The 142884-nt window shown below is 41.4% G+C and overlaps 10 protein-coding genes across 12 annotated transcripts in view; 8 read left to right on the top strand and 2 right to left on the bottom strand.

Annotated features, from left to right (window-relative positions):
- The window catches only part of msrab (methionine sulfoxide reductase Ab), a 45481-nt gene extending 3813 nt beyond the window's left edge, over positions 1-41668 (bottom strand). The window contains exons 1-5 of the mRNA XM_085440698.1: positions 41426-41668; positions 33866-33934; positions 33590-33709; positions 29136-29240; positions 16714-16820 (exon numbers count right to left, since the gene is read on the bottom strand). Coding sequence (XP_085296824.1) covers positions 16714-16820; positions 29136-29240; positions 33590-33709; positions 33866-33934; positions 41426-41618 — 594 coding nt within the window. The 5' untranslated portion in view covers positions 41619-41668. The remainder of the gene's footprint in view (positions 1-16713; positions 16821-29135; positions 29241-33589; positions 33710-33865; positions 33935-41425) is intronic.
- Positions 41669-60348: 18680 nt separating this feature from the next.
- ythdf2 (YTH N6-methyladenosine RNA binding protein F2) lies at positions 60349-69162 on the bottom strand. Its single transcript, XM_085440546.1, has 6 exons — positions 68947-69162; positions 68701-68725; positions 67410-67489; positions 64763-66460; positions 62136-62201; positions 60349-61815 (listed from the first exon to the last, which is right to left on the bottom strand). Exons 1-6 carry the CDS (start codon positions 68971-68973, stop codon positions 61792-61794), a joined length of 1920 nt encoding a protein of 639 aa, XP_085296672.1. The 5' UTR covers positions 68974-69162; the 3' UTR covers positions 60349-61791.
- Positions 69163-76717: 7555 nt separating this feature from the next.
- vgll2b (vestigial-like family member 2b) lies at positions 76718-81944 on the top strand. The gene is made up of 4 exons (XM_085441950.1): positions 76718-77276; positions 77691-78033; positions 79948-80394; positions 80860-81944. The coding sequence occupies exons 1-4, from the start codon at positions 77190-77192 to the stop codon at positions 80901-80903; spliced, it is 921 nt and encodes a 306-aa protein (XP_085298076.1). The 5' UTR covers positions 76718-77189; the 3' UTR covers positions 80904-81944.
- Positions 81945-86092: 4148 nt separating this feature from the next.
- On the top strand, positions 86093-88845 carry LOC146686412 (procathepsin L-like). Of its 2 annotated transcripts, none has more exons than XM_085441197.1 (9): positions 86093-86186; positions 86432-86565; positions 86804-86946; positions 87082-87285; positions 87376-87567; positions 87888-88053; positions 88164-88269; positions 88395-88498; positions 88669-88845. In XM_085441197.1, the coding sequence occupies exons 2-8, from the start codon at positions 86466-86468 to the stop codon at positions 88492-88494; spliced, it is 1011 nt and encodes a 336-aa protein (XP_085297323.1). In that variant the 5' UTR covers positions 86093-86186; positions 86432-86465; the 3' UTR covers positions 88495-88498; positions 88669-88845. The 2 variants fall into 2 exon arrangements, with proteins under 2 accessions (XP_085297323.1, XP_085297324.1); XM_085441198.1 differs by having other exon boundaries at positions 86103-86186; positions 86461-86565.
- Positions 88846-91415: 2570 nt separating this feature from the next.
- On the top strand, positions 91416-94207 carry LOC146686411 (procathepsin L-like). The gene is made up of 9 exons (XM_085442109.1): positions 91416-91550; positions 91825-91929; positions 92168-92310; positions 92446-92643; positions 92734-92925; positions 93306-93471; positions 93582-93687; positions 93863-93966; positions 94138-94207. The coding sequence occupies exons 2-8, from the start codon at positions 91830-91832 to the stop codon at positions 93960-93962; spliced, it is 1005 nt and encodes a 334-aa protein (XP_085298235.1). The 5' UTR covers positions 91416-91550; positions 91825-91829; the 3' UTR covers positions 93963-93966; positions 94138-94207.
- A 3708-nt stretch (positions 94208-97915) lies between these two features.
- On the top strand, positions 97916-103303 carry LOC146686410 (cathepsin L-like peptidase). Its single transcript, XM_085442107.1, has 8 exons — positions 97916-98053; positions 98291-98395; positions 98586-98728; positions 98876-99073; positions 99170-99361; positions 102146-102311; positions 102426-102531; positions 102700-103303. Exons 2-8 carry the CDS (start codon positions 98296-98298, stop codon positions 102797-102799), a joined length of 1005 nt encoding a protein of 334 aa, XP_085298233.1. The 5' UTR covers positions 97916-98053; positions 98291-98295; the 3' UTR covers positions 102800-103303.
- Positions 103304-105631: 2328 nt separating this feature from the next.
- Positions 105632-108219, top strand: LOC146686409 (cathepsin L-like peptidase). Its single transcript, XM_085442110.1, has 8 exons — positions 105632-105691; positions 105967-106071; positions 106322-106464; positions 106584-106781; positions 106875-107066; positions 107343-107505; positions 107598-107703; positions 107927-108219. Exons 2-8 carry the CDS (start codon positions 105972-105974, stop codon positions 108024-108026), a joined length of 1002 nt encoding a protein of 333 aa, XP_085298236.1. The 5' UTR covers positions 105632-105691; positions 105967-105971; the 3' UTR covers positions 108027-108219.
- On the top strand, positions 105640-117311 carry LOC146686408 (cathepsin L-like peptidase). The gene is made up of 8 exons (XM_085442112.1): positions 105640-105691; positions 114950-115054; positions 115307-115449; positions 115602-115799; positions 115883-116074; positions 116439-116604; positions 116719-116824; positions 117031-117311. Exons 2-8 carry the CDS (start codon positions 114955-114957, stop codon positions 117128-117130), a joined length of 1005 nt encoding a protein of 334 aa, XP_085298238.1. The 5' UTR covers positions 105640-105691; positions 114950-114954; the 3' UTR covers positions 117131-117311.
- A 5404-nt stretch (positions 117312-122715) lies between these two features.
- On the top strand, positions 122716-124869 carry LOC146686407 (procathepsin L-like). 2 transcript variants are annotated; one of them, XM_085442113.1, is made up of 7 exons: positions 122716-122815; positions 123023-123165; positions 123319-123516; positions 123604-123795; positions 124233-124398; positions 124513-124618; positions 124702-124869. In XM_085442113.1, exons 1-7 carry the CDS (start codon positions 122716-122718, stop codon positions 124799-124801), a joined length of 1005 nt encoding a protein of 334 aa, XP_085298239.1. In that variant the 3' UTR covers positions 124802-124869. The 2 variants fall into 2 exon arrangements, with proteins under 2 accessions (XP_085298239.1, XP_085298240.1); XM_085442114.1 differs by having other exon boundaries at positions 122716-122823; positions 123028-123165.
- Positions 124870-127747: 2878 nt separating this feature from the next.
- Positions 127748-131504, top strand: LOC146686406 (cathepsin L-like peptidase). The gene is made up of 7 exons (XM_085442115.1): positions 127748-127847; positions 128098-128240; positions 128452-128649; positions 128769-128960; positions 129260-129425; positions 129546-129651; positions 131405-131504. Exons 1-7 carry the CDS (start codon positions 127748-127750, stop codon positions 131502-131504), a joined length of 1005 nt encoding a protein of 334 aa, XP_085298241.1.
- Positions 131505-142884: the final 11380 nt, after the last annotated feature.

Below are 142884 nucleotides of genomic sequence, written 5' to 3'. Positions count from 1 at the left end.
CGGAGTACAATGGAGGGAGCAGAAAGAGTGAGAAGTAGAGGAGGCCGAGGAAGAGGACGTGGAGGTGAAGAAGTAGGATGAAGAGGACGACAAGGACAAGGAGGAGCAAGAGGAAGACGAGGAGGGGGGAGAGGAAGGGTAGGAAGAGTAAGAAATAGAATTGCTGATGACATCAGAGCTACAATAGTGGACCATGTAATCAACCGTGGAATGACCCTGAGGGTAGCTGGCCAACGGGTCCAGCCTAACTCGAGCCGCTACACTGTAGCAAGCATCATAAGGACATCTTGAAATGAGAATCGGTTAGTACAGTCACTTCGCACAAAGATTTGTAGCACTGCCATATGCCAATGAGAAACACACCAATACCATTGATGTAAAAATACTGAAATTGTTACTTTACAGAATTGCTAGATGACCAGATGCTGGGGCAGAGGAAGCATGTTCACTGCAGACCAAGTAACCCATATAGTCATTATGGCGATTGCAAATAATCCTATACTTGGAAATAAACACTTGTGTTTGTTTTGATGTGTTTGAATAAACACCAGTACTTGAAGTTTGGATCCCTCTATGCTTATGGATCTATGACAGAAGTATGAGCTCAAACTGACATAGCCTACCTTGTGCACAGAGAAAGCAAAAGCCAGATGTGTTTTGTATTCATACCATCAGTGTGCAGTTGGCGCATTGTGTGCTTAGTAGATGATGGCTTGTGTGTACTGTTTGATACGGAAACACCATTTTTACGAAGGTGTGAAGGGTTAATCTAGCTGTGTTCGCTTTTGCAAGAGAACTACAATGTTTTGATTATTGGGTGACAGGTTTTCTTATTTGTGTGAAGAGTTTTGCAAAATTAGCCAATAGTTACAAAAAATGTGCTTAAGCAATCAGAAAAAACTGTAAGTTGACATTTTTATACACTCGCCGGTCACTTTAGGGTTAGGGATAGGGTACATATTGCCAGCACTAGGCTGGATCCCTTTTTCCTTAATTCTTCACGCCAATGGAAACATAATCAGGGATTTTGCTCCATATTGACTGCAGTCATAAACGGATGTACATGGTTAGCAACCATGTACAAATGGTCCTAAGGGACCTAAAGTGTGCCACGAAACACCATTAAACATCCACCAGCGGTAAGGATTTGTGTTTTCAGGAATTTATGGCAAATTTTGATGTCTCAGCAGAAATCGAGACTCATCAGACCAGGCAGCATTTTCCAATTTTCTATGTTGTCAGATTTTGTGAACTGTAGCCTCACGTTACTGTTCTAAGCTGACAGAAGGTCTGCATACCTTGGTTGTGTCAAGTTGTTATAGTGTTACTGTTGCCCTCCTGTCAGCTCGAAGAAATCTGGCCATTCTCCTTTGGCATTGTCATTCAGAGAACTGCTGCTAAACCCAAGGGACGGCTGTGCAGCTTAAACCACTTTTCTTCCCCATTCTGATATTCAGTTTTATCTTCAGCACATCATCTTGACCATGTCTATATGCCTAAATACATACAGTTGCTGTCATGTGATTGGCTGATTAGATATTTGTATTAACAAACACTTGAATAGCTCCAGCCAATGAAGTAGACAGTGACTATACTTAGTAAAAAACCCACATGACCAGATTTTGCTTGTTAAATCAGTCAGTCCATCATCAAAACTGTTACAATTTCTTTGATTAAATTACTAATTATAACTGAGCTGATGAGTCTGTTGGAAAAGAGAAACAATAAAAACTCACAATGAAGCAGCGGTATGCTGTTTTTCACTGCCTAGAGCTATTTAGCTGTGAGAGTTCAACAAGCTAACCTCATACCTTTGGTCATCAGTAATTGTGTGATGAGAGAGTGAGACAATATCAGAAAAAATATAATTTCTAACTGAGACTAATGTCAGTGAAAAGCAGCAGGGTAGTGTGTGATGTTGCCCACATGGAGGCAGTGTGGTACTAACCGTGTGTGCTCGGGTTTGCTGGAGGTGATGCAGTGGAGTCAGTAAATCAAAGCTCTGCACCCCACAGAGAGGCTGAGGCAGCAGCTGACCTCTAACTCCTCAGTGGTTGCCGCTACAATGTGAGGGCTCTAATCTCCCTGCAGGAAGGACCCAGTGTCCACAATCCAAACTACAACACAATGCAGTCCTTAACACAGAGCCCGAGCCTCAGGAGCACAGACGTATTTACCTTTTAAAAAGGCAAACTGTGAGCAGTCTGCTAAAGAAGAACCAATTTTCCTGCTTGTATCCACCAGCACTGTGGTTAGCCAGCCGGCACAAGCAAAGAGCTTTGTACATCATGGCCTAATTAATCCGCCATCACCACCAAACCACAGTAGCAGAGAACCCTCCGGGGCAGAGGATGCTCCGTGTGAAGGGAGCGCCACGTCCAAGCAAAGGTCTGCTATTCTGAGTATACATACACCTCCACCCTGACACCCCCACACCACTCCCTCGCTCTCCATCCAGCCTTGTACAGCAGTCACAACACGGCGGCCATTTTAGATCTATAAATCAAAATGCATGGCGTCATGCCACTGTGTATAACCTTATGTGGCTTTGCTTTCTCTCTCTCTCACTGCAGCAGCGGCGGCAGCAGCAAAGGCATGGAAGGAAGAATATGGAGGGTAGGAAAGGATGTAAAGATGAGGGGGAGAAAATTCTAGATAGGAAAAAGTTGATGACGTTCAAATGATGGTTACCGAGAGACAGGCAGAAGCGTGTTTGCATGTGCAAATATGTATATGAGTGTGAGACGGCTGATGCAAAAGGTGTGTGTGCTGTTAGTCAATTTGTGGAGTCAGATATCTTGTCACAAATCCACATCATGGGGACCTGATCCCCAAAAAGCGAAGCATTTTAGGGTTAATATGTTTTTATTTAGCAAAGATCATAGTTAGCATTGCGGCTAGTCATGGCTCGCAGTTAACGCTGGATTAAATTTGAAGCTAATGAACGCAAGTCAATGCAATGTCCTCTTAAGTGACAAAAACATGTTTGTGTGTGTGTCCAGGGCTGAGCTCACTCAGCCCAGTCAGCCCTTCCTTTCTTCACGCCTGTCGGAAAGACTCCCATGTCAAAGACATGGCTGAATGGGTGCATGTCTGTTTCTCTCTCTCTCTCTCTGCATCTCCCTCCATTGCCGATTCTCTCGCTCTTTCTCCCATGTGAGCACAGAGGACTTTGCTTCGTGCTACCAAGTCCTCCCCGTTCGCCATCCAAGCGAGAGAGCCCCTCGCACCATCGCCATCGCTAGAGAGGCGGCCCCGGGACACAAATAGGACGTGACACCCCGAGAGAGGGTTGAGGTGGAGGAGGAAAAATGTACTCTCTCCCTCTCTCTCTTCCTTACCCCACTGCCTTGTCTCTCTGTGTCGTCTTCCCTCGGAAGGCCTACGGCTGCAGAGTGGTGGGGAAGAGTCAGGCACTGACATAGAGTTTGTGACACTCAGTGACTCATGGTGAAGACATTTGAAAGAGGGATATGACCTCAATTCGGTGATTTATGTAATCATGACTTAGTCTGCTATACTTTCACCGGTGTGTCACTGCTGCTATTTGGGTCTCTCCATTTTTCTTTTGAGCTCTCACCTCCGTCTTGGTCGCTAATTCCAATTAGCTTTATTGCCATTATCATAATTAAGTACAGTGTTGCCATAAATTTCAGTATATTTACAATGTAAATCTGATAGTTTAACTGTGGATGAAAAAGTACTGAGACCTTAAGCAAAATTGCAGCCCTGCAGAAAACACTCTTCGTATGGGTTAATTATTCATCGTGCTTTGCCTGTCTGTGTTGATGACTTACTGTGTAATCAGACTTTAAAGTTGCGTAATTAGGCGAGTTTTGACTCTTTTACGAAGCGTTGGGTAGTATATATTCTATAATACTGAATTAATGTTTTATCGTGTAAATGTACTGAATGTAACAGCTAAAAGGCAAAAGAAGTGGAAATATAAAGAAGCATAAAATGTTAATACTCGAGCAAAGCAGTTGTTCGCATGTTTGCGCAAAGACAAAATAAGATTTGCGCGTTCCTACCCGCTATCCATCTCCTTTCGCTCAGATCTAAAAGCCAGCACGGCACTGACTGCAGCTGCAAACATGAACTCTGGAGCACAAAAAGCTCTTCAACATCTTAAAAATGTAAATACACTCTGAGTACTACGGACGGCAAACCTGCTCTGTGGCGAAATGCCGGGCTGCGGCTCTGCCTGCAAATACACGAAAAAGCCCGACGTGATATTCATGCTCCAGTCCACGGCACCATGCTTGCCCTCAGTGACCTCGGGGAGAGAGGCAGAGTGGGAGTGATGGAATGACTCTAAGGGAAATACAAAAAGAGAAAAAAATGGAGCAAAAGAGCGACTTTTGAAGAAATGGAGTGAAGATCAGTGACCAGAGTGTGGTCATACACAATAACAGAAAAAAAGGATATTGTATTGTTCATGTGAGGTTTTGTGAAATGCAATGAGTGTAAAACTCATCATGCACATCGCTGCATCTGTATGTGTGCAACTGTGATTTTTCTTTTTCTTTTTTTTTGCCTGCTCTGCTCATCTCTCTTTCCCTCTGTCATCATGGGTCAGGCATCCATTTTAGCTGGGCTTCTTAAGCGAGGGCTCCTACATTTTGTGAGCAGAAAAAAACACTCCTACATTTCGAGCGGGAGAGAGAGGATGCACGCTCTTCAGTCTCGGAGCAAGGTGGTGCACGCTCCTGCATTTTTTTCTTTTTCCCAGGGCAGACAACAAGTAGCTCGCTATCAGAAGACCCCAAATGCAGAAGATCAGCTCGACGTTCCCGTGAAAAGCGATCGCCTTCGAACATCGCAGCTGCAAGGCGATCGGCAACATCTCACTCGCAGGCGGCGACTTAAAAAAAAGAAGTTGCCTGCGAACAATATTCCACTAAAATTTTTCTACTTATTAATTCATCTAAGCCGATAATGCTGTTTTAATATTGATCAGTTCGGCGTGCGGCTAAATTTAAACAATTTTTTAAAAAAAATGTGCAGCACAGACTGGGTTGAGAACGCTAGAGCCGGGGAATCACTGGAAGGGTAAATCTCACTTTCTGACGACTTTCCAAAATGTGGAACGTGAGCTTGTGCGACGAGAAGCGTGATTCTGAAACCTGCTGATGTTGTGCCCTGTTTTAACAGCCCCCGGGCTTCTCCTCAAGACTTCTAGCCTCAAATGATCTCCTCCTTTTTTTTTCCCAGCCATCATCCGAACCCCTGCGCACCACCCCTACACCCTCCACCCCCCACCCATTTCAAGCTCATTAAGTTAGGATGCTTTATCAGAGGGCACACTCACCCCTCCAAGGCCCTGCACACATGCATGTGCGCATACACACGCACACAGTATTCAAGCTGGCTTGATAAAACCTATTGTTCATACATGCACACACACACACACACGTGTATATATATATAGAACCCCCCGTTCATCCATTTTTCTCTCCCCTAACCCATCTCTAAGCCACCCCCACCCCCCGACTCTCCTAATCAACTCTTCCCATCCCTTCTCTCTCTCACCCTCCACTCACCCCCACGCCCCTCACCCTAGCTCAAGGGAGACACATTTTAGCAGAGAGGGAGGGATAGAAAGAAAAAGAGATGGGGGGGAAAAGAGGGATGGGGGAAGACAGAGGGAGAGAAAGTGATGCACTCCTCCTCTCTGCTCTGCTGCCACAGCAGCTTGGCTACAGAAGCCTTTGATGTTCTGCAAATTTCAAATTTCATTATAGAGAACCCCCTTCTCCTCCCCTCCCCTCCTCTCCCTCACCCACCCCCTCCCCCCTCCCTCTCTGCTCTCGCGCTTAAACAAGCTTTTCTGCCTCACTCTCCCAAGCCTCCATGCACCCCCCCCCCCTCTCTCAATGCTGAAGTTAAGAAACTGAAAGCCCTGCAGAAGAGACTCTTCGTATGGGTTAATTATTCATTGGGCTGTGCCTGTATGTGCCAAATGTATGTCTGTGTGCGTCTGTATGTACACGCGAGTGTGGGTGAGTCATGTGCTGGCAGTGGGGTGGAATAGGGATTTTGTGATGCCTTATCTCTGGTTGTCTTAGATCGCCTCCACCCACTCTCTCTTGTCACTCTTCTTGAACATGCATTCACTTCTCCTGATGCTCTCCCAGACAGCATTGGGCTTTCAGGATAAAATACACACTCACATACAACCTCACAAGCGCATACACACACACAGCAAGCTCTTCCTCCGTAGAGATGCTGTTTTCAAGCCAGACGTTCTTGAGACTCAGCATCAATGTGGCGAGGCAACCATTTCAGGGCAGGAAGCTGCCATTTTGGTTCAGAGTGTGTCAGCTGCTTTGGGAAGACACGTATCCCAGTGGTCCCAGTGGCCCTCAGATGGAACTGGGGTGCCACTGAAGTGGCTGACAGATTGGTGGAGTCAGCAGCGTTCCAGAGAGTCGGGGAGATTGAGTGAATACTGTTTCTATTCTAGAAGTTTGCAAATGTGAGTGTGTGTGTTTTGAAGGGTCTTCTATGGACTGGTTATTTATTCTCAGCCCTTCTCAGGCAGGTGATGATATAATGCTCACTATAACTGTCAGGGTCCCTGTGCCTACCCGGTCGGCTCAGTACGGCTACATATGTTTTGTATTCCTTTTTTTATTTTTTTCCTGCTCTCTCCTTTCCCCTCTTTCCCTCCTCCCTCTGCCTGGGCGGAGCTCACCTGCGGGCTCCTGCCCTTGGCCCACACACCTGTGGCTCATCACGAGTGATCCAGCTCCTTTATAAGACGGCAGCCCTGCGTTTCTCGTCGCTGGACTGTTGCCGACCCTCGTCAGTGTAACCCCAGCTCAATGACTTCAGAAGTGTTTCATAGCGATTTACCTAACTACCCATTCGTGTCTCTGTGTACAGATTCCCTGGACCTACCCCTGTGTTACCCGAGTGAGTGGAGTGTGAGGAGGAGTGGACGGAGAGTGTGCGTGTCTTTCCCGTTCGTGTGTGGACCCCCGGAGCCCGGCTTTCCCCTCACTTTTGTAAATAATCACCTGGTGCATCATAATAAAGACTCTTGTGCTTTCAAGACCTAGAGCCTGCGCGTGAGTCCGTTCAGTCCCGTTGTGACAGAACGGTCCAGCCACAATGGACTCAGCAGGCTCGGCGTCACCCGCCCCAGCCCCGGTCTCGTTGGATGAGCTGTTGCAGCGACACGAGCATATGTTGATGCGGCTCAGTGGAGACAGTGCCGCTTTGTCTCTGGCTCTCGCCCAGCGGACCCCGTTGACTGACTCTCCGCCCCCGCCAGCCTCTCCGGCAGACGAACCCATCCCGGGCGCGAGCGCGTCTCAGCCCGCAAGCGCGGCCCAAACTACACCTGTGGTCGTCGGGCATCAGCCTCCCTCTCCTGAACTGTTTCATGGTGAGTTGGATAAGTGTGCAGGATTTCTCACACAACTCACTTATTTTTTTCGTCAGCAAATTCACTGGTACCCTGGCGATGGAGATAAGATTTCCTTCTTTGTGCAACTGTTACGTGATCGCGCTCTACAGTGGGCCCAGGCAGCGCTACGATCCCACCCCGACATCTCCTACCCCGAGTTTTTGTCTAAGTTTAAGAGCGTTTTTGACAAAGGATCCGAGGCTGCCGCCGCCGCTCAACGCCTGTTAAATCTTAAACAAGGTAGACGCAGGATGTCGGATTATTCTGTCAATTTCTGGGTTTTGGCTGAGCAAACGGGGTGGGGGCAGGAGGCGCTAAAGAGTGCCTTGCTTAATAACATCTGTGATGAATTAAAAGGCGAACTAATAATGCATGACCTGCCTGCCTCTCTTGACTCTCTAATGACTCTGTGCATTAAGTTAGATGATCGCCTTCAGGCTCGCAGAGACCTCCGGGGGCGGGCCTTTCAGGAGCCACGGGCGCTCTTGGGCCCACCAGCGGGGGAATGGAGGGCTAAACCCAGTGCTGCCCACAGTGGCGAGCTAAGCGAGGAAGGCGAGCAGCCCATGCAGCTGGGTCGCTCACGGCTAACACCCGCGGAACGTCAGCAACGCATGGTCTCTGGTGAGTGCCTGTACTGCGGCCGTAAGGGCCACTTCATTGCCACCTGTCCATCTCGACCAAAAGGGGGCGCCCGCCCGTAGTTAAGGGAGTACTGGTGGGCGACCTGTCTAGTAAAAGCTCCCTTCCGCGCTTAATGTTACCGGCCAAGTTAACAGTTCACACAAAAACCCATTCTGTGATGGCGTTAATTGACTCTGGCGCGGAACAGAGCTTTATCGATTCAGCCCTCGCAGAAAAATTAGGGGTTGGGTCTGACCCTCTACCTCATCGTTTACATGTCACCGCCTTATCTGGGCAGCGGCTGCCTGATATAACCCATGTCTCAGAGCCCGTGTCACTCACACTCTCCGGCAACCACACCGAGGTTCTAAGCCTATTCGTGTTTAAAGCTCCTCAAACACCGCTTGTCTTAGGTCACCCCTGGTTGCGACAGCATAACCCTCATATCGACTGGAAATCTGAATGCGTGGTGGGCTGGGGAGTGGATTGTCACATGAATTGCCTCCGGGCTGCAACTCCGCCCTCCGCGTCTCCTCCAAATAACCTGTCTGAGCCTCCGGATCTCACCTCTGTTCCACCTGTGTATCACGACTTGGCTGAAGTTTTTCGTAAAGATCATGCACAATCGTTACCACCTCATCGGCCGTATGACTGCGCCATTGATCTTCTCCCAGGCGCCACACTCCCCACCTGTCGCCTTTATAGTCTCTCCCAACCTGAGAGAGCGTCTATGGAGAAATACATCACGGACTCACTGGCAGCAGGCATAATCCGGCCGTCCTCTTCCCCTGTGGCAGCCGGCTTCTTCTTTGTAGAAAAGAAGGACAAGTCTCTCCGGCCTTGCATTGATTACCGCGGCCTTAATAACATTACGGTTAAGAACAAATACCCCCTACTGCTCCTTTCCTCGGCTTTTGAACTTCTGCACGAGACAACGATCTTCAGTAAATTAGACCTCCGCAATGCCTACCATCTAGTTCGGATCAGGGAAGGCGACGAATGGAAAACAGCTTTTAACACCCATCTGGGGCATTTTGAGTACCTGGTGATGCCCTTTGGGCTGACTAACGCCCCAGCAGTTTTCCAGGCCCTCGTGAATGACGTCCTCCGGGACTTTATCAATCGGTGCGCATTTGTCTACTTGGATGATATCCTTATCTTCTCTAAAACAGTGGCGGAGCACGAGACACACGTCAGACAGATTCTGCAGCGTTTGCTGGAAAACAGACTGTTTGTGAAAAGCGAAAAGTGTGACTTTCACGTGGACTCCGTGGCCTTTCTCGGATACATAATAGAGCGGGGTGATCTGAAACCCGACCCGGCGAAGGTCCAAACAGTGCTTACCTGGCCCGAACCCCCAAACCGTCGACAGCTCCAGCGCTTTTTAGGCTTTGCCAACTTCTACCGCCGCTTCATCCGAGATTTCAGTAAACTCGCTCTGCCTTTAACCAGACTCACTTCTCCTAAAGTGTCTTTTCAGTGGGACCAATCCGCGCAGGAGGCCTTCCTACGTCTCAAAGAACGGTTCGCTACGGCACCTATCCTCTGCCAACCCGACCTCCAGCAACAGTTCGTCGTTGAAGTGGACGCATCGGATTCCGGGGTCGGGGCGGTGTTGTCCCAACGGAGGGAGGGTAAGCTCCACCCATGTGCCTTTTTCTCTCACCGTCTCTCCCCAGCAGAGCGCAATTATGATGTTGGAGACCAGGAACTTCTGGCTATCAAGTTAGCACTGGAGGAATGGAGACATTGGCTAGAGGGAGCCACTCAACCATTCATTGTGTGGACAGACCACAGAAACCTTGAGTATCTCCGAGCCGCAAAGCGACTCAATCCCCGGCAAGCGAGGTGGGCTCTCTTTTTCACGAGATTCAACTTTTCAATTACGTACAGGCCCGGGAGCCGCAATGTGAAGCCAGACGCCCTCTCCCGACTGTATGACTCCTCTGAAGCGGAACCCGAGCCAGGTCCGATTCTTCCTGCCTCCTGCTCCATCGGCACGGTGACCTGGGAAATCGAATCTCAGATTAAAGAAGCTCAGAAAACAGAACCAGATCCCGGGACCGGGCCCCCAGGTCAGTTGTTTGTGCCCTCCTCTGTTCGTTCTCAGGTACTGCAATGGGCACACGCCGCCCGGTTCACCTGTCACCCGGGAGTACACCGCACCATACGATTCCTCCAGCGTTACTTCTGGTGGCCCACTTTGGCTCGGGATGCACGGGAATACGTCGCCGCCTGCACGACCTGCGCCCGTAACAAGTCGTCCAACCAACCTCCCTCCGGTTTGCTACAACCGCTGCCCACTCCGGGACGGCCTTGGTCCCACATAGCCTTGGATTTCGTCACCGGATTACCGGCTTCAAAAGGTAACACAGTCATTCTAACCGTTGTGGACAGGTTTTCTAAAGCTGTCCATTTCGTTGCCTTGCCCAAGCTGCCTACGGCCCTGGAAACCGCTCACCTCCTCACCACGCATGTATTCCGCCTCCATGGAATTCCGGAGGACATTGTGTCAGACCGTGGCCCCCAGTTCACTTCACGGGTCTGGAGGGAGTTTTGCTCCGCCCTCGGCGCTAAGGTTAGTCTGTCCTCTGGCTTCCACCCTCAGACCAACGGGCAGGCTGAGCGGGCGAACCAAGAACTGGAGGCTGCTCTGCGGTGTGTGGTGTCCACAAATCAAACTACCTGGAGTGACCAGCTGCCATGGATTGAGTACGCCCACAATTGCCTGACTTCCTCAGCCACTGGAGTTTCACCTTTTGAGGCGTCATTAGGATTTCAGCCTCCGCTCTTTCCGGCCGTTGAGGGTGACCTCTCTGTGCCATCCGTCCAACACCACCTGCGTAGATGTCGCCGGGTGTGGAGAGCCACCCGAGCTGCCCTCCTCCGGACGACGGCACGTAACAAACAGCTCGCAGACCGCCATCGGACACCGGCTCCTGAGTATGCGGTCGGACAAAAGGTATGGCTGTCCACCCGCTATGTGCCCCTCCGGGCGGAGTCCAAGAAACTGTCTCCTACTTTTATTGGGCCATTCGAAATCGGTGCGCTTGTGAACCCTGTGTCTGTTCGGTTGAACCTTCCGCGCAACATGCGTGTCCACGACGTTTTCCATGTCTCCCAGATTAAGCCCGTGCTCTCCAGTCCTTTGTGCCCTCCTTCCTGGCCCCCGCCTCCCGCCCGGATCGTTGATGGGCTGCCGGCGTATGGGGTCTCCCGCATTATGGACTCTCGGCGCCGGGGGCGGGGGGTCCAGTATTTGGTCGATTGGGAGGGCTACGGGCCGGAGGAGCGCTCCTGGGTGCCTCGCTCGGCTGTTTTGTGTCGGCGCCTGCTCCGTGACTTCCATCGCCGGCACCCTGGTAAGCCCGGTGGGTTGCCGGGTGGCTCCCGTTGAGGGGGGAGGTACTGTCAGGGTCCCTGTGCCTACCCGGTCGGCTCAGTACGGCTACATATGTTTTGTATTCCTTTTTTTATTTTTTTCCTGCTCTCTCCTTTCCCCTCTTTCCCTCCTCCCTCTGCCTGGGCGGAGCTCACCTGCGGGCTCCTGCCCTTGGCCCACGCACCTGTGGCTCATCACGAGTGATCCAGCTCCTTTATAAGACGGCAGCCCTGCGTTTCTCGTCGCTGGACCGTTGCCGACCCTCGTCAGTGTAACCCCAGCTCAATGACTTCAGAAGTGTTTCATAGCGATTTACCTAACTACCCATTCGTGTCTCTGTGTACAGATTCCCTGGACCTACCCCTGTGTTACCCGAGTGAGTGGAGTGTGAGGAGGAGTGGACGGAGAGTGTGCGAGTGTGAAGAGGAGTGGACGGAGAGTGTGCGTGTCTTTCCCGTTCGTGTGTGGACCCCCGGAGCCCGGCTTTCCCCTCACTTTTGTAAATAATCACCTGGTGCATCATAATAAAGACTCTTGTGCTTTCAAGACCTAGAGCCTGCGCGTGAGTCTGTTCAGTCCCGTTGTGACAATAACAGCCTTTTCTGTGCTGTGATACAAACTCAGTTTGTTTGTTTAACATTCATCTACTTGTAAATAATTACATTTAATTTTTTCTGGCTATTTTAATTATTAAAAAAAAGAAAAACATCTCATCTTGTCTTAAAAAATCTCAAATTCATAATAGAAAATCATTTAATAATATTACAATAACATATCATATCATGCAATGACATATTTAAGGGTGATATTGATATTCTTTGAATGAGTACAATGTACAAAACCTCTCTAGTCTAGAGCTGCCTGGAAAAGATGACCCTAATCTGCTGACCTGCTGGGGATCATACATCGATCAGGCATAACATTTTGACCACTGACAGGTGGTCATGGGGCCTGTTACTGTGTGGGATACATTAGGGAGCAAGTGAACATTTTGTCCTCAACGTTGTTTTAGAAACAGGAAAAATAAGGATTTGAGTTGGACCAGAGCCAAATGGGGCCAAACTGTGATGGCTAGACCAATGGATCAATAGAAGCTATGGAAGAAGGTAGCCTGGTCTGGGGTATCACATAGATGATGGGGTAAGTGCGCGTCACTCATCTGGGGAAACACCAGGATGCACTAGGGGAAGAAGGCAAGCCGGTGAAGGCAGTGTGATGCTTTGGGCAATGTTCTTCTAGGAAACTTTGACACGTACCACCTATCTAAGCATTGTTGTACACCATGTACACCCTTAATGGAGAGGATAATGCACCCTGCCACAAAGAAAAATAGGTTCAGGAATGGTTTGAGGAGAACAACAACAAGTTTGAGGTGTTGACTTGACTTCCAAATTCCCCAGATCTCAACTGATCAAGCATTTGTGGGATGTGCTGGACAAACAAACCCAACATCTCGCATCTTACAGGACTTAAAAGGATCTGCAAGATAAAATAGCACACCTTCTACCTTCATGTAGTCCACGCTTCGACAGGTCAGGGCTGTTTAGGCAACAGCACAATATTAGGCACGTGATCATAATGTTATGCCTTTTCGGTGTACAAAATAATGTTTAAAATGACTGAAAGTTCTACAGGAGATTCAGGATGGCTGAATTATTTCAAAGTGGAGGGGCAATAAATAGATGATATAATTTCCCTGCTCATAGTTGGTAACAAATGAATGAATGAATAATGTAATGACATGTGAAAAGTTTCAAATATACAGACATAACATGTCCTCTTAAGTAGCAAGTTACCATTTAAAACTAATGTTTTGTGTTGAGTAATGATAAGGAAACACAACAGCTGGACAATAACGCAAAGATTTAGCATGGCTGCTATCCTCGCTAATAAAAAAGAGATATTTAACAATGAACTTAAGGAGAAAAAAACGCCAAAGCAACCTTTTATATCTGCCTGATTTCGTTCATCTAAAGTCTTAGTCGTATGTGACCGAAGTTATTATGACTGTGTACCATCAATGTTTGAAATGATCACATCAAAGACGGGGACCAGATCTGAGACTACTCAGTCAGTTGCCATCTTCAAAGCAACTTTGGTGTGTCAAGAAGGCGATAAAACAGGGACAAAACGGCAATAAGAGGCAGTCGGCGTGCTGTTGATTTTTCCTTTGAATTGGGTCAAGTTGGCACTTACATGCAATGTGTTTGCAATAAAACAGAGATTAACTGTGATAAATCACAAATCTGTGGATGTTTGTTGCCGTCCATATCAGATGTTTAGTATAGAAAAGAGTCCCTGTATGAAGGAGCGTGAATGGGTGATTGAGCCATGTTGTGTAAAGCACTGTGAGTACTTACAGTAGACAAGCGCTATATAAGATCCACGTGTTAATGAGGATATTGTTACTGTACCAAATGCGTGCATTGGTCTGGGTTTTCTTCTTTCAGGTTCTCCCTTTAGCGGTTGCCTCCGTCTCACACTATCCCTTTCCTCCTCTCTGGCAGCTTCCGTATTTAACATGCCCAATATATCCACTATCCCTCCTCTGCACATGTCCAAACAATCTCAGCCTTGCTTCTCTAACTTTCTCTCCAAACTGGTCAACCTCAGCTAAGCTCTGATGGACTCATTTTTAATCTTGTCTGGTCAGTCCCAAAAAAATCTCTGCTGTCTTCAGCTCCTCCTCTGGTCTTTTTCTCAGTTCCACCATCTCCAAACAATACATCCTTTCCTTTCACTCATGCTGCTGTCCTTCTGTGACAAGTTACCCTGACACTCATCTCCTCCCACTTCACGCTGCCTACATTCTCTTCTTCACCTCTCTTGTGCCCTTTCCGTTGCTCTGGATGGTTGATCCCAGGTATTCAAACTAATATACCTTCACTACCTGCAGCTTCACTGTCATACCTGTCTCCCTCTCATTCACACGCATGTATTGTGCCTTGTTTCTACAGACTTTCACTCCTCTTGTCTCCAGAGCATGCCTCCACCTCTCTTTCACCTGCTTCTTACTCTCATGTACAGATCATCCTTCTCTCTCACTGAGTCCAAACACAACTTCCATATCTCTGCTTTCTTTGTCTTTAGCCAACAATAGATCAGTTTCCACCAGCACCTTGTTGGCAAACAGCACCGGAGGAGGTCATTTTTAACTCGGGCCCCAACCGATCTGGTATGGAAATCTCATTCTTGATGTTTTTGTTTGATCTTATAAAGATTTTACACCATCATGATGCTACCTTTGACATATATTTGAGTTTGGGCTAGACGGGGAGCATTGATAAATGGGATAAAGGCAACAGAACCCTGGAAAAAAAGCCATGGAGAGATGATTGAATTATGTCCTGACGTCTGTGTAGAAATGTCTGAAACACTGGAACCGGCTCTGCTCACTGTAAAAAGGAAAGCAAGATGTATCCTTGTATGTGCCTTGCATACAAGGATACTCCTCCTCCCCTCCCTCCATCGCTCCATTAAGTTCAGTTCAGTTCTGCTCTGCTTCAATAAAATCCCAGTATTACTGTGGAGCAGGAATATGTGGCTCGTCTCTAAACACTCAGAGCGGGGACTGAATAAAGAGCGACAGGACAGAGCCAAAGTTTTAGCACTGTGCTCACAGCTTTGAGCCATCCAGTCATGCCAATTACACACTCATTCTGATAACATCTCCCCCGTCTTTCCAAATAAATAAACACTCCTAGAGGCAATTATCACACACACATATCAGCCACAAAATAAGACATGCTTTTGGTGTAAAAAGCATAATTTACAGTTAATTGCCTGCCACAAACCTTAGTCACTCAGGTTTGTGTGTTTCATTATTTGAAGGAGCACATGCCAATCTGTCTGCCTTTATAAATTGAATAGCAATTAGTTGCAGGCCTTTCTCCAATCTGTTCGAGACTGACTCTTGCCAGTTAAGGTTGAAATGAGACAGGCTGTCTCCCACCAGGTGAACTGTGCAGTCCTTGCAACTGCAAGCATCCAGAGGTTGAGGGTGCCGCACGCTCAAATTCCAGGTGAAAATGGGTCATTGAAACTACTTGCTATTGGTCCCAGGTAACAAGAAAATTCAATGTAAGCACTTCGCAACTACTGATTATTCTGGGTCTCCTAAAAGTTTTCACTTTCACTTGCATTTGAGGCCCTACAGTGAACCGGGTGAACTCCAAAGAGCTGCCAAACAGATCACAGGTAAGATTGTTTGGTCGAATGCCGTTTCTAAGTTCAAAGATGAACTTTTAAACTCAAAATATACACATGTAATTTCCTCCTGTCTCTTACTATGCAGATGGTAATGCATGTGTGCCATCTGTGCATTTCTCTCCCTGTTTCTTTGTTGACTGTTACAGGCTTCATCCATTTGCCCCATGCTCTTTAGCTTTTTAAAAAATACTTCAAGGGAGTATCTTGGTGGTATGTGTGCTTGTGTGCGTGTGGGTGTGATGAGGTCGTGGTCAGTTGACAGCCAAAGGGCAGGGTCATCTTCAGTTGATAACCTGTCAGCGATGACTCTCTGATCTAACTGGCTCTCTCGTACTTTTCATGTTCTTCCTCCCCCACCTTTATGGTCCCAGCTGCCACTCCTCTCTAACCTCTGACCCAAGCCCAAGGCCAAGGTTGGGAGGTTGTTGCCACGGCAACAAAACAGGCCCGCAGCGCCTGGCTGCTGACCCCGGGAGCCCCAAGTAACCCTAACGATCATAATTTGCTCCCCTCTGCCCCCTGCCAGCTCATCCATGAATACCATTTGGAGGAGCGAAGAGGGTGATGCCAGGAACAACGGACGGATCGGCAGGCTGATGGGCAGAACAATAGAACGAACAAAAGAAGCACGCGTGCGCCACTGAAAGGGAGAGCTTTAGAAATCAGTTAAGATGGCCTTTTGACCCCCTTCCTCTCTTTCGGTTTAAGAAAGACGGTTTAGATGCATATCACCTAAAAAGATGGTTTTGCTTGACTAAACTGCATAAGAGGTTGCTACTCCAGACACTAATTTTTAATTGCCATTCAAATAATAAAGAAAGCTCCAAACTACCACTTAGACTGCTGCAACACTCAAAAAGGTTCCTATATACTGATAAAACCTATATATGATGACTCAGTCATATTTATATACATGCATTACGTTAGTCTTTTAACTGGAAAGGTGTGTGAGACTTTCTTCACATTTTTCAAGAGTCGCTCCGTGGCTACTGCTTTACTTGGCTTATAGTTTGGTTATATGCAATCCCATACTTGAGTAAATATAATAATAAAACCTCCTGATGTGTGTGAGGGGGTATCATACCTGCTGGAAGGCCACTTTACTCTTCAGCGCAATCTCCTGCTGAGTGGGGTTGGATGTGTAAATGGCTGAACGATACTGAGTACCTTGGTCATTGTGCTGCTTCATACCTACATAAAACACACATACACACACACACACACACACACACACACACACACACACACACACACACACACACACACACAAAGGAAAAATAAGACACCCCACAAAAATGCATGAAGCACCACAATCAGAGCAGACACAATGTGATTTGCATGCAAAAGGCTTTCATAATTATATCATCATCCTGCGTCTTGAATTCATGAGGCCGAATGAATTCAAAGTTCACAGCAGATTCAGGCTTTCATTAGGAAGGCCTGAGTCGTGTAGGTGTATGGGCAAATGAAGGTGGACACATTTTCCTCTTCTTTGTCATCTATGTGACAGTGTCAAACATTTTCATCAGCTTTACGTCAGAGTGTTTGGGAGGATATCCAGGTATACTGTAACTTGATTAGGGGGCCAAACAGCTGCCATCCTTTCTATGCTTTTCAAATGCTAAACTCCTGAGCAGCTCAGACATCCGTGGACACATCTCCCACTCTGCATTTGTTTCCTTTCTTTACTGAAGTGTGTCATTCTTGTCTTCTTCTATCTTTCTAAATCCTTGTCTTTTTCAGTCATTGGCGTTTTGTTATGGGCTTGAATCACTGATACATGTGTTCTTGTTTAGAGGCCTGTCAGATATGCCTTTCAGCCTGATTTTGATGGTGGATTAGTTCATGTGGACAACACGTTTACTCCTCCTTCCAGCCACTCTCATTTTACTGCACTTTTGGCTACTGGTCAGCGATTGGCAAGCAAAACAAATGGTTCATTCTTACATTTTAAAGCTTGTCATGTTTCTGTCACCATATTCAGAACATTTTGCTGTGTCTTTGTCATGTAGAGGTAATATGCTTTTGTGTCTCCTTCCCTTTCTCTTTTTCTTGTTTTAACACAGATTTTTCTGGGGCACCATATCCTACATGGCCAGAAAGCAGCAGCATGGGATCAAACTGGCGTGAACATTTTGGCAAACATCTGCCTCTTCAGACATCTGGCAAGAAGCAACTCTTGAAAAAAGTCACACAACATTTTGAAACAACAGTTTTGCTCATTTGTGTTGTATTTTGAAACTGTGCTGGGCCCTGTACCAAAGCAAGGCAATCCGACTCAGTAAGTCAACCCAGGACTTCCAAATCTAGCTACGAGTGTGTTCACATGAAAGGCATTGCAAATGTGGGCAGGTCTACTGACAGAAGAGCAACTGATCTTACAAAGAAAGATAATACAATGATATTAGAAAAATATTTAGAGAATAAACACATATAAAACCGACTGCCACAGACAATGTGTGCTAGTATGAGAGTGTGTGTGTGAGAGGAAAAGTGCTGAACAGTAGTTTAGTATTAAAAGCCCTGTATGAATGTGTGAGCACTTTAAGCACTTTTGTCAGTAAGACTGGAAAACACCTCCCACATTAATAAAGTCTAGCCTATTTGAAGCTGGGAAGAAAAGCCGGAAAAAATACAGACTGTGTGAGGTATGAGAATTATTGATATCACAGTTTTAAAATGGAAGACGTGGGAGAAAACTTGATTTCAATATTCTGTTAAATTCCTTTAACATTTTTAATGTAAGTAAGTAAGTTTTAGGATTTTTTTTTCACATTCAAAAATTTAGTGTAAGATCCACAAGTACAAATAGCTGTCCTGTTTTAAATTTGTATATTAATGCTTACAGAACAAAACAACTGTTGTAAAATAGTTTACAGCCAACAGGGAAAAAGCATAAAGGAATAAAAGTGCATTAAGAATCTATATTTATCACTAAGGCTCAGGAGGGAAAAGCAAAGACTTTGGACGCTCTTAAAAAATTCAGCTCCTCCTTCTATCTCTGGATCCATGAATGCAATGGTAAAGCTATTTTCCATAGATCTGCTTGATCTTTATGTGGTGATTTCATAGCTGCAGATCTCTAATGTTGAACATTACCTGTTCCAGAGGAGGTTAGGTCTGCAGCACAAGTTACCATGGTGATATACTCTCGCAAAAAGTAAACCACCTTCAAAATCTGATTTACCCCTAAAATCACAAGTTGTAAAAGCAACCAACAAAGGTGAGAATGGTCTTGCTTTTGAAGTTACGTTACAGACATCAACAATAACAAAATTCCCATATTGTACATTTGTGTTGTTTGTTCAAACCAAAACAATGAGCTGAAAGATGGTAAAGAGATGATAAGGGCTAGTTCGTCACTAAGAATGAAACTGCTCTCATTACAAGTGTTCCTCAAACCAATTGTTAACGTAAAAATAATGGTTACAGCCTTGTGAGTTTGAATAATGGTGGCTTCAGTTGTCTTTAGGTGTTTTTTTTTGGGGGGGGGGGATTGGTTTGCTGAGCTGGTCAGTGCAGCGCTTCTTTTTAAAAGTGCATCAGACTTTCAATTTCCCCTCTCCTAAAGATTTCCTATCTCCCCGATAGGTTTAACTTTTCAGCCTAATGATGGCCTTCTTCACTTGCATCAATAGCTCTTTGGACCTGGAGCTGACAGCTCCAGTAAACAGATAGAAAATGTAAATTCCACATTTTAAAGCAACTCCAGATCTATTATCCGCTTAATTTATCATGGAAAAACAAAGGTACAGGTCTCACCTGGTCACAGAGTTTCTTGTAAGTCAACTGTCCAATTTCTTTTTCAGCCTATTATGTGGAACTATGTATGAAAATGGCAAAACGACAAAAAAACGTGTCATACTTCAAATATTTACGTCACTAAATGTAAGGTTTGTTGTACGTGTAAGGTAAAACAACACACTGTAAGCGATGTCTGTTGTTACATCTCAGATGTGGGTGTTCAATCTATACTGTGGCAGAATAACAATTTCCACTCACTGTACGGACAAGATATCTCCCTGACACAGTGATCTGCATATCGTGTTCTCTTTAGACTAAATGCTACCTTACATCATAGAGTGTCACAACCTATCTGTGACACAGTCTGTTCAGGCATAATGGCTATAAGTATTCATCTGGTCTTCATTCAAATCAGAGCAGACAAGCAGGCATTGACTGCTCTCCGACACACGTTGAATAAACTCACTGTTACTAATGTTGCTGCCTTGAGGAATTTGCTTCACTGAATATTTCTGGAACAATATCAAATGCTCGTACACTTAAAACATGATCTAAAAACAAAGAAGGCATACATATCATAAATGCAATACAAATAAATTAGTGCTGTCAAAATTATCGCGTTAATTGTTAAGATCAACGCGAAATGTTTAATGCATTAAAAAAATTTAACGCTGATTTTGTTTTTTTATTAATTTCCTGTAATCTAAGACCTTTAAATTCATGAGCACCTCTGGAGGAGGGGGCAACAGTGTGCTATGCTGGCGTTTGGCCTGACAGAAATGATTAGAAGAAGAAGAAGAAGTGACACCATGCTACTATCTAGCTAACACTAGCTAACACACGCAAGCATGGACGAGGGCGGACTTTTGGGTGGAAAGTTTCTCTTTAAGAAGTTGCCTGATGGCTTGTTGGACAAAACGAGAGTAAGATGCACAATTTGCAACGCTGAATTCAAGTACCACAGAAGCAGTTCATCACTGGCGTATCACCTGAGAGCAAAACACCCAACTGAATCCACCTCTACGGGACCTCGCCAGTCTACGCTTCAGGAGTATGGTGCTTGTGGACGAATAACAAAAAATGTGAGAGAAAAGGTAACCAATTCCTTGGTTGTTTGGATAGCTAAAAACTGCCGACCAGTTAGCATAGTAGAAGATGATGGACTGAGAGAAGTCATTCGTGCTGCATCAGGAGATGAGTGTTACAATCTGCCCTCGAGAGGAACCATTGTGTCGAGACTGCACACTTTGTATGGGGACCAGAGGGCTCAGCAGTCCAGCAAGCTTGTGCAAGTAAGGAATGTCGCTCTCACCGGAGACCACTGGACTTCGGTGAACAACGATAATTACTTAAAATATAAAGAATAAAAAAATGTAATTGGAGCCAGGCTATTAATAAAGTAATTGAGATTAATCGCAATTAATAACAGAAAATTGTGAGATTAGTTAGTTAATTTTTTTTAATCTATTGACAGCACTAAAATAAATACATTTGAAATCGGCAATCCTAAGTAAAAGTGATATACAGGTAAATTTTACGACAGTGCATACTTGGAGTAACTGGGATAGTGAGTGAAATAAAATGAACACATAACTGCTCTGACCTTCAGTAAAAACCAACTAATAGTAATTAAGTTTCAAAATGTCACCCTGTTGCTTGGAATCAGTGTGTATGTTCTCTATGATCCACCAGCTTGGAACTCAAATACAAATATTCTGCAATTTTGTAATATTTTCTAATTTTACCTTTTTATATCTTTAATTTAGCATTTACTGCATCTATACCCTCAAACTCCATCTTCCGTAAACCTGCATTGTGCACCCCCCACCCTCCAGCACTGCTGTTCAGTGTAAATGGTTGCCCCTCTATCAAAGGCTACCAACTCAATCTTCCATTGGCTTCTCACTCAGAGTCTTTCCTCTGATTGGTTAACTCGAAGGGGTTTTGCAGCTTGGCGCTTCCCTCTGACCTATCTTGCTGACCTGTGGTCCTGAGCATGCTGACCACACACAGAGCACCGCTTGCATATGCACGTGCATGGTGTCGTATGCAGCAACACATATATTAATTATGCCAGGGAACACCATCAAATATCTCGAAATTTACTCCGCTTTAATTTGATTAAAGCTTTTTTTTTTCTTATACAGCTGAACATAATTAATTTTCCACCTTACAGAAACAGTGGAAGCTTAATATCTCACATAAAAAAGTAAAGATGAAAAAGGCTTCTCATCACAAAGAAGTGGTAGACGATATGGAATATCAGAGAAAAGCCAAGAGACAAACACCCTGGAGTGGTAATTGCAGCTTCCAACACAATTAAGTTCTGAGATCCATCCACCATCAGAAGGAGTCACTCCCTAATCAAAATATTAACACCATCCAAAATATGAGCCTAGCCTTTGATTATACTAACTCCAAATCCATCCCCATAAGCATTCAGCCCTCAACTATGATGGCAAAAAAAAAAAAAAAAAAAAAAAAACAGGAGGGGGGGAAACACCCCAAAAACTCTTGATTCTCCCCTCCCGCCTCCATCGTCTCTCTCAGTCTCTCCATTTTTAACAGCCCCCTTCGTTATTTTCTCCATCCATCAAAGGCAGCAGTAATTATTAATGAGAGCCTCCCTGTTCACTCTGCATTATGCATGAGAGCCTTGCCTCTGAAAGCAGAGGGTAATGGGGGTGGACAGAAGAGGAGGGGCTACAGGTGACACATGTACACACACACAAACACACTCATCCACATATATATGTATATATAGATATATATCTATAGGGCAGCACGTTGGCACGGTGGTTAGCACTGTTGCCGCACCGCAAGAAGGTCCTGAGTTCAATTCCACCATCAGGCACCATCAGGTAGGGGTCTTTCTGTGTGGACTTTGCATGTTCTCCCTGTGTTTGTGTGGGTTCTCCCCAGGTACTCCTCCCACACTCCAAAAACCTGCAGTTAATCTAAATTGCCCATAGGTGTCAATGTGAGTGCGAATGGTTGTCTGTGTCTCTATGTGTTAGGGTGTACCCTGCCTCTTGCCCTATGAGAGCTGGGATAGAATCCAGCACCTCCCTCGACCCTGGAAAGGATAAACGGAAGTGAATGGATAGATATGAACACTGCCTCTCTGGGTTACTGATGTATACCTCCAACCCCCCTCCCTGACCAAATGAGAACCTTTAAAGTGTATCTTTTAACACAAATGGAAGCCACAGTGAGAAAAAGAGGGAGGGCGGAAGTCTCACAGGGAGTAGCTACTCTCTTCAAGAGACGCTTGCACACAAACCAGCGTATGCAGAAGCAAACTCTTCTGGGTCTTGTTGCGTTTAAACCTGCTGAGATTTCTTGCAACTCTATACAATTTCTTCCAATGTTTGTCCTTGCACACACACACACATACAAAAAGGCTCCACTCAGCTTGTCCCTTCTGGCTGTTGGGGATAAAAGCACGCCATTTCTCCCACTCCCAACTTCACTTTCCCTCCTTCCTTCAGCACTCTGGGCTTTTTCACTTTCTTTCTCTAGCTCTTGCCTCATTGCCCACTTACTAATTTGTTTCCAGATTTCTTTCCTTGCTTTCTTTGCCATATGCTTTTGTGCTGAAAGGATGCAGAGAGGGGCGTGTTCTGGCACCAGCGAGTAGCCAGACTTGTGAATTAAAAAAAAAATTATTTGCAGGCCAAGAAAAGAGATGAAATAGTAAGAAAGTAATCAGATTAAAATGAAGGCTGGTGTTGTGACAAACTGGTAGGGAGGGAGGAGACGAACAAGTGATGAAGGTAGAAATTACAAGCCAGGGAAGAGCGAGTGGCACACTTTAAACATGCTCCACTTTCCCGCCATCCTACGGAAGTGGGGGCTTATTTTTTTTATCCGTGATCCTTCATCTGGTAGCACTCCACCGCTTCACGTACCGTTCCCACCTCCCCTTCGGTCTTCATCGGCTGCTCTACCATCCCTGTATTTCAAACGCGCAGTTGACACTTAAATAGATGTAAAACAAGAAAATGAGGCACAAAAAAATCATTAGAAGAAAGAACAACAAACATTTCAGCAGTCAAGCTTCTGTAGGTGTCTGCAATTAAGAAACGCTTCTGCATAATTGGTGACTTTCTGCATACTTCTGAACACGGCGGGAAAAACATGTGAAGTGAATTCAGAACTACTGCACTTGGCAGCACATACCAATTACACTGCAGCACAGTGAAAACTAATGAACTAATGTAGTTTCTTTTTTATTTTTCAACTCTTGATTCCTTACTCTCTACCTCCGTTTAGTGCGATGCATACACAACTCTGGTTACGGAGGAGGTTTAACACAGCCCTGTGCCCATGCTGAAAGATCATCGGGAATTATTCGGTGTTCGCGGAGTCCTCATTTCTACTATTCTGTCAGAAAAGTACACACACACACGCACGGAAACACAAAAAGATGTATAATGACTGATAACTGCAGTCTTCCCTGTGCATTTGTGTGTGTGTGATAGTACTCAGGGTTGTGCCGTGCCCCGCGGTCCTGTTACGACTGTGCGTGCCAGCAGAGCTCTCTCCTCCTCTCCACTCTCAGATGCTATTTTTGCCCTGTTCTTATGTAAGACGCTCCTGATGCGCTGGAGACAGAGGCAGAGTACGGAGATGGGATGAGGAGAGCATCCCCAGCGGACACACACTCTCTCCTGCACGTGCAAACGCATTCGCACACATACGGACAGATGTACTGTATGCATATATAACATAACCATTCAAAGGAAAAAAATAAGCCATTGCAAAGCTTGCTGTGAGGTAGTGACACAACACTGAAAGGAGGTAGTTTTAAATCAGAGCTGTGACTCTCAGGGATGTTACCGCGACTACATCTGTTTATGTGACAATGCATGAGGTAGATCGCTGCAGTTACCTCTTTTGAAAAGCTGCCTCATCTTACTGTTTTTAATTTCTCCATACAGGAGCAGTGCTCTCTAACATGATCACTTCATAGTTCTGGGCATGTTGTCAGACCACTGTGACTCTAACCCTGAGCTGTTTATTTTTAGCTGCTCCAACAGTGAAGCGAGCTCTACCATTGTACTCCAGTCAGTCCATACTGAGAGCATAAGTTGGATTCCTCGAGTTATATCCCTCTCTACTTTAGACAGAGTTCAGGTCAGCAGTTTCAGCAAACCCAAACCTCCTACTGGGATCAAATTTACATATTATATAATTATGTAAAAATGAAGTAAACAGAAATATAAAAAAAAAAAAACCCTGACTGCTCCAAATTAACAGTTACAATAATAACACTCTAACTTCTTTGAGTTTCTGTCCAGAATTAAGTACATGCAGTTTCTCTTCCCTGGAGGGAATATGTTTTTTTAAATATTGATTTTTCAAATGCTGCACATCTTATTTTTCTTTTAATAAATTTGATCTCATTTTGTGTGCTGTCAAATTAAATGTACGACAGGCAGTCAAAAAACTTAAAATGTTTAGGACACTATCACTCTTTATTCTGAAAAACACTTTAGTTTAGACTTTAATTTTGAAAGAAGAAACCACACTTACCTTTGGAACCCCAAATCTCATGTCTAGCTCTGTTTGTTTTAAATATATTTTTTCAGTCCAGTTGTCATCAGTGTTGGGTTATTACCACGAAATATGAATACGTTCACAAAAACCCACAGAAAGAAAGGTTGCAAATTTGTAAATTGAAAAAAAAAAATCGAAATATTGAAGTATGAAAATGTTAGAAAACTTTAACATATTCAAATGGACATGCAGAACTCAACCCCCACGCTGTGAACACACGTGCCTCAATCTCCATAAATTAAGGCCGTCAGCATGTGTGAGGGTGTAATAACCGACACCTAGTAATGAGCCCGCCAACCTCAGCCAACCACAGGAGAGAAACAGGGTTGGATTAGAAGTGTGGGGGGTTGCAGAGGTCATGGGTTATATGTCAAGGTCATCTCCTGTGGGATTTTGGCTTTGGATGTGCACGGGCACCCCTGAAATTGAGGGATGTGGTGACACGGGGGGGACACGGGGGTACCCCAACAGGGAATTGACGTGTGTCGCCGCCAGCTGGGGTGAAGATATTACATAAAGGAATATTCATGCTCATTGCAATTGTCAGAAAGTAACCGCTGCTAGGGTGACTCAAATAGATCATGTTTATGTGTGATAGGCAATAAGCCATTTAAATACAGCTTGTCATATAGAATGTAATGCAGCTACAATGCTGTGCAACTTACATTCATATTGTAAAATATAGATTTTAGAACAAAAAAAAAAACCCCAAGCTCAAATGTAAAAAACCCCTCACAATCATTTTTTTCTTTTCTTCTTTTTAACTAAACTATTTAAAGTATCTAACCTACAAAGGTTAGCATGCATGTATGGTGCAGACGCTATCAAATGAGGACAGATGCGTCGGCCATTTTAGTTGTACACTTGTGTTTTTGTGTCTATCGGCGTACGCCTGTGATGTCTGTTCACTGACGCAGCATCAGCAGCCCACAACATAAATACTGCATGGCCTCAAAAAATAGAGAGGATGGAGGGAATGAGGGAAGAGGAAGCAAAGAAGGGGAAAAAGAGATGGGGAGGAAACAATGAGGAGGGGAAAAGCCTCGCTTGTTAAGATGAAGGGCGGCGGAGAGGGTGGGGGACAAGGGGAACGGAGGAAGAGATGAGGAGAGCGGGGGGGGAGGGGGGGGGATGAGGAGCAGGGAGGAGAGAGTGACTAAGAGATAAAAGAGGAGTGAGTGAATGTGAGTGTGTTTGTGTGATGAGCGGATGGCCTCAGGGAGCGGTCGACTCACTGTGCTGCTCTGCGGATGTACTGACGGGCTCCGGGCCGTTTGCTCTCTCACTTGCCCCTCCGCTCCACTCACTGCAAAAGGGACAGGGGTAGGGGGTGCAGGTGAAATGGGTGGGGTGGGAAGGCGGAGGGGGTGATAGGATGAGACAGGAGGAGAGGGGGAAACTGGGACAGAATTTGCAAACACAGAGGAAAGAATTGGAGGAAAGAAGATAGAAAACAGAATAAGAAATCAGAGAAAAAAAAGGGGGGGGGGGGTGCTTGTTTAAAAGGGTTAAGGATTAAAAAAAAAGGGTGGTAAGGCAAATATTGAAGTAACAGAGAGAAACAGTGGGGTTTGCGCTGAAAGGTTGGCAGGATAAAGAAATGACCAGATTAGGTGCTCCTATCTTCCACAGGGAGTGCGGAGATAGCAAAAACAGAGAGTGAAACCGGGCCTACAGGCCTCTGTAACAAGGACTCGTCCAGTGAATACACTGACAAGCAGCCTATGCTGCTGTGTACACTCTCTGCATGCACAGTATGCATGGGTGTGCTCTTAAGTGTATGTTCAAATGAAGCAAAGCTTAATTAAAGCTTAAAGTAGGCATAGTGGGCACTTGTGCATAAGGTAAAATTTTACTGCGCCGGAGTCCGCATTAAAGCGAAAGAAAAACTGGATGTGCTCGCAAGTCAGCGGTGATCATCCTCAACGAAATCACGTTTTCAGCTTTCAAGATGCAACAAAATGGCTGCTGCCCTCTGACATGCAATGTCACCCGACTGTTGAGAGTTTGTCATTCACTGGCGTGGAGGGGTGCTCCTGAAGAGTTGACTGAACGTAGACATGAGAAACTTATAATATGGAAGCATGTTGGAATGGGGGGGTGTGGGGGTGGCTTTATGCAACATCCCAAAGAAGCCAGCAGATTGAGACAAGTGTTGCTGAATATGGAAAGGGGGCACACAGCAAAGGCTGCTGGGAGTTTCTGATTGGCTGCTAATGTTGCTATCCAGGCTGGGATTGGTGGAGCTGACGCAGCCTGACATCACGTTGTCGGGACTAAACCCTTTTGAACTGAGGCAAAGCAGAGAGGCACAGATATCAAAACACATACACGCGTGCACACACATATGTGCATGCACACACCCACATGAACGCATTAAAAGGGAAGCATTACATGCAACTGAATATGCACCTGTGCATTGCCCCCCCGACACACACACGCGCATATGTTTTTATAGATATATATCTATATCTATCAAACCTCTGCTGTTTTGATACGTGCCAGGAGAAAACAGAATTCGTAATGCTCCCGGGCTCGTCTTCATATACGATCTCTAGTGAATGTGTGCAGTTAAAAGGGAAAAGAGTGAACTTCCTTAATTTCTCCATTCTCTTTTAAGCCCAGCTCTAAGGTGGACAGAATAAATTGGAGCTTAAGCATGCGTGAAGGCACAGCCAGCGGGCCCTTTTCCACCACTCCATGCTACATTTGTCAAATCAGAGGAATTTCTGCTACACGTGAACCCGGAATCTGAGAAGAGAGAAACGGCCGGGATTCACATTTAAGTCACGCGCAAAGGAGCAACACTCAGGGAGACTGAGAAAAAAGTACATTTGAGTTTGTGGTTATTCCAAAATATGTTGTCTGATCTTACCTGTGACAAAAAAATAAAAATAAAAATACATAGTGCATAGACAATAAGCTGCACACTATTAATAAAACATGAGATGAGACAAGGCAGTGAGTCAAGGGAAATGCATGACTAGTCTTTTGGCCTCACTGCTTTTTCACCGTGGTGTGTCAGCTCGACTCTTTGCCCCCAGTAAGACGTGTCTCTGCTCTCAGCTGTGGTCAACAGGAGAAGAATCCCTTCTGATTAGGAGGATGGGGCTCTTGGATGATCTTCAGCGCTCAGTAGCTTCTTCTTCCCCTGCATCCTTCCAAAATCCTGCCTCATGTAGAACAGCCGAAGTGAAAAGCTTATGCTTGTATTTATCTGGGTATTTGCGGTAGACGCACAAACATGGCTGACATTCCAGTGTATGTAGGTCACACCAGGAGCGATCATGAGAGAGCAATCATGACAGATGCAAAAGGGATGACAAAACCGTCACGGGCAACGTTACTGTGAGTGTTGCGTGCGTGCACACAAGCCTGAAGGTCGGGCCTATGAATCTTTGATCCATCTCTTCCCAAGTTGTCATGCCCCTCCCTACATTCAATATAAGTGAGCACAGTACCTCTTTGCCTGTCCTTTCTGTCTCTCACACACACATAGATGCACACACCCTCTACATATCCTCCCGGTGCATTAATGTTCTTACATCACCTCCTCCAGTGAGCACAGAAAACAAGAGAGCAACAGACTTGAAGAAAAGAAGAGATATGGCTTTTGGGGGATGTGGTCCTTGTCGATGCTGTGCAAGTGCGATGGAATAGCGATCACAAGTGAAGCATCTGAATTAGTTAAGCGAGCTGTTACGACGTCGCTCCAAAGTTTCTGAACAGTCACCAGCTTCCTGTCACTGACTACTTCAGATATGTCGTTAAGGGACTAAACCCACGGATGAAGCACAAGTGAGCACAATAACATAAAAATCCAAAGACGTTATTCAACCTAGAAATGAGCGAATTTAGTATCATCATTGCGTCACCCAGAATCCAATATGTGTAGTGAACGACAAAAGGCTGGTATACATATAATAAAGTAAGAAAGACGCACATGCTCAGTGAGGTTTTCGGGAGCTTGAACATGCACCGCACTGGTGGGTCTCTCCATGGATGGCTGGATCTCAGACACATTAACACTGTCTGGCGTTGACTTACACCCATGAGACCTCCCCCCACCACAACACACACACACACAGGCACACGTCTGGGCATCATCCTTCTGCTCTAATACACCCTGTGCCCCTTGGGAGAGGACTTATTTGAGGGCAACTTTGGGGTTTGTCTGTGAGTGTATGTGTGCGCTGCTACCTTGTGTTGGATCGTGCTTCTCCCAAAAGTGTTTAAGCAGTTCTTCAAGGCTGATGTCTTGGGGGGAGAACACCACTCTCACCACCTCGGTGTGACCTGTCAGACCTAGTGGAGAAGCACAAATTTGCATTAATCTAAGTAAAGTGACACGACATCCCCTCTTATGATGTCCACTCGATCCAGGTTCTCCTTATTTCACTCTGTTCTCCTACATTTCACCACAAACACTGGACATACTGTAACAGCTGATTAAATTTAAAACAATTGCCTACTGAAAACTGCAAAGGAGAGCTCATGAGTGGGATGCTTGTGCAGTGAGTTCAGGTGCCACAGGTAGAAGACAGTCAGCCATTGCTCATGGCACAATGGGGAGAGAGAAAGTGGCAGAAAGAGAGATTCAGATAGAAAGAGAGAGCAAGAGAGAAAGCAGTCAATGTTGGGGTTTATGGTGGAGGTTGCCAAAAGCACTCACTCCTGTCTGCAGCTGCCAGGACCCCGAAGCTTCAACAAGCTGCCTGCAGGCATTCACAAAGTAGGAGCTGCTTTAAGTCTCACATGTAGGTGCATCCGCAACGGGAAACACATTTAGAGCAGAAAAGGTAATCTCAAACGCCAAGCACCCCTTTGCAAACACATTTTTCTTCTAAACATAAAGACAGAGGTGTCAGCTTGGAACTGCTTCAGAAGAAACTGTAAGTACAGTATACAGCACACACACAAAAGATGCCCACACAGAAAGATTTATCAGGTGCATTGCAGATAATAGATGAATGTCTGCCAAATTCATGCATCTGGTTTGAAACCAACTTTCTCTTTTCTAAATGATGCTCAGAGGAACATGGTGTGCCAAATGAAAATGGAGGAGTTCGTTTATTTAAACTGTTGTTACCAAAGTCAAGGAGTGTGTATTAACTAATTTCTGAAAAAAAAGGTGATGCTAGAAACTTTAAGCATATTTTTAGATTTAGATTGTAATATATAAGCATATTGTGCAGCAAAACTCCTCAAGTGTTTATATTTTGCAAGGAAAATTGGAAACAGGTGGAGCTATTTAATGAAATGTGCAAATACTCATAGAAGTACAGTATATAGGAGCTTGAAAGACAGTATTTCATATGACCACCTTTATTCTTCAACACAGTCTGAACTCTCTTAGTCAAGCTTTCTGTGTGTTTTTCTATCCAGGTATGCTTTAAATGCATTGGCAGTGTGTTTGGGATCATTATCATGCTGGAAAATGGAGCCACTGCTTTCAGATGCTTTCCAGATGGCACTGCATAGTGGATAAAAATCTGATGGCAGTTTTCTGCATTCATTATTCCATCAATTATGATACGATCCTCAACACCACTATGACAGATCCTCCACTGTGTTTTATAGATGGCTGAAGACACTAACTGTTGGATCTCAGTTACACGACAATTTAAACCAAAAATTGCAAATTTGCAATAATCGTCTCAAAAGACCTTTAAATACTTTAAAAAATGCTTTAAATACTCTCTGTTGCAGCAGGCTTCCCCTCCCTGAGCCTGGTTCTGCTGGAGGTTTCTTCCTGTTAAAAGGGAGTTTTTCCTTCCCACAGTCGCCAAAGTGCTTGCTCATTGGGGATCTTATCATTGTTGGGTTTTTCTCTGTATGTATTATTGTAGGGTCTACGTTACTATATAAAGTGCCTTGAGGTGACTGTTGTTGGGGTTTGGTGCTGTATAAATAAAACTGAATTGAATTGAACTGAATTCTTAACAGCCACCCTCACCCTGAAATCATTTCTTATGACTTCAGTGAACAGCTGGTGGATCAGCTGATGGGCCAGATGCATCTCTTGGGTCCTGTGTTAGGTCAGGTCTGGATTATTTCTTAATGACATCACTTTCAGATGTCATTTATCTGGTGTAACACAGTTAGCTAAATATATTAGCAAAATATAAAGAAATGAGGGGTGGCTCGAGACTATGCATAATACTGGACTTGGCATATTTAATATGTATTACCTGTATAAAACCTCTAACTCTGTGGGATTGCAAACATTCTGCAAACACAGAACAGTGAGTGTGGTTGCAGACTGGCAGTCATGCTGTGAGCAAAAATAGCTGTTAAGATCTGAAATAATATGACTGTGGTATGACTCTTCAGGGTTGTCGCACATGAAAGGGGTGAAAGTGGAAAAGGCCAGCAACACTAAAGCTGCTAGAGATTCAATTTTTGGCTGAAGGACCCTTCAGCAAGGTGAACAGCCCTCTGGGTGAAAAATACCTCAAAGCCCAACATGGCATCCCGTTGGCCTTTTTAGTTTAATTGTTATCTGCTGTTATAAACAGCAATGAGTGAAAAAGCTTTGGAAATCCACAGAAATACTTGGAATTACCTTCAGTGAGCAAACAAGAGTCTTAAGTATAATTATTGTTATTTCACCCACAGTGGCTATATGAATGCACTCAGAAGCTACGCCTGTGCTGAAGAATGCATTCTTGAAAAATATAACTTCACATTGGGGCTACTGCCTTCTGACATTTCTCTTACAAGTTTCTTATGCCAGTAGCAATCATCCAGAGCCAAAACAGCATGAAGCAATAAAACACACACTCTCTATTGCAGTAATGGCCCTATAGCAAAGCCATATTTACTGCAAACTTTCTGCTCACTGCTCCAAGTCACAGTGAATGACACAACATAATCACAGTGGTTCCTTATAGAAAAGTCCTATATTTAATCACAAAACACAACTGACCTTCCAACCCAAATCAAAAGTGTATGAAAGACTATATAAACAGTCACAGTCTTTCTCCTTTCTTCCACTCCTATTTATTATAGTGGTTGTGATATTAATAGTTCAGATCCTGCACTGAAATAGAATTTACGGCCTATACCTTAGAGATCTACACATGGCCTCCATTAACTCTATCTGTAAGATATAAACTGAACTAAAGTGGAAAACATGGAAGTCGTGTAGTGGTGCTGTGTCGCTGTGAGGATATAAGCAAAACACTGGAGTCTGGAATTTATGGGTTTTTTTTGTTCTAATAACAATCACCAACCTTTTTTTGTAACCAATTTTACCACTTGTTAGTTTACTAAGGTTTGGCAGAAAATAACAAACTAATGAGAGATTTTTAAAAATCCATTGATATGATCAGCAGTCTATCTGACTGTTATGGTTGGAGGACTGGATTCATCTTCATGCAGCACGGTAGAACTGAAAGGTATCAGCATTAGCCTTTGATTCTGTATCGCAAACATCTCGTGCAATGGACTGTTTTACAAATTAGTTCAAATATGCTCATTGATAATAACATCATTTTCTCATCACTCCCAGCTGTCTGTCTGTGTCTGTCGAATCTGACTGCACCTCAACCTCTTCTATTTCTGTCTGTCAGAGCATCCAGCCTGTCCTTCTATCCCTCCCTGGCTCTTCTGACAGTTCCATCAACCCCTTCTTTCTGTCTGTCTGTCTGTCCTGCCTTGGCTGTGTTGACAGCTCCTCGGTCTCATGCCGTCGCAGTGTTCTGCTCCGTCATGGCCAATGGAGCGACGCCTGCACTCTCTCAGCCGATGGACAGGTAACCATTCTTTCTCACACTTTTTTTCCTCAAAAGTTTATTTTACCCATTTCCCCACTTGCTTCGTCACTCAGTCTCTCTTTTTCTGTCATCTGTCTCCATCTCCATCTTCCTCCATAGCTGACCATCGTGTTGCTGGGAAACTGACAGAAAGCAGGACTGGGAGGAGAACAGATAGAAACATAGAAATTCTATGAAGGGCTCTGCTCAGAAAATCTGCCAACTAAGCCCAGAGCATCTTTCCCTTCCTTTACACATGCTGTGCCTTCACCTAGACATTATGCCAGTATGGAGTGATGGAGAAGCCTCAAACTAACACTCATATCTCCTAAAACACAAGGGAGGGAAAAGGAGAGTAAAATCTAACATATTCTCTTGAATATATACATCAACTGCCTACATAAATCTTTTCGACTGTCATGATGAGGACCGCTGAGAGACTAATTTAGAGGGATTCAGACAGGTAGCCAAACATTTTCAAAGCCTCCGACTGCAAATACTCAGGATTTATGCCTTCATCTCCGGCACGTTCGCCAAATCAAACTCTCAGGGAAAGAAGCCCAATCTATGGCGCTTCATACACAGTAACCTCTGTTGGCAAAAACGCCGCAGTACAGCACAGTACAGAGCCCAATCCTTACAAGTAGGTCATGGGGGGGTGGGGACGGGTGGGTGCAGCCCATCTGGAGCGGTGCATTCTGAGTAGTTGACTGCAGATGAAGGGAAGGAGCAAGAGGAAGAGATAGCTTTACTTAAAGCAACCTTTCCAGCTGTTTATCTGTTTTATTTTGGCCATAGATGTAACAGTAAAATGTCCTGCTCAGGGGAAGGTAGCATGATCGGTTATTATAAATCAAAGTGCAGGTATAATTACACAAATGCGTAAAAGCGCAGTACCTGAGCAGACCTCTTCGTAAGTGGGGTTTGGTGTGAAGCCACTTGCATAGCCCGCTTGTGTGGAGAAGACTCCCGGAAGTCGCCAGAAAAGTTTCTCGGCTCCCCAGAAACAGCCCATTCCTGGATGCGCACAAACAAATGCATGAATCGCCCCTGCTTCAGCGCTACAGTAAAACCAGCTTCTCGCCAAAATGTGTTACTAACCACAAACTGGTAAAAGAGGATGCCATATTGGTTTATTTCTGATTTTTCAAAAGTGTGATTGTGCAGTCTCACCAAACATGATGGTCTCCATCCCTTCTGGGAAAGGCTCCACAGTTGGATTCCCATTGACTGCATGCTTGTCTGTGAAGAGAAACAGTGTGCAAATATGTCTTCAGACCATAACACAGTGTTGCAACAGTACAAATTACAATACGAGAGCAAAGAGGCCTATTAGGCGCCTCGATTTGGCCTCACAAGTCTTTACAGGCTGCCCCGGGCCAGCAAATCAAAGCCAGAGGCTTCTGTGCAGGAAAGACATTTAAGGGATTACACAGCTTTGACTGCTATTCTATCCCTGCTGTCCTCTCCTCAATACACACAATTAAACACAAAGCAGCAGTTCTGTCTGATCTCTCTCCCTCTTACTTCACTTTATGTGGAATGAAAGCGTGTTTAGTGTGCAGCTCGACACCACTGGGCGTCCACAAAGCAAAAAAGATGACTACACTTCAAGGGCGTGAGCCTGTATAACCTCACATGTGGGGAAGAGCACTGCAAGTAGACTCAATGCCACCCTAATCTTCATCATGTTAAAAATACCCAATAAGTAAAACAAACTGGAGTGCTGAGAGGTAGCACTCTACTGCCAACTGTGCTGAGTGGAATTAGAGTGCTAAAAAGGAAGTGTGTGTGTGAGTGTGTAGCTCGCAGATGTGTGAGGGGGATTAGGGTTTAAGAAGACTGAGGTGACTTAGCGTGCAAATCTCCACTAAGCAAGGCTGGTTTGTACTGCAACCACTAATATTAGTCTACAGATAAACAGGCCACGGGGTACACTAAGAGCTTAGGCACATCCCAATAATGGACGCTTGCGCTGAGTTCAATGTGCGATTACTTTCTGGCTGCTCAGAAATGTTATGTGCAACACTGACCTGAATAAAAACAATCTCTAATCTGATACGGACATAATAGTTCATTTCCTAGATGGGATGATCTCCCTCTGCGACAAAAGGCCAAAGAACAGCAGCTACCTTCAGTTTAGGCTTCCAGAAATCGTTCCGAACCCAGACAGCAGAGCACAGAAAAGAAACAGTTTCTGAATGCTTGGGCCCTTAAGATTAAGTGTTTGGAAGACTACACAATAAAAGAGTACACTTGAGCTGATAATACTTTCTTGGCGTGCTAAGGCACTTCTGTTACTTGACAAAAAACTGTTTGTTTTTTACTGTGGAGTAGCACACTGCACAAGCACAAAGAAGTAAAATGTCACGGGGGCCTGGATGCCCTAAGGCGGTCTCTTCTTGCCCTCCTGTTGTGCGACAGTGCTGTCTTTCAGCAGCAGGTTGTTTGGCAGTGCTAGGTCATGTTCACGAGCACAGTTAACTCCAGTCAAAGTATATGAGTGCCTGTACGGGCAAAATATTCTCATCCGATGGAGGTGACTTGAGGAGGTGTGAGAACATTAGATATCTTCCGTTTTTCCCCTGTGAATTTGCATTGTTTCTATCCTCCACTCACTCTCACCCTCTTGTCCTTTGTTTCTGGCCACGACGATAAAAAGTACTGTAGCTGCCAAACGACTGAGAGAGAAAGAGAGCGCGAAACTGAGAGAGTGAGAGGGAGAAGAGTGTGCGATAGAGAAGGAGGAGAAGTGGGAGGAGGAGAGATCAAGCTTGCCAAAACAATAAAAGGCGTAAATAGCCAGTGAGAAGCAACAGATGAGGGTAGCAGAGAGGCAGTGAAGGATTCTTTTTGGCTTTCGGACCACCATGCCTTTGGGCGCTATATAAAAAGACCAAGCACTTCATCCAAGAGAACACGGAGAAAGCAAACACACAAACAAATAAACAAACAAAAAAGAGAGAGAGAGAGGTAAAAACAAAGTTAGCCAAGAATATGCCGACACAGCACTGTCCAAAGAAGGAAACTCAGAGCCAAATCTCCCCGCCCTCTCATCTCTGTCAGCTGCTCTCCATCTTCACTTCACACTCTCTTCCTCGCACCACCTTCCCATCATCCCTCACTCCCTTCTTGCTAAACATGTGCGCGGCTGCCTGCATGCACGCAACCAGCCACACAATCACCTGCACACCAACCTCTGCAGTGGGTGTTTCTCCCAGGGAGCATCTGGCAGAGGTCCAGACAGTGCCAGGCTGGCTCCTTGCACTGTGCCTGGTCCAGCACCCCCCGCCCTCCCCCTCCAGACCAGCGCCCACACCCCACTCTGCCAGAATTACCCCATCTAACACACGCAGGCACTGAGAAAGAACTGAATACCCTCACTACGCTCCCTCACTACGCCAGCAAAAGAAAGAACAGAGGACGACAAAAAAAAAAAAAAAAAACAAGCAGGGAGGGTGACTGACTGGGCTTACAAAAGGAGAAAACAGGCTGAATATGGGGGAAGGATTCATGAAAAGGCTTTTTTTCCCAACTTGGATGAGATATGGGCGTAATTTTTTTGCGTGTCTTTGTTTTCTCGGATATCTGAAAAGCACTGCACCTTCTATACAGTGCAGCAGGACAGAAGCGGAATACGTTGGTCACCTTTTGTTGCTTTTAGGATGTCGGTTGTAGGCGGCTGGACCAGAACCAGAAAAATCAAACCCGGACACCCTGCCACTCTGCTTGAATCAAGCTTACCACCAGTCAAGGGGACAACAATCTGTCTGTTGTTTAGCGGACAATAAAGCCCAGTTTGACTTGTTTTAGTGGGTATTTAGTCTTTGTTAACCTCCGCTTCTACCCGTGATCCCGTGTTTCTCACCCGTAAAACTGAAGTCCAAGCGCTCCTGCCTCCTCACAGGGACCCGGGAGAGGTTCTATCCCTGGATGCCAAAACTGGCATTGGAAGGTTGATTTCCAGGCTGCTCTGTTTACTTCCTTCCAAAAAAAAAAAATCCATTCTATCGCTTTCCTCTCTTTCGTCCCCTTCCCTCCCTCTTTCCTATTCCCCTTCCTAGCTTCACACAGGTTGGCAGGGACTCAGGCACGAGTCGTCGGAGCAGGCTGATGCTTTATGCCGCTGCCAACTACTCCTCTGCTGAATGGGAGGGTGGGTAGGGGCGAGAAAGAGTGGAACAAATTGGGGAGGGGGGGATAAAAAAAAATACCATTAAAAGGTAAGTAATGAAAACTTTGCTGCTGTGGCCTGTAAACAACTAACCCAACTTGTTATTGTGATGCATACATACACCTCACACAGTCACTATTCTGGGTTGGAAAAAGATTGCGATTATTACATCAGCTCCACTATTCCCCTTCCTCAAAGATGGAGGAGCATCCTGTTTGGGCCTGCTCGTAAATCTAACACAAGCCGGTGTGATGGGAAAAAAATAAAACAGTCTCCAAGTGGCCCAAGAAAAATGCTCATTCTCCCCCTACACATATATGAGAGCAAATCCAATGATTTTCTATACAGCTAGTGTCACAGAGGGGTTTACTCCAGAGTGCACTGACCAAGATGCATGAAGAGTGTAAAGGTCTCCAATTCACTGACTGACTGTGGTATGGAAACCATACAAGAATCAAATGACAGATTTCAGGTTATGTTCTTGCGCTGACATTCTAGTAAAAATCAGTGAGCTGCAGGACCGCCCATAAGCAAATCTCTCATTTATTTATCTTCTGTTTGGATACTTAATTTATATGTTTACTCAACGCATGCATGCTTTCTCCCCCTCCAAGCTCTTTCCAAAACTAGGAACCCAAGGGCATCAAGAGACGGAAGAGAAGCAACAGAGGTATAACACCAGAAATATATCTTCTCTATGAAGCTGCTTTTAAGAGTTATAGTGAAACATGTAGCAGAGATTGATTTTAGTCAGCTGACCTCCCCCATCCTGTTTAGAAGAAATATTGGCAGTCTATCCCGCACTGACTCAAAATAATAGCTACTGTGCCCCTACCATGTAGCAATCTGCCACTGGATCATTCTCGCCAAGGTCACTGAGTACATTATACAGACTGGAGCAAGGAAGGGAGAGAACACAGGACAACAGGACATTTGAACAAGAAACGGGGTGCTTCTTTAAATGGAAGGCTAGAAGTAGCTTTCAAAATTAGCGATCTTCATTGTGGACAGGACGCAAGTGCGTGCACTCGGACACACACGAGGCTGGGACAGCACAGGGCATATGTGGAGACCGTTCTTGCAATCCTTAAATTACTCATGCTTAATGGCTCACACCGTCAAACACAGAAGCATGCTATTCCAACACACACATACACACACTTGAACGACCCCATCTAAACTGCTCCCCCATGGTGAAAGGGGAGGAACAGATTTCTGCCATGCGGTGTCTCCGAGCTGCTTCAACAGACGGAGAAGGAACTTACGACGGGGCGGAGCCTTCATGCGCATAATGCCCAGATGGACCTCTGGACGCTGCGGCACGGCTTCATCCTATGCGCTCACACCCAGGTCCCACAATGCACTTTGTGGATAGAGCTATCTATGTTCATATCACACCACGATTCTCCTTGGTGGTACACTGATACTGGCCTTGCGGTCCCGAATTAATAAGACGAAAAAGTGAATGAAACGACAAGACGAGCTGAGGTGAGGCAGGGATGTTTGACTCACAGAATGAATGATATTCCGAACAGTTCAGCAAAAAGTAGTAAAATGATTTCATTCAGTTGTTTAAATGTGACATTTTCTGTGCCAGGATGGCTATAACAGAGCTGAGGACTTGATCCAAACAGATTTGTGTTATCCTGACTTAATCAACAACTATTTGTACACAATCCCACCACATATCCCAACAGGCTTTTGCTGCCACTACAGATTTTGTTGTTGACTGAAAGATTTTATTACTGTCCACAGACTACATCACACAAATTCACTAAACAGGCTAAACAGAGGGGTGAGGGGAAAAATACAGATACAGTACAGTGACACCAAATATCGACATTTTATTCATTAAATCAAACTACTATGGAAATACAACAAACGCGAGGGCTGATCTCATGCACCACCATCTTGAGATAATGTTACTCGACCAAAGCGCTCAAACAAAGGGAAAGTTGCTGAGCACAAATGTAATAGTTAAATATTAGTTTCTGTCCATGTAGACAGCAACAGTTATGTGATTTTTCTATGACCTATCACAGTTAATTGCTGCAGAAACAGGTTGCATGTAATTGCTAACTTAACCCCATTCAATCGCAGACTGATAGCAGACTGGCTCCGTCTTCAGGACACATTTAAGGCAGGTGTTGGCATGCTTGATTATTATCATTTTTGTAGAAAAAAAAAAAGACATTAAATAACTTTTATTTCCAACTCTACTAAATAGTATCACAGCAAATGTATCCTGAGGTACTTGGTTTGAAAAGTTAATGTCAGGGCAGGTAAAAAAGCTCCAAACCTCCATATTTATATCTCCACAGTTGTGAAAATGTCAGGCTAACACAAGAGTTCTGTGGATACAATTTACTTAGTCATCGTATCCATATCAGCAACCCATAGTGTGATGTCAAAAGTCCAGCAAATACTAACATTTTTATTTCCACCCAATAAAAACTGTAATTTAAAGAGTAAATAATTCTGACCTGCAGCTCAAACACATTTAATTCAACATAAATTAAGCAACAAATACTGCATCCATTCTAGTCATCGTAAAATGGCCTCTTCACTTACTGTGCAATGCTTGGAAAACAAAACTAAAACTATATATGGCGGTACATAGTCTGCCTGGATGGAAGGGTTGTAGTATACTAGAGCTTCCATGGGAAAAACCCAAATGGAGAATGAATCAATGTGTTGGTGTTGTTCTTACGCCACCGTAATTAATGCTGCTCCAAAACCGTCACTGAAAAACTGACTGTTCAGGATGCTGTGCTGAGTTTTACAGCTCAGGTGGAGAAAAGACTGGAGCCAGAACGTCAATGACACTGTAACTCATCCGGCTCACAATCCATCGCAATTCATGTTATTGCCCGTAAAACGACAAGTATGACCTTCACCTTGAGCACAATTTAGGTGAGGACCCATTAGGTGATAAACGTGTGCAAGTTTGATTAAATTCTGACCAATACTGTAGGAGGAGTAGCGATTCTTGAGGAATTGTAGATGGACGGACGAACTGTAAATGCCCCGCCATGGAATAAGTTCACAGGCAGGATGAGCTAAAAATATAGTTTCAGGAGAAGTACGCTTTCAGGGGTTTCTGAAGGCTTTTTAAGACGTGGTTAACATTGTGAAAGTGGTTTAATTCAAACCCCGAGCTTTTCCTGAACCTAAGTAATTTTCTTGACTACCAATCAACCCGAAATCTGATAATCTTCTCTTACTATAATGATCGTAGTGTATGTATGTCTGGTGCCTAACTCTTGCTATATAAACTGCCACCATTATCAACATCTATATAGCGTCTGTAAAATACTTTCTTAACACTCAAAACATTACAAATGATATATATATATATATATGTGTGTGTGTGTGTGTGTGTGTGTGTGTGTGTGTGTGTGTGTGTGTGTGTGTGTGTGTATAGTAGGTTATCTTAAAGCAAATGACCATTGCGTGTATGTTACATTTACCATTGTTGTTTACCAGCACGGTTTGCTAAACTATGTTCAGTGTCACCTTGGGGTTATTGCAATGTGTTGGCATTCATTTCTGTAAGTAAGTGTTCATCAAACAGTAACTAATAGCTTCACAAAATTAATAAGTTGCATGCAAAGAAGAAGAAGAGTAAATATATATATATATATATATACTCTTCCTTTTGCCTGACTTTTGAAAGCCTTTCTATTTTTCACTGTGCTGCAGAGTTTTGACAACACAACAGGTCTGGTCAGTTACAAAAGTGGAGGAAGATTTACTTGTTGAAAATCCACCAAGACAGACTTTCACGTGATTCTGGATCTGATCATATTTTCAATTTCTGTCATAAGACAGCCATAATGTCCGGGATAAACAGTCACAAGCCCTTACCATCAGTTGCACACACTGCAGTGCGCAGGGATATAACTTCAGTTAACACAAACCAGTGTGTCTGTTGTGATATGTCTCAACCTTTAATATGGCTGGATTGATCCCTGAACAAAACGTCCAACACCTACGTTGTGCCAAGATGAAGTCAAGGACTTACAAGTGAAAAAAGAAATAAAAATTAAATAACGAAACCTAACACCCACTTGAAACCTGGGTTTTCCTTGATAACTATAATCTGAAAAATACTGTTTTCATTTGTGCTGCCCCTATTTTTCTGCAGAATGGAACGAGTTCAAACCTGTGGTCATGCAGGGCATCAGCACCTCCTACCAAGAGTGGAAAATAACAGCAGAACAAGTTTCTCAGCTGGTAGGTATTCTGCAGATGGAGCAGAGGCTTCGACTGTTTGGAAGCTGTCACCTTAATCCTTGTATACTTCAGCTACTTACTTGTGTACTTCAACTATCTATACACTTAATAATTAGTTTATAAAGCAGTACCAACTGCACATCTTACTTTGCTTGCTCTGAACTTAAAATTTCTTAACAACGACGCTGTTTTCTGTCACTATTTTTCACACGAGCTGTTCTGATGTCACTCGTGTGCGTGTGCCACAGGTAACCTGGAGCACCAGGTGTCACCCCCGTGCCAACTGTTATCTTGGTACAAACTCACCACCGTGCGATATTTACCTGCCACGACCATTTTCTCCTCCCTTCCTTTCAGCGCGGCCTCTCTGCTCGGCATCTGAGTTTTATCAAATGTTTTATCGCTCATTGTTTCAGCGACAGCGAAGCACACGTAAACTACGAGGAGCCACACGATCTGTGTTTGTGTTTGAGGGCGTAAATGTGAGGTTGCCCGAGTCTTCCGGCATGCCTCCATAGCGCCACGTCGTTCCGTTACATAGCGGGATAAAGGGGAGGGAGGAAGGGATGGAGAGACGTCGTCGAAAACGCCATCAATATGAATATTCATCGCGCGTGGGCAACGCCGTGCACTGCATATTAACTAGTCAAGGGGTTAATATGACTTTGGCACAAAAGCCTGCACAGCACCGTGTGCGGGAAAGAAATTAAATTTAAATAAATATCCACGGCGTCCAGCATGTAAATGAGCACTCGCCAGTAATCAGCGCTCATTCTGTAGGAGGTGCTACTGGTGGAGCGGGTTGGAATATAGATGTATGGAAGGTTATTTCCCCTTTGTGGTATTTTATATAAAGTAATGCTCGTTTGTGGTTAACGTTGATGAGAAACAGCATTAAGAGCTCGCAGTTAATATCTAACAAAATGGCTCTAAGCCCTGCAGGATAAATGAAATGCAAACAAAGATGGGCCACGTTTTCGTGGACACAACTCTGACCACATAAACGATCCTAAAATATCGAAAAAGTCATGCCCTTTAAACCCTTGTGTTGTCCTCGGGTCAAAAATGACCCCTAGGTGAATGGCAAACAAGTATATGGGAATCCCGAGGACAACACAGGTCTTCTTGGTTATTTCCGCCTTATAAACCTGACACCTATATTTTTCTTTAGAAAAATCATATGGAAGAATATGTAGAATGAAGAATGTGTACTTACAAATGCTTGGATGAGGGAATGTAAAATCCCAACTAGTGCACGTATATTATGTCTGGAGACATCATTCATGATGATTCGATGACTAAAAAGGCGCAAATTCCAGTCTGAAGTCTTCAAGAAAGGCATACTTATCAATCATCTGACATCTCATTAGCAATGAAAGCTGATGCCTTGGATTGAAAGCTGAACATAATTTCAGTTTTGTGAAACAGACAAAAGAGACAGAGACTAAGAGGTAAAGAAAAGTTGAAAGTATTGGTCAGCTGATGGATAACTAAGGACAACTAATTAATTGTGCCAGAATTTCTACTCTAGAATCTGTTGGTTTTGTCTGTTAAACAAAAAGTCCTAAATCTTTAGTTTAGGACTGTTGGGCAGATAAAACTCCTACTTTGGGAGAAAGTTCACCCAGGAGTCAACAACAATCATTGTGTCCTTCACTGTCTTTAACTGGCACTAATATGATGTGTGATTTGCAATTATAACCCACAGAAAAAGGCAAAGGCACAAAACTATTTAAACTATTAGTCTAAAAAAAGTCACTCAGAGTTACAAGTCTGCAACAGTCAAAAAGCAGAGTTTTACTGCAAATACAGCCAGACCAGGTGATGCGATAGTAATGACTGTGATTATTTATGTGCGGAAACTTAAAAAAAAAAATTTTGTGTGCGCTCTGAACCAGACAATGAGAATAACAAAGAATTTGGGGCATTGTTCCTATATCCTGCAATCCAGAATAACATCACACCCTGCCGCAATCCTCTTTTCCTCTCCCTCTTCCTCTTTCTCTCTCTTATCTGCTGGGGAAATGAAGCTCAATCACCTGCGGAGGAGCTGAGGGCGGCATTGGGGACTTTGCAATGCAAATGCCAGGTAATTACCCGAAAGCTAGGAGAGTGGAAGCACACGGATGAAAATAGAGGAGGCAGCGGAGAGAGGGAGTGAGGGAGAAAGAGAGCGATAGAAGGAGATGAACCAAGCACAAGGTTCACATGCCTGTTGATGCAGGATGATTGGGGTGTTTTCAGGGTGTTGTAGGGAATGTAGGAAGTGGAAAGGGGAGAAGGGGTGGAAGATGAGAACCACAGGAATGGATTGGATCTAAAAGGACTCTGTGTTGTGGGTTAATTTCCTCCTGCGTGTCAGTCTGAGTCTGTAAAAGTATATATGTTCATTCTGCCAACACATTAATTTCTAATAATATGCATAGTGTTTTTTTTCCACGAGTGCAGTACTCAGTTGTGCCTGCACTTGGATTTGCTTGTGCCTGAGTGCTTACATCCACGTAAACATGTATGAGGGCCTGTGCGCATGAGTGTGTGCGTGCTCCGTAATGGGCACTAGTGCAGGTCGTGCTCATATATGCATGCGGAGAGCGACTGCATATGCCTGGCGTGTGACTCGTGTGTAGTAGCAGAGGATTTAGTGAACATGCCAGCTTGCAGCTGCTTGATTGTCAGTGAGTGAGAGCAAAGAGATGTGCAGATGTGAGTGAGTATCAAAGAAATTATGAAATGACCTGGAATTAAACACTGCAGTACTCGGTATCATTGCATGTTAAGCCTTCTGTTAGATGGCGACATGGTTGGGAAGCAGGCTTGCATACCTGGTTTACACAATTTTATTTAATAAGACAAAAAGCCTATTTGCAATTTAGTAAAGGACTCCAAACATCTGATTGTTTGTGTGTTTGTTGAAGATATTACCAAGCAATAGTGTGACTCACAAGCAGTTTGCACCTCAACTCAATAGCTGCCTCTGATTAACATCTAAACAGAACAGGAGCCAGCCAACCAGAAAACTGTTTTGGCGATTTAGTGTAATTGTGGCTTTGCAAAAGTCTCACTTCACCTAATTAGAATAATAAATCATGCCGCCTCGTTCTTTTCAAAGGGCCCTCTATCGTATCGTCGAAGCAGGTGGGATTGTGGGATGGTGTGAAAAAACAAAGGGTTTGATTGCTCTGCTGAACCTACAGTCAGTTAAAAGCAACATGGCGCTCTCCGGGGATTCATATTAAAAAGTAAGGCTGTATCAATTCATACAGCAGAGTGGGAAAAAACAAACTTGACAAATTTTGATTCATATGCTGGCCCATGCTTGACTTCACTTGACATAAACCACTTGGCTCATTGGAAAATAGGGAGAAGAGATGGGGGCCTGTTTGAATGACATGAAAGGCTGAGCCATGGCAGTACCTTTCTTCACTTGTTTCAACAGGAAAGTAAATATACACTATAATGGACAGCTACTATGGATGATAATATAATATTTGTCCATGTTATATTAGATTTAATAGTACAGTTTTGGTAAAAAGAAAGCAAGGTTTTGTGCATCAGGATATAATACTACTACTACTACTAATAATAATGTAGTCTTTAACAGGCCTTAAAATAAGGCAAATACAATCTCAAATAAACTACAAACTATTGCACAGTGTCACTATTTATTTAGTAAAAATAAGCCAAAATACAGAAACTATGTGAAAAGTACACCCATGATTTGCAAGCTTAATAAGAATTTTCTTTACAATATTATAAGTTCAGTGAAACTTAAGTCCTGCCACAGCACGTGAGACAAGTTGAGGTCTGGACTTTCCCTGCACTATCGAAACACCTTGATTCTCTTATTTTCAGCCATTACATTGTAGAGTTACTGATGTGCTTGGGATCCTTGCCTTGTTCCATGACCCGATTTCAGCCAAGCTTTAGCTGTTCGACAGATGGCCTCACATGTTTTTCATGTATTCAAAAGTCACATGGACTCGTCAAACTCACTGACTGCAAAGCGATCTTCTCCTGTGGGTACCAAATAAACCCAAATGATAACCCCTCCACCACTGTGCTTGACAGTTGGGATGAGGCATTTGTGCTGATATGCTGTGTTGGAAAAAGAGAGAGGAGGTGTTTTCCTTTTATTTTTGGCATTTCACAGCGTGACCTTGGGTTAAATTTGCTAGGAAGATTGTAATGATGGACTTTAAATTGTTTGGAAATGACGTTCCCAGATTGATGGGCAACAATGATTACTTAAGATCACTGCACATGTTTTTCCTCCTTGGCATTGTTTTAACACATAGAAATGGCTCAGGGAGCAAACTGCCAAAACGTCTGCTCTTAGCGAGGTGCTCACGCTTGCTGTTGATCAGTTATTTAAGAGCATTTAATTTAGACCAAGTTATTTTTCATGCCTGATATGTAAGATAATAGAATAAAAAGGGGGTGACGTTTCCTTTTACCATGACTGTATAAACTCATTGCTCTCTTCTTTTCTTTGATTTCAATGAACTTCACTGACACAAGGGCAAAGGCAGTAACCTAAATTATAAAAATAGCTCAAAAAGTTGTTTCTGTTTATCTGGACGTTGTGTTTGCAGAATGCTTCGTCATTCATCAAAAAGTGCATGGATTATAAAAAGTCTGTTATTAATGTTGACTGTGCAGGTAATAATTGCAACCATCACTTAATTTTATTCCTCATTAATTTTTAAACTATTGCAAATTTTGTTAAAATGTCTTAAGAAAGTGACAAATGTTCATCACTGTGATGCTGTCAAGTATCTGATTTTGTGCAAGCAAAAAACACAAAAACAAACAAAAAGCTCCAAGATACTCGGATTACTTCTGTGTACAGAAGACCAAAAAAGAAAAATATTCATAGTCTTTGAAGCTTGAACGATTGAATAGTTCAGCCCCACCAATTACCTGAATTTTGCTTAAATACTCACTCACACAACATCCAAGTACCAAAAATACTTTTATTTTGATTTTATAATAATTTCAGTGTTTCAGAGCAACAGAAAATGCAGAAGCCAAGAGGTATTGCCAATGAATAATAAAAGATTGCTTTCTTATTCATAAATGTTCTCAGTCTTGACAGATAAAAGGGAATTTCTGTGGAGTGTGTTCTGTCAGCTCAGAAAACAACGAGAACAATGAGAACTTTCCACAGTGAAGGAGAAAGTGCATCTCTGTCTAAACTGTCCCTGTTCAACAGTGATTACAAACTGTATGCACTCGTTTTTTTGTTGCATTTTTCTCTCCCTCTCATTTGACAGTCACTATACTGTAAACTCGGTCAGGATGTGGCCGTGCTTCTGCAGAGATAGTCGGCCAATTTGTACTCTCTCTTTAGAGTCATCTAGCATATCATTTTATTGAGAGTTTTGCATTTGTTTTGTCAGTGGTTCAAATAATTAGATTTATTTTGCCCACTGATTTTTACTTCACTATAAAACATTTGTAGTCTAAGACATACTTATGTTGTAAATCTGGAGCACTACTGCAACTAAATACGTTATGGAGTATTAAAGGGGTTGTTAAGGCCTAGATTTTATATTTAATAGATCCTTCTCAAGTGATGGTAAGTGGGAGCACTTATTTTTTTTGCACCTGCACCCATCAGATTTTTCTATATTTATACCTTTATTTTTTTTTCTCCCCTCAGTAAAATGTAATGTATTTATTAAGGGCTTTTCCACTGTTGTGGTTGGGGGCAGAAGGGCTACAACACGGGCTCACACATATTCATACTTAAGTCCCTTTTTTTTGCAGAACCTTTTTTAGAAACATTTTTATAGAGCAATTTTCCTCCCAAATAGACAATTTAACATTACAATATTGTAATAGGAATTGTAACATTTTATAAGATTTACAAAAAAGATCATTTGAGTAACTATTCCATTGTTTCTTTGTTTTGTTTTTAATAATTAGGGGTTAAATGGAAATGTGTTGTGATGTACTCATACTTGCCTAAGCAAATGAGTGAATGACACCCCCCCCCCCCCCCCCAAAAAAAAAAAAAAAAAAATTAGAAAGATTTTCTCCTTAAATTGATGTCATGAAAAAGTTGATCAGCCAACTCTGTGTAGAAATATAAGGATAAAGTGGGAAGGGGGGGAGATAAGCACAGAGAAAGCCAGGGGTGATTTGAGTGTAGCTATGTAACACCAGCCCACTTCCTCTCCCTCTCACACCGGTGCTTCACCCATGCTAAGAGTGGCTGGGCTAAGCTACTCTTGCCCTACATACAGCCTAAACAGCAGATTACTGGCTGTCCCTCTAATCCCATGCACTAGGGCATGCGCCACTGTCACCATGCACCAACCACCCAATCACCCTGCAGCCACCACCACAGTCCCTGCTGTTCTGTTAGCTCTGTAACCCCCACTTCAATCCATAACATCTTCTCAGTTTCTGTTTACGGTCAGTCATTTTGGACTTTTGGTTTTAGTTTTATCGGTTAAAAAAAGAAAAAGAAAAAAAAAGCCCAGGATAAGCAGATATCAAAATACCTACATTTCAGTCGCTTCCCCCTCACTCTCTTTTCTCCCCGCCTTCCCTAGCAACACCCAGTCCCATCCTCATACTCCCAGTGCCCCCCACCCTCTCCCAGTTTTAACCTCCTCATGACCACCTGGCATGGGATAGCTTCCTTCAGTCGCTCAGCCTCACCTAAAGCACCAGGCCTGAGATTAGGGTTAATCTGGACCTGGTGTCATCCTGTCTCTATCCACCACCCCCATAGCCCCATTCTTTCCTCCCTCCCTTCCTCCCTCCTCTTTACCAAAGAGGCTTTGGTTTAAAATCCTTTATTGTGAACCCCCGCTCCCTTTGCAGTGTCTTTCTGCCTGCTGCCAACTGCAACTTTTCCTCCCGCACCACATCCTGAGCCAATCCTTAAACAGATACTGGTAGAACCTGTCCCCGAGCTATGCTGGTTAAGAGATGCAAGAAAAGGATTTTTTTTTCATTGTCTCTCCCTTCAGAATAAATTTTGAATTAGGCAAGAAGTGTCAAGTTTTGCACACGCACTATGCTAAAACGAAACGCTTGCTTGGGTATGTGTATATGAGCATGCGGTAATACATGACTATACATAGGAAGCAGCCTTATTTTAAAAAGACTTGCTATGTGTTTGCACGTGAGTGCTTGTCAATATAGGGTAAGGAAATAAATGAGACAGTAGAGAATTCATCTTCTGCTGTACTGTCCCAATCACGCACACATTTAGCCAGCCACGCTCTTCTGTTCCTCTCACCCCAAGGACAAAGTGAAGGCATGGAGGCCTGAGTTGGATGAAGAGGCACCACAATGGTGCTGAGAGCAAAGATGCGTAGAAAAAGAAGACAAAAAGGGGAAAAGATACAAAGCACTAAAGCCCCTTTCCTTTTTTTTTTGTCTCCAAAAATAAATGGCAAATTCTCCCTCAAGCAAAGTCTCCTGTCTTGAGTTGAAAGGCCAGCAAAAAGCATTTGGAAGACAGATACTGGTAGAAAAGACGAGTAAGAGGTAGGGTAGCAGCGACAGATGTAGGACAGCAATAAAGAGACTTAATGTAAGGGGAAGAGAGGAACACCCTTGAGCATATAAACTGCACAACTTGGATGCTTTAACGATAAAACAGCATGAAGGATGCACTCAAATGAACAAAAGGTGCTGAGCTTATAATGTTAATGTTAAATTCCTTGTTTAATCATAATCAGACAATTTACTGAGCACTGTTTAATTCCTTCTGATTACACAATGTGTGTTCATTTATTAAAAAGAGTGAGTATATGTAACATAATGATTATTTACAGGGATTATTTATACAATTAAACAGGAGATTCCTCAGCTCTTCGGGAGGCAGTAACACACTCCCTCCCTCCCTATCTCCCTCATACACACTATATTAGCACAAACTCACAGACAAATACTATGAACTTGATGGCATTATCGTTTATGTAGAGACCTAGGTCAAAAGTGATGCTAAAGGTCTGCTAAATGGATTAGGAATATGAAATCCCGGTACACTAAGAGGGAAATGTGGGAGCTACCGGTAGCGTGAGAGTGACTGATTAAAGCGGAGAGAACATGCTGAGATGGGAGAAAGTCTTAGAGCAAGTGGAAGAAGCGAAAAAATGTTCAAACCGATTGTGCGAGAGTGCCAAACGTCCACAGAGAGCACGAAAGAAAGAGCGAGCGAGCGATGTGGTTAATGGATGTAAATTAATTGCTGTCATGTGGATTCTGATCCCAATAAATCAGGGTCAGTGTGGTCTCCGGTGCCATCTCTTCATGGCTGGGCAAAGGCACAAGGGAGCCTTGATCTGATACACTGAGATGCAGGAAAAGGTACACATATACAAATATACACACATGGAAAGTCACAATAATGGACACACACACTCTCACGAAGACAGCTATTTAAATGTAAGGCTCAAAACGATGAACAAGAAATATAAGATATATTTAATTGAAACAAATTATGAAAGGCTATTTTTGAAGTATTATATATTAAAATTTAATTAAAGCAAAATAACGAAACACAATAAGTCAGTAAAGCTCAGCTGCTGTTTAACCTGCCTATCTGTAATTTTCTGGATTTTCAACCCTTTGCTACAAAAGCCCGTTTATCGTGAAGTGATTTGATAAATCCACCTCAACTCCAAAGAAAACACTGGATGCCAACTATTGCAGACATAACTGGTTTATAAATGCAATGAGGTCCAATGAATTAGCCATGGTTATTACTGGAAATTGCCACTGTGCTTTCTGCTTGACTAGGCTGCAAAATTGATTTACCTTATTTCTTTAGTCTATGACAACCACAAAGACATCCTGCTATTATGAGGGCTATGAGTATTATTGTATGTGTTAATCGGGAAATATGTGAACCATGTATTTTAATTACAAATCATACTAGAGCAATTTTAATAACAAAAGCCTTAAAAAAAAAAGCTTGCCTATACATTAAAAGAACGTGCAACACTGCAACAACACCAAACTGCAATTCATGAAAAAAAAAATCAATGGTGATGTTAACTTTTTCATATTTTTTAAAATATATATTCATTACAGTTTACAGTATGGATTGTCCCATAAGATTTACTGTACACTGCGATTTCTTTGAAACTGTATGCCCCAAAGCAAATCACTCGCATTCAAACAATAATATCTCAACATGAGAGAAATGGTGCAAAATGGGAAGTAGGTCACATAGCAATTTATTTGACAAAAAGGGATGGGGGTGGGGAACTGGGGCATGCTGTATGCAGAGGCAGCAGCAAAAGGGAAGGTTTTTGGGAACACGCAGATCAGATAGTGTGAGTTTGCACGTGCATGCGTGTGTGTTTGTTTGATAGTGGCTGAACGCGCGTATGATCGACCTGGAAGTGAAGTAGCGAAGTGGTCACAAGCTAAATGAGGAGTCTGGACAGAGAGGAATTTTCCTTTTTTCTTTCTTTTTAAAAAAAGGCTAGCTAATATTACCCAAACACACACACTCATCAGCAGCTGTATTGCCTACTCTAGTGAAACTGAAACTGATATTGTAGTCACTCGACCATATCAGCGCAACTGACACAGAGAGCGTCAGCAGCATTGATCAGCTGTCAATGAACAGCCCAGCTGCCCCGACCCCTGACACAACAAAACACATACACATACAACTGAGCTGTGTGTGTCACCGCCGATATTTAGAGAGCAAATACCCCAAATCCATATAACCTACTGTAAATACATGTATTCCCTTGCAAAGACACCCACACACTCATAAGCTCTCTGGCTCCTTCCTGAGCCTGTTTAAATCCCATCATCACTGAACGTCACATCTATATGATTTGCAAGTGCAAGAAGACCATATAGCACCATTTTCCCCACTGACCTACATGGTGCTAAATGCTACAGCTTACCTAGCAGTACACTTAAGGACAGTGAAGATGCATTTTCTCAGTGACTTTTTACTAACGCCTCAGTGTAGTTAAAAAATAAAGTTTTCAATTAAAAAAAAAAGAAACTATGTTGTGGTACTTTAACATAAATACAGTCTAATTACAGGTGATAAATTTCAAAATATATAGATTATAAAAAAACTAAAGATTTCCAATTTTGAAATTTGATTTATATTGTTTTCTTGTACCAACACAACCATGCTTTAAAACACATTTAAAGCATTGCACGAGCTACCTTTACAACCTTTACAAAATAGATACAAATAAAAAGAAAACGTGTGTAATTCTGACTATGAGCCATTCTTAAAAGATAATTAAAATATTCTGAATAATTAGAACATCACTCATAAAGACTATTATAATCCCGGTGGGATGTAAATAATACATACATACATACAGAAACTGGTGCGTGAGATTTATGAATTTGCATATTGAAGGACTATCTACTATATATACTCTCAATACAAGACAATCTGCACAGACTGCCGGGAGGACCTGTAAAGCCACATTAACACATGAGAGAGGCTCTGGAGCATCAGTCTTTTCTAATGACTCGATAATCCGACCCAAATGCTGCCTGCTTGCTAATCTCTCCATCAGATTACCAAAGTAGGGACGAGCACTGTCTATTTGCCTGTCTCTCTGTCTTCCTGCCTGTCTGTCTCTGACAGCTTGTCTCTTTGTATAATCGCTCGTCTATTTCTCCTTTTATTTTTTCTGTATGATAAGACAAAAAAAAGTCTTTGCTAGCCTCTCTATGATCCTCCGAGCTGTGCGCTTGTAAGGTTGCATGCCTGTTCGCCCGCTCTCATCCTCACGTGTACAAGCCTTTAAAATGGAGGACGGGGTTGTAAGGACATTAAAATGCAGTTGCAAATCTTTTTTTTTTCCCAATGCCATGCGAAAGTGCACAATCCTCAACACACCTGATACAAACAAATAAAATTTGCAATATGCATGAAAAGTATGGCATGTAATTGATGAGCATAAATATTAAGTTCAAGCTTTTGTCAGTTCATAGACAAAAAAGTATATATATCTTTGACAAAAGTGTATTCCACAAAAACATAAAACAATTTTTTTCTAAATGCCTCTGAGGTAAACCTTAACTTATGTTACCTCATAAAATCCATCTCCCCATGCCTCATAAACAGAAGGCCAAGCTGTCCTCCATTTGTGGCCAAGCTATTGAGCTCTGCTGCGGTGTTATTGTGTATTCCCGGTAAACAAATGTAAACTAATGTCATGTCGGTCACACGTCAACCAAGTCTAATTCTATATATTTATTATAAAACAGTGGCACAGTTCTTTCTTTTCTTTTTTGCCTGTAAGGCCTCACACAATGTCTCTTTGATTTTTCATAAATCATACTGTGTGTGTGAGTGTGTACCTCTGCGTAGTGTTTGTACCCGTCTGTGTAAGAGTGTGTTTGGATTGATGTGTGTCTCTGTCTAACAAACTGTAGCTCAAACTGCTGTTGACAGTCTGAATAACTTTTGACTTTTAGCTTTTCACAAAATAACACTCGACGCAGCTAACGCTAACTGAAAATATCCCCGAATTATCCCCGTATATGTGGCAGTTTGGGCAGATTTAGTGACGGGCTCGAGACAGATCATATTTTCTGTGCAAAAATAATATATCAAATTCTACACCATTTCACTCCATCAAGGTATGTAATTCTGTGCGATATTTAAAGCAGATATTTGACGCTTTTGCAGAAATGAAGATCAAAGGGGTGTGAAGTAAATGTGTGTCAAATTGCTACTGTGGAGACTTGCGGGTAGTTTAGCCTGCGTGATTTTGGTAATGCCTGACAAAAATCACACGGACAGCAGTGGCCAAACCATATGATTCATGCTTCCAGGATTATTTTAAACTGCATCATTATAGATAGCTGAACATACAGGAGGTAAAAGATTAGAATCTGATGCTGCTTATATGATTTCTAATCGTTTGAGCCGCACATGTAATTTACACTACGTGCTGTTCAGTGTTTATTACTGTAAAACAGTTACCACACTTTCCAAAAAAAGATTGATTTATAAAAGCAAAAATTGTTTCATCCTACAAATATAAAATTTAACTACAGTATGTGTCACTGTGTTGTGACATAGCTGAAAATAAGTCTAAAAATGGTTGAATTAGGATTTTTTTTTTAAGTATAACACAGGGACAAATCAAAACATGAACGTATGAGAAAAATATTCTCATGCAGGCTGAATCTCTTCCTGCAGAGATGTGAAAGTTGTAGATGTCGACACATTTCAAAATAATCAGAAAGGTTAGGAGCGGGGATATTGGATTGAGCTAAGTGGTGAAGTGAGGCATGAGACGGCAAAGAGAAATGGAGGGAGGGATGGAGGGAGCGAGAGATGGAAAAGGAGTGGTAATAAAAAAAAGAGAGAGGTGAGATGGGTCTGGGTGGATTTAGTGTTGTTAGCAGACGAGCGCCCCGTGTGCATGTGTTCATGTGTTTGCGAGGGCGATAGCGGAGGGAGGGGGGGGGGGGGGGGGGGGTATTACTGTGGCTGTCCATTTCTCTGGATCAGCTGATGGCTACGGATGAAGGAGCGGAGAAGGGTCAAGGGTCAAAGCCTTGCATTGTCAGCCTGGCCCCACTCTCCCGTGGGGTTCCCTCCCTCTCTCTGCCCCCCTCTGCCATCCGTTCCCCGGAGCCTCCTGCACATTTACATACATTTATCAACACTGTGTGTTGCCCTGTTTTGTCGGGAAAGAGGCTGCGCTGCACGGCTTACTCGCTGCGTTACCCCTGCAGTTACTGCAGCTCATGCATTCCTTCAAATCATATTTGCAAGCTTTTTATGTTGTGTCCAGGCACTGGTGCATGCCATGGATGCGCATCTGCATGAAACATCTATGCGCCGACTATCTGGTCAAGTTTGTGTGTCTCCCTGCACATCTGTGTGTGTGTGGTTGTGTGTACGCCTGTGTGTTACCAGGACAAGACAAGGCCTCCCATCCCCCCTCCCCCAGTAGGCATACCCTCCTCGCCCTTCATGCCCCCTCCCATTCCCATCACCCCCCACCCCCCCTTAACGCACACACACACACACACACACCTCCCCCACTTTGCCTGTGTAATCCCTGCCAGCTGGCCCTGTTGGCTAATCCCTCTGCACTGATCAGCTGGGCCACGCATCCAGTACGGGACAGGACAGGGACAGGGGCAGATAGGGGCGGGACACTCTATGTGCGTGTGTGCGCGTGTATCTGTCTGCATGTGTGTTTGCGTGCGTGTGTGTTAGGTGGGGGGTGGTGTCGACCAGAAAGCATAAATTGAAGCCCGTGCCTTCGCCTCGGCGCAGTGTGTCTGTGTGTGAGCCAGTTGCCTGTTCCTCCTCGTCCGTCCATCCATTATCTCTCTCCTTCTCCTCCTTCTCCCTTGGATCCTTATACATATATACCTGCCTGGCTTATATATGTATATTTTACATCTTGGGCTTTTTTGTCTTCCTTTTTGGTTTTGTCTTGAGCAGATCCGAATGGATTTTTCTATTTTGTGGTGACTGGGTAGAATTTAGTTTTGTTTTTTTTGTTTTTCCTGCTACCCTCTCCTCTTTCCCCTGACTGCATGCGTGACACCTGCCTGCCTGCCTCCCGTCCCTTCAGCCCCTTGTCCGCCATCCCACCATCCCCCTGTGTGACTGCTCCCCTGCTCTTCCCAACCCACAAGGACCTTCACAGGATGGAGCTGCGCAGGCACAGCTACAACTACAGCGACAACAATCACAGAATCAGGACCAAGGACCCGAAGGAGGAAATACACTGCACCTTCTTTGCAATTTTTTTTTTTTGCTACGTCTTTAGTGAGGAAGGATATATTTGATCTGAAAAACAAAAAAACAAAAACTGTATTAAAAATAGAAAGGACCTGAGGGCAGTGATCAAGAGTTGTAAAAAGAGCGATTTTAGCTGTAACGCTATCAGTTTTTCAGGAGAGTCTTGCGTAATGGCAAACAAGCTTAATTTTTCCTCTTGCGCTTTTGCTTTGGGCCAAACATTAATATTCACTTTTTTTAGTTACTTATTTACTTATACATACATAGTTTTTAATTACAGGATGGAGAGTGTTGTTATTTAGATCCTGTTTTCCAGTCTGTACATAGCTATAGTTGCATGCGCAGAGCAGCACAGAGAGAGAGAGAGAGAACAGTAGAGAAGAGATGGAGAGTGGGAGGGAGGGAGGGTAAGGGGGAGATAACGACACAGCTTTACCAACTGTAATGAAGAACTGCTTGATCTGGTTAAACCGTACCAAGCTCTTAACCAGGAACAGTGGAGGCAGTGCTATGGCGAGGATAAGGCGTAGCTGTGCATCGTAACGTGTTCTCATAAATATCTAGTCGTCGTCCTTTGTTTTGCTCTGAGGGGAAGATGGTCTGCAGGAATGGTAGCAATCAGGTAGCTGGGCTGCTGCTCTCTTTATGGTGCAACAAAGGTAGCTTTGCTCGCCTGCTCTATCTCCCTCCCTGTTTCTCTGTGCTTTCCTCTCTCTGTGGTGCTTTTTTTATGATATGCTTTAGTATGTGTATACAAAATGTGTACACATGTCTTAATGGTGTGAATTCTATTTTGATGATCACAAAATGTATTTTTTTTTCATCTTTTTTCTGCTGGAAACCCTCTCTTTTGCACAGCTAGAACTGCATGCATGCATTTACATACTGTGAGCTGTTCCATTAGAAGAATCACAATGTCACTGGCTTGTATTGTGTATGCTTTTTTCTGTATTGTTTATATTGAAAATGTGTTTTCGTTGCAAAGGGAGAGTGCATGTTAGTGTGGGATTAGCATGCAATGTACTTTGTCGTGTAGAAGGACCGCATAGCAGCCCCTGAGGCTTCAGGGACAAGGAATCACAGGTGAGGAGAGAGGAATGACAAAGTCAAACAGGGACGGAGTGGCGAAATCCAAAACAAAACGCCCATTGAAGACTGAGAAAGTGACAGCGTTTAGCAAAGAATGCGCATGTTAAAAATTGCTGTAGTGCAAGCATGGTAAGTGAAGCGATTAGAGGCATCGAAGTAGCTGGGAACATTTTGGAAGTTTCGGTTTGGGCTCTTTGTGTTCACAGTGGACCTTGATTTAATTTCAATACAATTAAGGCACGCGGTGAATGCCAAGAGAGAAGCCACAGTCTTCGCTCACCTGAGAAAACAGTGTAAAGCCCATCCAACACAGGAAAGTGGCACTGGTAACTGCACAGATGGGTGTTTGTTACCATCCTATGGGATTAGGAAGAGAATCAGGAAAGTAGGCATTAGGCAGAGCTACTAAACAGTGGCCTAAGACAGGTGTACAGATGAGTTAATGCAAACCACAGAACATATATTCTTTAGACATTGAGGGAAAATAGGCGAAATAAGGACACCACAATCACTGGGTGCCAGGCTAAGCCTATACTAATAAACTGGTTTTCCATAACGTCAGGACAGACAGAGCCATAGGCAGCCTACCAGTGTTGGTCCTTTGGCCAAATGGACAGAGGGATCACACTAGGGGGATTTGCCATGTGGTGACAGAGAGCCACTTCAAAGGTCTGTGTATTTCCGCATGAGCGTACACTTGCCCTATCTGACAGAAAGATGAAAAACAGGATGAAAATGCTACAAGGGGATAATGTGCTACTACACAATTATTGTTTTTAGGCCTATCATAAAACACAACAACCACCTCCACCATTCTCATGCATGCCGATTTATTCTTTTTCCACTGAACCGATTTCTGTTGCTATTCATAGTCTGAAAATACGGCTTTTTAAAATTTGATTTCACTTGACTTTATATGACTTTTGCTCATTTAGAATGATATTTGTTTTGTTTGTCAGTTTCTGTGTCACACCTTTGTGTTTTTGTTCTGCAAAAAGTCTCAATAAAGACATCGTTTCATGGACAACATTTCTATTTGTAGTATCTAGTATTTCTTTTCAAAGCAAAAAAAAAAAGAAAAATTCAGAAGAAGTAAATAAAAAGACATAACGAATAAAGTAATTTAAAAGACGAGCTTCGGTTTTACTCCTATAATCACAGAGATGTGTCAGATGATTCAAGCTGTACATCGCTGTAGGCAATAAAGATGTGAGCTGACCTACATCTCGGATGATGGAAGCAGAACAGGCAAAAAAAAAAATTATATATATATATTTTTATAAATTGATTTTGTTTAATTTTACTTATTTATATATCTATACTATTCGATTATTAAAGTTTATATTCAAAATTTGATTCAGTGTGTTCAGTATAGGAAAACTGGATAAAAACATCCCCAAAAGACAACATTTTGAAGAGACTTGAAGATTAAAAACACAAAAGACTTTTTTTGTTTTCTTTCCCGAGAATAATCTGCATCTGTTGTAGGCCTAAATGCGTTATGCTGACATGCTGGTGAAGAACAATTCATTATTGACTGTCATCTGCACATAATTAGAGCGTGCACAGGGCAAGTGTGCCACATATGTTAAGACAGAGGTCATCAACTGTTTTCAGGCCCCTATGGCTGTCTACACATTATGCATTTTTTGTAAAACTCTCAATACGATTGGAAGACTATGGGCAAAATGAGGGGGTACCACTCAATATATTAACGGTGTGGAACCCCTGGCAATGGAGAGCAGGTGACTGAGTGTAAACCCCCCCATCATGTGGTAAAAAACATGAATTGACTGTTCTTTATATATCTCTCTCTCTCTCTCTCTCTCTCTATATATATATATATATATATATATATATATATATATATATATATATATATATATATATATATATATATATATATATATATCTATAGATATCTATATCTATATATATAGATATATATAGGTATACATAGTGAAAAATTCCTGATTAAAAAAATCCACTTTGAAAATTAGATGCAAAATATAATAAAGTGACTGAAATTGCAGCCAGTGAGGTCCAAGAACACAGAGTGTATGCATATATTATTCTTTTCTATTAGAAAAATATCAGTCCATATACATATTAGTTATATTAAGTGCCTTATTCTTTCAGGACTGCTTCTATTTTTTACTTTTAGCTATGGGCAGGCTTTCTGAAACAAAATGCACGAAATCTAATTTAGTCATGTAAATAGAGGTCGGTTTGGCGACATGGTGAAGCGTCACTAATGGAAGAAAGAGATGGATGCCTTATGATAATGAGGGGAAAATAAAGCAGATCCATGACCTTGTAGCGCAATATGAACCCACCGACACAATGCATTCAAGTAGCTCTCTCTAAACAATACTTCCCAACAGAAAATATTTAATAATCTTTTTTCCCCTGTGTGAAAAATTTGCAGGGACTAATGTTTGAAATATGAAATAAATAACCCGCCACGGGCCTACATCAGACCATTTCTTTAATCAGCTGACAGATCCACTGGATTGTTTGTGGTGCTGCTGTATTAACAGCTAAATTTTTTTCCGAATCACAGAAGTCAGGAAAGGGACTTTAACTGATAATAATTCAAGTGCCTCTTGTGAATTCAGTCAATATGCCGAATTCTACACATGGAAAAACACAAGAAGTCCTCCACCAACACACGCAGCCATCATATCTACATTGGGTTTAAAAAAAAAAAAAAAAAAAAAAAAAAAAATTATATATATATATATATATATATATATATATATATATATATATATATATATATATATATATATATGCCTCCACCTCCTTCATGCATTTAGGTTCATGCGCGCGCTGAGATGTGAGTGGTGACCCCCCTCTATACCACCTCCTCCTCCTCCATTCTCCCCTTGGTCCCATTTCCCTTTCTTCTCCTCCACCACCGTCTCTGTAGCAGTATCTGCCTCTGTTTTATGGCCGCTCATTTGCATCCCAGGAGGGGCTAAAAGGCGTCCCCAGAGACGCGCAGATAAGGGTCACGGGAGATCCCCTCGAGGCAGCATGTTTGCCACGCACCCTCCACGCAGACACGACACGTGCCGTCGACCTCCCTCTCGACACTCACACACGCAAACACACACAGATCCTCGCAGGCTACTTCTATCTTTGTACACACAGTTCTTTTACACAGACCCCGCACTTTCATCCCAAAGAGCAAAAGGATGCTCGCCCGTGTCGCCTCATATTTTCCTCTCAGGCCTCTCTTTGTTACATTGTGTACTTTAATAATATATATATTATTTTTAAGCCCATCACTGAGCACATTGTAGTTATGTTGTCCAACACCAGCAGGTCCTTACAGCTTTCCAGGCAGTGTGCAAGAAAGAGGACTTGAACTGAAGCAACGACCCCTTCCTTTAAATAAAAGCGTTATGAGGTATATTCTTTTGACAGACTATGGAATCTATGTTAAGTCAGTTATGAATGTAACGTGTATGGCTGCAAATAAAGAAGTAGTAATAGTGTTTCGCAATTACAGCATACCACATTTTCAGTGTTTGCAAGACTGATGTAAAGCCGCATAAGCTCTAAAAATATTGAACGGCTCTTTGGACGCGTTTTGCATTAAAAACCGACGACTTTCTTTTGTAGTGTTTACATTATCTGTGCAGAAATAGGCTAAATTGTTTAATTTTGTCTACCAGCTTTTCAATTTTAAAGATACATTAGAAATTTTGTAGACTACATATCTTTATCCAGCTGTTGGCAGCGTTTAAGGTCTCACAAAAACAAAATATGAGGGTTAAAGAGCACGTGCCATTTCTATTATCAGTAACTTTTGGAGGAATTTAAAAAAAAAAATAAAAAAAAAAAATGCCAGGAAGAATAAAACCAACGAATCTCAGAGCAAATAAAGTCGCAGCAGGCCCTTGATGCTGAGGCCAGTTTCGGAACGCCATCGAGCCCAGGCTGAAAATCCTCGTCCTTGATCATGTTGAAGCGTCAGTAAATAGTCCTGTGTCGCCCTCTTGTGTCTGCTATGTTCAGTGCAAGCAGCAAAGGTGAGAAAATGGCGGACTGTACGTTAAACAGCTGTACATCACATTTCCTCACTCTACTTCCGCCATATCAAAAGGTAAGAGGAACCAGTTTTTCCGGTTCTTTGCTCCCTTTGAGTGCGTAGAATCTGAAACTAAAGCCGATCAGGCTCATTTTACAATGAGCTGCAAATCATGTGTTGCGCACTGTACACCTGCAGTCTTTTATGCCAGTAGACCATACAAGTGGTGTCTGGCCCAGCGACAGATGAAACAAAACACTAAAAACAATCTTACTGTGCATTCCTGCCTGCTATCAGCACAAAGACAATGCACACAGACAAGTCTGTATAAACAACCTAGGTACTAAAGGGGGGGGGGGAAGCAAAGCCCAATGAGAAACCACACATGACTTCGTGGAGCATCTTTATTATGCCACAAATAAAAGCCAGTAGTTCTGAAAGAGGACCTTGCGCTTTTTACTCACCAACAATGACATTCTGAAAATGGTCGAAGCTGATTGTGATATAGTATGTATGGTTGGCTGAGCAGAAACGGGAATCCGGGAGTGTGTAGCACAAAGGCGGGTTTGGAAAGTAGAGGTAAGAAATGCAGGGCAGCACAGTGGGGGGGGGGGGGGGGGGGGTGTTGGAGGATGAAGAATGGCAGGAAGAAACATTCAGATACCCATATGAGAGGGGAGGGGAAAATAATCAACAAAACAAAACAAAACAAAAAAAAGAAAACCCACACAGACATGCTGCATGACAAAACTGCTTTCCAAACAAGGGGAATGCACACCGTTCTGCTTAATATACCACATTTATTACTTTTGAACTGATTAATAGAAAGAGTGGGTCAAGACCACTCGCATCACTGTCTTTAGAAAACGGAGGAAGGAGAGAAACAAAAAGCAGCCCATAGCAACAACGAATCAACTTGTCCAATAGAAAGAAGGAAAAAAAAAAAAAAAAAGGGGGGGGGGGGTAAATTAGGTCCAAAGACTGTCAGAGGGCCCCTTTTTTTAAGACCTTAAAAATTATACAGTGGGCAAGGTTTTATCAACTTAACATTTCTTTTACTTTCGAACTCTTAAACCTCTTCCATCCCCTTCTAGATCCTCCCTACCCTACCACCCCACACACTCCATCCAACACACTGGGAAAACAAAATGAAGGGCCTTCTGAACATTTGCAGTCCTCTCAAACAAAAACATGGCAAGCGTGTAGAGAGATTCTGGAGTGAGTGTAGCTGGCATACGCCTACGATGAAAATCCACCAAGGAGGAAACTCTGCTGGGTCCCGGTTGAACATTTGAGCATCCTCAAAAGACAGATTGGGGTGGGGTGGTGGTGGGGTTACAAAGAAAATGAGACAAACAGCCCATTTTTCCACTTTGGGACACTATTATTAGTCAACACTACAATTTCTATTTGATTTGTGTGTTTGTGTGAGAATTACAGACCTGCTCTTGGACCATTTAAAAAAAAAGAAAAAGAAAAAAAAGAAAAAAAAACCAACAAGCTGATCCATTCATTTCAAAAAGGAAAAAAAGCAGCATACAAGGGGAGAAAGCATATGTAGTGGAATGGGGGAGGGCAAAAAAAAAAAAAATCACCTAAGGATGCTATGCATTTAGTTGTAGTCCTATGAATAATTGTTTCCTTTTCTTTTTACTACAAGTTCAAAGTAAGTCTTTAAAGTCAAAAGAAATCAAAGTCTTCATTTAGTTTCTGTCCTTTGTTAATTCTTCACCCCTATTAGAATTTCTTTAAGAGATCTGGATGTAATGACGTAATGGGGTAGAGGGCTTTAAGGGGGCCATTGCAGTCTTTGACCAAAGCACCAACTGTTACTTGACTCGTCCTTGGCGCTCCTAGAACATGAAAGGACAGCGTGTTACACACAAAGCAGAAATTACATCATACAAAATATAGGCACATTGCAATAGATCCTTCCAGTTTCTCTTGTTAAATGTGGGCATCCACTTAATACACATTTTAATAGTTTCATAAAACCACGGCTCTTGTTTGCAAACGACAACCTAAACAGCTGTGGGTTTTAAGGAGGAAAAGCTCGATAATTTAGCAGCGTTACAGGTACCAAAATATCAACTACGTAATGTATGTGAAAAATATCCAAGTGGCACAGACTCAAAGTATGAAAACAGGCTAAATTTATTCAGAATACAGTTACCTGAAGCCTGTAATGACTTCTGTTGTTTGGGTTGCTGGGATATGGCTCACTGCCTTGGACCTCCACCTGTCACAAAAGAAGCAAAAACTGAGCACAACTGAAGCACTTCAGATTGAAAGAGCCAGGTCTTTGTAGTAAGATCATTCAGTAATTTGGCCCAAAGGATTACTTAGAAACAGAGCAGATTCTGAGTGGCCTAGCTCAACAGCTAAATATCAATAACTCTATATACAGATAACAGATATTAAAATAGATAAAACCAAATGTTGTCCATCTCAAACTGACATATATAAGACAATGTACCCTAGATGAATCTTCTTCAAATGTCCATTTATCATTTTTTATTTTTCAGTAAGCAATTAATTCAGGTTTACTGCCCTCAATTAAGTGGCTCAGTTTCAAGTCTGGGTGTAAACATAACTCAAAATGAACAAATCACCACAGGTTAAAATGCTGTTTAAGACTTCGAACACCTGGGATAAAATTTAAAAGGTTTTCCCTTTCTTACAGAGACCACAAAAGAGCAGTTATGCTCTCAATTCATTTTTGAACAGATGTCTTGCCATCAAGCGAGGAAGGAGAAAGCCAAAATACCCAATAAAATTTAATTTAAACTACATACTGCAAATTCACCTCCACCAATAGTCGAGCTTACGTATTTGAGCATAAACATTGTGTAGACAAAGATATTCATGAAAAATATAAGTTTTTGCTTTTTCCCCCCTCTTGTTATTTTAGTTATATTTAAATCTATCCAAGCTCATAGATACTAAGTGGTAACCTCCAGGCAGCGCATTTGGGTTTTTAGCAAGCTACACGTGTTTTTCCAATCACAGCAGTTCTGAAAAATAAAATGCAAAATCATGTCAATAGATGCATCTATATAATGCCAGTGCACACCATTAAAAAATAATTAAGAGGCTAATTTAAATTAGGTTCCAGCTCAACACTGCTACGTGGGTGCTTTGTGGCCCAACAATGATGACAGATGTTAAGCATTGTGGATCTTTGTTACCAGTATCCGCTTGCCTTTTCGCCATTCATTATTCTTCTGATATGCTCTGTCTGAATAATCCACTCACCAGCCAACTGATGGAGAATCCCAAAAGCAACAATCCCCACCCTTGTGTCACACACACTTGGGGTTCAGTATAGTTCATTGAAGGCAAACTTAAAGATGACACTGAATAAAACAACTGTCCCTAGATTTGCCCAACAAATAGAAAATCAACAAGCATTTGGAGACGGGTGGGTGTAATTTCCAATACAGAGTATGCTTATGTAAATTTAAATACTGTCTCCACCTTGATACGCCCATATTTTGGATGTAATCCATTTGCCAAAGAGGAAACGCACAATTAAGATGAAATAAGGGCTGGCAGTATGGAGTCATTTCTTGCTTACTACACCAACAAGTTTTGTGTGCTTGCACCAGTCTGTGGCTTAGCTGTGATCCAGCTGACACTGGTCAAATGAGTTGACAATAGGAAAGTGGCATGAGTTGTACCCAAAGTGAGTAACATTTTCCTTCACCCGTTTTCTCAACTCCATGTGTGAGGATGGGCTCACGGGAAGAGAAACTAACAGGGGAGGCAAAATAATTACGATTAAAACTGACAAAACACATGTCTCATCTGACGGACATGAAAGCATACAAATACTTTAAGCACTCACTTCCCTCCTCCCCACCTTTTTATTTGACCCCCTTTTGAGTTTTAGTGGGAGAGGGCAGAGGTCCCATTGACATTTATCCTTCTAATAACGGACAACTAAGTAAATTTTAATTGATACATTTTACTTTTCATTTCAGTTAGCTAGAAAAGCAATGTTATGTCATATCTGGTGCTCTTCGTAACAGAGCTTATTAAAGTAACGCAGGTATTGGATTTAGTAACTGACTAAAGACAAGGTCTCTATTTTGGCATCAAGACTAACTGATCAATGTATCTGTAGTCAAAAAAGAAAAAAGAAAAAGAGTAAAACACGAAAAAAAAAAAAACAAAAAAAAAAAACAAAAAAAAAAAACAAACACACACACCGCTTGCTTGAAAAAGAAAGAAACCCTAGAAAAAAAAAACAAACCATTGAACGATCCCAGTATAAACTTAACAAATTTCCCTTTTCGGTTTGACATTTTTCCATTTTTGCTCCGCTACCTTCATGCTCAAATAAGCTAAAGAGATTATCAATATCATAAAGCAGTAAAGGGGACCACATCTCTCATAGTTTTAGCAGCACAGCAGCTTCAGCTGTGAACAAGATAACACTGATAAAGTTGCTATAATTACACAACTAAACACCATGCATGTTATCCATTTTATCTTTGTAAATGTTTTCTCTTGCTGTCCACTCTTAAAGTAGAACATTACATGTGACTGTTAACAGGTAGAACATAAAAGCTAAAGGAAAAAAAGATGACAAATTGTTCTAATCCATATAAGCACATGAAAATCAGCTCTCAGCCCATCTGTAAAGGGTTGTATTGTACCGTTTCTTTGTAATGCATAACATCAATGTTGTACAAACACACATACACAGGCTTCAAACACTCCACCTTTTTTGAAGATCACACTTGTTTTTCATTCATTTGTTATGTCATTCACTTTATTCAACAGTGACTTTGTTACCTTTTTCACACACTCTTCTTCTTCCTGACGCTTCTCGTAGTGAGAAAAGTCATCGAAGATGGAAGTGGTGTGTTTATATCCAGCGATGATCTTTAGCACCTGCCTGGCCTTGTCCAGTGGCACCTCCTGTGTGTCCCGAGAGTTGGTCACTGGCTTATTTTCGTTGTTCTCCAGTCGAATGTGCCTCAGTTGACTGTTGGGAACGTCCTTAACAAAGATCCAGCGCACATCAAAACGACCCTTCCACTTGTCCTGCGACCACACGCCAGCAGACGTGTTGTAGTCCACGGGTGAGCGCATTTCTGCTACACCACAGAAGTGACCGCTCCCATTGACACTGAACAGAAGATAAAGTGGTCCTTTACCACCCAGTGAACGGTAAGCTGCATCAAGCCTCTTGTTGCCATGCTCCGTGCTGCACCAGATGTTATACTTGATGGAGCGGTGGATGTCATCCTCGGAGTAGCTCTTGATGATAAACACCCTGCCCTGCTTGGGATTCCAGTCAAAGTCCTTCGGGTTATAGTTGTTGACCATACGCAACTTCTCTAAAACTGGGTGAGGCTCCGAAGGGACCCCTGGAACCACACCCACTCCTGAAGAAGAGGGAGGTGACTGGCCTGTACCACTCCCACTCGTATCCCCAAATCCATTGGCCCTATTCCGTGGTGGGACCCAGCGGGTAGGTTGAGATTGTTGTTGCTGTTGGCTTGGTGGAGGAGGACCACCCTGGGAGAGAGGAGGCTGGGGCATCTGACCCATACCTGGCTGCCCAGTGGGTGGAAGCTGATGCTGACCCATCTGGGAAACAGGTGGAACCAGTTGTCCATTGCTCAGGGGCATTTGTGGATTCCCCACAGCAGTACTTCCAGGCTGCGGGGAAGCCTGATTGGGCGGCTGCCCGTTGCTGGGAATAGGGGGCACCTGCTGAGGAGTGGTGGCTTTAGGCATTGTGCCCTTGTTGTCCCAAGTGCCAATGTCCATGTTGTGTTTAATGGGCGGAGGAGGCAAATTAGCACCAGCCATGCCACCCTTAGTTTTAAGCTTGGGCTGGGGTTTGGCTGGTTTGCTGGCAATATCAGCCCAAGAGGCAGGCTTGGCAGGGGCAATTGAGACAGGAGGCATGCTGGGAGGTCCAACAGATGATACAGGGCCTAGTGGACCCCCACCGGGTAATCCAGAGCCAACTACTTTAGGCACCAAGTCCCCGGTACCACCAGGAGCAGCACCACCTATCTTAAGTCCCGCCATGCCCTGGTCCAGGCTGTTCATACCAGGTGCCTTGTTAAGGGGCTCGTTGGCAGCAGGTGCAAATGGGGACTGTCCATCAATCATGGCACCTCCAAGTGAGCTGGGAGCATAGGCGTAGCTGCTGCTGTAGCCAGAGCTCTGCGGTGTCCCCGACTGTCCCTGAGAGCTGTTGTTACCCCATGCTGAGAAGTCGATGCCACTGGGGAAAAAGTTGAAGCCATGCTGACCTAGAAATGGGTTGCTCCCCAGGGGGCCTGGTTGGCCAAACATAGCGTCCGGGAGGTAGTGGGGTTCCCCATTGCTCAGCTGTCCATAGGAGGCCAGGTAAGGCATAGGAGGATCCCCACCTGTGGACCATGCTGCCTCATTCAGGGAGTAGGAAAATCCTATGGAGGGGCTGTAGTAGCTGGGCATGTACGAGTCCGACATGGCCGTATAGGCATTGCTCTAAATGGAATAGAAAAATGTGATTTAGTGACAACATGGGGAAAAATAAATAAATAAAAATAAATAAATAAAAAAATTTGTGGAAAAGCACCCTAGCATTTAATTATTAAAGCAACATATTTTGTAACATTAACAGCTGAACACTCCTCTTAACATGAGCGCAACTTGTTCTTCATCCAGGGAGTGAAACCACAGTAAAAATAAGTAAAGTAATTGAACTGTCACTGCTCACCACCGATTGTGACAACAATGTAAACAATCCTCTCACTATTCCTCCTTTAAACTCATCTATAAATAAACAGAACTAAACAATGAACTGTTCCCCCACCACCATTTAGAGTGTCTTGGAAGAAGATAAGGACAGCTATTCTTCTGAGTGGACCAAAAGACAGGCTCTATTATTTTCCTCTACAGCCCACTTCACAGTGCATGTGTACGTGTGTTAGTTACTGCACAGGGAACAACCACATTTAACAAAAATTAAAGCAATAAAAAAGGTGAATAAAGAGATGCACATTAATATTCTTCGTAATCAAAACACAAAAATGTGCAAAGTAAACCTTTTTTTATAGTTTCACTTACAATTAATAATATGGCTGAAATTGGGTTTAACAGATGTGCTAAGATTACAGTAACTAGGATATATTTATTCATATATGCACGGTCATGAAACTTGTCGTGGATGCAAGCTAGAGAATATCAGCTGATCTCTACATCACCATTTTAACTTCCTTAAACCAGAATTTCAGTTAACCCTTGTCAGATTTATCTGAATTTTAGTGCAATAAAACAAAAAAGATTCGTGTTCAACTAAGAACATTTAAGGATAAGCCAGTAACAGACTACTTTAAAAAAAAAAAAAAAAAAAAGGGGGAAAGATTCAGATTTAAAACAAAAAAACAAAAAAACCCAACAAAACAAAAACCTCACACACTGGGAAAACATTTACCTGTCTGGCCTGAGTATTCAGGTAAGGCTCAAATTCATCGTCATTCAAAGTATCCTTTTGGGTCACAGCTCCGTTTTGCACTGTAAATGAAACAACACTTGTGTTAACAGGCCTGTGCAACCCCAGAGGTGCAATGGGTTAGACATTATCAGGCAATTAACATCAGCACCAACGCCACTCGTTACATAACAAAACCACTCCCTGAAATTAGAACAAGGGGGAAAAAAAGCAATAATTGCTCAGTATGCTTCAGATTACATAGTATGCTCAATTATTTGAATCAGGCCCAGGAAAAATTAAATGGACTTGGAAGTAGTCAAATACTGGCATAAAAGAGCACTAAAGAAATTTAGATTCCCACAGCAATAGACACATTAAAATAATAGATAAAACCAATACTGACATCACTTCGAGAGAAAAAAAAAAATGCATGTTAAAATGCAGGTAGATGAGTAGTGCGTGTGAGCGAGCCCCCCCGCCCCCGCGAGTTAAAGAGCGCTCTCTGTTACAGGTGATGTTCATGTGCTGGAAAACACGAGATTGTCAGAGCTTTTCGGAGAAAGGGACAGAGAATTAAAATAAAAATTATTTGTTCAATGTGTTTATTCAACATTATAGACTGACAGCATAATGATGGGAAAGCGCGAGGGCCTTTCTGACACAGGAAAAGCATGTCGGAAGACGTGTCATTTTGGTTAACCTAGCAACCAGCTAACATTAGCACGCTAGCGTCTCCATGTTAACGAGCGCCAAGAGTCCTTTCAACTTGACGGAGTTGGCTAACATTAGCCAGGTCGCCAGCGTGCTATAGGGTGGCACCTGTAGCCCTAATATTGCAAAAGAAATTTCATAATGTCTGATAATTAAAGACACTGAGCAGTAAGGTGTTTTCCACGCAACTATGGGTGATAAAAGGCATTAAAAGTAGAACCAGGAAAAGGATGCTCATGTGTATCATGCTGCCATTTAAAGTTAGCCACTCTGGAGACAGCTAGCCTGAAGCTACCTGTGGGAACCTGTGCGATTTCTGGGATGTAAAGGACACTTAAAATTGCTTTGTTTAAAGCCTGAAAAATCCCAACCTGAAACACAGTATCATTAGGCGTTTCACTCAAGTGATAAATTATATGAAAACCTTTAAATCGTGTACACAGAGGCCCATTCTACCCGAGCAGCTAGGAAGCCAGCTATCGCGTTCGCGCACGCAAGATTTTCTAAAGCGAAAGGTACATAAAAAGATTCGCACTCTCTCAAACCCAAGTCGACAATGTTAGATAATATTTGATCTTACCTTTATTAGCTTGGCCTTTCGGTCTCTGGATTGGGTCCAGGTGATTCATGAAGGTTTGATTTATGAGAAGAGAGGAAGGGGAAAAAATAGATGAAGAGATATATTTTCAGCAGTCAGTTCCTTTAGCAGGTGGTCAGGCCTACTGCACTACGGAGCCGCTGCCTCTGAGCTAAGCTATCCTCGCTAGCCCGTCGCGATGCTGAGAAATTTGGCCCCCGTAAATGTTCAGAAAATACCTCTCTTTACCTGTTCAAGAAGACTGCTGGCTGACATGTCTTTCCCCCCCCGGAGCCTGTGTAACTGTATTTACTCCTAAATAAAAGCGGCAGGGTAAAATAATTATCAAGCTATTGAAGCGTTTCAGCCAAGCACCCTTATCTCTCTACAGAGCCTGGTTCTACACAATGGCGGGCTGCAGTTTGCTTGACAGACTCCTCAACATGGCTGGGCGGCCCTCGTCAACCCACGATGGTATTTATTTACAAAAAACGTGCGCCCCCCATTGGTGTGGAGGAGCCAGGGTGATGTTAGAGGCTATTATTTTCATTATAAAACATCAACATCTGAAAGATATTTGAGATAAATTTCTTATAAAACCACTGTAGGATGTAGAATACAACATAACAATATACAATATAACATAAATATGTTATTTATGTTTCATATATATGTGCTTGATGGTTGCTGAATGTGTGGTGCTATGACAACAATTTTCCTCTGGGATTGATCAAGTCTCTCTGATTCTGATTCTGATAAACAAAACCACATCAGGAAATCAGGATTTCTAATCTAAAAATCCTAAAAACTAATCTGTTATATAACTGTTACTTACCCAGGAATTTATTTTCAAAATTCACTGCTGAAACAGTTGCACCTTTAAATCATTTTCATGCTGTTTTTGCACTGCTTTCCAAATCAGTAGAGCAGAAGGTTGCCCCAGAGTGAATGTTGTAGGTTGCAAAATTACGTGTTTCTTCAGAGAAGCCCCCAGCCTGCCCCAGGGGAGCTGCTGTGTGAGCTACAAGCTTGTGAAATCTGTGATTGTACAGGTTGGAGGTATGAATGAATGCAGTGCCGATTCTAGAGTCTATAGTGGCCTTAGGCAAAAATTCACAGGTGGCCCCTTCAACCACCATTCATTAAAATTATGGTTAAAAAAAATCTGACATCATTAAAAGAAATTTCGCACTCACTGTCACAGCCACCACAGCTGGACACCCTTGGCTGCTCTGCTAGCTTAGCTAAATAATATTAAATGTCAAAGAGACTAAAATAAATACTGTGACGTTAGTGGGTAGCAAGTATTTCTCACCCAAAAGTTAAGGCTAATCTGGCAGCAGTTTAGTTATTTAATATTGTACAGTACCAATCAAAAATTTAAGACCACTTAAAAAATGGCAAAAAATCACATTTTACTTGATTGGATCTTATAAAAAGGTTCCAAGTAGAGCTTCAACTTGCAACAAGAAGAAATGGGAGTGAAAAAAGAGAGAAAAAACATGTTTTTTTAGCATGCAGTTTATTGAAAACAGCGCTTAAACTGAAACAGGCTGTTTTACAGCTGATCAAAAGTTTAAGACCACATGCCTTTAAAGGCTAAATCTGTGCAAAAAATGTGGATTCATTGTCATTTTCTGTCAGATAGTCACCCTGTCATGACTTTCTGATGGCAAAGGCAAAAAAAAACCTCTCCCTTTTTGGTTGGGTTGTTGAACTGCATAAACAGGATCTCTCGCCGTGCGCCATTGCTGCTGAGGTGGGATGCAGTAAGACATTTGGAATTTCTTAAATGATCCTGAGAGTTAGGGAACAAAAACGTCAAGTGGAAGACCCCCAAAAATTTCACCAACACTCAGCTGGAGGATCCAGTTGCCTGTCTGTCAAGACACTGGATGATTCTCAACCCAAATCAAGGCTGTTACTGGTGCCGACTGCAGCTCCATAACCATCAGACATCAGAGACTGAAGAGCTTCAAAAACAAAAAAATGTCTTCAAAGGGCTCATCTCCTTGAAAGCCACAAAACTGACTGTTTGGACTTTGCAAGAGAACACCAAACATGTGACATTGAAAGTGGAAGAAAGTTTTATTCTCTGATGAGAAAAATTTAACCTTGATGGTTTCCAACGTTGCAGATCCCACCTGAGATGTTTTCTACGCGGCACAGTGGAGAGGGTGCCATAATGGTCTGGGGTGCTTTTTCCTTCAGTGGAACAATGGCGCTTCAGGAGGTGCAGGGGTGTCAAACGGCTGCTGGCTATGTCCAGATGTTGCAGAGAGCATCCCTCATGACTGAGGACCCTTGTCTGTGTGGTAACGACTGGGTTTTTCAACTGAACAACGCTACAGTACACAATGCCATTTTGCCATTTTTCATGTGATCTTAAACTTTGGATCGGGACTGTATGTAATTGTTGCTATCTGCTGCACTCACTGCTGTTTCTCTTTCGTCGCTACAAAACTACACTGCTGTTTTATTGATTTGTGGTAATCTGAATCACACAGGCTACTTGGAACAGCGTGAGTGGAGTCAAGTGTGGCTCCACTATTGTCATTGCAAACTTTGCATACTGCTACTACTGTATTTTAAAGTTTGTCGGTCCTTGGGGACACACAGACCCCTGGGCACTTAGCGATTGCCTAGTTTGCCTGGTTGTAAGCTGAGCCTCTGAATGAATGAATGTACTTTGTGAGTACTGAGTACTGTGTGAATGTATTTTTTGGGGCATGCAAAGACAGCTGAAACTCTTTGGAACTTCCCTAAATAAACCAAAACTTTGATTTCCTCTGACAAAAACCAAATCATCCAGTTGTCCATCATTTGCAGACACTATTTAGTTTTCTAGGTCTTTATCACCCACTAGTGTTGTTTCAGAGGATAATACTCCAACACTAGTACTTGCTATTTCATGCTCTTTCCACAAGATGGACACCTAGACACAATCCTGAATTTTCAATTTAACTTTTAAAATCAAGTTGTTGTTTTTTTCTTGTGTGTGGCAAGGCCAAGAAATCCAATTATCACAAATGATCCTCCACTTATTTTCCCATGAGTTCCATTATAAAGGAACTCTGCTCACTTACACGAGTATAAAAAGCATTTCACAAGAAGATCCTTTTCTTGAAGTTAACTTTTTCTTTATGTGTTTATCATGTGTTTGATTTTGACCATGCAAGACTCAGTGACACTAATTACAAATGTGTCTATATTGATATTGCCTCAGCTTGTAAGTCATCCTTTATAAACTTATTAAGAATACACCCACTCATTCAAAGACCCAGAGTCATTTTCATCTCAAGACCAACTTTTAATATATTTTAACAAACTGTAATCTTCCAAAACATGTGGTATTATATACAGTCATTTATGTCACCAGCTTCTAGCCTCTGTAATATTTAGTTTGTAATAGTTAACATCATGCAGGGCACTTGAGTGAAATGGTGACCCCCTCCACCCCAATCTACTGTACGTGGCATGTGACTAAATTGCACCTAAGAAGGCACGATACAGGGCCAGGAATAACCCCATCTTTGCAGCTCAGACAATGTCAGCGATGGTCCAAGAGCAGCGTAAAAGCCATTACTCCAGAGATGAAGTAACGCAGATAAGTGTTGAAGAATGGAAAATATAGCAGACTTAACGAAGAACAAATGCAAATAGGGATGACAAACCAGTAGCAGTGACAAGACATTTGACTTGTGAAACATGCCTAGGACAGTAGAATGGCATGCATGTCTCATATTCCACCTTTCATCTCTCAATCATTTTTGGGTGCTTGACTTTTTTTCCCCTGGGGCTTGTTGACTGCTGTGGATTGGACAGGTGGCATAGCATGGCAAAGAGCTGGCTGCTTACCAGCCAATAAAAATAGCTGTGGTCTCCATGATGTCGCCGGTGAGTAAATCATAGCTTCTGAGAGTAGGAAGAGAGAGACATAAAATGATTAAATAACTGCTAATCTCTGTTTTGCATGTTTGCACGAGATTTTTTTTTCAAGAATTTCTCTTGAAAGTTTGTCTTGTTGTTTTTCGACCTAATTTGTCTAAGTTTGTGTCAGTCTCTGCATGTACTCTTTATGAATTTGGCACGTCTGCATTTTCAGATTCACGTGTAAACACTGAGAACGATGTTAAACCGAGCACAAGGAAAGACTGTTGCATTACTCATGCCTACCATCCGCAACACTGCCATCTTGAGCCAGTCACACTGGCTGCAGTTGCCAGAAAGGGTGTACAAACTAAAGCCGGAGTCTGATCTCACTCCCATACCTGTCATTCTAAAGCCACAACACTATGCTGCTGATGAGGAACCTGATCTGTCGTAAATCTTCCCTGTTTGACCATGTGACACGACAAATTTCTGATTCTGCCCTCTGTCCACCCTCGCATCTCTTTCCCCCCCACCCCCTTGCCACCAGCATTGCCCTTCTAACTGCAGGCCTTGCTGGCACCCTGAAGCAGGAATGTCAGGCAGTAAGGTGACAATCCCACATGCTCAGATGAGAGGTCCTGTGTGCATCTTTCTTGTGTCTGTATGTTTTCTTTTGGCCTTACTGTATATCTGTGTGTGCTTTTCAACGAGTTTGTAATTTTGTATTTTTGTGTGCCTCATTCCGATGACCAATGCAGTTATGTGGCGGCAAAATTGTCTCAGCAATAGGATGTTAGCAATGTAGCACTTGTCAGGCTCTCTGAGGATGCTGTTAATTCACATTCTACCCATTTAATAAGGTTAGCCTCCAATACAGTGGGAATTGAGTATATTTAGCTAGGGAGCACATTGCTTGTTGTATGATTGACTCCCCAGCAATAGTGAAATTTTATTTTCTGTCAGTGTATTACAGATCTGTTTAATAAATATATTCTAAAAAAGCCTTTTAAATCTGTCTGTGTACTTCTAAATAACCAGCGATTTTGCATATTTAAGAGCATTAATTCTAAAAATAAACCAAAACATTATTGCTGATTTCTTTGCAAATCAAACCTTGGTTTTAAATTTGTGAAAGCGTTTTTCCCAGCCCTCAACAGTACTGGTGTTATTGCATGGTTGCTTGCTCAAGAAGGTAATTCTTGTAAATTAGTGCTGGAAGGAGCAACAGCTCCCTGATTGTGTTATTACCTGAAAATGGATATCATTTTGGGGCGTGGCAGTTGTGTAATATGATGATGATTATCTATTGTACCTTCTAAATTATTTCTTAAATATTTCAAGAAATACAGAAAAATTTGCTGTAAACATTGAATTGTAATGTACAACTTAAGACCAAAAAATTGTTGACAGACTGAGATGCATTTAGGCGACAGAATTGATTTTTTTTTTAACTTGTAGGCTCCTGAAACCATAGACTTCCTCAAATAAAATACATTCTATATTCACTGTAAACACTGCTGTGGAAAATGGCGATTAATGCCAAATGCATGTGATTTCTACTGAAACGGTAAATTTGTGCATGTTTCTTAACTTTCTTTAACTAACTTCTAGATTCAAACTCTGGAAACTTGGGCCTCGGTGGTCCGCGGAGACAAAGCGGAGGTTGTTTGACGAAGAAAATAGCTGCACACATGCACATTCTATCACAGAGGATTTATCACCAACATTTGTGTAGAAGGTTGAATGAGCCAGACCTGTCCATATGTGGCCCTTTGTATGTATGCATGTGTGAGTGTGTGTGTGTGCCTGGGTGTCTGTGTTTCTGATGACACTTGGTGATGATTTTGAACAGCTGAGATGAGTTTGTGAACTGGACAACGGGGCAGCTGTACATCTCTGTCTTGGACATATACACACACACGTACGCGCACACACAGGCACACATACTCACTGAAGCATATAAACAACAGTGGAATCCTGAGGGGCTGACCCCCTCGGGACCAAGCCACTCTGAGACCTTAATAAAGGACTTGTTGTTTCAGGAGGTAGGTTATATGGTTTCAGGTTCATATTGCAAGCCCCACTTTACAGACCATCACCATATGCTTACTGATCACATTTTCCTCAGTGGCATTTACATCTTAATAAACTTTATATTCCTTTTGACAGTTTAACTTCAGTGATCTTTAAAAAGACAGTGGTACACGGAGCATTCACAATTATTTCTTTAATGTTCTCAGGTATTTCTAGCACAGAGTATAAACTATTAATGGTGGTGTTGCAATTTGAATAGTGGTCTAAATAAAACCTGGTTGCCATTACTACCTCAGCCGGCCCGCAAATCTCAGCCAATGAAAGACTTTGCCTGGTCAGACCTCTTTTAAGAGAGGCGGGGCTTAAATGTGCTGAGGGGTCACAAGGAATGATGTAACCTGTGTTTATTTTCAGCCTATACACGTAAATGTAGACACCACCAAACACATTTCCCCTCAGAAACACACACAAGATAAATTAAAGATGTGTGCACACTGTTCTTCCCATGCATAGAGTTTGGCATACACTATTAAATATCACTGACAAAAACAAATGAAGCAGCTGACTAAATTTTGGACTTTGGGACCAATGCCATGTTCTTGCAGGCTGACTGTCTCTCTCGCTGTCTTCCTAGTTTGGTCACTTGATGACAAATGTGGCCACATGTATGTGTGCACACACACACTCAGCAGCACTCTCTTATACACGCAATCGCAAATGTGCACAGGGGTTGGCTATGGCTGGGGAAGACAGGGTGATTAAATAGAGATAAGGTGTGTGTATCACTAGGGAAGACAAGTGGAGGGGTGGGGGGAGCAGAGACAGAAAGAGTTACAGAGACAGAGAAATTTAGTCATGGCCATTAATACTAATAGTGGCCTCCCTTCCCTTCCGTCAGCTGCAGCTGTTGATCACGCTGGTGTAACAGTGAGCTTTCTAGCATTGCATCACTCTCTTTCTCCTTGACTCCTGTGGCGTCCTGCATTACATTACCCTGCATGCACATGGATCTGGTAGCCCTTATTCCACAACTTACTGCAAGGGCAATGCACTGGAAGCAGGGCTAATGCCCAAATAAGGTTATTAAAATACTTACGTGGCTTAGAAAGTGAGATTCTGTTGCTGTCTTGGGATTATATACAATGCTGTGCCGCGCATTATAGAGAATTATATCACACAGCTTTGAAATAATAATGATTAAAAGCTGATAGAAAAAGAGAAAACTTACATATTTAAGCATATCCACTGCTATTTGAGAGCATACTTGATTAACTAGCATGCCAATAACCTGCTACCAGTTATTCACAGTATGTATGATGTATGCATAGCAAGATGTTGGTCATGTTCTGCATCTAGAGAACGCAGCAAAGGAACGATGTAACTTCCAGAGGAGCTCGTCCACTAGCATACATCAGAGACATTCCACCTCATCTGACACTCGTCCATGGAATTCTGCGAACTTTCCACACTATTCTCCCAGGCATTCTGAAGTGCCTGTCAAAAAGACTGGCATGCCTAAACATCAGGCACCCGTAAACACTTAAAACAAGCAAAAGAGGCTGCACTATTGGAAAAAGTGTTCTTCACATTGAATGGTTGTTGTTTTGAAATCCGTGTTTCTGTGGTGCTTGTGATTGTCACTGTTTGTGTTAGTGTGTGTGAAAATATCTTTTTATTTGCACTTCTGATAGGTGATAATTTGTCATAGATTTGTGCAGAGTCCCTTTCTCCTTTATGCTGGTATGACCAGTGTATGCAACCTATAGTTGACACCTATGTGTCATTCTCGGAACCCACTAAATACTTCAGATGACTTGAGGGTTTACTTGGCAACCGATAGCTGTTTTAAGACCATGGATACACTTTCGACCTGGACTGAACACAAAGTTTTTAAGTATCCAAAGTACATGGAGACGAATAAAAAGTCGCTGAACCACGTGTATCATGTGCTCATTGTTGTGTGGCCAGTTATAAAGCTCAGTGACTTCATCCAAATCTATTTGTGTAACTAGATGACATTCTATTTAACCCTTTTTTTTCTACACCAGGATTACGATGGTCTGGAGTCATAATGATTTACTGTGTGCTTACAGCTTTTCTAGAATACACTCTTGCCCACTCTTTCAATTTTATATTCACAAATATTGACATAATTTACGCCTATATGTTTTAAATGAGCTTTTACACGATTACACCCATCAGGCAGTTAATTTCAGTAGTGTGTCAAATTTGCTCGAAAGCGATCTGTTATAGATGTTATGCCAGTGGGAGTCTTAATGTCGGTGATGTGGGGTGTTGAGAGCTGGTAAAGGTGGGAGGGGTTGACACAAAGATGTACAGGACAGGACACCCTCATGCTTGCTCCATAAACCTCACCACATTTTGGTACCGCAGCTGTGTGGCGCACGCAATGAAAGCGGAGAGGTGCGCTCCTCCTGGAGTGACTATGCCGAGCCTGGAACGGGCTTTTGTGCACTGATCGGCGACTAAGAAGCTCATTTCTCTCCGACATAAACGGAATGTTGACGCTCTCTCTCTCACTAAGGTCGGTTTCAACAGAGCATTGAAGACATCGCTCATTTACCATGAGCTGTTTGGATGTTATGTACCCAGCCTATGGACATTACGCATCGTACGCACCGACTGCTCCCGCTTTTATCAGTAACTTCCAGGTAAGAAATGAGCACATGTGGAAACGTTCTTGTGATAACTCTCATCTCAAGTATTGGAGCCTGTTGTGCTAGTTAACAGATATGCTAATTTATGCAGCTTGTGCGTAAAAGCAAACAACCCGATTCAAAAAGTTATTTATTTGTTTAAGTTTGTGATTTAAGAATTAGTTTGATTTATTGAGATTTTTTCTTTATATCTGTACATGTCACACCAAGCACAGAAGTCACTCTGCACCCACTAATTAGCGCACAGCAGCTCGCACGCACACACAGATTACACATACCAGTGCTGCCTCATACAAAGAAGAGCATCGTGTCAAAATGTCTCATAGTCAGCTCCAGAACTGTCTTCTGCAACACCTGTTTCAACTCTCTCCCTGTTCTTCCTCTCCCTGCCCTCTAACACCGCGCCAGGCTGCCACAGGTCTAAATTGCACTTCATCTCATTGCCGGGATTTTATGGACACTCCCAACGGCCCCGAGGGGATGTCTGGGGGCCCAGGCACTGGAGGATCAACTTCCTCCTCTGCTTCATCCAGCTCTTCTTCCTCCTATACTCCTGCGGCTTCAAGACCAGAAGAAGGCCCCAAAGAGAAGCAGGAAGCTCCCGAGGCAGAATACCTGACTTCTCGCTGTGTCCTCTTCACCTACTACCAGGGAGACATCAGCAGCGTTGTGGATGAGCACTTCTCCAGAGCCCTCAGCTCCTATATGGATGGTGAGGGCAAACGTCGAGCACCAGAACATCGGGGAACAGGTAAATTTCATTGCGCATGCAGAAAGATTATTTGACTCAAATAAAGGTCCTTGTACCAGCAATACAAAGTCATAGTGAATGTTTGGTGTTCTTAAAGAAACTGAAAACAAAAAACAAAAGATTTCAAGATGTATTTATAAAAATCAAATTTGTGCAGTATATGCACAAAAATAAAGCAACACCAATCAATTTTATCAAATCTTTAATAGACTAATTTATTCTAGGTGTGTTTACATGACGATTGTTGGGTTTCTCCTAACTAAATCCTTCTCCTCCCATGTATTTAGGGAAGCACAGGTGGCATATTTGTCACAGTTGAGATATATTGCATGAGATTTTGAGGCCACACATGCTGAACTGACAGGGAGCGCAGCAGAGTGTCACACAGGTAATTTGGTCAGTTGAAGGGCTCATTTGTTCAAAAAGTTGTCCCTGGAAAGGTCGGGGCATCGGGTCAGGAAGGTTAGGAGCAGTTGGAAGTCAAATGGGTCTACTTTGACTCTTCCAGGCTAAAAGGTTTAAAAAAGACACAAGAGAGTCAGCGTGCATTGTTGGTTTTGTCTGTGAAAATCCCAAAATCAGACCTAGCTATAGTCAGATTTCTAATATCTGCCTCCCGGGTCTAAATATGACTCTGTGATTGCAGTATGTTTTGGCAACTTTATCTCCACGAAACGCTATGGATTTATGAGTTTATTGTGGCTTATGTTAATACCAAGTACAGATAATCCATAACTATCATCCAGAGAATCCTATAAAAGCTCAAATTAGTGTTAAGTAAAGATGTTCCTTTCCTCTTTTTACAATTTTAAATCTGATTGCACCAGGATGTAAAGTAAACAAAAATGTCGAAATGAATATTTTAAAGATGCCAGTGTTCTTTTTTGCTGCCAGCTTGACGATATCCCTTGGATATCCATGTAGGGCCTAAAGCGTCTACTCACTCTGTTGCTCTGTCGGTTTTAGTCTCTTTCCTTGTTGAGTCGGACGTCTTCATTTCAGCACCAGTGCACGCTCCCTGCCTCACAACAGATGCTATGTTTATACATGACCGTAAGCGCACAGCCTCGCTGCGGTATCCCCTTCAAACGTCTCCATGGCTGCCATTCTGTCTCTTGCTCCAGCTCTTGCCCCACAATGGTTGCTCAGTCAGTTGCCCACCTGCCAGTCAGATTTATATAAGTTGCGGTCATTGTGATATGGGCAGTGGGAAACGCTGCCTCTTGGGGGGATGCATAGGGCATTTTTTTTCATATAACTATCCCATGGGAAAATTATACTGCTAAAAACATATAATGGCTTGCTGACATTCTGTCAAGGGCGAGGAGGGTGGGGGAGCAGAGAAAACAACAGGTGGGGGTGCAGGAGACAGAAGAGAGGGTTGGCGGGTGCTAGAACGGGGCTAGAATTGCTTTTTGAGTGTGTGTGTGTGTCTGTGTCGGCTTGAGTGTGTTGTGAGACTTTCAAAAGTAGTGAGCTGACAGGAGAGTGAGCGATGTCACCACAGCAAGTGATTTAAGACCCTGTGAGTCTTGGGCTCGTTCCAGGTCAGAGCGCCTGCCTTATATAGAATTCCAGGGTATAGGGACATCGCGCTTTCTACCTTTCTCTTTAGCGCTCACTCCCCTCTGTCTGCTCGAACGTGGTTGTGTTTATTTCTGTGTCTTGTTGGGGCTAGGACGGTGTGACAGTATGATCCAATGGGGAAGATATCTGGGCCAGAGGGTGTAGCAGTCATGTGAGTGACATCTATGTTTTAGTATGTGTTGCTCCTCCTGCACAGCTCCAGCCTTTCCATTTGCTTCTATAAATCAATTCAATTCACTACGCAGTTGTGCAACAGTTCATGACTTGGCCGAAGTTTGACTGTTGTGCCTCCTCCTACCTCTTCTCTCCCACCTCTTCCCTTATTAGATACCCCGTCGCCTAGCAGTAGACGAAGCTTCCCCCCATCCTTCTGGGACAGTAACTACTCCTCGCCTCAGAGTCGCTCCCACTGTGAGACCGGTGCACCTTCCTATTCCATGGACCCGTACGCATCAGGGCTACACCCCAGCCTGCAGCACCCACACGCTCATCCTCATCCACACGCTCATCCACACTCCCACCCTCACCCACCAGAAAGCTGGGGATATCCTCAGGCCCAAGCCTACGGCCCCCCACGGCCTCTCCATGAACTTTATTCACCTTCGGCTTTGGAGCCCCACTATGGGCCCCTACTCATGCCTACCGTGAGGCCACCACATCTTCCCACCTTGCCAAGCCACTATGAAGTGAGCAAGCTGGAGCCCGCTACCTCATGGCCCAGTTTGCTCCCCCCAGGAGATGTCAGCCAGACCCTGGCCCTCAACATGGATGCAGGTAACCACTCAACCATGTGAGGCTTTTGGATGGTACAGTGCAGTTTTAGTGCAAGATTGAACTTTCATCCCTTTAAATTTAGCAACACAACACACCAAGCAATCCTGACTTTAAAATATCAAAGATTCATGAATAATATACAGTCAAATAACCATTTACACAAACACCCACACTCTGTTGCACACTGCTATACCAGCTTTCAGCCCCTGTAATGCTCTATATATGAAAACAAATGATCAGATGCAAACATATATACGCTCAGGAAGTTAAATAACTCAGTCACCATTATAGACACTCCCACGCATGCAGACACACTCACAAATGCACACAACACATCATAATCATCACAGGAGCCCCGCCACCCCACAAAAACAGGATGTTTGGCACAAGTAGACTCCATGACAACCTGTGTTCTGTGTTCACCATTGTCCTCCTCATTGTATCCTTTTCTTTTTTTCCCCTCAGGTCTCCAGCAGCACAAGAAAGGCAAGGAGCTCTACTGGTTCTAACGAGCCCTTCAGTCACAGTGACCAGCCATTACCAGATCCAATTAGTCCCTGGACCTATTTTGCTATTGTCGCAGCAGGTCCCTTTATCCCCCGCCCCCCTCCACCATACACACTTTGCATCCCCATCTACCCACCCCCTTCACTCTGTTTCTAGCCTCCCCTGCCAGTATACAGCCTTGCTCCAGGTCGACATGTGTGCACCATGGAGATAAAGCAAAGCGAAAGAGGGAGCGAGAGAGGGAGAGTGTCCGAACTGTCTGTAATCTGTGCTGTTGCTCTCTTTTTCTCAGCTCTTTTGGTCTCCCTCTGCTGTCACTGCACAGACCTTGGCAAGGTGGGAGCCACAGTGACCTGTTTGGACTGAGAAAGACAGGATCACAACAGACTTCTTTTTTTTTTTTTTGCAGAGGACAGAGAGATGGAAGGATGAATGGAGGGACAGAGGGATGAATAGCAGAGAGTAGGGATTTCCTCCAATGTCCCTGGTTATCTCTGTCTCATGCTCTGTGTTGGTACAGTGGTTTTCATTATCCACTTATCTGCATTTCACAAATGCAACATTCAGTGATAAACAAGAGCAGCAATTATGGCAGTTTAAGCTCTGTGACTGTTATCATGAGGCCTTTTGTGTTTGTTATTATATAATACTGCTCTCTGAAATAAAGTGTTTATATTTATTGGTGTTTATGTGCATTTCTAAAATATTAGGTTGGCCAGTGTTCTGAATTTTTTTGTGTCAAGCTGATTGTGCTTTATATATATATATATATATTTTAAAAGCGGTGATAAAGCTGACCATACCAGATCTATCATCTATCTTATGTGGAGAATATCTCTCGCATCTACCACGATTTGTTTGCTCAGAACTATCAGGTAAAACTGAACTTTCAATTTGATGCTGTTCCATTTTAGTCCTTTTGTTCTCTGTCATTCGTGGAAATTTTGAATTTTGGCTTTCTTAATATTTGTGGGATTATTTTTTCGGTGTGCTCATTTTTTCGTGTCCAAGAATGTGATGTCAATAAATATTTTTATGGTTCATTGTCACATCTCATAAATGTTTACCTTGAACGATGTTAGCAACATGAATATAAGAGAGTAATATTTCTAGATAATAAATACTAATATTAGCCTGAAGAAATTTGGCTCCATGGGAAGACTCCAGGTGTCAGGTAACATATCTGTGATGAGGGCTTTTCGGTCTGTTTCTAATTTTGCACACTTGTTGGGTGCCCTGACATTTTCATAGCTGTCTGATTCCCAGATACAGTAGCAGAGCCAGATGTGATCAAGGTTACGCTGTGCACCTCGTCTTATTTAAAAGGCCTTCCATTTGAATTCCTGCTTGCATTCACACTTTGTCACCTATAAAGTGGGAATGAGTGGCAAATGCCAGCCACGTGTAACCAGAGAAGAAGCAAGCCATCCCAGCTATGCACCAAATGTTGCTGTGTTATTGATCTGATAATCAGATTATGCCCTAAGGTATGCCAGTCTTGGCCACCGTCACAATTTAGTGGCTGTTATGTGTGACCCCTCGCCCCCTTAAGAGAGCAGCCAACTATGTGATTGGCTTTAATCTGAGGAAACATGTAGAGTAATAAAATTAAAAGAGTTTACCAGGGATAGCTTTCCTGTCAGCTTCCCATTCCAACCACCTTACAGCCTTTTCATGCTAGTATTGTTGCTGGCACTAGCCTCTTTTTTTTTTACCCTCCAGGATCTAATCCATAGTAAGTGTGCAGCCACAGATATTGTCACATTACAGTACATGGCTGTCAATAAATCCCACATAATGTGAAGCAGCACATTCAAGTGTAGTTTGTATGAGGAAGGCATAAATTGACTCACTATGGATAATACCAAGATTAAAATTAAAATTGATTTAACCTAAAGTTGTAGCTTAATTTGATTAATTACTGATTCGTTAGTTTTATTACTAACAGAAAGTGGATTTGGTTTGGTGGTTTCCATGTTTGTTAGTAAACTGAAATATTCCAAATGAAATAGTGACATCTCCTGGTGTGTTTATAGCACTGCAAAGCCAACAACAAATAAAGGTTTTACAGGGCACACTTACAACAGGTTGAGCTGCTGTAATGCAGCCAAGACACAGTTTATGGCGCTTTTACAGCAACACTAACTAAAACTAGCTATGAAAACACAAAATTAAGAATTAAAAAATAGCATGAGCTTCTTCTTTGAGCGAATAAATTGCTTTGCATATTTATCCGTGACTACTGGAGAGCACCTGTCAGATCAACTGTCAAAACCAAGAACTACTTTAGCTCATTTTTTACAACTATTTGACCAGTATTATCTCTTAGTACAGAGGTCACTGTTGATTACTTGGTTGATTATATATAGCTTTATCAATAGCTACTAACGAGCCCAATGCAAAAAAAAAACAAACCCCTTGCATTTGCTCCAGCTATATAATCATTACACTGAAAAGACATTTTCATAAATGTGCACAGACTGTCTGTTAATAAAAAATAATACATAATCATGTGTAAAAAACATGGCACAGAAATTTGAGAACAACATGTTCAGGACAACATCTCAACATATGGGAGCAAAGGTTAGTGGCCGACATTACTGAGCACTTTCTGAGAACCACTGATTGCCTCACTTGCACTATGCATTGGTTTCAGTAAGAGTTTATAATAAGACAAACCCTATGCTGACCCAGATTCAAAACAATAGTCACATGATGGCTCATTGGTGGTAGTCACATGATACAGGTTCTAGAGTCAAATGGCACATTATATACAAATACAGATTTACTACATGTTTGTGATCCAAATCTTCAACTTTTATTTTAATAATCATATGATTCACTCAGTGATCAACTGTCATCCTCCCTGCTTTAAATAAACTGGAATCTTATAACCTGATTACTGAGTGTAAAACACAGTAAACTTGAGTTTTGTGCTTTACTCATCTGAATTTCTTAAACATGTGACTTTCCTGCTGTTTTAACTTTTAATATCTAACTGATACAATCATCATGTGCAAGCTAAAGGAGACAAATAAAAATGAAGCAAGAAACACATGTGATGTAGTATAAACAAGTGGTAGCAGAAATCACAAAACACACACAAAACTTTTTTTCTTCACTTTTAATTTTTCCAGATAAGTCCCTAGACCCATTTACCATAACATGTTCACATGCTTTACTTCCACATTTTCCCCGAAACAAGCAGACAAAAATGTGCAAACTTTGATTTGTGAACTTCCATCCTCGTAATTGCTGTTGTGCTGACTCACGGTGAACCTGTTACTTGTTATGCATCCACGCTATGCTGCACCTGACCACTTCTGCTGGACTTCACAATAAAAACAAATCATTTTAATACTATGTGAGATTAATTTATCTAGCTGGGAGACATGCCACCCCCCAGGAAAAAAATAATGACATTTATTTATTATAATAAAATAATTAAACACATAAAATCAATAAAATCAACCTTCCTAATAATAAAAAAAAATAATAAAAAGATAACTTTATTATCTATTACAATCTTCATGTTTGTCTACGATCGTCTATTGTGAATAGTTTTCATGACTCTACACATTTGTCTGGTTCCCATACTAACAGCTGTAGTTGTTTTTTTTCACACATTATAGGTTTTTTCACTTTAGAGGATTTTGACTTTCAGGCTTTAATTTTAAATATATTTTACAGAGTAGTATTACTTTCACTTAAGTGAAAAAACAAACAAAAACGAAACAAAAACTGTGTTCTTCTACCACTAATGAACTGTCCTCTCATGCCTTACATTAGCCACTGCTGAAAATATATAAAGCATTATAATACTACTGCAAAGCTACACTGTAGCAATAGTTATGCATTTCTATCATAGAAAGAAAACAGCATATTGTTTTTTTTTTTATTGATCCAGAGGTATTAGAATTCAAACTATTTGCACTTTTCTGACAGAAATAACCCCAATCTTGTGTACAAAATACTGATATCTGTGCTTTCAGTTGGGATGTCAGATGCATGACATAAACTAAAATAAGAGTTCCTTGAAATCTGTAAACCTTTTGCTTAGTTCTTAGTTTCCCACCCACTCCACATCTTCTTTATGGCTATCGTAACACTGAAAGCCTTGTGACCACTAGTCAGCCAGACAGACAGACGTCAGTTACAGAAGATAAATTGCCAGTAAAAAAAAAGGCTGATATCTTACTTACAGGGAAGAATTTAAAGACAAAATGCACATTTTTGTATTTGCACTGATAAAGATGGGTGGGATTTGCCCAGAAAATCAGGCCTTACAGTCAAGCTTAAAAACAGGATGTGTTTGTGGAAACAGAAAGGAAGTGTTGAATAACTGTCAGTGGAAACCCGCATGAATCATAAATCAAACAATATCAAACTCAGAATAGAGTTTATCGGAAGTTGTGTGTGGCTGTGTGCTTGTTTGCACCGTAGCTCAAAACCTTAAGAAAACTTTCAGACAAAAGGGGACAAAAATTCCATATTTGTGGGAAAATTTAGAGACTTTAATCAGTCTACGAGAGGTTATATGCGTACATATGAAGACAATACATCATTTCAGTTTCTTAAAGAAGAAAAAAGATGGGGTAACACTTCAAATACATCCTGATCATTCATGTAACTCATTAAACAACATTCACTGAGTGGGTGTTAGCTGAGGTGCCACCTACAATTTCAAGAAATAAAAGCACCTCTATGAGGATTTTGCATATTTTCCAGAATGATGTAATCTGTTTCTTCTTAAGGTTTCAGCCCGCAGGTGGATGACACATTAGCACACACGCTGTGTTGTTTCTGTATGTCTGCTTTGTTTTTGTTTGTTTGTTTTTTCTGCTGTTGTTCGTTTTGGAGACTTCCCATCTCTTTGTGGTGGGAAACAGATTACAATAACACATACAGACATATGATGTTTGTTGAACGTGAATCCATATGACTAAACCAAAACTGATCATGCCCTCAAAAAAACCTAAAAACCAAAGAAAAAGCAGTAAACAGGATTCATGACAGTAATGTTCAGTGTTTTTGCTGAGGTTGACTAAAATATTTCCTCAAAACAGTGTCATCGTGCGATCCTCCTCTTAATGTATAACTCCACCTTTGTCTGTTTCAGTGATTGACTTTCATGTGCCATATTTTTTGTGACCTGCTGACAGCCACCTGACTGGAATACTGTAGTCATAACTGTAGCTGGCTATATAAGAACTCCTCAGACACCTCTACAACACCCACAGGTGCTTCTACCTCAGTCTTCAGCACATACACTGACATCGAGCCAGGTGAGTAGCTACAGCACAGACTACTGCACACACAGACTACACTTTTTAGTAACAGAATGATGAAAGAGTCATTCATTTGAGAAAGAATAGAAAGGAGAGATGAAACAGAAAGTTAAAGAAACCAGGACGTAGAGCGGATACTGTGGTAGTGTGGAAGTGACATCCAACATCACAATAGAGAGTATTTTAAAGCTGATGTGACAGGCATCAGAAACAATCTGTCTGGTTTTCTGCACACCACACAGGATCTGTGTCTTTTTCTGCTTGTGTCCAGTCAAGATGAAGTTGCTGCTTGTTGTTGCTGCTGTTCTGGCTGTGGCCAGCTGTGCCAGCATCTCTCTGGAAGATCTGGAGTTTCATGCCTGGAAACTCAAGTTTGGTGAGACAGCAGACTCTTCCTCTCCTATTTGTTTGAGCTTTTTGTCAAATGATATTCATCATGTTTCGTGGTCTTAAAGGAACCCTTAAATTTGGCCTTGCTCACGCTCACATGCTTGTAAAACATTATAAGACTAGAATAAAGGAAAATCTCTTACTGGAAATTAGATTGTTAATATTTAAGGATTCATCCTGGTTCCTTCATTCTCTTTCTGACAATTGTTTTTTCAAAATGGCAGAAAGATCCTACCACTCTCCATCAGAGGAGGCTCACCGGAGGCAGATCTGGCTCAACAACCGCAAATTTGTGCTTGTACACAACATCTTGGCAGACCAGGGTTTGAAGTCCTACCGCCTCGGCATGACCTACTTTGCTGACATGGTATGTTTGTATGTCTGTTTAGGTTTTTATGTGTAGGTCATCAGCATTTTTCACTGCAATTAGCAGAGAACGACACAGAGAATAGCATTTTGGATAACAACCCAATAAGCCCAGAATTATGTTCTTCTTCATCAGGAAAATGAAGAGTACAAGCGAGTGATTTCCCAGGGCTGCCTTCACTCCTTCAATGCTTCTCTGCCTCGCCGTGGCTCTACCTTCTTCAGACTTAGACTACCTGAAGGTACTGATCTGCCCGACACTGTTGACTGGAGAGATAAGGGATATGTCACTGATGTCAAGGATCAGAAGCAGTGTGGCTCCTGCTGGGCCTTCAGTGCAGTGAGTACATATAACGTAGTCTTCTCTATTATTGTAAAGCAGGAAATTTTGCTCGACTGTTGGCTTCAAACTGACTGACGCTTGTTGCAGACTGGCTCACTGGAGGGTCAGCACTTCAGGAAGACAGGAAAGCTGGTGTCTCTGAGCGAGCAGCAGCTGGTCGACTGCTCGGGAGACTATGGCAATGAGGGCTGCGGTGGAGGCTGGATGGACTCCGCCTTCCAGTACATCCAAGCAAATGGAGGGATTGACACTGAGGAGTCCTACCCTTATGAGGCCGAGGTAATAAAAGAGTGGAGAATAATGTGCTTATTATAATGTTATAATGTTATTGTTCATCACTTGACTGTCATTATCTTGACAAATGACAGAGTTGGAGATGAAAAGACAATTATTCATGATAGACTTGCAAGCAACTGGTGTACTTTACTGCCACCTTGTGGAAAAAATATATCTAGTGACGCAAATCTGATCAAGGTCAATTTATTGACTACTTTTATATTTATCTTTAAAATTATAGCGCTTGGTAAATGCTCTCATCTCTTATATTTTTACAATAGCGACTTGCAAAATGTGTCAGTAGATAATTTTCTCTTGACTAGGATGGAAAATGCCGTTATAATCCTGATAATATTGGAGCCACATCCACCGGCTATACTGATGTGACTAAAGGCGATGAAGACGCCCTGAAAGAGGCTGTGGCCACCATCGGACCCGTTTCTGTAGCCATTGATGCTTCTCAGATGTCATTCCAATTCTACGAATCAGGTAAAACACTGTGTTGAAAGAGCCAAATAAAAATCTTATATAGAGAAAGAAATGTGAAGATTTATTTATTTATTTTTAAACCTCTCAGTCTAAATGATATGTATTTCTAGGAGTGTACAATGAGCCCCAGTGCAGCAGCTTACAGTTGGACCATGGTGTGCTGGCTGTGGGTTATGGTACTGAGGACGGAAATGACTACTGGCTGGTCAAGAACAGGTAAATAACTTGATTGATGCTCGTTCTAATAGTTACTGAGAGGTAATACATGTAGATTATTACGTCGCTACATTCGGTTACATATTATATCTGCTAAATGTTTATTAATTTGTTTCTTTCTGCAGCTGGGGTCTTGAATGGGGAGACAAGGGATACATTAAGATGAGCAGGAACAAATCCAACCAGTGTGGGATTGCTACTGCAGCAAGCTACCCTCTGGTCTGAAGAGGTCAGAAGAAACTTAAACTACTTTTTCTTTCTAGCTCTACTAAGATTTTTTTTTTAACAATTTCATTAACAATTCCTTTTAAACATATCAAACCTATGATCATGTGCACAGATTAATATAAAAATATTTGTGCATCCCACAGTTTATTGACTGATTGATTACATTTGCAGGTTTCCTCAGTGAGGCGGAGATCAGTGGCATGTAATCAACATTAATTTTATTTTTATTATTTCATTTTTTTTTTCAGGGTAAAGAGTCACCCTTTGCCCTGGTTTATGTTTAATAGAAAGGTATATAAAATTGTAAATAAATATAAATAAATAAAATATTTCACAGTGATTTAAACATTTGTTTGTGTGTTTCTCTTTGTTGGGGGTGTTTGGCTTTGTAACCATTCAGTGGTTTATCCAGACAGAGATATTCAACCTCAGTGGGATTTTTTTTGTCCTACCACACAATTTTAAATCATACAGTTCAGATGCGACTGAAGTGCAGACCTTCAACTTTAGTTCAGCAGGTTTAACAAACATTTTACTTTATTATAGTCATTTTTATACATAGTTCTTCATTAGAGCCTCAAAAGTAATTAGAGAAGTCAGTGACAAACAGTTTTGTTTTGTGGCAAGTGCGGCCTTGTTTTTTTTAAACCTTTCATTGTAATTTCAAGATAGGACCTAAAGAGATGTTGGTGCAAATGATGGAACAAACAAAGTCAGACAGATCGTCTGATCTTTAGGCTGCATTTATGACTTAGTTTATTCCTAAACAGAATGAATGCTTGTAAATAAGGTCTATGTATAAATATAGCTAATACTTTCAGCCAGTTTGATGCAGCTAATTCATAAACACGTAATTAAAATTTAATTAACAGGTGCTTACGTTAATTAAAATCTTTGCCAAACCACCGAATTAAAGCTGAAATATGGCTGATTTAAAAGTTATTGCGGTGATGTGCAGCAGCAAATCTATAGAAATTGTGTCTTTGTCCAACAGTTTATAGACAGAAGTTTAGTTTGGTAGACTTTATGAATTTCTATAAAAAACAAACAAATAAGCATGTAGTATACCAGTTAAAAAACAAACAAACAAGCAAACAACAACTTATCTGGATGAAGTTATGTACCTGACAGAAAGAATACTTGATCATTATCTCAAATTATGTATTTGTATTTTTTCTAAAGATTACACAAAAGTAGCGTCTGTTTGCTTCACCTCACTCAGAACTTATGTGTTTTACAATCAATTATGATTTTCTCAAAATATGTGAAAGGGGCGTTTAATGTTATACTGATTCTTGCTTAATTTTATTCATGGTTCTTTGGCCACATTAGCTGAGCTTCAGCTGACATAAATTACTTTAAGCTGGGCTAATTAATTCAAAACGAACTAGAAAAGTCTGAAATGTGGAATGAGATGCACCCTCACATACTGGCTGCTTCTTTGACATTTGGCTTGCAAACCTAAGGTGAAAAATAACAGCTGTGGGCAAGAAGTTTCAGAAGTGGGAACTTCATTTTGTAGAGAAATGTCTCCGTTGTGGTTTCCTCTGTGTTTGAACTTATTTTTTTAAAGTAACATTTCTTGCTTAATGTTTCCATTTACAGTTTTACTGTTTTTATTTTTAGTATTTTGTGCCTTTTGAAAGGTTGTGAGTCTGAATCATTCATCAAAAGCACTAAAAAATAAAGATGCAAAAGTGAAAGATGATTTGACTGGCAAATGTAAACGTATAGGAACTCAGTAATGAAGTGTAAGCAAGCAAGGAAGAATTTTTAGGTAGTGTGTGAAGTCTGGTAGCCTTAATCTAGCAAACAGCTCAGCTAACCAACTGATCACATGCCATCCAACATCAGCTCATGGACACCACAGCACCAGCTCCTCCTCAGAAACAGTGTGGCTCCTGGTGGGCCTTCAGTGCACTCACACTGTTCTGTAACATACTGTTCAAGTTAATTCAGATATATTTATGTACTTCCAAATAACCAAAAAAGTTTATCTCATCCATCCATCCATAGAGAAAAATCCCCAATCACAATCTTTGACTTTACAGGTCTTTGTAACAACTGACTATTGTTATTTCCCTAAATAGCAAAGTTGGAAATGCAAATAAACTCTTTCAGCTGTGTGCCAGCAGTTGCCTGGATGCCTACCTGTTATCAGGAAGAAATCTTCAACAGAACTACACTCAGTCAGTGATGTCAGACTGCCTCTACTGGTATGGGGTGATGAGGAAAAAATCATGAGTTAAAGAGGGGACAGAAAATCCATATTTGTGGGAAAATTTAGAGACTTTAATCAGTCTACGAGAGGTTATATGCGTACATATGAAGACAATACATCATTTCAGTTTCTTAAAGAAGAAAAAAGATGGGGTAACACTTCAAATAAATCCTGATCATTCATGTAACTCATTAAACAACATTCACTGAGTGGGTGTTAGCTGAGGTGCCACCTACAATTTCAAGAAATAAAAGCACCTCTATGAGGACTTTGCATATTTTCCAGAATGATGTAATCTGTTTCTTCTTAAGGTTTCAGCTCGCAGGTGGATGACACATTAGCACACACGCTGTGTTGTTTCTGTACGTCTGCTTTGTTTTTGTTCTGCTGTTGTTCGTTTTGGAGACTTCCCATCTCTTTGTGGTGGGAAACAGATTACAATAACACATACAGACATATGGTGTTTGTTGAACGTGAATCCATATGACTAAACCAAAACTGATCATGCCCTCAAAAACACCCATAAAACCAAAGAAAAAAGCAGTAAACAGGATTCATGACAGTAATGTTCAGTGTTTTTGCTGAGGTTGACTAAAATATTTCCTCAAAACAGTGTCATCGTGCGATCCTCCTCTTAATGTATAACTCCACCTTTGTCTGTTTCAATGATTGACTTTCATGTGCCATATTTTTTGTGACCTGCTGACAGCCACCTGACTGGAATACTGTAGTCATAACTGTAGCTGGCTATATAAGAACTCCTCAGACAGCTCTACAACACCCACAGGTGCTTCTACCTCAGTCTTCAGCACGTACACTGACATCGAGCCAGGTGAGTAGCTACAGCACAGACGACTGCACACACAGACTACACTTTTTAGTGACAGAATGATGAAAGAGTCATTCATTTGAGAAAGAATAGAAAGGAGAGATGAAACAGAAAGTTAAAGAAACCAGGACGTAGAGCGGATACTGTGGTAGTGTGGAAGTGACATCCAACATCACGATAGAGAGTATTTTAAAGCTGATGTGACAGGCATCAGAAACAATCTGTCTGGTTTTCTGCACACCACACAGGATCTGTGTCTTTTTCTGCTTGTGTCCAGTCAAGATGAAGTTGCTGCTTGTTGTTGCTGCTGTTCTGGCTGTGGCCAGCTGTGCCAGCATCTCTCTGGAAGATCTGGAGTTTCATGCCTGGAAACTCAAGTTTGGTGAGACAGCAGACTCTTCCTCTCCTATTTGTTTGAGCTTTTTGTCAAATGATATTCATCATGTTTCGTGGTCTTAAAGGAACCCTTAAATTTGGCCTTGCTCACGCTCACATGCTTGTAAAACATTATAAGACTAGAATAAAGGAAAATCTCTTACTGGAAATTAGATTGTTAATATTTAAGGATTCATCCTGGTTCCTTCATTCTCTTTCTGACAATTGTTTTTTCAAAATGGCAGAAAGATCCTACCACTCTCCATCAGAGGAGGCTCACCGGAGGCAGATCTGGCTCAACAACCGCAAATTTGTGCTTGTACACAACATCTTGGCAGACCAGGGTTTGAAGTCCTACCGCCTCGGCATGACCTACTTTGCTGACATGGTATGTTTGTATGTCTGTTTAGGTTTTTATGTGTAGGTCATCAGCATTTTTCACTGCAATTAGCAGAGAACGACACAGAGAATAGCATTTTGGATAACAACCCAATAAGCCCAGAATTATGTTCTTCTTCATCAGGAAAATGAAGAGTACAAGCGAGTGATTTCCCAGGGCTGCCTTCACTCCTTCAATGCTTCTCTGCCTCGCCGTGGCTCTACCTTCTTCACACTACCTGAAGGTACTGATCTGCCCGACACTGTTGACTGGAGGGATAAGGGATATGTCACTGATGTCAAGGATCAGAAGCAGTGTGGCTCCTGCTGGGCCTTCAGTGCAGTGAGTACATATAACGTAGTCTTCTCTATTATTGTAAAGCAGGAAACTTTGCTCGACTGTTGGCTTCAAACTGACTGACGCTTGTTGCAGACTGGCTCACTGGAGGGTCAGCACTTCAGGAAGACAGGAAAGCTGGTGTCTCTGAGCGAGCAGCAGCTGGTCGACTGCTCGGGAGACTATGGCAACATGGGCTGCATGGGAGGGCTGATGGACTACGCCTTCCAGTACATCCAAGAAAATGGAGGGATTGACACTGAGGAGTCCTACCCTTATGAGGCCGAGGTAATAAAAGAGGAGAGTGGACAATAATCTTCTTGACAGGTTATCATAATAAACGAAAAAATTCTAAATCATAATCTTTGAAAGTACATTTGAAATTGTTCATATCTTGACTGTCATTATCTTGACAAATGACAGAGTTGGAGATGAAAAGACAATTATTCATGATAGACTTGCAAGCAACTGGTGTACTTTACTGCCACCTTGTGGAAAAACACTATATATCTAGTGGCTCAGCAAATCTGTTCAAGTCCAGTTTATTGACTAGTTTTAAATCTATATTTAAAACTATAGTACTTGGTAAATGCTCTGATCTCTTATATCTTTGCAATATACTTGGAAAATGTGTGAGTGAATAATTTGCATATTTTTTTCTCGACTAGAATGGTAAATGCCGTTATAATCCTGATAATATTGGAGCCACATCCACCGGCTATACTGATGTGAGTCAAGGCGATGAAGACGCCCTGAAGGAGGCTGTGGCCACCATCGGACCCATTTCTGTGGGCATTGATGCTTCTCAGATGTCATTCCAATTCTACGAATCAGGTAAAACACTGTTTTGAAAGAGCCAAATAAAAATCTTATATAGAGAAAGAAATGTGAAGATTTGCTTATTGATTTTTAAACCTCTCAGTCTAAATTATATGTATTTCTAGGAGTGTACAATGAGCCCCAGTGCAGCAGCTCAGAGTTGGACCATGGTGTGCTGGCTGTGGGTTATGGTACTGAGGACGGAAATGACTACTGGCTGGTCAAGAACAGGTAAATGATTTCATGTGATGCTCATATTTTAATTCATGTTCTTGACTTCTTCTAATAGTTACTGAGGGCTGATACACAACTGAATAAAGGCATCTTATACATGTAGATTAATATGTCTCTTCATTCAGTTACATATTAATCTGCTAAATGTTTATTAATTTGTTTCTTTCTGCAGCTGGGGTCTTGAATGGGGAGACAAGGGATACATTAAGATGAGCAGGAACAAATCCAACCAGTGTGGGATTGCTACTGCAGCAAGCTACCCTCTGGTCTGAAGAGGTCAGAAGAAACTTAAACTACTTTTTCTTTCTAGCTCTACTAAGATTTTTTTTTTTAACAATTTCATTAACAATTCCTTTTAAACATATCAAACCTATGATCATGTGCACAGATTAATATAAAAATATTTGTGCATCCCACAGTTTATTGACTGATTGATTACATTTGCAGGTTTCCTCAGTGAGGCGGAGATCAGTGGCATGTAATCAACATTAATTTTATTTTTATTATTTCATTTTTTTTAGGGTAAAGAGTCACCCTTTGCCCTGGTTTATGTTTAATAGAAACTTATATAAAAATTGTAAATAAATATAAATAAATAAAATATTTCACAGTGATTTAAACATTTGTTTGTGCGTTTCTCTTTGTTGGGGGTGTTTGGCTTTGTAACCATTCAGTGGTTTATCCAGACAGAGATATTCAACCTCAGTGGGATTTTTTTTTGTCCCGCCACACAATTTTAAATCATACAGAAAGTGTGTGAAGTCTGGTAGCCTTAATCTAGCATACAGCTCAGCTAACCAACTGATCACATGCCATCCAGCATCAGCTCATGGACACCACAGCACCAGCTCCTCCTCAGAAACAGTGTGGCTCCTGGTGGGCCTTCATTGCACTCACACTGTTCTGTAACATACTGTTCAAGTTAATTCAGATATATTTATATACTTCCAAATAGCCAAATCAGTAAACATCCCGTGAACTTAGAGAGAAAACCATAACAATCAGATCATCCCCTTTATACAGGCTGCATCCATAGTGTTTAGAAGCAAAAAAATTACATTCTCCTCTCTGGTTTCTCCTGTCTTTGATCTTGTTTTGATCTTTTTTTATTTTAAATAACATTTCTTGCTTTATCTTTTCAGAAACAGCTTTACTTTCTTGGGCATTCTGTAGTTGGTGAAAATTTATCTCCATCCATCCAGCCGTCTTCTTCCGCTTATCCGGGGCCGGGTCGCAGGGGCAGCAGGGGAAAGGGAGCCCAGACCTCCCTTTCCCCTTCCACCTCCTCCAGCTTGTCTGGGTGCTTTTAAATAAAATGTATTCTTCTTCTTCTTCTTCTTCTTATTATTATTATTATTATTATCATCATCATCATCATCATCATCATGTGTATGTGTAAGCATGCTGCAAAAAAAACCCCTCTGCACTCTACGTCATCCGGCAATATATCAATCCAGACAGTAACGCTTGAACGAAGCTCTTTACCCTCAAAATACGGAGCGCCAACTCGATTATGAACACATTTTCATTGTGTGTGTAAAAAAAAACTTCTGCAGACTCTAAGCTACTTGGCTGACCACAAGTGGTGCTCTCACTCCTTTATGCATTCCAAGGAAGAGGGAGGAAGTTACAAACCGATCATACCACACACATCACGAGCCTCGCTATGAAACCTAATGGAACAATAGGTATGCTGTTTTGTACCCTTGGCGTTATTAGTGCCTGTAGAGGGAGTTGTCTTCTCCAGCTGCTGTGGCTGAAATAAGTTCATTTAGTTTTAGAAACTTTCACTGAACAGTCAGCTACAATGTCACAACTAAGCATATGCATAAGCACTTTAATACTTTAAATGTAAATAATAAAATTTTCTATTACACTCCCTTTTCCCGTCACTCGTGAACAAGACCCCAATATACTTAAACTCCTCCACTTGGAGCAGGAACTCGTCCCTGACCCAGAGTGGGCACTCCACCCTTTTCTGGCTGAGGACCATGGCCTCAGACATGGAGGTGCTGATTCTCATTCCCACCTCTTCACACTCTGTGAACTGTCCCAGTGCGAGCTGGAGGCCATCGCCTGTTGAAGCCAACAGATCCACATCATCTGCAAAAAGCAGAGATGAGATTCTGAGACCACCCAAGTGAAAGCCTTCCGCCACTTGGCTAGGCCTAGAAAGTCCATAAAAATTACAAACAGGATCGGTGACAAAGGGAAGCCCTGGCAGACTCCCTCACCCACCGGAAACGAGTCTGACTTATTGTCAGCTATGTGGACCAAGCTCCTGCAATGGTTGTACAAGAATCGAATGGCCCGTAGCAATGGGCAAGACACCCCATACTCCTGAAGCACCTCCCACAGGACACTCCGAGGGACATGGTCGAATGCCTTCGAGTCCAAAAAGCACATGTAGACTTGGTTGGGCAAACTCCCATGCACCTGCAAGTATCCTTAAGAGGATAAAGAGCTGGTCCGGTGTTCCATGACCAGGACGAGAACTGTATTGTTCCTCCTGTAGCAGAGGTTCGACTAACGGACTGGACTCTTTCTTAGTCTGGAGTTTATCTCAGATTCATTAATTAAATGAAGTTAAGGACAGAGAAAAGAATGTACAAGTTAAATAAACCTTGATATAGAGCTAAAGTTTTATAAGCATTATAACAACTCAAGTTTATTAATTTAGTGAACTTGACCTTGCTGCTCGAGTCCAGAGTGGTGTGACGCGTCTAGTATCTGCGTGCTAGTGAACTGCAAAATCTCCAGTGGTCAATTGGAAAATAAATAAAAATGCTAGTAATTTTTCAGTGTTAGAAAATCAACACTGCTAACGTTAGTCACTGTTAATCTTTAACACTGACTAAGTTACTGTTAAAATATAACACTGTCAGTGTTAATTTAACACTCAAAAGAGTGGACACATAAAAACACTTTTCTAGTGTCAATTGAACACTGGAGATTTTGCAGTGGGGTAGTGTATTTGCATTTGTCACCTTTCGCTTTCAGCCACACCATGACACTGCCACATCGCTGCTGAGTACTGATGATTGCAGTTCTGCAAAAAGGAGAACTGACTGAGGGAATGTTTTTGGCCAGCATATAGCCTTTTCCTATACATCTAGGGTAGTCTACAGTGTGGTGCGATACATACATGTTAAAAAGGTTTAGCCACCCGCTACATGAAGGTGCGTAGACTTTTTGAAACAGTTCAGATCTCACAGGAAAAATGAAACACCAGGGAGTGCCGAGCTCCAGCTCTCCGCTTCTTCACTACAGACCTTTGGACCAGCTCAAGGAGTGCTTGGTTTTGAAGTGTGGTTACTCATTGAATTGACATTTCAACAGCATGTAACACAAAAAATAAAAGTGCCATCAAAACAACAACAGTTGCCTGTAATATTTGAAAACCTCACATATTTCTCTCATAAGAAATGCTGACTGATATCAATATTCCTCCACCAGATCACCCTTCCTCAATTCTGACAATTCATTTCAAGAGATCAATACTACCAACACCTGGATAACTGAGAATCTACACAGACACTTAAAAGTATAGTTACACATTTATCTGCTTCAGTTCTTTAGATTTTTCTCTATGAGCTCCAGTCAACCACCTGGCCTTATCTGGTTTGTTAAATAAACAACTTTATTATTAAGATTGCAGATTAATTGTGTTCCATGTTGTAGATTCTGTTTACATACCCTTGTGTTTAACTATAAATTTGTGAGAGGGGATTTGCTTGCATTGTTTTACTTTATCTTATTCATTGATTTTCAGACACTCGAAGATGGCTGAGAATATTGCTCAATGACAAGCTAACACATTTCATCCTGGACTACTTTCAGCTGCCTTAAATACTTCAAAATCCTTTTTGTTGTTAAAGAAGTCTGAAATGTGGACTCAGATATTGGCTGCTTATATGGCTTTTTAGCAACTGAGTGAAAATATTGTTTGTACATAGACCAGCAGGAGAGAGAAACAGCAAAATTTAGGTCTGGGACTGTTTTTTTCCATAATTCCAAACACAGCTAAGAGATTTGCAAAAACTATTGAAGACCAAAGAAGACTAAATGCTGACTTTCATGAATGTTACTCAACCAGTGAACCTCCAGTGAACAACTGTGGGGGCGGGTAAAAAAGTCACACTTCCTCTTTGGAACACTGCCAAACAAATTGTGTTGACTCTTAATGCTAAGCTCCACCTTTTTATGTTTCAGTGCATTACATTCTTTTGCTTTGTTTGCACACTTCTGTCCTGACTTGACTGGAATACAGCAGTTATAACTGTAGTCAGCTATAGAGGAACTCGTCTCTGACACAGACGTACATCAGTCACAAGTGGTTCGTCTATAGCGGACACTGAGACAGGTAAGCAGCTACAGCACTGATAGACACATAGATGAGTGTAAATACACTTTTCAGTAACATGCTGATGGAAAAAAACCTGAGAATCATTCATTTGAGGAAGAATTGGAAGGTGAAATACAAAACTCAAAGAAAATGGGCAGAGTAGATACTGTGATTCTATGAAAGTGACAGAAGATATTATGATAGAAAACATTTTAAAACTGAAAAACATCTGTGTCTTTTTCTGCTTGTGTTCAGTCAAGATGAAGTTGCTGCTTGTTGTTGCTGCTGTTCTGGCTGTATCCAGCTGTGCCAGCATCTCTCTGGAAGATCTGGAGTTTCACGCCTGGAAACTCAAGTTTGGTGAGACAGCAGACTCTTTTAGTCTTTTTGTTTCTGTTGATCCTTGGGAAGACTTGGAAAGAAATGTGAGCTCACCCTAATATGTTAAAATTGTGTAAAAAGGGAAATTTCGTAGCAGATTATTTCTTACATTCATTACCAATGTATTTTCTTTTGTTCTGTTTTCACTATTTCCTTTTCCAACTGGTAGATAAGTCATATGACTCTGAATCAGATGAGGCTCAAAGGAAGCAGATCTGGCTCAACAACCGCAAACATGTGCTAGTGCACAACATCTTGGCAGACCAGGGTTTGAAGTCCTACCGCCTTGGGATGACCCAATTTGCTGATATGGTATGTGCAAAAAAAGACGTGTCATTCAGATTTTACTCCTCACCATTTACAATTTCACAAAGACTTTTTTTTGTAATGCATATATGCATGTAAGAATGCATAGAAACTTTTAAATAAAAACCCCATGAACTCTGTTCCTCTTCTCAGGAAAATGAAGAGTACAAACGACTGGTTTCCCGGGGCTGCCTTCACTCTTTCAATTCTTCTCTACCTCGCCGCGGCTCTACCTTCTTCCGACTACGTGAAGGTACTGATCTACCCGACACTGTTGACTGGAGAGATAAGGGATATGTCACCGATGTCGAGAATCAAATGCAATGTGGCTCCTGCTGGGCCTTCAGTGCAGTAAGTAGAAATAACTTTCTGTTCTTTATTTTTGTAACATGGCAAACTTTGCTCGGCTGTGGTCTGGTTTCAAACTCACTCTTTTTGTTTTTTCAGACTGGCTCACTGGAGGGTCAGCACTTCAGGAAAACAGGAAAGCTGGTGTCTCTGAGTAAGCAGCAGTTGGTCGACTGCTCTGGAGAGTTTGGCAACCATGGCTGCAATGGAGGCCTGATGGATTCTGCTTTCCAGTACATCCAAGCAGCTGGAGGGATTGACACTGAGGAGTCCTACCCTTATGAGGCCGAGGTAAATAGACTGCAATATGTCAAAAACATGTCACACCTGATTCCTTTTAAATCATGATCTTTGAATTTATACAAGCCTCAGCACTTTGCCATCTCACTATCATCAGCTTAAATTCTAATTCAAATTCAAATTTTATTTGTCACGTACACAGTCATACACAGTACGATATGTAGTGAAATGCTTGGACAACTGCTCGTGACCTAAAGAAAACAAAAAAGGAAAAGGCTATGAATAAGATAGGAAATAAATATGAAAAATTAAAAAGGGTAAATTTAACTAAGAAGGAATAAAATATAAATTAAGGTTAAAAATGAAATAACTGTACAACACAAATTAGAATGAAGGGTAAATTTAACTGGGAAGGAATAAGATAAAATATATAAATTAAAGTTGAAAATAAAATAACTGTACAACAAAATACACAATATAGAACTATATAAGAATGTATGAAGAAATCTAAATATAAATAAATATATACACAATAACAGCAGCTGTACAAGTATTAACCGGAAATGAAGAATATAGTGACCAGTGTTGTGCAAAAAAACAATGTGTGCAAAAACAATGTCCAGAAAGTCCAGTGTGTGTAAGAACCATATGTGTGGGTCAGTACTGTGTGGTGGTGTGATTGAGAGACCGTATCGCCTGCGGGAAGAAGCTCCTCCTCAGTCTCTCTGTGTTGGTCTTCAGGGAGCGGAATCGCTTTCCTGACCTCAGCAGAGAGAACAGTCTGTTGTTGGGATGGCTGAGGTCCTTCACGATCTTATAGCTTAATAGCTTTAGTGAAAATTACTGATGATATTCTAATACATTCAGATAAATGTCCTGCTCAACAGCTTTTGATACTGTTGAACATGCTACCCTTATTAGCAGCCTCCACAAATGCGTTGTCATCTCTGGTACTGCTCTCAAATGGTTTTCATCATACTTATCAAACAGATAATTCAGAATTCATATAAATCAATGCATGTCCTCATCTGCACCTGCCCCAGTGCTTCTTTATATATGTTACCCCTGGGCCAGCTAAACAATGGTTTTAAAGGAATCTTCATTCACTTCTATGCAGATGACACATATTTTTCTGTCAAGCCCAACAACCTCAGTAGCCCCTCCTCCCACAATGGATTTTTCTGTGCCCTAACTAATTAGGATATTCAAATATCCTAATATCTCAGTCCTGAAACTGAGGTTCTAGTGCTCAGCCCACTAAGGACGATAGTCAGTACATTAGCCCCCTTGCCAAACATTTCAAATCATCTGCTAAAACCCTCGGTGTCACTTTTGATCATCACTTGAATTTCAAAACTCATATCTAAAAGGTTACCCAGTTTTGTTTCCTTCATCTGAAAAATATTGTGAAACTCCAACCTTTACTGCCAGTCAATCATTTTGAACTTTTAGTATGCACTCTAATTTACAACTTTAACACTTTTCACATGCATTTCTCAGTCCTCCTTAACTAGTCTCCAATTAGTTAAGAACACAGCTGCAAGGCTGCCAACTAAAACTAGCTGTCAGTAACATATTACACCTATCCTTGCATCCCTTCACTGGCTTCAAGTAAAATTCAGAATCCACTTTAAAATTCTGTTATTAACATAAAAGGCTCTACGTGGACAGGCTCCTGTGTATTTAGCTGAGCTTCTAGCACCTTATCAATGCAGCCAGCCTCTCTGATTGTCTAACCTCCCTCGCTCTGGAGAGGTGATTGTGCTTTTGAGGTTTTACTGCCCAAATTCTGGACCAGCCTTCCTCAATCAATTAGGTTGGTTATTTGTTTGAAGCGAATGCTGAAAACTCATTTCTATTGGTTAGTGTTTCCTTAATCCATTCCCCTTCAATTTTGGCCATAGTTTGAATCAATACAAGTATGTATATGTGTATGTAGGAATGAAGGTCTGTCGGTATGACTGACCATGTGACTGTTTATGTGTCTGTATGTTTTAACACGCACACTTGTCTTCAACGTGCACCTTTTATTTGAACTGTGAAGCCCTTTGTAAATCTGTGTTTTGAAAACTGAATAAATAAATAAAGTTATTATTATTATTTCAATAAGGAAAGATTATTAGACGGAACTGAACATCATTTATTGATATACAGAATTCAGTTATTTGGCTGTTAGACTCTGATGGCCCATCAAAGCAGACCAGAATCGTAGAGGTGATAGGGATTAGAACAGGACACCCCTTGGAATCTAGACATTGGTGGTGGCGATGAAGATGGAGGCTTGAATGAAGCCAGTGATGAGTGAGAGGTGGTCATGTGGAGAAGGTGTGGTGCATGAAGGCGTGGTGCATGAAGGCATCTGCAAAGTAAAACGACAGATGCCAGTGAAATTTACAGTATGCGGAGTGAAGAAGGCTGGTAGAAATATGATTGGACCGGACCAGTCATGTCACAATAAGCTTGACAGCAGAAGTGAGAGTGGAAGTGATGCAAAGCTTAGATTAGATGCCAACACCTGGGAAGTAGACAGATGTGTGACTACAGATCTTCCTTATAGAACATACGCATAAGCTTCATTATTATTATTGATAAATATATGAATCAGGGGTGCAAATCGGCTCGTTTAGACAGTGTTATCAAGCATGAAAGTGCTTGAAGCAGTTTACAGTACTTCCAAAACATACTGTAGGTTCAAGTCGCATAAACCCGACAGTATTGGCTGCTTTACTGACTTCTTTATAAATCCATTTTCAACATCACAGTATTTTTTATATACTGTGTTTGCTAATATGTTGCAATCAATGCAAGAAATTTTAACATCTTTCTCCGTATTAGGATGGAAAATGCCGTTACAATCCTAAATCTACTGGTGCTACATGCACTGGCTATGTTGATGTGCAACCAGCTAATGAAGAAACCCTGAAAGAAGCTGTGGCTACCATCGGACCAATATCTGTGGCAATTGATGCTTTTCATCCATCTTTTCAGTTCTATGAATCAGGTACAGACATTGAAACACAATTGAAAGTATCAAGAAAATTATCTTCAAATTAAAAAATAAATGGGAATAGTTTTGTTCTTTACACCTGTCAGTCTAATTGGCATGTGTTTGCAGGTGTTTATGATGAGCCCGACTGCAGCAGCACAATGTTGGACCATGCTGTGCTGGCTGTGGGTTATGGTACTGAAAATGGACTTGACTATTGGCTGGTCAAGAACAGGTAAATACCTACTTATATTTAAATTTATATTTGATACACAGATATATAAAGACATCTTTTTTATGGCTTAACAATCGGATCATCATGTCTCTACATGTTATTGAACTATTAGTGTGAACACAGCCCATTTTTAGCTGTTAAATGTTTTTAATTTCTTTCTTCCTGTAGTGCTGGTGTTGGATGGGGGGAGAAAGGATACATTAAGATGAGCAGGAACAAATCCAACCAGTGTGGGATTGCTAGTGCAGCAAGCTACCCTCTGGTCTGAAGAGGTCGGAAGAAACTCATCCTCATTTTTACTTTATTTTATTTTTATTTTTTTGCCAAGTTACGTAACTAAATGTCATTTTGTTTACGGTGTCAACAGGCTCTCTTTTTGTTGCATTAGTGTTTAATTAAATAACATCATAAAGACTGCAAATACATGAAACATAAATAAATAAATAAATAAATAAATAAATAAACAAATTGTTTCACATTGACATTTAATAAAAGTAATTGTGTTTATTTCACTGTGTTGGTGTATGGCTTAATAACCAAGAAGTGTTTTTTAGCATTTAAACTTTGGTCTGTTGATCAGTCCACTATGCTCAGCACCAGTGGGATTTCTATTTTTTTTTTATACTTCTGTGTTCCCCAAAGAAAAAAGTTGACTGGTGATCCGTCCCTGGCTTTTCCTGTACGGCCACCATGAGAAATATAATGTATTTGTTTTATTTTGTATTTGTGCCCTGTAATAAAGCAGTAGCTTGCAAAAAGGCTGAGTAATGCACCTTCATCCATTCCTTTTTGTAACAAAAGTTAGCACAAGTCAGAGATCAATCCTGATAGGATTTGCAATCATGGTTTTTAGTTAGATAGACTATTGTGAGAGGAATGACGGACCCGACCACATACTTGCACTTTCCAGCACGCTTCTTTATTCAGTTGTCGTTTCTTCAACTCATGTCTTTTTCACAGCTTTTCAGCTGCGTCCTACACACAACAACAACCTCAGGTCCCGACATGTTTAATATAGGGGAGGCGTGATGAGCTGATTGACCTCAGGTATGTCAGCCTCCCCCGCAGCCATGTCACGGACCATGCCCCACCACAACTGCCAATGCTGTTTTCACCATTAGGCAGAAGTACGGATACTTCTGTTAAAAAATACTGGTAAAAGCTGAAGTACTGATTTAACTTCTTTACAGGTTCTGAAACTTCTTCAAAATAAGAAAGCAAAAAGTATATCTTTTGAGTATTTTTTTATGTAATAAAAGAGAATTGTGCTGCTGCAGTTGGTTCAATTGATGCAGTAAAATGATATTAGTGCAAGGAAATATAAATGTTATTTCATTCCATATTTTGATTCTAATGAATGTACTCAGGTTATATCAATTATGTAGAATACAAACACAGAAAAAGAGGGGGAATTAAAAACAAAAAACAGCTCTATCTGTTGCCTACATTACAGAGGCTAATTTTGCACACATAAACAAGAAAATTTGTACAGTTAGGGGTTAATGTGAGGTTGTAGAGAGATGGAAAGTAATCAGAATTGACGAGATCCACTGCCAGAAGGCAAAAGTCCAGACACTGAGAATAGCTAGAAATACCTGGAACGGGAACGGGAACCACAAAGAAGTTGCTATTATTAGTCAGTCAACTGAATGGGTAGAACAAGATCTGGGTGATCAAAACCTACGCCCTGCCAGTTGTCAGATACCCTCTACAGTAATCACCTGGCCAAAGGAGGAGATAGAAGCCACAGATGTGAGGACAAGGAAGCTCCTAAACAGAAGAAAGGTGGCTGAGGATTGGTGAGTGTCAGATACACTGTCCAGGATGAAACAACAAAGATCCATGAGATGTACACTGACTGTGTGCTTAGTAAACACCTCAGGCATCAGAAACCTGAGAAAGAAGAAGACTAAGAACAGATTCTCTACACAGATGAAGCAAACTCTATGTCAGAGTAATGTCACATACACGTAATTTGTTGGACAGACACACAATTCATCTGGTTTTGTCCATCCATATCATTTTAAATCAAACACTCAAAATGCGACTGAAGTGCAGACTTTTACCTTTAATTCAATGAGTTTAAGAAACATTTGATATTTGACAAGTCATTGACAAAGAGTTATGTCGCCAGATGACGTAGGTCATTTGATATGTGCAGAAAAATCCCAGATCATAATCTTTGACTCTACAGGTCTTCATAACAAATGACTATTGTTATCTTGCCTAATAGCAGTTGGAGATGAAAATCAAATCATTCAGCTAGTGTTGCTGTATACCAACAGTTGCCTAACAGAAAGAAATCAGCAGAAGTAACCTCTGGGACTGATGTCAGACTGCCTGAACCGGTTTGTGATGATGGGAAATAATCACGAGTCATACACCTGAGGAAGGAATTTCTGCTCACAAAAACAAATCTAAGGTCAAAGTCAGGTTGCGACTTGTTAATTAAACAACTTGATTTACAACTGTGCTTCATGTAGTAGATTCAGTATCTGTCCACTTGCTTGTTTGAGTTGCTTTATTTTATTTGTAGTTTTTCAGACAAATCAATTAAAAATATTTCTCAAAGACAAGCTGAGTTTTTATACCTATTATGTATAAGAACTCAGTGTCTTTATATATACCACAAGACATAATACAGTTGGCTTAAACAATTCAAAATGAACATTTTATGTTGTTCAAAAAGTTTGAAATGTGGACACATACTGACTGCTTCTGTGGCTTTTAGCAAGTAACAGGATGGTTTTTGTAAGTAGACCTGCAGGAGAGGGAAACACAGTACAACATATTTAAGTTTGAGTGTTTTTTCAGTAATCCCCGAAACACCTCAGAAATTTGCAAAAGCTACTTGAGAGAAAAAACCCCAAAGAATTCTGACTGTCATGAAGGTTCATCCACATGACTGTGTAACTTCCAGTTAACACTGTGGGGGAAAGCCAAACACTCTGTGACTTCCTCTTTGGAAAATTATTTTCACTCTCAATGTTTAGCTCCACCCTTTTGTACTTCAGTGCTTGACACTTTTTCTTTCCGTGCTGTCCTGACCTGACTGGAGTACTGCAGTCATATTATAGTCGGCTAAATAAACAAGCTCCCTCTGGCACAGTCGTTTATCAGCCACAGGTGGTTATCAGTCAGACTGAGTCAGGCGGTACAGGTAAGTAGCTACAGTAGAGTTAACTAGACATGTAGACAATTATGAATACACTTTTCAGCAATGTGTTAATGAAAAAAAGCAGAGAATCATTAATTTGGGAAAGAACTCGTGGGAAATGTGAAACAAATAGTCGAAGAAAAATGTGACGTTATGAAAGTGACAGACAACATTACGAAAGAGTGCGTTTTAAAGCTGTCATTAAAACAAAATCGAAACTGCATGTGTGGTTTCCTGTAAGTCACAAAGGATTTCTGTCTTTTTCTGCTTGTGTTCAGTCAAGATGAAGTTGCTGCTTGTTGTTGCTGCTGTTCTGGCTGTATCCAGCTGTGCCAGCATCTCTCTGGAAGATCTGGAGTTTCATGCCTGGAAACTCAAGTTTGGTGAGACAGCAGACTCTTTTAGTCTTTTTATTGCTGTTGATCCCTTTCTGTGCTTTTTAAATACTGTACAAGCCTCTCCTCTTTGATGTAAACCTTTTGTTTTTTAATTGTGTTCTGCTGACATTAAGATACTGTACAAGCCTCAAACTTGGAAAACTGTGGAAACAAAGGGAAATATGCATTTTCCCTAAAATTCATTAATGGATTTTCTATTATTCTGTTTCTCATAATTTCCTCTCCCAATATGCAGAAAAGTCATATGACTCTGAGTCAGAGGAGGCTCACCGGAAACAAATCTGGCTCAACAACCGCAAACATGTTCTAGTGCACAACATTTTGGCAGACCAGGGTTTGAAGTCCTACCGACTTGGGATGACCCACTTTGCTGACATGGTATATGCAGAAAAACATGTGTCATGAATACTTTTAGTTGTAATTGTAAGGTTAAAAAAACAGAAACAAAAAACAAACTTTTGAACTAAAAACTGATAAATTTGGTCCCTCTTGACCAGGAAAATGAAGAGTACAGACGACTGGTTTCCCGGGGCTGCTTTGGCTCCTTCAATACTTCTCTGCATCACCGCGGCTCTACCTTCCTTCGGCTACCTGAAGGTACTGATCTACCTGACACTGTTGACTGGAGGGATAAGGGATATGTCACTGATGTCCAGAATCAGATGCAGTGTGGCTCCTGCTGGGCCTTCAGTGCAGTGAGTACATAAGCCCCAGTGTTCTTTAATCCTGTAAAATAGGAAGTTTGTTCAACTATTGTCTGGGTTCAAATAGACTCATCCTTATTGCAGATTGGTGCACTGGAGGGTCAGAACTTCAGGAAGACAGGAAAGCTGGTGTCTCTGAGTAAGCAGCAGTTGGTCGACTGCTCTCAGAGCTTTGGCAACCATGGCTGCAATGGAGGCTGGATGGACTATGCCTTCAAGTACATCCAAGCAACTGGAGGAATTGACACTGAGGAGTCCTACCCTTATGAGGCTGAGGTAAGCATTATGAAAAAATAATTACCATTACCTGACAATCATAATAATAATATAAGAAGTAGAAGTGTAAATCAGCTCATTCAGACAGTGTTATTAATCATGAAAGTGTATGAAGTTGTGTACTTCCAAAACACATATTAGAAGCCCACAGCATTAGCTACTTTACTGACTTCTTTTAAAACACATCTTTAAGATCACGGTGTTTTCTAAATGCTCTTTTTGTGAATATAATTATGACTAACACAATAAATTATAGCATCTTTTTTTCTGTATTAGGAAGGAAATTGCCATTACAACCCTGAAACTGTTGGTGCCACGTGTACCGGCTATGTTGATGTAAGTCCGAATGAAGATGCTCTGAAGGAGGCTGTGGCCACCATTGGACCGATATCTATTGCCGTGGATGCTTCTCATGAGTCGTTTCAGTTCTACCAATCAGGTGCACACACTGAAAAAAATGTCATGAAACCTTTAAATCGAATACGATCAAATGTGAAGTGCTTCATTTGTCTAACTGACATATATTTCTAGGAGTGTATGACGAGCCTTCATGTATAACCTCACGGTACAGCCATGCTATGCTGGCTGTGGGTTATGGTACAGAAAATGGACATGACTACTGGCTGGTCAAGAACAGGTAAATACCCACATGTGATGCTCATATTTGAATTCATGCAGTTCACTCTTTCTAAGAGTGAGTGCTGATACACACACACACACACACACACACACACACACACACACACACACACACACACACACACATGTAAAATGCATATTATTTATGCAGGTCCTTATGTCTAGTGTGGACGCTATTCATTTTTTGTTGCTAAATGTTGCTCATTTGTTCTTTCCTGTAGCTTCGGCCTTGGATGGGGGGAGAAAGGATACATAAAGATGAGCAGGAACAAATCCAACCAGTGTGGGATTGCTTCTAAAGCAAGCTACCCTCTGGTCTGAAGAGGTGGGAAGAAACCCATCCTCAGTTTTTCCTTCTGATTTGACAGAAATTTATTTCAGTGTTTTTAACTGGGTTATGTAACTAAAAATCATTTTATTTGTGGTGTTAAGAAGCTCTCTTTTCCTGCAATTGTGCTCATAAATTTATAAATACTGTAAATACATGCAAAAATAAATCAACTGTGAAACTGTGGTCTGTTGATCAATCTATCATCCAGGCAGAAATGTTCAGCACCTGTGGGTAAATTTCTAGCTTTCTGGAGACATTTTGGACACTTTCAGACTATAGACTGTCAGCACAGATTGATAGATTGTATTTATTTATTTATTTTACATTTTTTAAAATAATTACCAAATCAGAAAACGGGTTCCAGAAAAAAAAAATCAGCTATGGGTTTTTCAAGTGAATAATAATATTCTGAAACAGTTGTGATTTGTATCTAGAGTGGAACGCAAATTTTGTCATGCTGTGTGGTGTGGTGTGGCCGCCAGGTTGTAGGACCCAAACCCAGGACTTAGAGATGGAATAATTTAAAGCAACAGGTTTATTACTGGGAAAACTTTACATAAAATAAACTCACAAAAAACCAAACCAAAACCTCAAACATAAAAACTAGGACTAAAGTGGACTCAAGAAACTAAAAACTAAGAAACATGAACCAGGACAACCAGGAACTATGCACTAGAAATAAGACAGGAACACGAAGGGAAAAAACTCAGCACGGTGAGGGCACAACCAGACCAGAAACAGAGACAAACACAGGGCATAAAACGCAAGCAGGACAATGAGAGGAAGGGGAACAGGTGGAAACACAATTGGGACACTATCAAAATAAAACAGGAAGCACATGACAGGCACAGCAGCAAGGACTACACAGTGAAGAGAGGGAACACAGAGCACAGGGACAAGAGTAAGAAACTGCAAACCTACACTAAACATGACGGGCACAGGAACCAAAACCTAAGAACTAGCAATCACAAGACAAAAAGGAACTAGAAAGCGAGAAGTAGAGAACAGAAACCAAAACACTAGCAGTCATGTGCAAAAATTGGGGGGGGGGGTAGAGGAAGAACATTATATATATATAGTATATACATTGGGTGAATGTGCAGTAATAGCAGCAAGCAGGTGAATTCTGGGGGGGGGGGGGGGGGGGGTAGAGGAAGAACATTATATATATATATAGTATATACATTGGGTGGATGTGCAGTAGTAGCAGCAAGCAGGTGAATTCTGTACATTAATATGAATAGACATCTGACTATTTTACAGGATAGACAATATAAACATATTTAAAATTAAAGGAATTTGGAATGTACATTGTGCCTTGGTTTAGTGTCTGGAAGAGAGTCCTGTCTCAGTCAATTATAGATGATGTGAGAGGGCGGGTGTGTGTGTTTAGGGCCCGGATGGCTTGGGGATAGAAGCTCCTCTTGAGTCTCTCTGTCCTTGCCCGGAAGATGCGGAACCTTCTACCAGATTGCAGAAGTTGGAACAGTTTGTTGCCAGGATGGGACGGGTCCTTCAGTATCTGCGCTGCTCTAGTCCGGCATCTCCTGGTGTAGGTGTCCTGAAGCGGGGGGAGAGCAATCCTGCAGCAGCGTTGTAGGATAAGAGTACAAAACTCAAAACACTGGGTCACCCTGACAAATTTAAAAGTTGATTCAAATCAATTTAGTTTTATTTTCTGTAATCCATCCCTGCAGAAAGAATAAATCAGGAGTTGACATCTCAGATTTTATTTTACTTGATCAGATTCTAAAACACTTCTGAAATATTTCTCCAGATTCCAGATCTTATGATGATGAGTCTTTACAATTTTCTGCAATTTTCCACAAATTGTACAATTTTGCATATTGATCAACCTTTCATCATCATCATCATCATTTATTTATTTATATAGCACTTTAAAAACACACCTGGTAGACCAAAGTGCTGTACAATACTAATATGCACATAGTAATAAAACCAGACATAGCAATAAAATTAAAAAACAATAAAAAATATCAGTTACCTACAGAGTTAAAAGCCAGGGAATAAAAATAGGTTTTTAATAAAGACTTAAAAACTGGCACTGATGTAGCCTGTCTAATATGGAGAGGAAGGTTATTCCAAAGCATCGGCGCGGCAACAGAGAACGCTCGGTCTCCTCTAAGTTTCAGCCGTGACTTTGGGACCGAAAGCAGCAACTGCTCAGCTGACTGAAGGGAACGAGTGGGGACGTGGGGTTTCAACAAGTCAGACAAATAAACAGGTGCCAGACCATTTACAGATTTTGTCTATTGTTACCTCTGAGAAACTCTGTCTTTCTAAAATGCTCTTTTTATACCCAATAATCTTATGACTGGTTGCAGAATTTATGTTTTTCAAATTGTAAAAAGCCTTTTAAATAAAGTGAAGTGGAACAATTTTGTGTTTTTCAAAATTTTGTGATGAAAATCCTGGACAGGTCAGTGTTGGTTAGTAGGGCTGTCATGGACCCCCCCCCCCCCCCCCCCCCCCCCCCCAAAAAAAAAAAAAAACAAACAAACAAAAAACAAAAACAAACCCGAAAGCAAAAAACCAAACCAAACTGCAGTTTGTGGTCTGCACACCATATAGTTCAGCTGCACACACAATTCACTTTTACACAGTGGAATAGTTTGTCATAAAGCAGATGGACTTCTCCTGTTGAACAATCCTGCTTCCACTTGAAATGTCATATAAAACTCTGAAGGTAAAGAGATTTATCTACATGTTTAAAAGTGATGAAATTCAAATATTCGCCAGAGAATAAGTCAGGGAGAGAAAATGCATCAAAGTAAGAGAGAGAACACTGAATTATCCCAGAAAAAAATGGAAAAGAGACACATGCAGTTGTAAGCAGCATGAAGATTTGGCTTTGCTCAGTTATAGCTGAATAATGCGAACTTGCCACTGTGGTGAAATAGCCTTAGAAACAAATAACAAAATGGTCACATTCTGCAGTTTATAGTGCAATCTTAAAGGCAATACAAGGGCGCGTCACAAGAGGGCGCTAGAGGTTGTTCATCAAACGTGTTGCTTTATTTTTCAAAGCGCAAAAAGAAATGTGATGGAGATTTGATGAGGTTTCTTTTTTAATAATCTAATCTTATAACTGATAAGTGACATTTCATAAAATGGAAATGGAAAGCTTTCTTGTAATTCCTTAATTTACTTTATAGGTAAAATTATTATTATATATTATACTAGATTATAATTATTATAATATATATTATATATTATCAACATATTGAGAACAAAATCATAAATAAAATAAAATAAAAATGTAAAAATCAAAACAAAACGCAACACAAGAGAAGACACATATCCCCACCTAACTGTAGCGAGATAAGGAAAAAAGATATAAATAACACATGAACAATTTGAAGTGCAATGGTTGTTGGTGTGCAAAAACCTGTGTACTGATATAGATCTTTATTGCACACAACAAGGGTTTGTTACCAGGAAATTGTTATTGCACATAGTGAGTCCCTGGTATGTCTGTATTTGTTCGAGGAAAAGTTTGGCAGAGTTTAAGTCTGACAGTTTCAGAGAAGAAGCTGTTTCTCACATTTGTTATCAGTGGTTGTAGTGGGGGAAGTGGAAGTCACCACCTCAGAGGGGCCCTGGCAACTGTGAAATGAAAGTTTTTTTTGTTTGCATCATTCAGAAAAAAAGCCGGAGAGAGCGAAGCAGCAGCAGCACCCTCCCTAAATTATGTGACAGAAGCTCATATTATTGTCAACTAAGAGTTATTCCACTTTCAGTTCAAAGCTTAACAACTCTCACTAAGTAACTCTATCTGTTATTGTTGGACCAGGTGAGGTTAGTTATGCATTTTGAGAAATGTTATTCTGCCTGAGGAAATAGCATTATAAAATACCATAATGACACTCCTACTTAATTAAAACAAGCCATTAAAGGTAGGCCCTTCTATGGTTATGGATCAGCCTACCTGATGTAAACCCGAATAGCAGTCTGTTTATTAGATTTCAGTGCCTATGACAGTTTTCCATAACAAACACCACATTCAGATGCCCACAAGTGACACCAAGACAACCACAGGTTGATCAGCTTTGTAATTGTATTATCAGATACGCCTTATGTTCTGGACACTCAGGAGAAGAGAGGTGGTGTGCTGCCAACTAATCGTTACTTGGTTATGAGCTGGATCAGATGGCGTGGGAGGATGCTGGACCTTTTGGGTGCCCTGGGAGTGTCTGGAAGAAGCCCTGGTCTGATAGATCTTCAACTCCCACCCCCAGCAAATCTTCAACAGCATTCTGAGGGAGAATGGATAAACTGAGTCTGAATGGAGGCAGCTGCCAAGTGGAACGTGACTCGAGCGATAGTCTCAAAGTGACTCTGGAAAATTGTTAAGCGAATGAGTAGGGGAAAGAATTGCTAAAGACTCAGGATGTTGTAGAGTTGGCTTGGCATGCTTCTAAGTGGGAAGCAGTGGTCCCTGAGGATGTGCTACATCTATCTTTCCATCACTCTCCTCAGCCTCCATGGGAAGGTTAATGTTGGGAGATTTCACCAAACTCCACTATCTCTAAGGGAGTAGCCAGCCACCCTTCGGAGGAAGCCCATTTCTGCCGCTTGTATCCATGATTTCATTCTTTCGGTCACTACCCACAGCTTGTGACCATAGGTGAGGTAAGGGACGTAATTCGACTGGTAAAAAAAGTTTGCTTTTACACTCGGCTGTCTCTTCACCACAACAGACTGGTACAGCGTCCGCATCACTGCAGCCACAGCACCAATATGTCTGTCAATCTCCCGCTCCCTTCTCCTGTCACTCATGAACAAGACCCCAAAATACCTGTTGAACCCAACAGATCCACATCATCTGCAAAAAGCAGAGATGAGATTTGGAGACCACCCATGTGAAAGCCTTCCGCCACTTGGCTACGCATAGAAATTATATCCATAAAAATTACAAACAGGATCGGTGACAAAGGGCACCTATTGGAAACAAGTCTGACTTATTGCTGGCTATGCAGACCAAGCTCCTGCAACGGTTTTATAAGGATCGAATGGCCCATACTCCTGAAGCACCTCCCACAGGACACTCTGAGAAACATGGTCGAATGCCTTCTCCAAGTCCACAAAGCACATGTAGACTGGTTGGGCAAACTCCCATGCACCCTCAAGTATCCTCGAGAGGATAAAGAACTGGTCTGGTGTTCCATGACCAGGATGAAAACTGTATTGTTTTGCTAACAGACAGATTCTCATTTTCAGCACACTGGCATAGACTTTCCCAGGGAGGCTGAGGAGCGTGATCCCCCTATAGTTGGAACACACCCTCCGGTCCCTTTTCTTAAAGATGGGAACCACCAGGGGCAGAGGTACTGCCCCTAATCTCCACGCAGCATTGTTGAAGCGTGTCAATCAAGACAGCCCTACAACATCCAGAGCGGTCAGGAACTCAGGCCAAACCTCATCCACCCCAGGGGCTCTGCCAACAAGGAATTGTTTAACTACCTCAGTGACCTCACCCCCAGAGATAGATGAGTCGTCTCCCTCGTCCCCTGACTCTGCTTCCTCCACGGAAGACGTGCCAGTGGGATTAAGGAGGTCATAGAAGTATTCGAGGTTTCAGATTAATTGTGTTTAATGAACTAGATTAACTTCCCATCCCGTTGTGTTTGACAATAAATTGTAATCTCCTCAAAATATGTGAAAGGTGTTGTAATGTTATGAATAACTTGCTTTATTTTACTCGTAGTTTTTCAGACACATCAAGTTGGCTGAGAATATGGTTTAAAGACAAGCTGAGCTTTTATAGATAACATGAGACCTGTGGCAATATGTCACATGTAATTTATATTTTGTCTGACATAAAATACTTCCAGCTGGCTAAATAATTCAAAACAAATTGTTCTTGACACGGGGTCTCAGATAATAATTGTTTCTATGGCTTCTGGCTTGTAAATGTCAAATAAACTCAGTTGATCTTTCTCTCAAATACGAATTAATACTTTAGAGTCTGGGACTGAGATTTGCAAAAACTACTTGAGAGCAAAGAAGAATAATGAATGCTGACTGTCATGAAGGCTCCTCCACCTTATCATCTAACTTCCATTCAACAATGGTGAGAGGTGGAAAAGCCAAAAATTCTTTGACAACCTCTTTTGAAACTTGTCAATATCTGTAACAAATTACAGAAGAGATCATTCATGACTGTTGCGCTCCTTGTTATTGCTGAGTGAGCATAAATAAAATGTTTCCTTAAGTGAGTGATGTCATGTGATCTTCTGTAAACTCTTGAAATGAAGGCAATTGCATTTCTTTTTGCTTTATGTTTGGTTCTTTTGTTTGGTTTTGTTAGCCAAAAAGTTGTTGCCTTCATTTTAAACTACAGTGTCCTGGATGCCCGAGTTAATGTAGACTGAGACTGTAACAGACTGTTAATGTACAGCTCCACCTTTTTCTGTTCCACCGCTTCATGTTGTTTCACTTTCTTTACAAATACCTGTGCTGACCTGGAATACTGCAGTCATGCTAGTAGCCCACTATATAAGAACTCCTCTCTGACGCAGACCTATATCAACCACAGGTGATTATAGTACACTCTGCACAACAGATACGGACACTGAGACAGGTAAGTAACTACAACACAGATAACTAAACATGTAGTTTAGTTGTAAAAGTGTAAATACACTTTTCAGTTATTATGATGAAAAAAAAATATTAATTTCAGAAAAACATTTCTGGAGGAGGTAACATAGAAACTCCCAAATAAAATGGGACAAAGTGGATATTGTCAAATGAAAGTGGCATGTAATATTATGACGAAAGCATTTTAAAACATGTATTACCAAGAAAGAATAAAAAAAAAAATCCGTTTTCATCAGAAACATAAGTTTCCTGTAAGTCACAAAGGATTTCTTTCTTTTCTGTTTGTATTCAGTCAAGATGAAGTTGCTGCTTGTTGTTTCTGCTGTTCTGGCTGTATCCAGCTGTGCCAGCATCTCTCTGGAAGATCTGGAGTTTCACGCTTGGAAACTGAAATTTGGTGAGACAGCAGACTCTTTCTCTCCTCTTTCATTTTTTCTTTTTGTCAGAAGCTTCTGATCAAGTTTTATGTTTTTTAAGATACTGTACAAACCTCAAATTTAGAAAGAAAGATGAGCTCACCTGTGTTTTTACTTGTGCTAAAGATTATAAAACTGGAAATAAAGGAAATATGTTAGCGGGTTTAAAATACAAAATGATTAACTTTCTTTTGTTTTTTTCCCCCCCCATGATTTCCTTTTCCAATTGGTAGAAAAGTCATATGACTCTGAGTTAGATGAGGCTCAAAGGAAGCAGGTCTGGCTCAACAACCGCAAATTTGTGCTAATGCACAACATCTTGGCAGACCAGGGTTTGAAATCCTACCGTCTTGGGATGACACACTTTGCCGATATGGTATGTGCAGAAAAACGACATATCATTTAGATTTGATCAATTAACCATTTAAGTTGTCATCAATATTTTTCAATATAATTAGTATGTGAGGATGCAAAAAAAACAACCCATATTTTTGCATAAAAACCATGAACTTTGCTGCTTTTTACCAGGACCATGAAGAGTACAAACAGCTGGTTTCCCAGGGTTGCCTTCACACCTTCAATGCTTCTCTGCCTCAGCGTGGCTCTACCTTTCTTGGCCTGCCTGAAGGTACTGATCTGCCCGACACTGTTGACTGGAGGGATAAGGGATATGTCACTGAAGTCAAGGATCAGAAGCAGTGTGGCTCCTGCTGGGCCTTCAGTACAGTGAGTACATAAAATTTTGATTTTGTGTTCTTTGGGAAACAAAAACTGTTGTCTGGTTTGAAGCTGAATCATCCTTACTGCAGACTGGTGTACTGGAGGGTCAGCACTTCAGGAAGACAGGAAAGCTGGTGTCTCTGAGCGAGCAGCAGTTAATGGACTGCTCTCACAGCTTTGGCAACAATGGCTGCAAAGGAGGATCAGTGAAGCAGGCCCTTCAGTACATCCAAGCCAATGGAGGAATTGACACTGAGACAGCCTACCCTTATAAGGCTAAGGTAAATAGATAGCAACATATCAAACACACACATACACGCACCTGTTTCTTCTGTGATTTAAATCACAAACCTTGAATATATGCAGTCAGGTCTTTATCACCTTTATCATCATAAATATCAGAATTATCAATGCAAATCAGCTCATTCAGACAGTGGTGTTAATAATGGCCATGCATGAAAGGCTGTACAGTACTGCCAAAACATATGGTAGCTCCAAGCCCTGTAAAACTCACAGCATGAGCTACTTTATTAACTTCTTTCAAAATCTATTTTTAACATCACAGTATTTAGGCAAACTGTCTGTTTGCTATATAAATGTGTCACAACAGTAAAAACTTATAATAGCATATGTTCTCTGTATTAGGGTCAACGATGCCGTTACAAGCCTGATGGTATTGGTGCCAAATGCACTGGCTATGTTCATGTCAAACCCAGTAATGAAGAAACCCTGAAGAAAGCTGTGGCCACTATCGGACCGATATCTGTTGGCATTGATGCTTCTCGTCATTCATTCCAATTCTACCAATCAGGTGCAGACATTGAAAAAATATTTGCAAAGTGCAGAGAAACATTTTTAAATTGGAAAAGAAATGTGAAATGCTTCATTTGTTCTTTTGTTCAGTCTGATTGACATGTATTTGCAGGAGTGTACAATGACCCCGACTGCAGCAAGACAGTGTTGGACCATGGTGTGCTGGCTGTGGGTTATGGTACAGAAAATGGACATGACTACTGGCTGATCAAGAACAGGTATTTACTCCCATGTGATGCTCATATTTTAATTCATGCACTTCACTACTTCTAACATTCACTGAGTGCTGATACAAAAATATGTAAAGGCATCTTATTTATGCAGATCATTATTTCTCCACATGCTTTTGGACTGTTAGTGTGAACACTATTAATTTTTAGCTGCTAAATGTTGTTAAACTGTGTAATTTCTTTTTTTTCTACAGCTGGGGTCACAGATGGGGAGACAAGGGATACATTAAGATGAGCAGGAACAAATCCAACCAGTGTGGGATTGCTTCTCAAGCAAGCTACCCTCTGGTCTGAAGATCGGAAGAAACCCATCCTCAGTTTTTCCTTCTGATTTTACAGAAAATCTGGTTTGCCCAGAATTTATTTCAGTGTTTTTAAGCAAGTTGTTTTTAACTAAACATAATTTTATTTGTGGTGTTAAGAAGCTCTCTTTGCCTGCAAAGGTGTTTGATGGAATAAATGTATAACTACAGCAAATACATGTAAAAATAAATAAATAAATAAGCTATGAAACTGTGCTCTGTCGATCAATCCATCATCCAGGCAGAAACGTTCAGCACCCATGGGATGCGTTTCTAGTTTTCTGGAGACTTTTGTGTTCTCCAATGAATAAAGCCAATGTTTCCCAGGTTCAGTTTGTTGAGACGTTTGATATCGCATTACTTACAGAATTTGTATGGTTATTATTGAGACATACATACTGATCTCCACTCCATTATTAAAATAACAATTATTTTAAGGTAAGAATATCTCTCAGCATTTAGCTAGCTTAAAATTTGTGTGACAAACATCACATTTTTCCAGTTTCTTCAGCTGATGGAGACAAACAGAATAAATTCTTTGGTGACCTCAAAACTTCATAGATAGTGTAACCAAACACTTTTTTAAGCTAATCAAAACCCAAAATAAAGCAAATGATAGTTAGAACAGGTTTATAACACAATGATTATGACCTTTCTTGAAAAATAACAAACGTCACAGGAGGTCTTCTATACTTATGAAATTCACCGTGTGTATTAATTATGATGGAATTTGTTTATTAAAAATCATAGTTACGGATAATAAGCTACCTTTAATTTTGACATTTCTGGTATTTTTGTAATAACAGAAAATATTATTTATATACATGCAATCTGTATATATAATTTTCAACACTGAATATTTTCAAACAGGCCAAACTCTACCGCTGAAGCTTGCGCAGACTTCCTGTGACTTTATTCATGAGGAGATCAATCTGGCGCTTTTAGCCAAGGTGGAAAACTGCATCCATGTTTGGATTCTGATTAACTCTGTTTAACTAGCGATACAGTACCCAGAGTTGTGTGTCTAATATTGTCCTTTCTCAGTCATCACTGTGCCACAGTGAGGAAAAGCATGGCTCAACACCTGCACCAGCTGGCTGACAAACTTGGAGCAGCTGTCATCCTGAAAGCAGGAAGCTTCACTGAACGCTTTCTAACTGCTGATTCTAGAATGGCAGAGGATGCCCCACCTGAAGCAAGATGGGTACTTTTAAAAGGGTTTGAAAGTGCATTAATGTGCCAATCTTGTTTTATTTTCTGAGCATTTGCACAATTAATGAGAATTAACGAGAACTATAATCCTCAACAGGTACCATGGTCATTAAAAGTCATTCAAATCAATTCAGTCCAATTCAATTGGAAACAGTTGCCTCAATGTTCTTTATATTGTAAGGCAGACCCTACAATAATAGATACAGAGAAAAAACCCACCAATCATATGACCCCTATGAGCAAGCACTTTGGCGACAGTGGGAAGGAAAAACTCCCTTTTAACAGGAAGAAACCTCCGGCAGAGCCAGGCTCAGGGAGGGGCGGGGCCATCTGCTGCCACCAGTTGGGGTGAGAGAAGGAAGACAGGATAAAAGACATGCTGTGGAAGAGAGACAGAGATTAATAACAAGCACAATTCAATGCAGAGAGGTCTATCAACACATAGTGAGTGAGAAAGGTGACTGAAAAGGAAAAACTCAATGCATCATGGGAGTCCCCCAGCAGCCTATGCCTATTGCAGCATAACTAAGGGAGGATTCAGGGTCACCTGATCGAGCCATAACTATATGGTTTCTCAAAAATGAATGTTTAAGCCTAATCTTAAAAGTAGAGCGTGTGTCTGTCTCCTGACAGGAGCATCAACACATCCTCAGGGGTTTCAACCAGCCTGGAGGTCTTAGGGACAGATGGCTGCTATAGCTGGAGCAGTACCCCCAGCCTCTCTGCAGACCTGCAGGCCTGGTAGTGAAATATGTCTCCATGTGTAAATGTATCCAGTGTTGTCCCAGACATAATGCAGATTTGATTTTAAATACTAAATAAATATGCTGCTTAGATTAAACTAAACTGAAGATAAGGATTTTATGGAACTGAGATTTGCAAAAATTACTTGAAACCAAAGAAAATTATCTGTCTGACTGACTGTCATGAACTTTTCTGCACCTGACCATCTAGCCCCCCGTGGGAGGTGGAAAAACCAAACATTCTGTGACTACCTCTTTTGAATATTGTCAAATCCTGCCATGAAAGTGTAGAGAAGCTGGCTATGCCTCTGTCTTTTTCTGCTTCTTCTCAGTCAATATGAAGTTGCTGCTTGTTTTTTCTGCTGTTCTGCTGTAACCTGCTGTGCCAGCATCTCTCTGAAAGATCTGGAGCTTCACGCTTGGAAACTCAAGTTTGGTGAGACAGCAGACTCTCTTTCTTCTCTTTTATTTTCGATTTTTGTCAGAAGCTTCTGATCATGTTTTATGTTCTTAAAGATGCTGTCCAAGCCTCAAACTCAAACAAAGAAATGCTCACCCATGTGTTTACTTGTGTAAAAGTTTCTAAGACTAAAATAAAAGGAAACATGTTAGCAGATAAAAAAAAAAAGATTAATTTCTTTTTTCTGTTTTTCTCATAATCTCCTTTTCCAATTGGTAGAAAAGTCATATGACTATGATCTAGGTCAGAGGAGGTTCACTAGAAACAGGTCTGGCTCAACAACCGCAAGTTTGCACTAGAGCAAAACATCTTGGCAGACCAGGGTCCAACTTTTGGATAAAATCCCCATAATTTTTCCCTGTTTACCAGGAACATGAAGAGTGCAAACAGCTGGTTTCCCTGGGTTGCGCGTCTCCTTCAATGCTTCTCTGCCTCGCTGAGGCTCGACCTATCTTTGCCTACCTGAAGGTACTGATCTAACCAACAGTATTGACTGAAGGAATAGTGCTAACTGACACTGAGACACAGAGAATGTGAACTTTTCCAGAAATGCAAAAAAAGAAAAAAAAAAGTTCAGTCTTAGTCTTACAAAAAAGAAATCCAGAAACTTGTGAACAGAGATGAAAAAATATAATTTGTGTGGTGTAAAAGTTTCTTAGTTTCTGAGATACGTCCTGGAGTAAGAACATATTTTCCAGAGTGTCTCACTTATCAAACCAAGTCTGTAGTTGGGGCCTTGAATGGGGAGAGAAAGGAAACATTAAGATAAGCAGGAACAACCAACCAGTGTGGAATTGCTAATTCCAAAGTAATTCCAATATCTTTGGTCTGAAGATTTCAGAAGAAACTCATCTTCATTGCTTCCTTCTGCTTTGACCAAAATGTATATGAATGTTTTTAACCAAGTTATGTAACCAAACATCATTTGATTTATGGTGTCAAGAAGCACTCTTTTCCTGCATTGGTGCTTAACGGAATAACGTCATAAAGACATCAAATGCATGTTAAATAAATAAAAAGAATGCTTTATACTAAGATGTAAAAATTGTAATTGTGTTTGTTACGTTGTGTTGGTAGTGTGTAGCTTATTACCCATGAAGTGGTTTTTAGCATTAGAAACTATGGTCAGTATCATCCAGTATCAACAGAGAAATGTTAAGCGTGTGTGGGATACATTTATAGTTTTCTGCAGACTTTTGTGTTCCCAAAAGAATAAAGCTGAAGGGTCCCCATTTTCCCTGTAGACCTGTCATGGATGACATTTTTGTTTCAATCATAAATTTGCATTTATGTGTTTTTTTTGTTGGACAGACTGCCAATCCAGTTTCCACCATCAAGTCAAATATGTGTAATCTGTATTTTTGCATATTATTTAATAAAAAACAATAAACCATTTGAGACTACAATACTACATTTAAAAAAATAATAAAATTATGACCAAATCAGCAAATAGATACCAGTTTAAAAAAAAGGAAAACTGGTCTCTACACACAGAATTCAGGTTTACACAGTGGACTAGCTTGTTTAAAGAGCTTGGCCTGTACGTTGCAGGAAAATTCAAGAGGGTAAAAAACAAAGCCCATTCGCCGTTTCGAGGTATGCAAGAGTTTCAGATCCAGATCTAACGTCATAATTTTGCTCCGCAGGGAATAGACGACAAGAGAAAAAGATGGCTCCCACTCCAGAATCTAATGCATCCACATCCACTGTTGTGAGAGGTTTGGTTGAGAAAGGATGGGAGCAGAAGTGAAGTGTTGTTTGAGAAAGTCGAAGGACGACTGAGCTGCTGGGGTTCACTGGAACTGTGATTTGGCAAGTTGGGTTAGAGGCATGGCAACTTTACTGAAGTCCCAGTAAAGTTAGCAAAACCAAGGAAACGTTGCAACATCTGCAGTTCTCAGGCAATGGCCAGTCCATGACTGCTTGCACCTTTGCTGGGCCTGGTTTGAGATGTCCCTTTGGTAGCCCAACAATGTATCTTTCCTGTAGCCCAGCAAAGATACACTGTCAACATAAAATTTGCCTTTTAGAAACAACTTCTTGTGCAGCTGCTGCAGGACAAACCTTAAGTGATTTTATGTTCTGAGAGAGATCGTGAGAAAAATAAGATGTTATCCAGGTAGACAAACATGAAACAATTTATGAAATGCCAGACAACGTCATTAACTAGGGCCTGAAAAACAGCAGGTGTGTTAGTTAGTCCAAAGGGCATTACCAGGTGTTTGAAGTGTCTGTGATGGGTATTGAAGGCCATCTTCCACTAACCCCCTGCCTAATTCTCATCAAGTGACAGACAGATGTGGAGGAAGAGACAGAGTGAGATCCTTTCTGAAAACTTCAGCCAAATCATGATAAACAGTTTGGAACCCTGAACCAAACCCACCTGCGTTTTCAGGTGGGTTTGGTTCAGGGGCTGTAGAATCTGAAGGGAGAGTGGATTTTAAACAGTTCTTATGGAAAGACAGCCTCCATCCAGACTCATTTTGTTTCTCAGTTGATGTGCGGATTGTTGGGTCGTAACCAAGGGTGACCATGGACCAACAGGGTGATGGGGGCTTCAAATCATAGAAACTGATAGCTTTGGTGGGGTTATCCAACAGAGTGAGTGAGGTGGGTTTTGTTTTGTAAGTGATATCCTGGATTTAGTTTCCAAACACAGAGACACACAAACGAACACAGACAGAGGAAAAAATGGGAAAAGACAGACAGAAGACCCAATCATAGGGGAGAAGCCAAGGAGGACTGAGGGACCCTGACACCTCCACCTTTTTCTATTTCAGTACTTAACATTCTTTCGCTTTCTTTAGTTTACTCCTGTCCTGACCTGACTGGAATACTGCAGTCATACTAGTGGTCTGCTATATAAGACGTTCTCTCTGACGCAGACCTATATCAACCACGGACACTGAGACAGGTAAGTAGCTACAGCACGTAATTAGACACATAGGCGAGTGTGTAAATGCACTTTTCAGTAATATAATGATGAAAAAAAAACAAAGAAAAACAAAGAATTATTAATTTGCAAAAGGTTTGGAGAGAGAGATGTTACTGTCGTACTTTGGAAGTGACATCCAACATCCATTTAAAGTGACAGAAAGCATTTTAAAACTGATGTGGTTTCCTACAAGTCACAAAGGATCCGTTTCTTTGTGTTCAGTCAAGATGAAGTTGCTGCTTGTTGTTTCTGCTGTTCTGGCTGTAGCCAGCTGTGCCAGCATCTCTCTGGAAGATCTGGAGTTTCGCGCCTGGAAACTCAAGTTTGGTGAGACAGCAGACACTTTTTCTCCTCTTTTGTTTTTGTGTTTTTTCAGAAGCTTCTGATCATGTTTTGTGTTCTTTAAGACACTGTCCAAACCTCAAACTTGCCTCATCCAGTTATGTAAAAGTTTATAAGATTCAAATCAAAGGAAATATGTTAGCGAATCAAAAAATTGTTCTGTTTCTCATAATTTCCTTTTCCAACTTGCAGAAAAGTCATATGACTCTGAGTCAGAGGAGGCTCACCGGAAGCAGATCTGGCTCAACAACCGCAAACATGTGCTAGTGCACAACATCTTGGCAGACCAGGGTTTGAAATCCTACCACCTTGGGATGACCCACTTTGCTGACATGGTATGTGTACAAAAAAGAGATCATTCAGATTTTACCCTTCACCAATTCAGTTGTTATCTGTCTTTTTTGATGCAATTAGCATGTGAGGATACAAAAAACCAAACAACAACTTTGTTTGATAAAACCCCCATGAATGTCTTCCCTCTTTATCAGGAACATGAAGAGTACAAACAGCTGATTTCCCAAAGCTACCTTGGCTCCTTTAATGCTTCTCTGCCTCAGCGTGGCTCTAGCTTCTTTCGCCTGCCTGAAGGTACTGATCTGCCCGACACTGTTGACTGGAGGGATAAGGGATATGTCACTGAAGTCAAGGATCAGAAGATATGTGGCTCCTGCTGGGCCTTCAGTACAGTGAGTACATAAAATTTTGTGTTGTTTGGGCAACTTTGGGAAACAAAAACTGTTGCCTGGTTTGAAATCGACTCGTCCTTACTGAAGACTGGTGTACTGGAGAGTCAGCACTTCAGGAAGACAGGAAAGCTGGTGTCTCTGAGTGAGCAGCAGTTAATGGACTGCTCTCACAGCTTTGGCAACAATGGCTGCAAAGGAGGATCAGTGAAGCGGGCCTTTCAGTACATCCAAGCCAATGGAGGAATTGACACTGAGACATCCTACCCTTATGAGGCTAAGGTAAATAAATAGCAATATATCAAACACACACACACACACACACACACACACACACACACACACACACACACACACACACACACACACACACACACACACACACACACACGCACCTGTTTCTTCTGTGATTTAAATCACAAACCTTGAATATATGCAGTCAGGTCTTTATCACCTGAATATCATCACATTGTAAATATCAGAATTATAAATGCAAATCAGCTCATTCAGACAGTGGTGTTAATAATGGCCATGCATGAAAGGCTGTACAGTACTGCCAAAACATATGGTAGCTCCAAGCCCTGTAAAACTCACAGCATGAGCTACTTTATTAACTTCTTTCAAAATCTATTTTTAACAGCTTTTGGAAAGCCTCTGTTTGCTAATATAAATATGTGACAGCAGTAGAAACTTATGATTGCATATGTTCTCTGTATTAGGGTCAACAATGCCATTACAAGCCTGATGGTATTGGTGCCAAATGCACTGGCTATGTTGAAGTGGAACCCAGTAACGAAGACGCCCTGAAGGAGGCTGTGGCCACTATTGGACCAATATCTGTTGGCATCGATGCTTCTCATAACTCATTCAGATTCTACCAATCAGGTGCAGACATTGAAAAAATATTTGTAAAGTGCAGAGAAACATTTTTAAATTGGAAAAGAAATGTGAAATGCTTCATTTGTTCTTTTGTTCAGTCTGATTGACATGTATTTGCAGGAGTGTATGATGAGCCCGACTGCAGCAAGACAGTGTTGAACCACGATGTGCTGGCTGTGGGTTATGGTACAGAAGATGGACATGACTACTGGTTGATCAAGAACAGGTATTTACTCCCATGTGACGCTCATATTTTAATGTTTTAGCAGCTAAATGTTGTTAAACTGTGCAATTTGTTTCTTTCTGCAGCTGGGGTCTCAGATGGGGAGACAAGGGATACATTAAGATGAGCAGGAACAAATCCAACCAGTGTGGGATTTCTTCTGATGCAACGTACCCTCTGGTCTGAAGAGGTCGGAAGAAACCTATCCTCAGTTGTTCCCTCCGATTTGACCAAAATTTAGTTTAAAGTTTTTAACCGTGTTATGTAACTAAACATAATTTTATTTGTCGGGTCAAGAACCTCTCTTTTCCTGCATCAGTGTTTAATGGAATAAATTCATAAATAAGACAAATACAAGTTAAAATAAATACATAAATTGTCAAACTGTGTTCTGTTCATCAATCCATCATCTAGACATAAATGTTTAGCACCTGTGGAATGCAGCTGCAGACTTTTGTGTTCCCCAGTTATTTTTGTGTTTTGTGACTCTTCGTATTATGACGGTTTAAGTTCAAGTTTTTAAAGTTTAGCACCGAGTTTAGTTCTTTCTATGTTTTTAAGTTTTCTTGTGTGTCTGTGAGGTTTCTCTTGTGTCTTTGTCTCACCTCTGTGTCACTTGTGAGAGACTGTTTTGTCCCTAGTGCTCTGTGTGTCTTAGTCATGTCGCTGTGCTTCATCTTCCTTCCCCTTTTCCCTTTTTCCTCTCCTCGTGTTTTATCTTTTGCTTTTCCCCATTTCTGTGTCGTGTACTTCCTGTTTTATTTTGACAGTCTTTCATCCCGTGTGCAGTGTATTTGATTTTGCTTCCCAGTCTCGTTAGGTCTAATTCATCCTAGCTATGTTCCCATGTGCCTCATCTTCCCTAAAAGCTCAAAGAAAATGGAGCAGAGTGGATACTTTGATACTACTTGTTCATATTGTAACATAAGAAACTTTGCTCAACTCCTGTCTGGCTTAAAATGACTCATCCTTATTGCAGACTTACACATTGGAGGTTCAGAACTTCAGGAAGATTAGAGAGCTGGTGGCTTTAAGTAAGAAGCAGTTGGTTGATTCGTTAGCAACCATGGAAACAGTGGTGGCAATGACGGTTTGATGGACTGGGCCATTCAGTAGTGGTGTGAAATATTGATGCCTCTGACACAAGATATTTATGTTCTAGAATCAATTCTCATATTAAAATATTGATATTTTAGTCATTTGTGATAAATTTGTAATTTTTCATGAACTGAAAAACAGTGGAAAAGTAACTTTATTACTGGGATTCTGTAAATGATTGGTAGGAACTACTTCTTTTCCCACCTGTCATAGTGATACGCAAAATATCCTGTATAAATGCATCACAGCTCACTTAGTTGACAATAATGGGTGATTATAAGCAGAGCCATGTGTGGAGCTATTTCAGCTAAAACTAAAATAGTGCACATTTAACAATTGAGAAAACTGTAAAGGAAAAATAGAGACACATAAATGACCATTATATGGAAGGCTTGAGAAGACAGGATGGAGGCGTGAGGAAGGAATTACAGTAAACTCTATAGCTAGTAGAAAAACAGAACAAACCTTAATACGCTAAGAATACATAAAAGAAATATACACAATAAACAAACCAGGAATCAAACACAGAATATATAGGTAAACCAAATGAATAAACAAATTCAAAAATGCTGGGTAGCTGAGCCTCCACTGAGAAAAACGATTTATTATTATTCATCCATCCATCCATTCGCTTCCGCTTATCCTTTTCAGGGTCGCGGGGGGCGCTGGAGCCTATCCCAGCTGTCATAGGGCGAGAGGCGGGGTACACCCTGGACAGGTCGCCAGTCTGTCGCAGGGCCAACACACAGGGACAGACAACCATTCGCACTCACATTCACTCGCACATTCACACAATGGCAATTTGGATTTTCCAATTAACCTATCCCCTCAAGCTGCATGTCTTTGGACGGTGGGAGGAAGCCGGAGTACCTGGAGGGAACCCACGCAAACACGGGGAGAACATGCAAACTCCACACAGAAAGACCCCGGCCTGATGTTGGAATTGAACTCAGGACCTTCTTGCTGTGCGGCAACAGTGCTAACCACCGTGCCACCGTGCTGCCCTTTATTATTATTATTATTATTATTATTATTATTATTATTATTATTATTATTATTATTATTATTATTATTATTATTATTATTATTATTATTGTTGTTGTTGTTGTTGTTGTTGTTGTTGTTATGCGAGAGTAAAATGCTACTGAAATATATAAAATCAAAGGTTTATTTATTTTTAAAGTAAAGACAACCGAAACAACCCTCCATTTGTGCTAATGTTTGTCCACCAGAGGGCAGTCTGAAAGTCTAAGCAGAGGCATGTAAGGCGTAAATGAGCAATCAATGTGTTTACTTTAAAATTATTTTTCAGGCTCTTGATGCTCTCCACTGTACACTTGTAAAAGGCCAGAGCCTCCTCTGTAGGGAGGCATGTAAGGGTGGTAAGTAAGCATATACTTTAGCCTTTGCACACAATGTGCTTCAGCATTTTGCACATTTTTTGTTAAAGAAATAATGACATGGTGTAACATGTTATGTTTTGTAGCTCATATGAGGTTGTGGTTACCTCATTTTAAGAACACTGTAAAACCTTAAAATTTGAAAGGGGTTTTACCTGATCTTGACCACTCAGTATTCATGTCCATTCTCAGTGCTACATGTCGATGGGGTGGAAGGGCATTTATTCCTCCAGGACCTGAAGCTCAGTAAAGCACCCCACCAACAGCCAAACCCACCTGTTCTCTGATTGGATTGTTAAATTTGTGATTGTCATGACATAACTAATACCTAATCAGCTGAAAGGAAGAAAACTTTTGTTAAAAGAGTGACATCATGCAAACATCATGTGATCCTTCTCCAAATGTATAGCTCCACCTTTTACTGCACCTGAAATTCTTTCACTATGTTTTTGAACTGTTGTGAGTCACCAAACTGGAATACAACTATTATAGTTAGCCATATAGGAACTCTGTTTCTCTGATACAGAACTACAGTACCCAAGCCCGAACTGGCTTAACCTCAATCTTTGCAACATTTTGTGTGGTTTTCTGCAAGACAAAAGGATCTGTATTTTTCTGCTTGTCTTCAATCAAGATGAAGTTGCTTCTAGTTGTTACTGCTTTTTTGGCTGTGACCAGCTGTGCCAGCATCTCTCTTGGAGATCTGGAGTTTCATGCATGGAAGCTCAAGTTTGGTGAGACAGTAGACCCTTTTCTCCTCTTTTAGTTTAGCCTTGGGTGAAATGCTGTTGTTCATGTTTTGTGGTCTTTAAAATATGCTTAGTAAACCTCAAATTCTGAGAAAAAATGTGAACTAACCCTTACGTTTGCTTATAGAAAAGTTTAAAAGGAATAAAAGGGTATCTCTTACCAGAAATTCAATTTTTATTCTTTATTCATAATTCCTTTGTTCTCTTTATGATTTTTTCATTTTCCAACTGGCAGAAAAGTCCTATGACTCTCCATCAGAGGAGGCTCATCGGAAGCAGATCTGGCTCAACAACCGTGAATTTGTGCTAATTCACAACATATTAGCAGACCAGGGTTTCAAGTCATACCGCCTCGGTATGACCTACTTTGCTGACATGGTATGTACGGAAAAACATGTGCCAGTTATGTTTAATCCTTTTTAAAAACATTTAAATTTTGATTGCAAAAATGATATTTGAAAAGAAAAAAAAAAGTCCTTCTTCATTATGTTATGTTATTATGTTGCTTTTATTATTCTACCATGTACAGTGTCCATGAGTGTTCTGAAAGGCGCTTTCAAATAAAATGTATTATTATTATTATTATTAGGAAAATGAGGAATACAAGCACCTGATTTCCCAGGGCTGCCTTGGTTCCCTCAATGTTTCCTTGCCTCACAATGGTTCTGCGTTTCTCCGGCTACCTGAAGATATTGATCTGCCCGACACTGTTGACTGGAGAGAAAAGGGATATGTCACTGATGTCAAGGATCAGAAGAAGTGTGGCTCCTGCTGGGCCTTCAGTGCAGTCAGTACATATAACTTAGTGTTCTCTACTTGTTGTAATTTGGCAAACGTTGCTCAACTTAATTATATTGTATAATCAGCTATATATTCTGGATTAAGATGAACTCATGTTTATTGCAGACTGGTGCACTGGAGGGTCAGCACTTCAGGAAGACAGGAAAATTGGTGTCTCTGAGTGAACAGCAGTTGGTGGACTGCTCTCGCAGCTTTGGGAACCACGGCTGCCAAGGAGGCTTGTCATACCAGGCTTTTCACTACATTATATACAATGGAGGAATTGACACTGAGGCGTCCTACCCTTATGAGGCTAGGGTAATTAGACAGCAATGTCTCAAAAACCTGCTGTCACACCAGATCTCCTAAAACAAAATCTTTGAACGTACATTTTCAGGTGTTCATTACCTGACTATGATCATCTTGCTAAATATCAAAGTTGAAACCGCCATGTGCTCATTCAGACGGTGGTAGTCATGATGGTTTCTGGCTAAAATATATAGTAGTTCCAAGACTTGTAAAGTAGTACTACTTACTACTTACTGTACTTCTTTCAAATACAATTCAATCTAGTATAGTAAATTATAGTAAATTATAACATATTTTCTCTCAATTAGGATGGACTATGCCGTTACAACCCCAATGCTATTGGTGCCAAATGCACTAGCTATGTTCATGTGAGTAACTCTGATGAAGCTGCACTGAAGTCTGCTGTGGCTACCTTTGGACCGATATCTGTGTCCATTGATGCTTCTCATCGATCGTTTCAACTCTACCATTCAGGTGCAGACATTGACACACTTTGGGGAAAGTACCAAGAAAAATATCTTCAAATAGAAAAAGAAATTGAAGGTGCTTAATTTATTCTTTATACCTGTAAGTCTGATTGACATGTATTTACAGGATTGTATGATGAGCCGGCCTGCAGCAGCACACGTTTGGGCCATGCTGTGCTGCTTGTAGGTTATGGTACTTTGACTGGACACGACTACTGGCTGGTCAAGAACAGGTAAATACCCACATGTGATGCTCATATTTTAATTAGTTCATTTCATTCTTTACAATATTCACTGAGAGGTGATACACAGATACGTATACATGAACATGAAGTGTGAGCTTTACAGTGGGGCAAAAAAGTATTTAGTCAGCCACCGATTGTGCAAGTTCCCCCACCTAAAATGATGACAGAGGTCAGTAATTTGCACCAGAGGTACACTTCAACTGTGAGAGACAGAATGTGAAAAAAAAATCCATGAATCCACATGGTAAGATTTGTAAAGAATTTATTCGTAAATCAGGGTGGAAAATAAGTATTTGGTCAATAACAAAAATACAACTCAATACTTTGTAACATAACCTTTGTTGGCAATAACAGAGGTCAAACGTTTACTATAGGTCTTTACCAGGTTTGCACACACAGCAGCTGGTATTTTGGCCCATTCCTCCATGCAGATCTTCTCGAGAGCAGTGATGTTTTGGGGCTGTCGCCGAGCAACACAGACTTTCAACTCCCGCCACAGATTTTCTATGGGGTTGAGGTCTGGAGACTGGCTAGGCCACTCCAGGACTTTCAAATGCTTCTTACGGAGCCACTCCTTTGTTGCCCGGGTGGTGTGTTTTGGATCATTGTCATGTTGGAAGACCCAGCCTCGTTTCATCTTCAAAGTTCTCACTGATGGAAGGAGGTTTTGGCTCAAAATCTCACGATACATGGCCCCATTCATTCTGTCCTTAACACGGATCAGTCGTCCTGTCCCCTTGGCAGAAAAACAGCCCCATAGCATGATGTTTCCACCCCCATGCTTCACAGTAGGTATGGTGTTCTTGGGATGCAACTCAGTATTCTTCGTCCTCCAAACACGACGAGTTGAGTTTATACCAAAAAGTTCTACTTTGGTTTCATCTGACCACATGACATTCTCCCAATCCTCTGCTGTATCATCCATGTGCTCTCTGGCAAACTTCAGACGGGCCTGGACATGCACTGGCTTCAGCAGCGGAACACGTCTGGCACTGCGGGATTTGATTCCCTGCCGTTGTAGTGTGTTACTGATGGTGACCTTTGTTACTTTGGTCCCAGCTCTCTGCAGGTCATTCACCAGGTCCCCCCGTGTGGTTCTGGGATCTTTGCTCACCGTTCTCATGATCATTTTGACCCCACGGGATGAGATCTTGCGTGGAGCCCCAGATCGAGGGAGATTATCAGTGGTCTTGTATGTCTTCCATTTTCTGATGATTGCTCCCACAGTTGATTTTTTCACACCAAGCTGCTTGCCTATTGTAGATTCACTCTTCCCAGTCTGGTGCAGGTCTACAATACTTTTCCTGGTGTCCTTCGAAAGCTCTTTGGTCTTGGCCATGGCGGAGTTTGGAGTCTGACTGTTTGAGGCTGTGGACAGGTGTCATTTATACAGATGATGGGTTCAAACAGGTGCCATTCATACAGGTAACGAGTGGGGGACAGAAAAGCTTCTTACAGAAGATGTTACAGGTCTGTGAGAGCCAGAGATTTTCCTTGTTTGAGGTGACCAAATACTTATTTTCCACCCTAATTTACGAATAAATTCTTTACAAATCCTACCATGTGAATTCATGGATTTTTTTTTCACATTCTGTCTCTCACAGTTGAAGTGTACCTCTGGTGCAAATTACTGACCTCTGTCATCATTTTAAGTGGGGGAACTTGCACAATCGGTGGCTGACTAAATACTTTTTTGCCCCACTGTAGCTGCTAAATGTTGTTAATTTGTTTCTTTCTGTAGCTGGGGACTTGGATGGGGAGAGATGGGATACATTAAGATGAGCAGGAACAAGTACAACCAGTGTGGGATTGCCACTCGAGGAATCTGCCCTCTGGTCTAATGAGGTGGGAGTAAACGCATCCTCATTTTGTCCTTATTTGACAAACAATTACTTAAAATACCATTTAAGCATACGTAACTTCTGATAATCAAACGGTATGTTTTTACAGTACACTACAGCTTACTATAGGATCGTGGTTATGGGTATTAGTTTTTTAGTTTTATCTAAATTAACTGAGTTATAAGACAGTATCTTTTTTATGGTGTCAACCAGTCTCTCTTTTCCCAAAACTGCAATTCACATTGAGATATAAACATTTACATTTGCGTTTTTACTGTAGTGGTGGGTATGACTTAATAACCATCTTGTGATGTTACCATTAGAACTATTAATCCGTTGATCAATCAGCTTTTATTCAGAAAGAGAACCTCAGCCCTTGTGGGATGCATTTCTATCCAGTTTTCTGCAGATTTTTGTGTTTAATCCAGAATAAAGCAGATTTACTGAATATCTGCTGGCTTTTTCTGTAGAGTTGTCAGTGACAGTTTTGTTTCATTTAGAAATGTTTAAATACTTATTAATACCAATGAAATGATATTGCTGAATAATGCACCTTTTGCTGGTCCTTCCTTATCAGGTGTGTGAGTGGGTGGATTTACTATGTTAACAATATTAAATCATTGGTAAAATGTATCAGTCAAATCAAATTATGTACTGCTGATACATTTCTCTAAAATCCATGTGGGTTTTCAACATTTATTTGGTATTTCATGGATTCCAATTGAGTTCCCATTGGCTCAACTTTGAGAGTCACCAATATGTATAAATAGCATATCATTACACTTAAGCAAATTAATTACATGCTGTTTGTTGTGGAAAATAAAACCAAACTGATTTTCTGGGATTTATTGAAAGAATCCATCACTCCAGCACAAACAAGGCTCATACCATGATTTTAAGTTGTTTTAAGTTGTAAATCAGTCAGATTTGACCCAAACACGACAGGAAGGTTAAAGCTTCTGTTAAAATGTTCAGCAATGCTTGATTTAATCTTGCTTGATGTTGAGAAATGTGTGATATATCATGCCATTAACCATTGAAAATGTTTATTAAAAAACTCCTTACCTTCACCTGTCCCTCCCTCAGAATATCCTCAAGCGCTGATGCAATAGCTGATCCTGTCTGTTTTCGGAGGGAGAAACATTTTGTCGCTCATCCAAGTGACTTCTTGGAAAAGTCACTATAACAAGTATGATTCAATGCAGAGAGGTCTATTAACACATAGTGAGTGAAAAAGGTGACTGAAAAGCAATGCATCATGGGAGTCCCCCAGCAGCCTACCCCTATTGCAGCATTACTAAGGAAGGATTCAGGGTCACCTGATCCATCCTTAGCTTTATGATTTAGCAAAAAGGAAAGTTTTAAGCCCAATCTTTAAAGTAGAGACAGTGTCTGTGTCCCGAGTCCAAACTGGAAGCTCGTTCCACAGAAGAGTGGCCTAGGAATATTCAGACCTCAGTCAGGCGCAAGAAATGTTTCTCCTTTATAAAGTTTTATTACACAAAATTAAACGGTTATAATTTTAGCACCATGGAGAGTGCACATAAATTTCACTGTATTTACTGTGCTCTAATGCAAGACTGTTTTTAGTGGTGGACACAAATTCAACTGCATGCACTTTCACACTGCATGAGATAAAGATTACAGACAGACACATGTACACACGCGATTTTTCTTGATTTAGTAAATCTGGGTCTTAATGGTGTAACCACTTATTTCAGTTGAGACCTGCTGAATAAAACTTTCATTTTGCAAACTATTGTGCTTGGCTTCTTCTGGTTGTAATATTCTTACCTCAACTGTTAGCCTTTGTTTGGGAGCTAATCTAATATCTGCCCACATACCATTCAACATTAACTCTAAATGCACCTCAGAGTTCTGCATAAATGACTTAATACCAAAGAAGACCTTCCACCTGACCTCCACTTTTCTAGAGATGCAGTCCACTTGTTCAGAACATGGCATCATTTGTATTAAACCATTATGTACTAATTTGAAAAAAAAATGTTTGTTAGATTGTTAAATGTTTGTTTAAACAAAACAATCAGTATGTGATTGCATTTATTGAAACCTAGTTGAATGGCTTTGTTACATTCCCCAAACCTTGTTCATGAAGCTCAGCAACTTAAGAAGTTCACCTTCTTTGGTGGGAAAATGGGTTTGACTGTGCATGTTTATTATGTCCTCAATCCCTTAATAACTCATATACAGTTCGTCTGGTCAGTTAATGTGTTAGAGTCCAACTTAAACACTGTGCAGTTTCCAGTTATTCGCTACATATGACCATGTCTACATGCCATAGTGTTTTTATTATCATTTATTTTCAAAAAACGAACAGACAGAATAGGGCAGGACAGGTTGGTTTCAACCTGAAGTTCACTGAACATGTAATTCTGGAAATTGAGGACAAAAATGTGTGGATGACAGTAACGGCAATAACAGTCTTTACACTGAAACATGTTTGACAGGTTGCACTGGTTTATTCAGAAGTTAAAGTTCAGTTTACGAACTTTGCATAGTTCAGCCGCTTCTTTTCTTCCTCTGCTCATCACTCAGTTATACAGGCATAATAAATGATATGAGTAATCAAAGTGATCAAGGTTCAGCCTTTTTTATATTGGTTTGCATATCGTTCTCAGCTGCTAATGTTTTCTTTAGTGTCTAAAACCTTTAATTTGATTATCTTTAAAAATCAATCTGACATTTGCTCGTCATCACTACAGGTACACATAAAATAAAGGGATATAGTTTGTTGTCTTTTGTATTCTTTTTTTTTTTTTAATAGATGAAGAATAGAAATTAAGACAAAAACTTCTTCTCTTTAACCTTTGTCACACATTCTTAATGAGATTTTCCAAGCTAAGGTGACAAGTTAGTTTAAATTACAAACAGGACCTGTGGATTCAAAAATATGTGATTACTGCCAGGGGCTACAGTTGTAGCCACAGGTGCCCTGGGGCAGACTGACAGAAGCGAGGCTGCCATATCGCGCCATCGGCCCCTCTGGCCAACACCAGTAGGCAAGTAGGGTAAAGTGTCTTGCCCAAGGACACAACGACCAGGCCAGAGAGCCCAGGGATCGAACCGGCGACCTTCCGGTTACAGATGCGATTCCCAACCCCCTGAGCCACGGTCGCCCTTTGGTTGTTCGTCCTGTAATTGGAAGGTTGCCGGTTGGAGCCCCGGCTCGGACAGTCTCGGTCATTGTGTCCTTGGGAAAGACACTTCACCTACCGCCTACTGGTGTTGGCCAGAGGGGCCGATGGCGCAATATGGCAGCCTCGCCTCTGTCAGCCTGCCCCAGGGCAGCTGTGGCTACAACTGCAGCTTGCCTTCACCAGTGTATGAATGTGAGAGTCAATGAATAGTGGAATTGTAAAGCGCTTTTCGGGGTCCCGAAAAGCGCTATATAAATCAGGGCTCTAGACTAACTTTTTGACATGGGCGCACCGGTACGCCTAACTTTAAAAATTTAGGCGTACCGGCACAAAAGTTAGGCGCACTCAAATTTTTCAACCGCATCGCTTAACACCGCAGTTTTACATGTGCACTTTCTTTGGGGTGGGAAGTCCATACAGACAATATAAATTTCTAAATTATTAACTAACAAACTTGTGCTTAAAGTGCTTTGTCAATATTGTAGAAAATGTTAAAAACTTAATCATCATCTTGGCCTCCTCTGACGACCTGTTTGCTGCTGTCTGCTGCTGAAAGGCCGTGGGGAGAGGGGACACTTGGGCAGTGCATTTATTGCAGCATATAATGTGTTTTCTGGATACACTGTGCTTTTTCAGCATTCAAAGATTGATGGCACCGTGTCAGAGCACTGGCTATGAATTTCAGACAGATCAGGCCTTAACTTAACAAAAAAGTTATCAATAGTTCTTTTGATCTTTTCTTATTACCCACAGCTACAGTACATCCACTTCTCTCAGGCCTAGGCTGCTCACTAGGGCTGAGTATCATCACTGATTTCTATAATCCATTCAATTCCGGTTCTCAAAGTCCTGATTTGATTCAATTTAGCCTCAGACAGTCAGAAATATTATAATTCTGATCATTTATCAGTACTGATACACATGAGACTTCATCAGAATTGTGAAAATCACAGCAGATGCCTTTGTGTGAAAGTAACTGAGAATAAAACACAGGAAAACATGAAGGAGATTTTCCTGGTCTGGCTTTTTATAGCAGATAACCTTAAAAATATTCTGTAATTTTGCATAATTTTAAGAAATTTAAATTCCTTCAGTATTGAACAGCAGAAATTAGGCTTTCTTGTCCGAGGTCATTTAAGTGAAAAAAGAAAAAGCGCTGTAAACAACGCTAGACTGGTGGGTAATAAGCGAATGAATAATGCAGAAAACAGATTTGAGACGGGAAACTGTTCCTGAAGTACAGAGAGAGAGAGAGCTGTGCAGGAAGTGTGATTTTTATCGTGGTGGAAGCAAAACAGCAAAAGTCAGAGGGAATTCATGACGACATTGATCAAATGTGAAGCGCAGTTTGCTGCTTCTTTTGCTGCAGGCTCGGTGAATTTTGGTTGGAGAGAGGCAAAACCTGCAGCTCAGAATCAGCGCAAAAAGACTAAACACAGAGCGGACCCGAAGAATCGCTAAGCTCCGACAGCTTGTCCGTGTTCAGGCCGTCGGGTGAGAAAGCCGAGAAAGACGAAGCTGATTCTGATGTGTTGGGTCCGCTCCGTGTTTAGGTCTTTGTGTGGAATCCGTTAATGAATTGATATCGCTTTATTCAAGCTACTCACCTCTCTCTTCCACCTGCACTTTCAACTGGACCACGGCCAATCAGAGAGGTCCCGCCCCTGACTATCTCTGATTGGTTTAGTCCACGATAGGGGCATAATGTGTGTCTGTTGTTGACCACACGGAGAGTTACAGAGATTTTTTTTTGTTACCGGAACAGTTGGTCGCACCTGTGCGACCAAATATTTATTTTTAGTCGCACCACTGAAAAATTTGGTCGCATTTGCGACCAAATTGGTCGCACTCTAGAGCCCTGTAAATGCAATCCATTATTACTAAAAAATTTTCCATGAAATATTAACTTCATTTGCTTCATCAGAATCGATAGTCTGTAATGTTTTATGGATTTTAAATCAAATAAAATGTTGGATGAGTAGTATTCTGTCCAACTAAAAAAATGTAAACTCTGATCCAAATTAGACTGTGACTGAGCAGTCATAGCTTAACAGAATGTACAGCAGTGGGTTCAAGTACATTTAATTCTCAGCACCTTGCAGAGAAATACACCCTAAAGACTTCTTTTGGAAGGAAGCATTAGCTGTTTCAAAACCCTGACTCTGCATTGTGGCTGAATTTTTGAGAATTAAATAATGGCTTGGTGTAATATGTCACGCTTTGTAGTTTATGCAAAGGTTTAATTTACCTAATTTTAAGCCCTTTTTAAAACCTTAGAATTTAAAGTGGGTATTCTTCCTGTTTTAATATGACTGTAAAGAACGAGTTTATGTTTGACATAATGTGAAATGCCTTCAACAACAAGGTGAAGTTCAATGATTTTGTGTTGTTCAAAGTTTACATGAAAATCCCAGGCAGTTAATTGCAGTGGCCCATGATCACTTGGTCACTTTTCAATCCACTGGCATGAGTGAAGCTGGTGTTGCTCTTGTCAGAAATGATCACAGTCTGTAGAAACAATCTGACAAGAAATACAAGGGGACATCACAAGAGGGCGCCAGAGGTGGCTCAACAGACATAACCAGTATTCAGTATTTTTGGAGGAGTGAAAAAAATGTGAATGTGTGACACTCAAGAGATCAAGAGAAGTGTATAAAAGAGAGGAGAGGAGAGATTGTGGTAAGGCTTGCTTGATAAACTGGAAATTTTATGTTTTCTCCGTATGCACTAGTTCAATATAACTGATATTAGATGCATTGTGTGACTGGTGATCAATTAATCAAGATTCAAGAGGTTAAATTTTTTTCTAAGACATGATGTAACATCCATCCATCCATTCGCTTCCGCTTATCCTTTTCAGGGTCGCGGGGGGCGCTGGAGCCTATCCCAGCTGTCATAGGGCGAGAGGTGGGGTACACCCTGGACAGGTCACCAGTCTGTCGCAGGGCTAACACATAGAGACACAGACAACCAGTCGCACTCACATTCACACCTATGGGCAATTTGGATTAATCAATTAACCTATCCCCACAAACTGCATGTGGGAGGAAGCCGGAGTACCCGGAGGGAACCCACGCAAACACGAAGAACATGCAAACTCCACACAGAAAGACCCCTGCCTGATGGTGGAATTGAACTCAGGACCTTCCTGCTGTGCAGCAACAGTGCTAACTGCCGTGCCGCCGTGCTGCCCCATGATGTAACATGAGAAGGAAAAATTAAATAAGTCCACAGTGACACAGCACTACAACAACCTAAACAACTGACAACTAAATCACAAAAAAAATGTGTATAATGGAATTCAAAATTTAGAAATAATGAACAAAAAGCTACCAGTGATATGAATAAGATAAGAGCCCATGCAGATATATGTAGATGTAGACATTCGAGGTTACTGCACATAGTGAGTCCCTGGTGTTTGTGTATTTGTATGAGAAAGGTCTTTAGTGTGTGGCAGAGTTTGCTTCTGGGAAGACACTTAGACTTGTTGTCAGGAGTTGTGGGGGGTGTTAAAATCTCCCAATTCTTTTAATCTTTGGGCTGAAGGAAGGACAATACTCGGTGTATAAATGCTCAATCAACAATCATTTATTTCCATACAATGAGCATAAACCATCCGGATGGGGAGACATGCATGCAGAGGGTCACAGCAAATCTCAAAATGGTGACGGGTTACTCAGCTTCTTATAGCCTCTATATAGCCTAAACATTCACATTCTTTCTCTGTTATGGCGCCTATGTTATGACCTCGGCTCCCTGTCTTTCTGCTCTCCGCAAAGGTGCGGGTATGGAATGTGGTCTGCCTCCTCCACCATCGGCACAGGGTCCCTTGCACACAACACTCTCTCCATGATTCAGCAGCATGAAATGCCAAGAAACAGTGCAACACATTCACAGCAGATCAAGGGTACAGGGTAATGCACACCTGTCTAACAAATCCAAAAATGGTCACATTCCTTTAACCCAAAAATATAATGGAAACTAAGCTACATACACAGCACACATTCTAGACTAAAGGACACTATATGACCCACAGCAGTCAACACAATTCAACCACTTTAACCACAGACACAAGACAACATGATAACAGAATAATCTCACAGGGGAAATGGAACTGCCAACCACAGTCCTCCGTGTCCCTGGCAAGCCTGAAAGGGAAAAAAACACTTTTGTTTGTATTTTTATGTATTTCTAATTAATAAAAAAATAACTACATTACCTGAATAAATTGGCAGAGGACCTTGGATGCTGGTTTCGCCACTTACAAGTAATGGGAAAAATGTTTGTCCACCTCTTAGTTGGACTCCTCTTTACAGCACAACTAATTTGTTCAGTGAAGGTGGTTGGTAATGTGAAGTTTGACCTATATATTTCTTTATCTATCATTATGATTCAGGAATGAATGGCATCAAATGTATTTAGGTAAAAGGTAGTTAGATTCTCAAAATCTCACATCTCAAACGAGGAAAAGACATTTTCACTGTAAAATTCTAATTTTAGAGTAGTGATATTAAGAGAGTGTTTGTAAGCAGACCAACAGGAGAAATATACCACTGCCTTTCAAGATGTTGGTCACAATATATTTAAGTCTAGGACTGTGTGTGTCACTTAGCCCAGAAACACCTGCAAAAACTACTTCAGACAAAAGAAGACCAGGAAATGCTGACTGTCATGAAGGTTCCTCCACCTAATCACTTCAGTGAACAACTGTGAGAGGTGTAAAAAGCCAGACGTTCTGTGAAATCTTAACATTTTCAAATCCTGCAACAAACTGCTGAGAAGCTGAGCATGCCCTCGTGATGATTCATGACACTTAAGTTCCTCATTCTTGCTGAGGCTGCATAAAACACTTCCTTAAATAAGCGGCGTCGTGCGATCATCCTCTTGATGTATAGCTCCACCTTTTTCTATTTCAGTGCCTGGCATTCCTTATCTTCCTTCAAGAGCTGCCCCCCCCCCCACCAGCTCTGCTGACTGACTTGTATGAAGCAATCATAACAGGTAGTCATAGGTAACATGAAGAAGCCCTGAAGGAGGCTGTGGTCATCATTAGACCGGTTTCTGTGGCCATTGGTGCTTCTCATGAGTCCTTCCAATTCTACCAATCAGGTACAATCATTAAAACACTTTTGAAAGTATCTTCAAATAAAACAAGAAATATTTTTTTTCTTGTTATTTTAAACCCATCAGTCACCATCACTCACCCCTAACTAACATGTATTTTAAGGTATGTACGATGAAGCAGCACCGATTTGGACCGTGGTGTGCTCACTGTGGGTTACGGTTCTTACAAAGGACATGACTCCCGGCTGATCAAGAACAGCTAAATACCGACATGTTTTAATTCATGCACTTCATTCCTGCTAACATTCGCCAAGTGCTGATACACAGCTACAAAAGGCATCTTTTGTTAATCAGATTGTTATGTCTTCACATGAGGTTAATGTGAACACAGCTGAATTTTAGCTGCTGAATGCTGTTCATTTGTTTCTTTCTGGGGCAGTGGGGTCTTGGATGGGGAGAGATGGGCTACATTAGGATGAGCAGGAACAATTTCAATTGTTCTGGGCTTATTTCCAAGTTACCCTTTGATCTGAACAGATGGAAATAAGGGGCAGGGGGCATATAATTTACTTAAAAATCAAATGATCTTTTTTAAGTTTTATTTCTGGTTCGGTTTCTGGTGTTTTGTTTGTGTTTAATGGACTAACCTTATAATGACTGCAAACACATGTAAATAAATAAATGTTTGACACTAAGATGTAAACATTTACTTTTGTGTGTTTTACTTTGTTGGTGGTGCGTGGCTTAATAATCATGCAGTGGAATTTAGATTTAGAATCTGTTGTCTGTTGGTCAATCCAAAGATTTTTACAAATCAGATTAGCTGATTAGCCCCAAGCTTTTAGTGTAGAGTCTGCATGGATTACATTTTAGTTTCATTGAAGAGCAAATTTGGTGGACTCTGTGTCTATCACTCTCTATTTTTTTTAAATGACTAAAGATGCAAAAGCATGCCTGTTAAAAAAAGCTGGAAAAGCTGCTAATAATAACAAACACTCCAATCTGTGGTTAAAGTAGAAATGCGGAGTACAAGTCATGCGCAAAGCAAACATCTTGACATTATTTTGGGTTCATAAGCTAGTTTGAGTCAACATAAATAATTCTAAATAAACCATTTATGTTGTCCAAAAGTCTGATGTTTCAGAAGCAGTCTCAAATACTTCCTGCTTCTATGGCCTTTGGTTTGCAAACATTAGATGAAAGATGTAAGCTGAAAACTTTTGTAGATGAATGTCTCCTCTCTGGATTCTCCTGTCTGAATTTAACGTTTTGTGCTTCCTCAGTTACAGTTTTACTTCCTTCAGCATGTTGTGATTTGAATTTTTTTTTTTTTTTTTACATTCATTGATCACATGCAGGAAAGGACAGAGACATAAAACTGAAAGGCGATGTGGACATATAACACCGTAATGGAGGCTAAGTCTGGCTGACTGTTATGTAAAAAAGACAATAGAAATTTAAAGCAGCCAACTGTCAAGTGTGCAAAGTTAAATAGTCATAATCAAGCATAATTTGACGAGCCTGAGCTTGTCGAGCACAGCTAATACGCTTTTTTCCCTTTTACTTACTTCCGAAAAGAAAACCTAATTTCTGCTGTTCAATGGGCTCCTGAACAAATTTAAACTTTTTAAAATTATGCAAAATGCAAAACGCTTAGCCGTGTCTCTAATAAAACTGCTGTAACTTCAGAGGTGATGTTCATATGTTAATTGATGGTTTTCTTTCATTTTTGATGTACTGCAGAATATTTTTATAAAATCCCAAGCCAGGAAAATCATCTTCATGTTTTTCTGTGTTTTATCCTCAGCTACTTTGACACAAAGGCATCTGCTGTGATGCTCACACCTTTGATAAAGTCTTGCGTGTGTCAGCTTCCTTTTTATAGATACAAAAATATGTAAATGTACTGATCTGAATTATAATATTTCTGACTGTCTGAGGCAAAATTTCCCATATTCAAATCGAATTGAATCAAATCGAATCGAACTGAATTGAATTGTGGATCGAATCGATTCAGGACCTTCAACACACCTGAATCAAATGATTACTTCATTACCAGGCCTCTGGAGAACTTCAAGACATGTTGAGGAGGTAATTTAGCCATTTGAATCAGCTGTGATGGATCAAGGACACATCTAAATCTGCAGGACACCGGCCCTCGAGGCCTGGAGTTGGACACCACTGGTCTAGGTTACGCATTCTTGTGTCAGGTTCCTTTTGTGTCTCCTGTGAGAGTCTGTGTATGTTCTTTAAGTTTTGTCCGTGTCTCCCTTTTCTGTTCCCATGTTTCATTCCATGTCTCCCTTGTCTGAGTTGTGCATGTTCTCCCCAGCCCGTCATCTCCCTCTCCCTCTGTGTCCCTCACTCCGCGTCCCAGTCATCTCATTGTTTTCCTCTCCCAGTTCCGTTTCCACGTCTGTTCCTTGGTCCCAGTGTCAAGACTATGTGTCTTAATCTGCATGTTTCCTGTTTTATTTTGACAGTCTCTCATCTTGTGTTCAGTGTGTTCTGTTTTAATTCCTTTGTCTCGTTACGCCTTAACTCGTTCCAGCTGTGTTCCCTGTGTGTTTCCACTTCCCTCATCACCTTCATGTGCATTTATTGTGTGAGTTTCCCTTTGTTCATTGTCAAGATCGTCGGTTAACCTTCCCTGTGTTTCTATGGTCCATGTGTTCGGGGATTTCATGTTTCATGCACTTATTTTCCCAGTTCAAGTTTTATGTTAGTTTCTTCCTTCCTTTTTCCTTTCTTTTGGTTTATGTTTTCGTTTTCAGCGACAAGAAGTGCTCGCTTTTCGTTAAAGTTTAATTCTGCCTCACTCATCTGCATCTGGTTACACACACCACAACCTCCACACAATCTGCGGCCTGGATTGTGACACTATTAGAGTGTTTTTTATTAACATTTATTTTCAAAAAGTGGAACAGGACAGAGACATTTATTTTCTTTCTTCATACATGTTGGTTGATTAGAAATTCAATAACAGTGTAATTCTGAGAACTGAGAAGGGAAAGAAATGGATGACAGTAATGGCAAAAACAGTCAAAACATGTTTGACAAGCTGCACTGGTTTAATCACAAGTTAAATTTTCCGTCAAAGTTCTTCCTCTGCTCGTGCTTTATGTTTAAAATCACTCAGTTATACGGACATAATAAAT

Source organism: Copadichromis virginalis, linkage group LG19 (genome assembly GCF_057382275.1).
Source record: "Copadichromis virginalis isolate Kocher_CV1m ecotype Utaka linkage group LG19, C_Virginalis_male_GT1.1, whole genome shotgun sequence".
Classification (NCBI taxonomy): domain Eukaryota; kingdom Metazoa; phylum Chordata; class Actinopteri; order Cichliformes; family Cichlidae; genus Copadichromis; species Copadichromis virginalis.
This window is presented reverse-complemented; position numbering and strand designations above follow the sequence as displayed.

Coding starts and splice junctions, on each gene's coding strand:
- LOC146686409 (XM_085442110.1), top strand. CDS start 105,972: ATGAAGTTGCTGCTTGTTGTTGCTGCTGTTCTGGCTGTATCCAGCTGT. Junction 106,072..106,321: donor TGCCTGGAAACTCAAGTTTG/GTGAGACAGCAG, acceptor CCCAATATGCAG/AAAAGTCATATGACTCTGAG. Junction 107,067..107,342: donor CCTACCCTTATGAGGCTGAG/GTAAGCATTATG, acceptor TTTCTGTATTAG/GAAGGAAATTGCCATTACAA.
- LOC146686407 (XM_085442114.1), top strand. CDS start 122,716: ATGAAGTTGCTGCTTGTTGTTTCTGCTGTTCTGGCTGTAGCCAGCTGT. Junction 123,166..123,318: donor TGACCCACTTTGCTGACATG/GTATGTGTACAA, acceptor CCTCTTTATCAG/GAACATGAAGAGTACAAACA. Junction 123,796..124,232: donor CCTACCCTTATGAGGCTAAG/GTAAATAAATAG, acceptor TCTCTGTATTAG/GGTCAACAATGCCATTACAA.
- LOC146686411 (XM_085442109.1), top strand. CDS start 91,830: ATGAAGTTGCTGCTTGTTGTTGCTGCTGTTCTGGCTGTGGCCAGCTGT. Junction 92,311..92,445: donor TGACCTACTTTGCTGACATG/GTATGTTTGTAT, acceptor CTTCTTCATCAG/GAAAATGAAGAGTACAAGCG. Junction 93,472..93,581: donor ATTCCAATTCTACGAATCAG/GTAAAACACTGT, acceptor ATGTATTTCTAG/GAGTGTACAATGAGCCCCAG.
- ythdf2 (XM_085440546.1), bottom strand. CDS start 68,973: ATGTCAGCCAGCAGTCTTCTTGAACAG. Junction 67,490..68,700: donor GAAAGGCCAAGCTAATAAAG/GTAAGATCAAAT, acceptor TTTCATTTACAG/TGCAAAACGGAGCTGTGACC. Junction 61,816..62,135: donor GAAGTCATTACAGGCTTCAG/GTAACTGTATTC, acceptor TTCATGTTCTAG/GAGCGCCAAGGACGAGTCAA.
- vgll2b (XM_085441950.1), top strand. CDS start 77,190: ATGAGCTGTTTGGATGTTATGTACCCAGCCTATGGACATTACGCATCG. Junction 77,277..77,690: donor CTTTTATCAGTAACTTCCAG/GTAAGAAATGAG, acceptor ACACCGCGCCAG/GCTGCCACAGGTCTAAATTG. Junction 80,395..80,859: donor GGCCCTCAACATGGATGCAG/GTAACCACTCAA, acceptor TTTTCCCCTCAG/GTCTCCAGCAGCACAAGAAA.
- LOC146686410 (XM_085442107.1), top strand. CDS start 98,296: ATGAAGTTGCTGCTTGTTGTTGCTGCTGTTCTGGCTGTATCCAGCTGT. Junction 98,396..98,585: donor CGCCTGGAAACTCAAGTTTG/GTGAGACAGCAG, acceptor TCCAACTGGTAG/ATAAGTCATATGACTCTGAA. Junction 102,312..102,425: donor TTTTCAGTTCTATGAATCAG/GTACAGACATTG, acceptor ATGTGTTTGCAG/GTGTTTATGATGAGCCCGAC.
- LOC146686408 (XM_085442112.1), top strand. CDS start 114,955: ATGAAGTTGCTGCTTGTTGTTTCTGCTGTTCTGGCTGTATCCAGCTGT. Junction 115,450..115,601: donor TGACACACTTTGCCGATATG/GTATGTGCAGAA, acceptor GCTTTTTACCAG/GACCATGAAGAGTACAAACA. Junction 116,605..116,718: donor ATTCCAATTCTACCAATCAG/GTGCAGACATTG, acceptor ATGTATTTGCAG/GAGTGTACAATGACCCCGAC.
- LOC146686412 (XM_085441197.1), top strand. CDS start 86,466: ATGAAGTTGCTGCTTGTTGTTGCTGCTGTTCTGGCTGTGGCCAGCTGT. Junction 86,566..86,803: donor TGCCTGGAAACTCAAGTTTG/GTGAGACAGCAG, acceptor TCAAAATGGCAG/AAAGATCCTACCACTCTCCA. Junction 88,054..88,163: donor ATTCCAATTCTACGAATCAG/GTAAAACACTGT, acceptor ATGTATTTCTAG/GAGTGTACAATGAGCCCCAG.
- LOC146686406 (XM_085442115.1), top strand. CDS start 127,748: ATGAAGTTGCTTCTAGTTGTTACTGCTTTTTTGGCTGTGACCAGCTGT. Junction 128,961..129,259: donor CCTACCCTTATGAGGCTAGG/GTAATTAGACAG, acceptor TCTCTCAATTAG/GATGGACTATGCCGTTACAA. Junction 129,426..129,545: donor GTTTCAACTCTACCATTCAG/GTGCAGACATTG, acceptor ATGTATTTACAG/GATTGTATGATGAGCCGGCC.